This window comes from Astyanax mexicanus, chromosome 25 (assembly GCF_023375975.1).
Source record: "Astyanax mexicanus isolate ESR-SI-001 chromosome 25, AstMex3_surface, whole genome shotgun sequence".
Classification (NCBI taxonomy): domain Eukaryota; kingdom Metazoa; phylum Chordata; class Actinopteri; order Characiformes; family Acestrorhamphidae; genus Astyanax; species Astyanax mexicanus.
In genome coordinates this window covers 9,663,223-9,807,401 of record NC_064432.1, presented here as the reverse complement: position 1 = coordinate 9,807,401, position 144,179 = coordinate 9,663,223, and the positions used below count along the sequence as shown (strand labels likewise).

Below are 144,179 nucleotides of genomic sequence, written 5' to 3'. Positions count from 1 at the left end.
TCAGACAAACAGAACCAAAACTGGTCAGAAAATACAGAACTGCAACCAAATGGGACAATACAGAACCCAAATTAAATTAGACAATACAGAACTGAAACCAGGTCAGACAATACAGACCTGAAACCAGATCAGACAATACAGAACTGAAACAGATCAGACAATACAGACCTGAAACCAGATCAGACAATACAGACCTGAAATTAGACAAGACAATCCAGAACTGAAACCAGATCAGACAATACAGAAATGAAACCAGATCAGACAATACAGAACTGAAACCAGATCAGACAATACAGACCTGAAACCAGATCAGACAAAACAGAACTGAAACCAGATCAGACAATACAGAACTGAAACCAGATCAGACAATACAGAACTGAAACCAGATCAGACAATACAGAACTGAAACAGATCAGACAATACGGAACTGAAACCAGATCAGACAATACAGAACTGAAACCAGATCAGACAATACAGACCTGAAATTAGACAAGACAATCCAGAACTGAAACCAGATCAGACAATACAGAACTGAAATCAGATTAGACAATACAGAACTAAAGCCATATTAAACAATACAGAACCAAAATAAGATCAGATAATACAGAACTGAAATTAGATCAGACAATACAGAACTGAAACCAGATCAGACAATACAAAACTGAAACCAGATCAGACAATAAAGAACTGAAACTAGATCAGACAATACAGACCTCAAACCAGATCAGACAATACAGAACTGAAACCAGATCAGACAATCCAGACATGAAACCAGATCAGACAATACAAAACCAAAACCAGATCAGGTAATACAGAACTGAAACTAGATCGGACAATACTAACCTGAAACCAGATAAGACAATACAGACCTGAAACCAGATCAGACAATACAGATCTGAAATTAGACAAGACAATCCAGAACTGTAACCAGATCAGACAACCCACATCAAATCAGACAATACAGAGGCAGAACAATACCAGATCCAGATGTGACAATGAGGACACAGAACAAGATCAGACAATTTACACGACACAGAACCAGATCAGACAATATAGACGACAAAGAACCAGATCAGATTCAATACACAACCACAAAAAAAAACCTTCAGTTCTTCAAATCGTCATGAGACAATACAAAACTAAAACAGATCAGAAAATTTAGATGAAATAGAACCAGATCAGGCACATGTAGACTAAACAGAACCAGATCAGATTTAATACAGACTCACAAACAGAACCATCAGTTCTTCAAATTGTCAGAAAACCCATAACTTAAACAGATCAGACAATACAGACCTGAAACCAAATCAGACAATTTACACAACATAGAACCAGATCAGACAATTTACACAACACAGAACCAGATCAGACAATTTACACAACACAGAACCAGATCAGACAATTTACACAACACAGAACCAGATTAGATTTAATACAGAAGCACAAACAAAAGCATCATTTCTTCAACTAAAACAGAACCAAAACAAGATCAGACAATTTAGACAAAACAGAACCAGATTAGACAATACAAAAGTAGATCCAGGTCACTCCACATCAGATTTAATACAGAAAAACAAACAAAACCATCAGTTCTTCAACTGAAACCAGATCAGACCATTTAAACAACACAAATCCAGATCAGTCTGTTTACACAACACAGAACCAGATCAGACAATTTAGATGGAACAGAACCAGAACAGACCATTTACACTATACAGAACCACAAACAAAAACATCAGTTCTTTAAACTGTCATGAGAAAATACAAAACTAAAACAGATCAGACAATACAGAACGAATTGAAACCAGATAAAACAATACAGACCTGAAACCAGATCAGACAATTTCTTCAACTAATACAGACCTGAAACCAGATCAGACAATTTACACTACAAAGAACCAGATCAGACAATTTACACTACACAAACCCAGATCAGACAATTTACACTACAAAGAACCAGATCAGACAATTCACACAACACAGAACCAGATCAGATTTTATACAGAAGCAGATCCAGGTCACACAATAGCGAGGCAGGCCAGCAACCTCTGAGCTGCTGATTAGAGACAAAGACAGGAGAAGAAAGAGAGATAAAAGGAAAAGGGAGAGACGGAGGGATAATGAATACAGACAAGAATAAGTGTGAGAGAGAGAGAGAGAGAGAGAGAGAGAGAGAGAGAGAGAGAGAGAGAGAGCGGGGGCGAGAGATTAAGACGTACAATACGAGCTGTGGTGTGAGAGAGAGAGAGAGAGAGAGCTCTGAGACTGGTGGAAATAGGTCTGTCTCAAAGACACACTCTTGGCACTGAATGCACTGTTCTCTTGGAAGCCATGGATTTTTCCTGGCTTATCTGCACTCGCCCTCTGCTTCGATATGTGTGTGTGTGTGTGTGTGTGTGTGTGTGTGTGTGTGTGTGTGTGTGTGTGTGCGCGATTGTATTTACAGTGTCTCCATCTTTCTATGTTCTCAGTGAAACCAGCTTAGGGCAATATCCTGGCCCAGTGATTTACAGTAATATGCAACTTTCCTCCTCCTCCACCCCCCACCCCCACTCCCACCCTCCCAACAGCCCCTCGCAGCACTCGTCCTTTCTCCCCTCCATCTTTCATAACATCCACCAAAGCAGAACATCCCTCTCTGAAACAGTGACACCAAATGAACTTTGATATTTTGAACACGCGCCCAGATACGTTTATATAGGCCTCAATAAAGGACAGTCCCAGTGGGCCAGTCCACAATCAAATCTGGATTTCATCTCGTCCTGTTGTGTCTTGAGATATATCTGTTTTACCTGGTGCTCAATCTGGAAACAATAAAGGAAAAAATAATGAAAGCACTTCAGTTTCTGAATCAGTTTCTCTGATTTTGCTATTTCTAGCTACAAGGGTTGGACAATGAAACTGAAACACCTGTCATTTTAGTGTGGGAGGTTTCATGGCTAAATTGGAGCAGCCTGGTGTCCAATCTTCATTAATTGCACATTATTGCACCAGTAAGAGCAGAGTGTGAAGGTTCAGTTAGCAGGGTAAAAGCATAGTTTTATTGCTCAAAATATTGCAGCAATGCACACAACCTTATGGGTGACATACCAAAGTTCAAAAGAAGAAGAGGATAAATTGTTGTCTGTGACCAAGACAGCAAGTCTTTGTGATGTATCAGGAGCGACAGTATCCAAGGTAATGTTAGCATACCACCAAGAAGGACCAACCACATCCAACAGGATTAACTGTGGATGCTGTAAGAGGAAGCTGTCTGAAAGGGATGTTATGTTTTTCGGATTGTATCCGAAAAACATAAAACCACGGCTGATCAAATCACGGCAGAATTCAATGTGCACCTCAACTCTCCTGTTTCCACCAGAACTGTCCGTCGAGACAATAAATTATTGTGGTCTAAAGCCAGGTGTTTAAGTTTCATTGTCCAATCCCTGTATATGCTTGAGTAAAATAAACACTGTTGTTTTATTCTATAAACTACGGACAGCATTTCTCCCAAAATATGGTCAAAATAATGAAAAAGATACAGGGCTTTCAGACTTCAAATAATGCAAAGAAAACAAGTATATATTTATTGAGAAACAATAATGCTAATGTTTGAAGAGTTCAGAAATCAATATTTGGTCACAATTTTAATGCACCTTGTCATGTTCTCCTCCACAAGTCTTTCACACTGCTTTTGGGCGACCTTCCATTTCACTCCTGGCACAAAAAATTCAAGCAGTTCAGCTTGGTTTGATGGCTTGCCACCTCAACTTATATCTTACGTGATTACATTCAGAGGTTTTTCAATGGGGCTCAGGTCTGGAGATTGACCAATTGACCAACTTATTTGAATGTAGCTAGCTACATTCAAATAAGCTAAGCTAAGGAAACAAAAAGCTAAGCTAAGGAAACAAAACTGTAATACAACAAAAAAAGACTTTCTTTTAAAATCAAACGAGCGCCGGATGTTAATCTACACAGATTTCTCTCCTGAAAACTGTTTATTTGAGTGAGTAAAGCGCTTCCGTTTATTTACAGTAAGCTTAGACTCCCGAATTTCTCCAGCACTAAGGCTGGAGCATTAGCATTAGGGGCTAACCGCTAGCGGTTATTGGTTAATGCTGCCCAACAGAGCTACACTGGGGTACCTTGAGTGTTCCAGAAAGCGTGGTTAGCGGGTAATGCTAATGCTGCTCCAACAGTGCTAGCTGGGGTTAGGAGCAGGCTACAGGCTGATAATACTCACCTCTGAATGGGGAAATTGTGGTTAGCAGCTAACGCTAATGCTACTCCAGTGTCGGTGCTGAAGAACTAAACTGCTGAATAAACTCCTGAATATCGCTGTACTTCAGTGGAGCAATTTTGTTGCTCCTTAATTTCTTTAAAATTCCTTAAAATTCTTATATAAGGAGCACCAGATTCATAATTTTGGGGAAAACTTTTTTTAAGGTAGCCTTATAGTGCAAAAATTACGGTACACCATAGCTGTGCTGGTTACAGATGTAATTTGTTCCCTTTGAACTCGTCCGTAAAAAATATTGATTGTTAAATGTGTGAATCTGACACCAATAAATTCATAATTCCTGGTATTTGCTCATTTAGAAATATTTTATCCGCTTTAGAAACAGTAACAGATGCAGTAAAGTATCGTCGAGAATTGTTTTGCAAGATATTAAGTATCACAGAATCAGAGTATCGCGATATCATCCGTATCATGGGTACTGTGTATGATTTTGAATAGGGATTTTCCACTAACAGGAAAATATACAGTAGTCTAGGCCTAAGACTAGGCCTAACCCCTGTCTGGTAAACTGACCCACAGTGCCTTAGGGGTTGCCTCGTAGCTGAGGAAGGTTTTGGCAGTGTGATATGACTTTGATTCAGGGCTGTGTTGTTCCGTGTGGTCAGTTTGAACACGACTGCTTGGACATGAGGAGCTGCTGACACGCTGACTGCCCGCGAGCGCTGCTATATCAGCACAGCCTTCTTTAAAAAGATACCAAGAGAGAGAGTCAACATTATAAATGACATGCAGAGAAGCGAGCCGCTGTTGAAACGTTCCCAGGGCTGAAAGAACAGACACAGATTTTAATTATAGAATTAAAGGTATACAGTTGCAAGAAAAAGTATGTAAACCCTTTGGGATTACTTAGATTTCTGCATAAATTGGTCATTAAATGTGATCAGATCTTCATCTAAGTCACAACAATAGACAAACACAGTCTGCTTAAATTAATACCATACAAAAAATAATATGTTTGCATGGTTTTATTGAACACAACAACATGTTAACATTCACAGTGTAAGGGGGAAAAAGTATGAGAACCCCTAGGCTAATGACTTTGTAACGGAGAGGAGGAGGCCGGATGCAAATGCAAGTTAGTTTTATTTTCCATTTAAACAAGAAAATAAGCAAAAGAGCAAAACCCTATGAAATAGTATAAAGAAAAGGTAACTAAAACAAAACACTATGAACTATGAGGATATGAGAAAAAGACTTAAACAAACAAACAAAATAATCAAACAAATAAATAAACTAAAGAAAACAAACCAGAACACTGCAGACAAAAAGGCTCAAAGGCGCAAAAACACAACTAAACAAGATTCTGACAGAGAAACAGGACTAGATCAAACAAAGCACGACACAGAACAAGGAGCACATGGGGTATTATATACAGGCAAACATAAGGGACACCTGTGGGAGCTAACAAGGGGGCGGGGTTACAAATGAGACAAGAGGTTACAGCACTAATGGCTAGGGCATGGCTAGGGCAGGGCTAGGGCGGAGACAAGGACAAAATCACAACAATAGCACATGGCTGGGACACATGACAGGAAAACAGAGGGGCAGGAGCACAATAGACCAGGAGAGGGAGACACAACGAGACAGACACGGGCTAAACTGTGACATTACCCCCCCTCAACGGCGCCACTACCAGAGGCGCCGAGAGAGAGGGAACAGAAAAACAAGACAAGGCTAGACAAGACCAGAGAAAGAACACAGGGGCAGGAACTGAGACAGGAGACTAGACAGGAGAAACATACTGGGACTGGAATGGAGACTGGGGAGGCGGAAAAAACAGAGACTGGACAGGGGACGAGAACTGAGACTGGACAGAGGGCTGTACATTGGGCAGGGATGCAGAAAGGGCAGGGGACATGAACAAAGACTGGACAGGGGACGGAGACTGGACGAAAGACTGGACAGGGGACGGAGACTGGACGAAAGACTGGACAGGGGACGGAGACTGGACGAAAGACTGGACAGGGGACGGAGACTGGACAGGGGGCTGGACGTTAGACTGGGACAGAGACTGGACTGTGGAGGAGAACATAGACTGGGCTAGGGGCTTAGACTGGACAGAGGACTTGGGCTGGACAAACTGGGTCTGGACAAGACAGGGCGATGGAACCGGGACAAATACACTTACTGGGACTGACACAAATACGGTGACAGGGATGGGAACAGAAAAACCACCGGGGACAGGAATGGGAACAAACACAGACACTGGGACCAGGACAGGGAGAGACATGGGAACAAACAAAACTTGGGGATGCCCAGGACTGGCTAAAGTCTGTGGGGTAGTTAGAGGGGCCAGCCTGGGCACAGTTCTTGGGCAGAGGTCCGGGGGCCTTGGGGCGGGCCTAGGAGCCCGTGACCTGGGAGCAGGCCTGGGGATAGGCCGGGGGGCATACAAAGTTCTGGGAGTGGGCACAGGGTCAGAGGCGGCCGGAGCCGCGGGCACAGGGTCAGAGGCGGCCGGAGCCGCGGGCACAGGGTCAGAGGCGGCCGGAGCCGCGGGCACAGGGTCAGAGGCGGCCGGAGCCGCGGGCACAGGGTCAGAGGCGGCCGGAGCCGCGGGCACAGGGTCAGAGGCGGCCGGAGCCGCGGGCACAGGGTCAGAGGCGGCCGGAGCCGCGGGCACAGGGTCAGAGGCGGCCGGAGCCGCGGGCACAGGGTCAGAGGCGGCCGGAGCCGCGGGCACAGGGTCAGAGGCGGCCGGAGCCGCGGGCACAGGGTCAGGAGCAGTGGGTACCACGTGGGCGGCAGGCACTGCTGGTGCTGGAGCTGAGGCCGGAGCAGTGGGAGCTGCTGGAGCTGGAGCTGAGGCTGGAGCAGCGGGAGCTGCTGGCGCTGGAGCTGAGGCCGGAGCAGCGGGAGCTGCTGGCGCTGGAGCTGAGGCCGGAGCAGCGGGAGCTGCTGGAGCTGGAGCTGAGGCCGGAGCAGCGGGAGCTGCTGGAGCTGGAGCTGAAGCAGCGGGAGCTGCTGGCGCTGGAGCTGAAGCAGCGGGAGCTGCTGGCGCTGGAGCTGAAGCAGCGGGAGCTGCTGGCGCTGGAGCTGAAGCAGCGGGAGCTGCTGGCGCTGGAGCTGAAGCAGCGGGAGCTGCTGGCGCTGGAGCTGAAGCAGCGGGAGCTGCTGGTGCTGGAGCTGAAGCAGCGGGAGCTGCTGGTGCTGGAGCTGGGGCAGCGGGAGCTGCTGGAGCTGGAGCTGGGGCAGCAGGTGCTGGAGCTGGAGCTGGGGCAGCAGGTGCTGGAGCTGGAGCTGAGGCAGCAGGTGCTGGAGCTGAGGCTGAGGCAGCAGGTGCTGGAGCTGAGGCTGAGGCAGCAGGTGCTGGAGCTGAGGCTGAGGCAGCAGGTGCTGGAGCTGAGGCTGGAGCTGGAGCTGAGGCTGGAGCAGCAGAAGCTGCTGGAGCTTGAGCTGGAGCTGAGGCTGGAGCAGCGGAAGCTGCTGGTGCTTGAGCTGGAGCTGAGGCTGGAGCAGCGGAAGCTGCTGGTGCTTGAGCTGGAGCTGAGGCTGGAGCAGCGGAAGCTGCTGGTGCTTGAGCTGGAGCTGAGGCTGGAGCAGCGGAAGTTGCTGGTGCTTGAGCTGGAGCTGAGGCTGGAGCAGCGGAAGCTGCTGGTGCTTGAGCTGGAGCTGAGGCTGGAGCAGTGGGTGCTGCTGGTGCTTGAGCTAAGGCTGAGGCTGGAGCAGTGGGTGCTGCTGGTGCTTGAGCTGGAGCTGAGGCTGGAGCAGTGGGTGCTGCTGGTGCTTGAGTAGGAGCTGAGGCTGGAGCAGCGGAAGCTGCTGGTGCTTGAGCTGGAGCTGAGGCTGGAGCAGTGGGTGCTGCTGGTGCTTGAGCTGGAGCTGAGGCTGGGGCAGCGGATGCTGGATGTTTAGAAAACCTTAATTTCAGCAGTTCAAAAAAACCTTCCACAGTCTTTGCCTTTTCAGGTCTGCTTTCTAAAATAATGTCTCCCCATTGTAATGCTTTATCCCTCAACAAAGTTTTTATAAAAAGTACCTTTATAATGTCTGGAGGGATAGGGCATGTCATATGTTCCAGGTAAATGGAGCATTGCATAATGAAACCCTCACAGGTGCCATGTTCCCCATCATACTCACAGGGGATTGGCATCAAGGAGGGTAACAAAAACGGTTGACCAGCTCGTAGCTTGGAGATTAGGCTGTCCAAAAATTCCTGTTGCTCCTGCATAGCTAAAAACCGACTTGCTGCATCCTCGGTTGGTCGTGCTTTATGTAACGGAGAGGAGGAGGCCGGATGCAAATGCAAGTTAGTTTTATTTTCCATTTAAACAAGAAAATAAACAAAAGAGCAAAACCCTATGAAATAGTATAAAGAAAAGGTAACTAAAACAAAACACTATGAACTATGAGGATATGAGAAAAAGACTTAAACAAACAAACAAAATAATCAAACAAATAAATAAACTAAAGAAAACAAACCAGAACACTGCAGACAAAAAGGCTCAAAGGCGCAAAAACACAACTAAACAAGATTCTGACAGAGAAACAGGACTAGATCAAACAAAGCACGACACAGAACAAGGAGCACATGGGGTATTATATACAGGCAAACATAAGGGACACCTGTGGGAGCTAACAAGGGGGCGGGGTTACAAATGAGACAAGAGGTTACAGCACTAATGGCTAGGGCAGGGCTAGGGCGGAGACAAGGACAAAAACACAACAATAGCACATGGCTGGGACACATGACAGGAAAACAGAGGGGCAGGAGCACAATAGACCAGGAGAGGGAGACACAACGAGACAGACACGGGCTAAACTGTGACAGACTTTTCTAAGAGCTAATTGGAGTCAGGATGTGATGAGATTGGATAATAACACACCAGTTTTGACTTTGCTGTTCTTAACAAGCATTGCTTGATGTGAATCATGCCTCGAACAAAAGATCAAGCTCTCAGAAGACCTACTTTTAAGAATTGTTGACTTGCATGAAGCCGGAAAGGGTTACAAAAGTATCTCTAAAAGCCTTGATGTTCACGTGTCCACGGTAAGACAGACGGTCTACAAATTAGGAGAAAGTTCAGCACTGTTGCTGCTACTCTCCCTAGGCGTGGTAAAGTCCTGTAAAGGTGACTGTAAGAGCACAGCGCAGAATGATCAATGAGGTGAGGAAGAATCCTCAGAGGAAGAGTGTCAGCTGAAGACTTGCAGAAATCTCTGGCACATGCTAACATTTTCGTAGACAAATCTACAATAAGGAAAACGTTAAACAAGAATGGAGTTCATGAGAGGACACTACGGCGGAAGCCACTGCTGTCCAAAAAAAACATTGCTGCACGTTTGAAGTTTGCAAAAAAACACCTGTTTGTTCCACAGCAGTACGGGATAAATATACTGTGGACAGAGAAAACCAAAAATGAGTTGTTTGATAAGAACACACAACAGCACACCATCATCAAAACCTCATCCCAACTGTGAAACATGGTGAAGGGGGCATCATGGTTTGTGGCTGCTTTGCTTTTTTCCACCCTGCACTCTGAATACATGTTACCATGTTGTGTTTAAAAAACCATGCAAACATATATTTTTTGTGTGGTATTAGTTTAAGCAGACTGTGTTTGTCTATGTGTTTGTCTACTGTGTTTGTTGTGACTTAGATGAAGATCAGAACACATTTAATGGCCAATTTATTAGGAAATCCAAGTAATCCGAAAGGGTTCACATTCCTTTTTTGCAACTGTATTATATGACACAATATGATGAAAACCTTAAAAAAAGGGTTAATTTGGTCTTGTCTTGTATTTTATCTTGATATGTTTAAGACAAATTGCGATATACATACGATATGATACAATATGATGAAAACCTAAATAAAAAAAATATATGTATTGTCTATTTTTATCCTGATATGCTTAAAACAGTATGATTAAAAAAAAAAACTTTTAAAAAGTAAAATATATTCTTGTCCTATTCTAATGCCCTAAAAGTTTATCTGTCAAGTTTCCTGCTATTTAAAAGCTATTTCTTGCTACATAAAAGTAGCGTATTTTCCTATATTATACCTACATATGCATATAAGTTGCATGGTTTGGTCCAGGAGTGACAATAACATAATTTATCTCACTTACGTCTCAGACAATAAATCACCCACAAAAAATGGTTACTGATTCAGGCCTAGTAAACACATACAGTGTTAAATAATTAACTACAGAGTTCAATAAACTCTTACACTGATCATGCTGCACACTGCAGGTATGTAAAAAGAGTTTGTAGGACTTTTTTTTAAGTCTAACTATAGTTTAAACTGCAAAAACCCATGTAGGGTTGTTCACACCAAACAGACACACATTGCCAGCTATGGTCAGCAACCTTCCTGAAGCTCAGTGATTACCTGTTCAGCTGAAAAACAGCCAGCCACACTATTACCATGTTCAAAACCAGTAAAATCAAAATGTCCCCCTGTTCTGATGATTGATATACAGTAACTGCAAGATTTTACGCATTACATTGCATCCACAAATTCCGCAATGGCAAGGCACGATGAGTTTTAATCTACAGGTGATCAGGAAATATATGGGCCATTCCACCGAATAAGTGACAACTGCTTGTTGTAACTCTTTTAAATGTTATTAAATCTAATTTTTAAATCTTTTCTAATAAAACATATATTTAACTATTCAAAACAAGTACTGGCCAAACTAATTTTTATAAGATTTCTAAACTTAAGATGGTTACAATAACAAACAAAATCACTCCTGTTACTGAAACTCACTCCTGTTACTGGAACTCACTCCTGTTACTTTTTATATTTTGAGTAACAGGACTGAGTTTTTAGCATAGAATAAGCAAAAACATGAAAAATGACTAAATGGCGGCTATCCTAATTATTAAAAGTTATTACCAAAAATAAACAAATAATATCTAAGAATTAATTTAGATTACAGGGAACTTAATTTTGGTCTTCCCAGGATCTTCGGAAGAAGCAGCTGATGTCACTTCCTGTTGTAGATGTGACTTATAGAATGTTCCAGATGTTTCAGATGAGGTAATGTGTTACGGTAACAGGACTGAGTTAAAAAACCTAGGGACACAAATAAAGTGTGTGTTTTAACTTAAATATTATGTATTTATTATGAAAAAATATATATTTTCCTAAAGCATAGTTGGGATTTGGAGTAACACAACAATGCAAAAAAAATGACATATTACAATTTGAATAGTCATATTTCATGGTAAAGTTTATAGTAAGAGAGTGGGGACAGGTAGCAAATGCTATTTTTTCAGTGTTCTAAGTAGTTTTTATTATTAGGTCAATGTACAAGACGCTATGCTTAATAATAAAATGTATTTTAAAGTTATTTTGTGCGCAAATTTATATGTGTAATTTTCCTGGGGACAGAAATGGCGCCCATTTGGTGGAATGACCCATTTATATTTCAGCATCCAAAATGCCATGTGATGGTTGGTTAACTACCCAGCTATGTTAAGCAACCTTACTGAAGCTCAGTGATTACCTGTTCAGCATAAAAACAGCCAGTTCAAAACCAGAGAAATCACATTTTCCCCCATTGTGATGATTGATGTACAGTAACTGCAAGATTTTTCTCATTCGCACATATTAGATAACTGCACTGGTGAGTAGGTGGTCCCCATTCACAGTGAAGATAACAGGATCCAAACATCCAGAGCGTTTAATCCCCCTAAACAGTGCTACATAAAAGTGTGCAAAATCAGCAGTGTAAACACTTTAAAACACATCATAGAGCTCCAATCCATCAGAAGAGAAACAAACACCATGTGAACATTAACCAAGCGCGTAATTCTCCTCCAGAAATGTGCTGTAAAACCTGTCAAGGTGAGCGTTCATCAAGAGGGCAAAGTACGAACGACGTTTCCTTCTCCATAACCTCATTACCTCATTTCTTCTCCCACACATATCAACACATTTCTCCTACTCGAAAAACAGTACAAAATAGCAGCTTCAATTTTCTCCTCCTTAAAAACACAAATAATTTTTTTTTCCTGTCAGTTTAGTTTGGGCTTTAAAAAAGCTTCTAATAGGTCTGTAAACATCTCCAAAATAAGGCGAATTTTCCAGATTTTTTTTTGTCCTCTGAGGTTTTCACCTCAGAAACTGGTGCGAAAGAAGTTTGTACAGTTTTGTTAGCTAAAAGAGCATCAAAACTAAGTGACAGAGCTCTAAAAAGTCAATAAACATCTCCAAAATGAACTGAATACTATGAAACCATGAGTTGACTTAACGTTAGCATCTTATTTTCCAAGCATTTTCTATTCCTTAAACATATGAAGAGGTTTTCTTATCAAAAAGTGGTGTGGTACGATATAGTTTGCTAAAATAGCATCAAAACTGAGTGATAGATCTCTAAAAGGTTCAAACTTAAACTCAAAAACACGTTTCCTCTCAGAAAGTGCTGCAAAGTCATTAAATCAGATTAATTTGAGCCTTAAAACTGTCGTAACATTCTGAAAGGTCCATAAACATCTTCAAATTGGCCCAAAAGGTGTTTGTTCAGGTATGTACGCTGAAAAGTGTCAAAAAATAGTGATTGAGCTCTAAAAGGTCCATAAACATCTACAAAATTAAGTGAACACTATGAATCCATGAGCTGACTCAACGTTAGCATTTTATGTTCCAAAACATTTCCCATCCTCAAACATATAAAGAGTTCTTTTTTTACCTTAGAAAGTGGCGCAAAAAACATTTGTTCAGTTTTGTTTGCTAAAAAGTATCAAATCTGAGTGATAGAGCTCTAAAAGGTCTATAAACATCTCCAAAAACTCAAAGAGATTCAATGTTTTTTCCAAAAAAATGCTAATGTTCCTCTCTGAAACTGTTGCAAAGTTGTTTAATCGGTTAGTTTGAACTTTAAAACTGTCATAAGGCTCTAAAAGGTCCATAAACATCTTTAAAATTAAGTGAATACTATGAATCCATGAGCTGACTCAATGTAAGCCTCTTACAAAAAGGTGTTTGTTCATGTTTGTTTGCTTAAAAAAGTGTCAAAAATGAGTGATTAAGCTCTAAATGGTCTATAAACATCTCCAAAAACTCAAAGAGACTCAATGTTTTTCCAAAAAAATGCCAATTTTCCTCTCAGAAACTGTTGCAAAGTTGGTTAATCGGTTAGTTTGAGCTTTAAAACTGTCATAAGGCTCTAAAAGGTCCATAAACATCTCCAAAATAAAGTGAATACTATGAATCCATGAGCTGACTCAACGTTAGCATCTTATTCTCCAAACATTTTCTCATCCTCAAACATATGAAAAGGTTTTCTTCTCAGAAAGTGGCTTAAAATGTGTTTGTTCAGTATTGTTTGCTAAAAAAAAGTATCAAAACGCACTGATTGAGCTCTAAAAGGTCTATAAACATCTCCAAAAACTCAAAGAGACTCAAAGATTTTCCATACATACAAATACTTTCCATACATTTTCTCCATCTCAAACATATTAAGAGTTTTGTTTTACCTCAGAATGTGGCGCAAAAGGCGTTTGTTTAGTTTTATTTGCCAAAAAAGTATCAAAACTGAGTGATAGAACTCTAAAAGGTCCAAAAACATCTCAAAAAACTCACAGAGATTAAAAATTATCTCTCTCTTATATTTCAGACATTTTCTCTTCCTTAAAAACACAAATACTATTTTTCCTCTCAGAAAGTGTTCCAAATGTGTTTATTCAGTTTAGTTTGAGCTTTAAAATTGTCAAGGCTCTAAAAGGGCCATAAACATCTCCAAAATTAAGTAAATACTATGAATCCATGAGTCAATGTTAGCATCTTACAAAAATGTGTTTGTTCAGGTTTGTTTGCTTAAAAAAGTGTCTAAAATTAGTCATTGAGCTCTAAAAGGTCCAAAAACATCTCAAAAAACTCAAATACTATGAATCTAGGAGCTGACTTAACATTAGCGTCTTATTATTCAAACATTTTCTTCTCAGAAAGTGGCGCAAAAGGCATTTGTTCAGTTTTGTTTGCTGAAAAAGTATCAAAAACTGAGTGATAGAGCTCTAAAAGGTCTATAAACATCTCTAAAAATCAAAGAGACTCAATGTTTTTCCAAAAAATTGCAAATTTTCCTCTCAGAAACTGTTGCAAAGTTGGTTAATCGGTTAGTTTGAGCTTTAAAACTGTCATAAGGCTCTAAAAGGTCCATAAACATCTTTAAAATGAAGTGAATACTATGAATCCATGAGCTGACTCAACATAAGCCTCTTACAAAAGGGTGTTTGTTCATGTTTGTTTGCTTAAAAAAGTGTCAAAAATTAGTGATTAAGCTCTAAAAGATCTATAAACATCTCCAAGAACTCAAACAGACTCAATGTTATTCCAAAAAAAGGTCCATAAACATCTTTAAAAATGAAGTGAATACTATGAATGCATGAGCTGACTCAATGTTAGCATCTTATTTTCCAAACATTTTCTCATCCTCAAACATATGAAGAGTTTTTTTTTACCTCAAAAACTGGTGCGAAAGAAATTTGTATAGTTTTGTTAGCTAAAAAAAATATCAAAACTTAGTGATAGAGCTCTGAAAGTTCCAAAAACATCTCCAAAAACTCAAAGAGACTCAAAATAGTACGGTGATAGTGGGATTCTGCTATCATTTCTGCAAATCCACATCCGAACCTGAGCATCCATATATCCATGAGCTAAACTGTTGATAAGGCACAGTTTACTCTGATATATATGCCACATAATGTACTGCTAAGAACCCTGTTTTTTTAATCACAGCTTGATGCATGTTCTCCTCCACCAGTCTTACACACTGCTTTTGGATAACTTTATGCCTTTACTCCTGGTGCAAAAATTCAAGCAGTTCAGCTTGGTTTGATGGCTCGTGATCATCCATCTTCCTCTTGATTATATTCCAGAGGTTTTAATTTGGTAAAATCAAAGAAATTCATCATTTTTAAGTAATCTCATTCTGAGGTATATATATATGCAAAAATTCAAGTCATTTACTTTTTAAGTTCAAGTACAAGTTCAGCACAGCTGTTAACCGAAAGCCATTCCAGGTGACTCTACCTTATAAAGCTGACTGAGAAACTGCCAATGCAAGGCTGTTCTGATCTTATAACATAGTTGAGCAAATTTCTACAAAGAGTTTCTACACTGAGAGCAAGAGAAAGGAAAGAAGAGAGAGTAATATAGGTACAGGGGTTGGACAATGAAACTGAAACACCTGGTTTTAGACCACAATAATTTATTGTCCCGATGGACAGTTCTGGTGGAAACAAAAGAGTTGAGGTGCACATTGAATTCTGCCGTGATTTAGGCAGCCGTGGTTTTATGTTTTTTGCGTCCACAGTTAATCCCGTTGTATGTGGTCGGCCCTTCTTGGTGGTATGCTGACATTACCCTGGATACCGTGGCTCTTGATACATCACAAAGACTTGCTGTCTTGGTCACAGATGCGCCAGCAAGACGTGCACCGACAAGTTGTCCTCCTTTGAACTCTGATATGTCACCCATAATGTTGTGTGTATTGCAGTATTTTGAGCAAAACTGTGCTCTTACCCTGCTAATTGAACCTTCACACTCACACGCTCTTACTGGTGCAATGTGCAATTAATGAAGATTGGCCACCAGGCTGCTGGTGCCATGAAACCTCCCACACTAAAATGACAGGTGTTTCAGTTTCATTGTCCAACCCCTGTGTATATATATTCCCCCAAATTTCATAAGTGTTTTAAGTACTAGGTAGTCAATATGTTTATATCTAATTTAATAGTTTGCAGGCAACTATATATATATATATATATATATATATATATATATATATATATATATATATATATTAGGGGTGTCACGATTCTCTAAATCCTCGATTCGATTTCATTTTCGATTTGAGGGTCACGATTCGATTCGATTCTCGATTTTCTTGTTTTTTTTTCTTGTTATTATTTTATGCCTCATAAAATTTAAATAATATATTTATTATTATTATTATTATAAATATTATAAATATTATTATTATTATTTATTAAGATATATATGGTAATGCCATCTAGTGACTTATTTTGGTAGCAACAGTGTGCACTATTAAAACAAGCAGTTTATCAGAGCTGTGTGTGGATGGCTGGTGAAACTGCTCACTTACATGAAGCTGCAGTTCTTCATCTAACCACTAGTCGGAGCTGCAGCAGCAGCACAAGCCCAGCCACGGGCTACAGAGCTCAGCCAGTCCGTTTTTACTGTTTCTGTAAACAAATAAAGGTTTTAACCCCACTAACCGGATAATACAGCTCACTACAGTTCATCTTTCAGCCCAAGCAGCTAACAGCAGCAGGTTAGAACAGCCGACACGGAGTCACTGCTCGGATTACATTATAAACAGGTCAGTTAGCGCGCTGCTAACCTCAGGATGTTTATAACTACGGAGTTTAGTGGACACACCACGGCCGCCAGGTAAGTCTTTTAAAGGCTACTGAAGACTATTAAAGGCTATTAGAGGTTATTGAAAGCATTATTGGGGGGCAGAAATCAGTACAGGCTGGTTAGATAAGTGATGTGGTGAAACTGTGACTAGCGCTGTCACAGTGATGTTTATTAACGTCATTAAAACAGATTTTGTCAGGTATTGTCTTATAAATATTTACACATAACTTATATCTCTCCTGAAAAGCTTTTATTTTAGTCAGAAACACGCTTGTGTTTACTTTATCTGAGAGAAAGATGTTTTTTTAATTCAATGGAAAGCAACAGGTGTAGTCAATTATAAGTTTAAGATTTTTAATCCACCTCACTGTGATCTATAGTCAGTGTTCTCAAGTCACACTGACACACGCATTTCAGCGAGTTCACACGCTCTCACCTGCGCGCACCCACCCCTCCGTTAGATACAGATACAAAACCTGCGCGCCCAACCCCCGCCCCCCCTCCCCCGTTGGACAGATAAAAAACAGTGATCACACTCCCGCCGACACTCAAAACTTGAGAGCCCTGTCTATATTTCTATAAATCCGTTTTCAGTTTCTCCTCCGTGGTTGAAAGGCAGCTGTCTCTCACACAGCAGAACTGAGGGCGGGGCTGCGCTATTAAATGAATAGGATGCGCTGTGTTGGTGCCGCGCCATTTGCGTAGCGCGCTGCGCTATTTGCGTAGCGCGCGCGGGAGGGATCGTCGATCCTCTTTTTGACTTCGATACTCGAGACCATGACCTCATTTCGATTCGATTTCGATAAAATATCGAGATCGTGACACCCCTAATATATATATATATATATATATATATATATATAGAGAGAGAGAGTTAAATTAGATATAAACATATTGACTACCTAGTACTTAAAACACTTATGGAATTTGGGGGAAATGACCAAAACACTATATTTCATTCACATTTTCAAAATTAAACACGGTTTCATTGTTAAGTTTTCTCAATGTTCTTAGAACGTTTTTATTGAACGTTTTTGAACATTCTGGTAAAGTTGCTGCTACACTTAGTATCTGGTACTCATTATATAGTATCTGGTGCACACTACTTAGTATGTGGTGCTCACCACTTAGTATCTAGGTCTCAGCACTTAGCATCTGGTGCTCACCACTTAGTATGTTTATGCTCACCACCTAGTATCTGGTTCTTACCACTTAGTATATGGTGTTCAGCACTTAGCATCTGGTGCTCACCACTTAATATGTGGTGCTCACCACTTACTATGTACCACTTTTTAACGTAAAACTGCCACTTTAAAACGACGCAAAAGAAAAAAAGACTCATGAAAAAGAGACTAATCTGATTTATTATTTTTAATTGATCGTAACCAATTATATTTTAAGTTTGAGCCTAAACTTTGAACCTTATCGTATTTTCATTAACATTCACTTCATTCAGTGAGGGTTTATTCAATCTTTTAGAGCTAATTTACTGTGTTTAATCTAAAAACAATAACGATAAACACTTTAATTAACGATCTAAATTATCTTTCCTAATTTCCAGCGGTCTTACGGAATTACGGAACTCTCCGTTCCACCTTAAACGGAGCTGCAGTTAGCAGTGCAGCAGCGATAGAGACTGCCGTTAACCGCCGCTCAATTTAAGGTGGAATGGAGAGTTCGAGCTTGTCGCGGCAAAATAACAGCGTAGTTTAAGATTAGAGGCGGTTTAAAGAGTTTTAAGAGTAAAAACTCGTTTTATAAATCGTTTTCAGACCCGGTTCTCAACTCGGTTAGTGTTTTTAGCCGTTAGAGAGAGTGATAAACGCGGACTTACCTGCAGACAGACCAGCCGCTCAGATGCTCTCGCGCTCTCTCTCTCTATGCGCGCGCTCCCGTGTGTGTGTGCGTGTGTTCGTCCCGCGCTGAACTGACAGCTATCAACGCGCCTCGAGCTGCTCACGCGGCGTCACGCTCAATAATCACCGCGCGCGAGAGCGATAGAGCTCTGCATGAGAGTGTGTGTTGTGTGAGAGAGCGTGTGTTGTGTGTGAGTGTGTGTGTGCGCGTTGTGATTGTGTGTATGAGTGTGTGTTTAATTGTTTTGTGCTGTGTGTCAATGTGTGTTGTGAGTGCTGTGTGTGTGTTGAGTTCGTGTGTGTCTGTGCTCTTTGTGTGTTGTATGTGTGTGAGTGTGTTGTATTTGTGTATGATTGTGTGTGTGCTCTTTATGTTTGTTTGTGTATGTGTAAAAGTGTGTGTTGTAAGTGTGTGTGAGAGTTGTGTGTGTGTGTGTGTGTGTGCGCCGTGTGTATGTGTGAGAGAGAGACTGAGTATGTGTTGTGTGTGTGTGTTGTGAGGGTATGTATGTTGTATTAGTGTTGTGTGAGTATGTGTTCAGCTGTGTGTGAGAGTGAGTGAGTGTGTGTGTGTATGAGTGTGTGTGTGTGTGTGTGTGTGTGTTGCTTGTTGTGACATTTGGCTGGTCCCTCATGAGACATAGAGTTGTGTGTGTGTGTGTGTGTGTGTGTGTGTGTGTGGAGATTCCATTTGCACACTGGCATTTATGTGTTTTTCTATATTTCATGCATGTGCGAGTGCGTGCGTGTGTGTGTGCGAGTGCATGCGTGTGTGTGTGTGTGTGTGTGTGTGTGTGTGCTAGTGTGTGTGTGTGTGTGTGTGTGTGTGTGTGCTAGTGTGTGTGTGTGTTATTGCCTGAGGGCAGTAGAGCTTGAAGGTTGTTGTGAACTGGTGGGTGGAACTTACTTTTCCTTTAACTTTTATTTTACACATTAAAAGTCAGTGTAGTGCTACAGTATAACAGTGTAAATTTGTTGTGCCCTCAAAATAACTCAATATACAGCCCTTAAGATCTGAAAAACAAATTACATCAAAAGTGAGCAAACCCTTCCCTACGTCAAAATCTCCAAACTCAGCCCAAAGTCTTCCTTTACTCTCTTGAGTATGGAATTCACTAGAGCTTCACTGATGCTACAGGAATCCTCTTTCTCTCCTTCATGACGACATAAAAGAGCTGGGAGATATTAGAGACCTCGTGCTTCTCCTCCTTCTGTTTGAGGACGCCCCACAGATGCTCAATTTTGTGTACATGTTGGAATTCAAAGTGTCATATCTTCAGGGTTGTCGCATGAAATTATATAATACAATATTTTATTCATATATATATATATATATATATATATATATATATATATATAGGTGTCCCTAGATCTAGGCCATACCCCTTTTCGACCAAGAGAACTTCAAAATTCCTACAGGAACCTTGGTTCTTTTCAGGGAATCAACCCACATTTACACCAGTTTTACTGTATTTGAACCCATAAAACAAGAGCTATCGGTTTGCACTGAAGAACCTACAAAAATTTCAGGTTCCAGAACCTATTTTTGCTGGTGAAAATGCGCCAAGCGGTTCAAAATTTGGTTCGCCGATCCGAAAACAAGGGCTATCAGGGGACAGGAAGCTAAAGAGGTCTGCCAAAGTCGTTTCCCAGCTAAAAGAAAACGTTAGAAAAATGTTTAGAAAAGATTCCTGGAAAGTTAGCCTGTAATGTTGCAGAAATAATGTTCTAGGATTACTGATGGATTGCATCACAACATTATTAGAACATTTCTCACAATGTTTCCTACAAGATGAATTCTAACATTAAAAGTATTTTAACGTTAAAAGTAATGTTCCCAAAACGAGAAAAGAAAACAAAGTCATTTTGCAACGATGTTACCAGAACATTTATAAAACCGTTATGTAAAAACGTTCTAAGAACATTCAGGAAACTTGGCAGATTAAACATCTAAGAACGTTAACTGTAACGTACTAATCAACTGTTTACATGGACAATTGCAGCCAGACACCACCCGTCACAATCATTATCAACCAGTGTCCCATTTCTTTGAAAGGGTAAAAACGACTCTAAAAATACTCTAAACTGAAGGTTTCTGCTTATTCTGGCTGCTGCGCTTGGACAGATCTCCACACACAGACTCTCAGCGTAAACCGCAAGCTGATTGGCTCTTTTTCTGCAAGTACAGGACTTCACCTGTACACAGACGCCATGTTGAGTATTATTAAAAATGACCAATTCTGCAAAGAAGAGGTCTGTTATCCTGAAAAAGCTTGAGTTCGAGTTAATGTATAGTATCTGTGGCCAATAAAGTAAACAGAATTTCACGTTAGCATGTTGTTGTAGCATGATGGCGTTAACCAACAAAGTTCAGGTGGTCCGCCTAGCTAGCTAACAGCTCAAATAATCTCTGCCTCGATATCTCAGACACAAATATCATGTGGGTTGCCAGAATGGAAGCACTCGAAGGTTCAAATGAACTAAAAAATGCCTGTTTACCTGCAAAAGTGTTCTGTACCTGACAAACCAGGGTGTGGAAATGGGTTCCTACAGAATATATGATCCTTACTGGTCCTTTAAATAAGACACAAAGTAGTAATATATCTAATACAATGGAGAGGACTGAGGGCAGCACACAGATTGGTTATCAGCAGGCCTGGCTGAACTCCATGACAGATGGATTTGCGCTTGCGAAAGAGAGTCTGTTCTTAGTGCACTTTTCCCCAGACGTTATGTCTGGCCTGAAACGCTGCATCAATCCCGAAGATTAACGGCCTCGGCACGCTTCAACAACATCATCAACAACACATGAAATAGTCAAAACACATGAAAAATAAACACTCTCTTTTCTTTTTCACATTTTTTTTTTCCTGGTGCCTACACTGCAACCAGTGAAACCTTTTAAAAGTGAAGCAATCACTTTTTAAAAATTATATTTATAAGTATTTACACTTATAATCAAAAAGTTAAATAGTTGCAAAAACAAAAGGTGCCCAGAAGTGTTGGATTACGATGCTAATCAGAAGGAAGATAAAATTTACCAGGAATGGTTAATTGCCCACTGCACTTGGGTTGTCCAGCCTCATTCCCAAGTCATATCCTGAGGTAACACCTTACGAACAATTTACACACAACTGTAAATGGATATAGAGGCCTAAAGAAGGCCTTCCCTTTAGGACTGTGAAGCTGTGCGACACCCCCGTTGTCAGTGTCTATAATAACCGTGGTTTATGTGGCTTTATGCCACTTTTCAATACCAGGATTAGGAGGATTACTTTGAAAATGTATTTCTGCACAGATTACAGATTACCTGTAAAATTGAAAAATCTATACTTAATCCGATGGATTACAATGTTAAAGTAAGTTAAAGGCAATTGCATTATGTTGACTTTATCTTCACATACTGTGGAAACTGTTGAAGGACTAGAGGATGACCAACACAAACTGTGCATCAACAGATTCAGAGCTTCTATCTCTATTTCTGACTTCTTTTGTATCAAAATATAAGATGAACTAGCTACTGTAGGTAGAAGTGTCTATTAGAGTGGAGGACAGTGAGTGTTTAAAAACTCCAGCAGCACTGCTGCATCTGGTCCACTCATACCTGCACTACAGCACTTTTAGTCCTTTAACTTTTTTGCTTCAGATAAATGTAAGTAACTTCAACTCGGTTTCAAGACTCAAATGTTACATAAGTGTAACATAAATGTTAAATAAGTGAACTGAACTTCAGTCAGTCCTTTCGTTTAGTAAACTTTACTTTATTTTATTTTTGCTGAATCAAAAAGAAAGGATTAAAAGAAAGGATTGATTCAGCCAAAATAAATTAACTAACATTTACTAAAAGAAAGGATTGATTCAGCAAAATTAAGTTAAGTAAAGTTTACTAAAAGAAAGGATTGATTCAGAAAAAAATAAATGAAGTAAAGTTTACTAAAAGAAAGGATTGATTCAGCAAACATAAATTAAGTAAAGTTTACTAAAAGAAAGGATTGATTCAGCAAAAATAAGTTAAGTAAAGTTTACTAAAAGGAAGCATTGACTGAAGTTCAGTTCACTTATTTACTCTATGTAACATTAAAGTCTTGAAACCGAGTTGAAGTTACTTAAATTTATCTGAAATTAAACGTACTTGAAAAAAAAGCAAATGCAGAAAGTTGCGAAACTTTTTTAAAGTACATTTTTTTACGCATCATTATTTTCGTGTGGGGCACCCAGACAACGACTTGTTGGGAATCAATTGAATGCAATGACAAACTGTGTGAGCGCCCCTTTAAATTCTGTGATGTTCAAAGCAGTAAAGTCCAAAGACACTGTTATCAGAAACCCCCTTAAGGGGGCCCCTCACACTTGTTGCTGACAGTAGACAACCAGCCAGGTTAGTGATTCCTGCAGCCGGCAAAATATGAAACTTCCACAATTAGGAAGTGGAATAAACCATCAGGAAGCCAAAAAATAAAGGAACGATAGGAAGAGGAAGATTGTGGGATGGAGAGGCGTAAGGTTTTTTCTGTAGTCCAGGGGTATCAGCATTGGGGTTCACTTTACTTGGGGCCCAAATGCCATAAAACAGCATGAAAACCTGCCTTTAAGGACTGTCTGCTGACTAATATGCAGACTCTTTGATTGGTGCCATCGTAACATAATAAAAAGCAATTATATCTACTTCCACCTCTCAGTGGTTTTAATGTTATGGCTGATCTATCAGTAAGTTCACAGCAGTGGTAACAAGAGGTGGTCATCCGATGCTGGCGACTTTAATGTCTCTGAAAGCTACTTCACAGAAAAAAGCTATTAGGTGTAATGGCTATGATGGCACTGCCTGATGCCTGTGACACTGCTCAATGATACGGTATAACCCATAAACGGTGAGGAGGCGCATGCAGGGTGATGTAAGAAAAAATAGTCCAATATTCTTTAAGATTTTGCACTACTTTATTATCATCCAGATTACATATAGAGCTACATATAGAGGAGATGCAAGCATAATCAAAACCATAATGCACCCCAGATTGCTTCTGCAAAGCTTGTCAGGTAGTTATTACTGTATGTCTCAGGCAGATATGGAAATGATTGTGTGGTCTGATTAGTCCCTGGGGAAATTGCTTCCACTGCCACTATATAAAAAGGCTATTTTGGCTAGCGTACCTCTTGGTGAGAGATCGCCAACTGCTTCTACTTCAGGTTGACAGTAGACTTTGGTCCATGGACTACAGCTGATTATTGGAGCTCCTTGGTCTTCAGCTGGTCATGGCTCCTGGGTCTTCAGTTGGTTATGGGAGGGAGCTGGTTCTACAGGTGGCCATGGGTCCTGGGTCTACAGTGGTGCTAGTAGACCTTGAATCTTCAGGTGTTCATTGGTCCTTGGGCTACAGGTGGTTTATTGGTTAGTGTACCTCTTGATGAGAGATCGTTGGCTGCTAGACATGGCTCTACAAATGCACTCAAAGGCATTTATCAAGTTGTCAGACTGTGAGAAGGGGCACATCATTGGACTGAGAAAAGAAGGTTGGTCGTTTCAACAGATTTACGTCTACCGTTTATGATGCTGAGAAACTTGGACTGCTCTGGATTGGAAACATATCATCTTTAGCGATTAATCCAGGTTCTGTTTGAGGTTTGACAAGTGTGGAGACCTCATGGTGAGCACTGCAATCTCGCGACACACTGCTGGACATACTGTAGGTATTTGGGATACAAGTGGACATGGGTCATGGCTGCTGGATCTTCAGTTGGTCAAGGCTCCTTGGACTTTAGCTGGTCGTGGCTGCTGGGGCTAGTGGTCTCATGTCTCTTTGGACATTAGTCTTAGGTCTACAGGTAGTCATAGGTATTTGGGCTACAAGTGGACATGGGTCTTGGAGCTATAGGTGGCCATGGCTGCTTGGTCTTAGAGGGGCTAGAGGTCAGTGTGCATCTTTGGACATTAGTCTTGGGTTTACAGGTGGTTGTAGGTATTTGGGCTAAGAGTGGACATGGGTCCTGGGACTACAAGTGGTCACAATTTCTAGAGGTAGGTCTTTAGGTGGTTCTGAGCCCTGGGTCTACAGGTGATAATGGGTCCTTGAGTCTTCAGATGGGTTACAGCTGGTCATGGGCAAATGAGATATAAATGGTTCCAAATTCGGGGTCTTGGGTAGTGTACCTCTTGATGAGAGATTGTTGACTGCCAGACATGCCTCTAGAAGATTTTATCTAGTTGACAGACTGTGAGAGGGGGAATATCATTGGACTGTGAAAGGCAGGCAAGTTATTTCGACAGATGTATGCTTCCCATTTGCGCAGCTCAGAATCTTGGACTGCTATGGATTGAAACCGTATCATCCTTAGCGATGAATTCAGGTCCTGTCTGAGATTTGACGAATATGGAGGTCTTAAGTTGAACCCCTCGATCTTGCCTTTTCTGTGGAGAGAAACATTACCTAAACGATTGGAGTGTAGTGATATGGGGGACACTAATGCCTCAGTTAGCAGCCACATATTTTGCGACCTCATGGCAGGGCTTTCATCTGGCAGTTTTTACCAGATTGCAACATTTCTTTGATATGCTCGATCCCTAGATCTCCAGTTTATGGGGCTAGCCCGGGTTCCAGCTGCAAGGATCTACAGGACCAGCTGCAACATCGGTGGGTAAATCTGCAGCAAGGATGCCATACAGAACCTGTGTTCCTCCATCACGCCTCGTCCTCATCCTGTATCCAGGCTAAAAGCAGCATATCAGAATACAGCAATCCGAAGCCAAGCCCAGAAGGAGAGCATAGATTTCCTGCCATTGAAATTAGTGTCTTATATTGAGAGCGTGGGCTCTCGAGGGTCAGGGTCTACCGCTGTAAATGTCAGTGAACTTGAAGATTCCCTTCTGCTCTGAGGCCGAGTGTGAACTGTCACTTCTCATTTGGCTGACGACACTAATTCTGACTCGGACTCACTGGAAGGCCAGTGTTAATCAATGAAGAGCTTAAGGTGCTGCACACCGGGTTAAATAATTCATTCAGGCATGCTTCCATGTGTAACTACTGTCCATCTCAATGACTGTAGACAAACATGGAGGCTGTGGTTCTATTACCTTCTTTTCTATTAAAATAAAGATAAAAACTTTCAACATGTTGTCAAATTTGCAACCTGTAGATGTAGAACCCATGTCCATTTGTACCCAAGAGGGGTAGTGGGTGGGTTGGAAGGGTAGGTGGGAGGGTGAGTGGTTGGTAGGGTAGATAGGTAGGTAGGTGGGAGGGTTGGTTGGGTGGGTAGATAGGTAGGTAGGTGGGTTGGCAGATACTTAATTGATAAGAGGGAAAAGAGGGAAATTCTGGGCATCCAGTAGAAGATGTACATAGTGTACAGAATCTACAAAAGAAGAAGATATAATGATACATATAAAAAAAACAGTAAAACAACAATGAAAACCAGTTGTTGTGCATATTAAGAGGATAACTAATGCCAGCCATACAGAAAGTGCAAGTATACAGTTATATATAATAACTGACCTGTGGCAAAGCTGGATTTTCCAACTTCCTGACCAAGCGTCTCAGTCTGCCTTCATTGAATTCCATGTATTTTCTGACCAAACCATTTACATTTCAGCTCTGTTTACTACAATCGTGTTAACCCCCAAGCTGTTGCTGATGTGAGAGAGTCAGCATACACTGGTTACCATTAAAAAGACATTCTGAAAGAGGTAGAGTTGGTAGTATACAGTGAAAAATGAAAAATAAAAATGGTATGATGAAACTGTCACTCATCAGGAGCTTGCATTCTCAGAACGTTAACAGTTCTTGTATTGTATTTTTACATTATTAAAACATGTTGTGAAGTATATTCAGTGTGATTCTTCTAATATATGTGAATTATAGGTTTAATGGCGAATATAAGCTGGTAGTTTACCCGCTACTCTGTCGCCCTCTGCTGGTCAAGGGATGCAAACACAAGTAAAACAGGCCCAGTTCCAGTAAAATCAGGTAATTTACCTTTAGGATGGTTTCATCAGTGGGCTATCAAAATGTAAAGAAATAAAAAATAATTAATTTCATAATAAATAAAACAATTATTAACAAGAAACATAATTCAGTATAGCCAAATTCAGTGTTTGCACGTCATAATAATAATAACAATACTGGTTTAAATAATAATAATAATAATAATAATAATAATAATACTGTTTATAATAATAATAATAATAATAATAATAATAATAATAATAATATTAATAATAACAATAATAATAATAACAAAGAACAGTAAGTTGGCTTTTCCAAGCCAACTAAATTAATTAATTAATATATATATAAATCAACAAATACAACTCACAAATAAATATAACAACTACAGTGTTTGTATATTTTACACATTTATTATGTATATATTCCTTAATTCATTTGTTTTACTAAAATAAGAAGTATTTATAAAGTAAATATATTATTTACGTACATTTTAATCATTTGTTTGATTTATGTATTCGTTCTTTTTTAATTGATTTTTATTTTTTTTTATTACTTGTTTTGCATTTCCAGTTACTTTGCTTTTACAATTATTTAATTTATTTTTTTTTGTTTACTTTTTTGTTGTGGTTTTGCCAGGCTCAGTGCTCCATAATTTTGTGACTTAAAGTAGAAGAAAAAAAAAAGGTAATTTATTTCATAGTGGTTTATAATGGTCCTATTATAAAATATTATTAAAATGTTTTGAGATTATTGTTATTATTATTATTATTATTATTATTATTATTATTATTATTATTATTACACTCACAGTTTAAATATTATATATTAAAGTAAATTAAATTCTATATTTAAGAGCTGCAGTTATTCCCCCGGTCATTAGGGAGCAGCACACACACAGCTATCAGTCCTGAACACAGAAGCGTCCTAATCAGAGAAGCTATAGAGATGAGATCACCCACTCGAAAAGGTGTTTTTGCGTTGTCAGACACCAGGGGGCGCTCCGGAGCAGTTGAGCAAAATCAGAGTTTATAAATATTTAATAATTTTATTGCAAAAAAAATATTTGTATTTTGTCAATACAGAACAATATCAGATGTTTTATAATTGAAAATATAATGTTTAAAGCTTTTAAATTCAAGTTATGTGCATTTTAAACCTGCAGCACACAGTGTTAGCAGTAATGCTAGCGCATTTACTGCTTATAATGTGTTTAATGTAGAAAAACAGAAGCGTGCAGAAATGTTTTCTTTGCTTTTCTGATGAAATGCGTTAAAATACTTTCCATAATTAAATGAATATCCTGGATAAAAACTTAAGCACTATTTTAAATTTAAGTTTTTAGCCATTTAGCTCCATTCAACCCTACTCATTTAGGTCTCCCTCGCGGTCGCCCTCTACCGGTGATCAATGGTTTTACTGCTGTATAGGTATAAAGTGGGCGGTCTTTGTGTATAAACACACACGCGGTAAGATGGCCTCGTCTCTGGGCGGTATGTTTCCCGGTCAGCAGCCCTCGGCTCATCCCGGGCCCGGTCCCGGGGCCGCGGCTCCTCTGACGGGGGCTCCAGGGGGAAGCAGGGCCCCGGGCGGCGGCGGCGCCACGCTGGTGGATGATCTGGAAGCTTCTTTCGAGGTGAGAAAAACCGCAGCAGCTCCGAGCGGAGAAACGGAGACCCGGATCTTCGCGGTCCACCTTAAATACAGCAGCAGTGACTGTTGTCCTGTACTGAGAGAGGACCAGCAGAGCGCAGGATTTAAGGTGGAACGGAGAGTTCCAACAAGATACTCAAAACTAAAAAAAAAGCTAATGGGCTAACCAATCAAAAATACAGGTTAAATACGTTTAAATACATGTATTATTATTATTTTATATGTGCAATTTAGTCTAAACAAAACAAGATCATCAAGACCAAGGAACTCTACCAGACTCTGAAGTTAAAACAAACTTGGGTTCTGCAGCAGGACAATGACCCAAAACACAACAGCAATTCCACCTCTGAATAGCTGAATAAAAATTAGCTGAATGTAAGTGCAGTGAATGGTGGCTCTACCTAGTGTTGATAAAGGGGGGGCTAAATACTTTTGCTTGTCACACTTTTTGATATTTATCTGATTATGTTAAATGTGTCCATGCTTTTTATTCCTCCACAGGCATGCTTTGCTTCTCTTGTCAGCCAAGACTATGTAAACGGGACCGACCAGGAAGAAATTAGAACAGGTAATGCCAACCGTAGACAGCAGTGCTGTGCTAATCATACAATTACATCGGCAGTGCTGTTCTTATCATAGATTTACCTCAGCAGTGCTGATCTGATCATACATTTACATCAGCAGGGCTGGTCTGATTATACATTTACCTTAGCAGTGCTATTTTAATCATACATTTACCTCAGCAGTGCTTTTCTGGTCATACATTTAACTCCACAGTGCTGTTCTAATCATATATTTACTGTAGCAGTGGTATTCTAATTATAAAAAATACCTCAGCAGTGCTGTTCTAATCATACATTTACATCAGCAGTGCTGTGCTTATCATAGATTTACCTCAGCAGTGCTGATCTGATCATACATTTACATCAGCAGGGCTGCTCTAATCATACATTTACCTTAGCATTGCTATTTTAATCATACATTTACCTCAGCAGTGCTTTTCCAATCATAGATTTACCTCAAAGTCTGTCTTTTGGTACATAAATAAATTTGTGTGTGTGTGTGTGTGTGTGTGTGTGTGTGTGTGTGTGTGTGTGTGTGTGTGTGTTACAGGGGTGGATCAGTGTATTCAGAAGTTTCTGGACGTGGCTCGACAGACGGAGTGCTTCTTCCTCCAGAAGAGACTACAGCTCTCTGTACAGAAACCTGAGCAGGTGGAGAAAGAGGTGACCTCCGTTTGTCCTACACGTATCCATTGTGGAATAACCATCTGCATATTTGGGCTGCATTACTTACTAGGGCTTTATACTTATGGAGAGGAAATCGTAAATGAAATCCACAAAATGCATTGCTTTTCCTCACTAATATTCAGAATACGTTACATGAAATGCAAAACCACCGTCACATTACATTTCACTGCGCTTGATCTCTTCATTGAAAACCAAAAATACAAGAATTTACATTTTCAAAACAAAATGCTAATGCTGTTGAGCTGAGTCTGACACACATTTGTTTTCCACTGTGTGAATCCACTGCGAATAATCAAAAGCAAATCACAATGCACAGGATTGCATTTCGTCTAGGAGCAACACAGAAAGCGTGCCGAAATGAAATGTAATCACTGTCCAATCAGAACCCACTACTGAAATTGGACTGGGGCTGTACTTTAAACCAGCGAAAATGTCTTTGGTGACAGGATATAAGAGGAACTAAACACTCTAATACTATAAATTAAGACTGGCACAGGTACAGATGACTGTGTGATTTTAAGAGTTGAGTAGATTTTAACACAGGCTCGGTTCTCACGCTTGTTCTCACGCTTTCACACTAGCCTATCTCTGGTCAGTTGTTCGCTGGTGTGGAAGTTATCCAAGCATGGGTCCGCGTGAGGTGGTGTGGATGTATTAGATTAATTTTTAACGTTTCGCTTCCCCTTATTGAGTTTTACTCCGACTCCAAGTTCAGTAGTGAGTTATGATTGGACAGGAAAACCCATGCTGCTCCTAGACAAAATGCAATCCTGTGCGTTGTGATTTTTCTTTTTAACATTCGCAGCACTTCACAGTGTCTTGTGTACTGTTTTTCAATAAAGAGATCAAGTGCAGTGAAATGTAATGTAATCGTGGTTTTGCATTTCATTTTGGCATATTGTGCATGTTAGTGAGAAAAAAAGAAATGCATTTTGTGGATTGCATTTACATTTTTCCACGATAGTGTTTGCTTTTTAATTTGGCGCCAATTCCTCTCTATATACAGCTCTGGAAAGAATTGATTCAGTTTCTAAACATTATTTTATTCTATAAACTACGGACAACATTTCTCCCAAATTCCAAATAAAAATATTGTACTGTGTAACATCAAACCAGATAACGCTGAAACCCTACTCAGCGCTGCAATGCTAATCGTAAACTTTCTTCTGCAGTACTGTTCTGATCTTACATTTACCACAGCAGTGTTATTCTAATAATGACTTTACCTCGACAGGCCTTTTCTGAGCATAAATTCACCTCAGCTGTCTTATCCTAATCATAAATGTACCACAGTAGTGCTGTTCTAATCATAAATTTACTTCAGCAGTGCTATTCTGATCATACGTTTACCTTAGCAGTGCTGTTCTGATCATTAATTTACTTCAGTGCTGTTCTGATCATACATTTACCTTAGCTGTGTTATTGTAATCGTGAATTGACATTAGCAGTGCTATTCTAATCATAGATTTACCTCAGCAGTGCAATTCTAATCATGACTGTACCTCAGCAGTGCTATTCTGATCATACATTTACTTAGCAGTGCTTTTTCTAATGGTGAATTTACTTTTAGTGCTATTCTGATCATACATTATCTCAGCAGAGCTATTCTAATCATAAATGTACCTCAGCTGTGTTATCCTTATCATTAATTTACCTCAGTAGTGCTGTTCTAATCATAAATTTGCTTCGGCAGTGCTATTCTTATCATGACTTTACCTCAGCAGTGCTGTTGTAATAATACATTTACCTCAGATGTGCTGTTCTAACCATACATTAACCTCAGTAGTGCTATTCTGGTCATACATTTACCTCAGCAGTGCTGTTCTAATAATAAATTTACCAGCAGTGCTACTCTAATCAACAAATGTGACTTCCCTAGTCAAAATTACTCCTCAGCAGCTGTACAGTGCCTATAAAGATCTATTAGGATATATTTTTTGGATGTATACATGATGAAAATGCGAGATATATAATAAGATGTTTGTGTGCCTCTTCTCCTCCTGGTGTTAGGACATATCGGAACTGAGGAATGAGCTCCAGAGGAAGGAGATCTTAATTCAGAAGCACCTGGGCAAGATCCACCACTGGCAGCAGGTCCTGGAGGACATTAACGTCCAGCACAAGAAGCCCACGGACCTGCCGCAGGGTCCGCTGGCCTTCCTGGAGCAGGCCTCCGCCAACCTCCCTGCTGCAATCAAACCCAACTGAAGATCCCAGCTGGAGAACTGGAGAGAGATGGACTGGAGACTAATAAACCATGTGTTGCTGTTTTTGTCTTTAAAAAATTAAGATATTTGGTTTAATGATTTTTTTTTTCTTTTATAATAACCAGAGTGTATTGAATGACTTTTTGATTTAAAGGTTCTGAATTATAATTGAATCCAATTTCAAATTATTGGAAAATTGGGATTTTCAGTCACATTTCTAAACGTTATGTTTGTTTAGGGCAGGTGGATATTTAAGAACATTTTTGTACTGTTTAAAATAAATATACCTTTTGTACTTTCTGTGTGCTGTCTTGAATAAATGAATTTTTTTTAAGCTGTACAATTCAAATGATTTGTACTGATGCTCCCAAAAAACAGGCTTATAATGCTAGCACTAGTGACACCATTAAAGGAGAACTCTGGTGTACAATTGACTTTAGATGTAGTAAAACATGATTTAAAAAGTATTTACCTTTCTTGAGGTCTTGAGACCTCCGTTCTCCCACAGCTCTCCGAGATCCAGTAATTTTGTGCAGTTTGTCCAAACAGCTTAGAATGGGTTTTAATGGGGCATATTTTGCCCCTGCTGATAAATCGCATTTTACACCGTAATTCAGGAGTTGCTCAACAACTCATTGGTAGAATCTGGAGACTCAAAGTAGCTCAACAACTCATTGGTAGAATCTGGAGAACCCTTTAAAACATTTAAAACTAGACATTAATAACTCGAGAATTTTGAAAGGAAAGTGGTAGTAATATGGATGAAGAAGGTTGCTGGGGAGGTGGTGGGTTTGCAAACTTTTGTCACGTAAATAAATAGGTAGCTAGAGCCGTTTTTTTATTGGGCGGTTGGTTGATAAGGGGTGGAGTTAGAGCGTGGTCCTTCTCCCAAACATTTTTTATTACACAACTCCTATAAAAGTGCATAAGAAGCTTATTAAAAACCACTTTTTTAAAACCCATAGTGCAGGTAAATCTACAGGCGTCATTGTACTGATCATGATCATAGACATATATACATAGATTGATTAATAATTATTTTTTAATAAGCCATACCATATGCCTGTCTTTGTTAAAGAGCATAATACAAAGTATTTCAGCATGAAAGCTCATATTTGTAAAGTTTGACAGCGTTCTGTATCATCTAACTACATCTCTGCTGTTTGTAACGTACCAAACTGTGTGAAAATCGGGTAAAAATTAGTAGAGTTGTGATTACAATAGGTGTATTAAACACCTTCCTCAGTGTAAATTAATGCACTTAATTAATTGGGTCGCGTGGTTGACTTCTCCAATATACCGTCTGGCTCTGTGGCATCTATGTATATATGTCTGTCATTATCAGTACAGTGATGGCGGCACACAGAGATGTAGCTAATGGTTCGGGTTGTAAACAGAGGTTTTTAATAAGCTTCTTGTGCACTTTTAAAGGTATTCATGCCTTGTTTTAAATGTCTGGGGCAGAGACTGTAAAAAAAGTTGGACGCCGTGTCGCCGTTCCCATTCATTCAATGAAAATGAAGCCAAAATCTTCCGCCATGTTGGCGATCCCGAAACCCGAGTCTTTTTCTACACCAATTGTCAATTTTACACTGGAGTTCTCCTTTAACAAACTCAAAGTAGCTCCAAACTTCATTGGTAGAATCGTTTATTGTCTTTTAAATATTGCTTGAAAAGACAATGGTTTATAGAAAGATTATAGAAAAAAAATCATAAGAAAAACAAAAAGATTAAAGCAGCAAGACAAGCCTAAGAGTACTATTAAAAATGATTTTATTCTTTCATCTCAATGTCTTAACCCACATTCCCCCGTAGTCAATCACGTTTTGTAATGTATTATTTAATGATCAACATCAAATTAAGGTGTTGCAGGGGTTCCATATACAGCAAATAACTTTAAAAAATTAATATTGGACCTTACAAATGGTCACTTTACTTGTGTTTAAATGTTTAAAAGTGTTTAAAATAAACTGTGGTCATGCTGGGCTGTAACAGAGATGGTTTTTGGATAAAGTCCCGCCCTTCAACAAAAAAAAAAGAGCCAATCAGCCTGTTGCTTACGCTGTGAATAAAGAGGATCGATGTGGAGATCTGCGCATGTGCAGTAGCCAGAACAAGATAAAAAAAAATCACTTTTTTTTGCGAGATTGGATAAAAACCCTACAAACAGATTTTATCAGTGATTTAAAATATGTTGTTCAAATGGTAATTTGACCTTCAGTTTAGCGTATTTTGGTCTCTCTCCAATCAAACTGATGGAAGGATGGTCTTGTATGAGTGATTATAACTGCTTGGCTGCGTTGAAAAGATGGCAGCAGAGTGAACTGACTTGTCTATAAAGACTTAAAACTGTAAGGATACGTTCTCAAATCAGATTTTTTGCTCAATGTGGCTCAGATCTGATTTTTTCATGATTGTGTAAACATGCCAAATCAGATTTTTTCAAATCATATCCGAGACACTTCCATATGTGTGGTCCTTAATCGGATACGTATCCAAACCATGGACATGCGACATGAATGTAAACGGTCAAATCAGAATTCATGCATCTTTTTACGCAAGCTTTTTTTATTAGCTTTAGCGCTATGTGCTTCTCTCTTGTACCCACACTGTTATCTCTCAGTGCAGCTGTGCAGCTATAGCTGCAAAAAAAAAACAAACAGCAAAAGCAAACCGCCTGGCCTTTTTTTCACCTCCTCAACCTGAGCATGAACTTCAGACCAGCTGTTTCCTGTTTCCATTTTAGCAAAAGATGCTCCACATATGAGCTGCTAACAAACGCATCCATTTCCCTTTTCCCGTCTCTCAAATATGACGTTTTTTGTTGTTGGTGGTGAAGAAGCCGACGCTTGTACAGGTATCAATGTGCACATGTGAGGCAGCATTTCAAGGACAGATTCGTTCACATTAAACACAGATACAGATCACTTACATTTGCGACTGTGAGCCGTCAAGATCCAACTGCCAAATGCGATCTGAGCAAAAAATCTAATTTGCGCAATGTGGCTTGTATTGTTGAGAGATTGAAGCAAAATTAGGCAACTGATCAGCCCTGATGTTGGGAGTGGTGTTGTATATTTAAGTGAACAGATCACATTTTCTGAGTGCCGAACCAGTTTGTTGACTGCATAAACAACAATAGGTGAATTTCATATTTGGTATTCAGTGTGACCAAAGCTTTACAGTTAAATGCAAAAAAAAAACAAAAAACGTCATTCACAAACCTGGTCTTTATGGAACAGTGGCAAAGAGAAAAACCATTGTTGAAGGAAAGACATCAGTAACACTGCTCATCACCCTGAACACGCCATCCATACACCACTGTAAAACATGGTGGTGGCAGCATCATGCTGTGGGGAAGCTGTTTTTCTTCAGCAGGGACAGAGTTGGGAAACGAGGAGGCTGTTGTGAATAGTTCTGTAAGAAGACTTTCCACATTATCTTTTTAGAGAGTGACAACATGTGAAAGGTAAATCTTCGGTATGAATCTTCTCAAGGTGATCTTTCTGGTGGGAGACATTTCTGCATTCATTCATCCACTACTTTCATCCTCAGCCTCAGTTTACTGACCTCCAGCTCAAACTCCACTCATGGCTTCTGCCCATACTTCTAGAGAATGGAATGAAAACAAAATGAAACAAAACATTATGACCACTTACCAAGTAAGCTATGCTGTAACGGTGTTTCATGTGTTAAACTAGTGGTTTTCAATCCGTGGGCTACAGTAGTAGTAAGGTCCAGATATAAACCGTTAAGATACAGTAGCAGTCAATTTTTTAAAAAACAAACCTCTCCTAGAGTGGTCCTGATAATAGCTATTTTCATCTTAAAGTTCTCATTTCATTGTTTTTTATTAATTTTAAAATGTCTAGTTGTGGTCTCTAATATGAATGAATGCCGTGTGAGACGTTTTTTGTGAACTTAAAGCTTAAAGGACAAAACGTTTTCAGAGATACTTTAGCCTTAGTTATAAAGATACAGCACTAGAGTGCTAGATAAAGTTAACCCATAAACTTCGCTTAACGTCAAACTACTCGCAGCCAAGTGGATCGTTCTAATACATCCACCAACCCTTTCCTTAGCTTCCCTAGAGTGTCTCGGTAAAGCGCAGAATCAACCGGAGATCCAATTTAAACCTACAGTTACTACTACAAGAAAGCTAATGTTAACTAGCTGATGTAAACAGAGCTGTTTAAGCTCTTTAGCTGACGAGACAGTGTCGGCTCTGCTGCAGTCCAGCTTCAGCTCTGTCTGCAGGCAGTCCCGAGCCGAGGAGGGCAAGGCCATGAAACTCACAGGTTGACGGCGACACGGTACTTTTTCCTGATTGACCCATTTTTCTGAGGCTTTTCTTTTACTAGCTACTGCAGACAATTGGGGTTGAAGAAGAGTTTCATGTGCAGCATCATATACAACTGTGAGAGACCTGTTGTATTTCATAAAGAACAAGAAAACGTGGATTTTAGCAGAAGGAGACCTTTAAGGAATAGACCTGCCCCCTTTCTGAAGTCATACAATGCCCTAAAGTTAACTAGTTAAGCAGCAGCTAGGTTGCTGAACTTTAATGCTCCACTAGTATCACAGTAGCCCGGGAGGGTCGCCTACAGGTTCTTGGAGGGTTGTCCCAATTTTTAGGGGGAGGGTTTCACTTGAAAACAAAAGGTAGGGGTACAAAAGAGAAATGGGATTGGGTCCCTAGGACTGTTCTGGAGCGCCATTCCTGTTTCCACACCTGCCAAAACGAACCGCATCGCACCAACAGCGCAAACGAACCAGACTTTTTTCAAATCAACCCAAAACAAAGCACCTTTTGAACGTACCTGCCATGATAAAACGCTTCCTACACTGCTTGAGGATAAAAAAGAAGCTTGCACAAATCATCACGTGGTCTTTTCACACGGCACTTTATGAAGCATTTGGTGCCGCTGAAGGTTGCTAGATTTGGAAAAGCTCTTTCCGCAATGAGAGCAGGTGTGACGTCTTTCTCCAGTATGTACTTTTCTGTGTTCTCGTAAGTTGGCTGAACACTTGAAACTCCAGTCGCACTGAGGGCACTTGTAGGGTCTCTTTCCTTCATGGACGTCAATGTGGCACTCTAGAGATTTTGCAGAGGAGAACCCCTTCCTACACAACGGGCAGGTGAAGGGATTTTCTCCGACATTAAGAGTTTTTGTATGAGCAGGTTTCTCTGCACTGCACTCTTCCGGCTTGGGCTCCACCTTAACGTCCTCTCGAGATTTTAACGTCTTTTCTCCAGCGTGAGTCCGTTGGTGCGCTTTCAGCTGCGAGGGACGTATGAAACTCTTCCCACACTGAGAGCACTGTTGAGGTTGCTTCTCTCTATGAGTGTAAATGTGTCGCTTTAACGTGCTCGCAGTGGTGAAAGGCTTCCAACATCTAGTGCAGATAAACGGCTTCTCTTTGGTGTGAATCCTCATGTGGTCTTGAAGGGCGCTCGACTTCAAGCAAGGTTTTCCGCACTCGGTGCACGTGAACGGCGATTCTCCACTATGAATTTTTTCATGGGCTCTTAAGTTCGTCAGATGTTTGAAACTCTTTCCACAACGGGAGCACGGATGAGGTTGGGTTTCTGTATGTATCAAAATGTGCCTCATTAACGAGGACGCAAAAGTGAAGCTCTTCCCGCACTGGGTGCAGGAAAAAGGTTTTTCTCCGGTGTGAACCCTCGTGTGTTTTCTAAGGTCACTGGAACTTGAACAACCCTTTCCACAATGAGCGCAGGTGAAGGGCTTTTCCCCGCTATGAACTTTTTCATGTTCTCGCAAGTTCGATAGACGTCTGAAACTCTGGTCGCACTGGTCGCACTGGTGAGGTCTCTTCCCAGCATGTGCGTCCACGTGCCACTGTAGAAACTTTGCACTGCTGAAGCTCTTCCTACACAAGGAGCAGCTGAAAGGTTTCGCTCCGGTATGAATTTTGTCTCGGAGGTCTTTCTGTTGGGAGGCACCCTGAAGGTTAACGTTTTGCTGAGATTTGTCTGTACTACAATCTTCTGAAAACTGCTCATCTTCTAGTTTGGGTTCCACTTGGATGTCTTCTAATTTTACGTCTACAAAATAATAATAAAAAAAGAGACGTATGATATATATTTCATATGAAGCAGTACATAAATACAGCTCTGGAAAAAAAAAAAACAAGAGACCACTTAAAAATGAGTAGAGATTTAAAAATTTTGGTAAAATCAATCAAGAGAAAGATGGATGATTATAACCCATCAAACCTGAAGCTGAACTGCTTGCATTTTTGCAAAAGGTTATCCAAAAGCAGTGTGCAAGACTGGTGGAGGAGAACATGATGCCAAGATGCATGAAAACTGTGATTAAAAACCAACCAGGGTTATTCCACCAAAGATTGATTGATTTCTGAACTTTTAAAACTTTATGAATATGAACTTGTTTTCTTTGCATTATTTGAGGTCTAAAAGCTCTGCCATAACGTGTATATAACAGTGCTATAACGTGTTATATACGGCCGAGTACTGTAGATCAGCACAGCACTAAGATTATGAGTTAAAGAGGACGAGAAAATCTGATCTGTTTGGAGTAAAAATGGTTCTATTGCTGCTCCGTTTGTAGCTGAGCTGTTTGGTTTGTAAGCGCTGCATCGTTGCTTAGGTTACCTGTGTGTGGCAGAGTAACACACTGAGAGCTTCGGTTACAGTGCATTACCAGCTGATAACTGTACTCATAGAACGCCTCTCAGCCAATCACATTGCAGGGTCGGAACTAACTGTGGTATAATACCACAGTGATGCCTTAGAAGATGAAAACAGACTAATTCCAGCCAGCTTGGATACCACTTTTTTAACACAATATAAAAAACGAAAATGGACACCACCCAACCCTACTGTTACAATGTCTACTTTTCTTGTTATGATCATATTGCTGAGTGTCAATAATTTAAGGGCAGTTGTTGGAATTAGCGTTTTTATCTGCTGAAAATACAGTATCTTCTCAATTGATTCAGTAACAGGTTAGCACATTTATTGCCATCTTAATTCTTTTTGAGGAGCAAACACGAGCAGAGACTCTGTAGGTTTTATTTTTTTTTTAAATAATTAAAAACAATGTTTCTCAACGAGGGACTTGCAATTATCAAGGGATTCTTGGGTGTTCTTCAAAGAAAGATTGGAAGAGATTTGCATATTTTAAAAACAATGTTTTTTTGTTTTTTTATAAAGATAGGCTTGAAGGGATATTTTGCATATTTTAATATGATTAGACCTTTCAAAGCGTCAAAAGAACCATTTGGCCAAAACTGCCAAATAATAAAATTTCCTGTATATTTGATCTTATTGTAACTAATGACTTAGGAGCTCAATCTAAACACTCTGTCCTGTTACCTAAATTAATTCTTAGATTTTATTGGTTATATTTAATAATACATATTTTGAGAAAATCACTAGAGTGCGCTCAATGTCCTCATGCTATTAGCATAGCCGCCATTTAGCTAGTATTCATGTTTTTGCTAATTCTATGCTACAAACTCGTTCCTGTTACTTTCAATCCTGTTACTCAAAGCAAAAAAAGTAACAGGAATGAGTGCCAGTAACGGGAGTGAGTTCTAGTAACAGTAATGAGGGCCAGTAACAGGAGTGAGTTCTAGTAACAGGAATGAGGGCCAGTAACAGGAGTGAGTTCTAGTAACAGGAATAAGGGCCAGTAACAGGAGTGAGTTCTAGTAACAGGAGTGAGTGCCAGTAACAGGAGTCAGTTCTAGTAACAGGAGTCAGTTCTAGTAACAGGAGTCAGTTCTAGTAACAGGAGTGAGTGCCAGTAACAGGAATGAGGGCCAGTAACAGGAGTGAGTTCTAGTAACAGGAGTGAGTGCCAGTAACAGGAGTCAGTTCTAGTAACAGGAGTGAGTTCTAGTAACAGGAATGAGGGCCAGTGACAGGAGTGAGTTTGAGTAACAGGAGTGAGTGCCAGTAACAGGAGTGAGGGCCAGTAACAGGAGTGAGGGCCAGTAACAGGAGTGAGTGCCAGTAACGGGAGTGAGTTCTAGTAACAGGAATGAGGGCCAGTAACAGGAGTGAGTTCTAGTAACAGGAGTGAGTGCCAGCAACAGGAGTAAGTGCCAGCAACAGGAGTGAGTGCCAGCAACAGGAATGAGGGCCAGCAACAGGAGTGAGTTCCAGTAACAGTAATGAGGGCCAGTAACAGGAGTGAGTTCTAGTAACAGGAATGGGTGCCAGTAACAGGAGTGAGTTCTAGTAACAGGAATGAGGGCCAGTAACAGGAGTGAGTTCCAGTAACAGGAATGAGTGCCAGTAACGGGAGTGAGTTCTAGTAACAGGAGTCAGTTCCAGTAACAGGAGTGAGTGCCAGTAACAGGAGTGAGTTCTAGTAACAGGAGTCAGTTCCAGTAACAGGAGTGAGGGCCAGTAACAGGAGTGATTTTTTTGTAATAAATATCTATGGTTTCAACATGCAGTCAAACAATTCTCTAAAATAAAGACTTTCTTGAGAGAAAAATAAAAGGAATTGGTGGACTTGCTTTTAAACATGCTTTTTTAAATGTCACATGAGTTTTGTAACCATTTTTAGATTAGAAACCTTGTAAAAAAAATTAAGTACAGCTGGCCGAGTTTGATAAAAAAAAAGATACACTTCTCAAAAGTCACTGAGTTCTTCTGCTATATGATATATTTCACTGAAGAAATAGCTGAAATCCCAAAAACCAATGGTTTATAAAGGAAAATCATGAAAATTATCAGGGGTGCCACTGGATCTACAAACCTTTTTCAGTGTCCGTTGGTGTCCGATGGTGAATCCCTTGGTGCATTTTTAATTGTGAGCGTCGTACGTAACTCTTCTCGCACTGGGAGCACTGGTGACGCCGCTTTTCCATATATTTGCATCTATGCTTTCCAAATACGCTAGCAGTGCTAAAGCTATTCCCACAGTACGTGCAGCCAAAAGGCCTCTCTCTGGTATGAATCAGCACATGATCTTTAAGGTTGCTCAATTTTAAAAAGGTCTTTCCACACTGAGAACAAGGGAAAGGCCTTTCTCCGGTATGAATTTTCCCATGTTCTCTTAAGTTTGATAAGCGCTTGAAACTCTTTCCACACTGGGAGCACTGGTGAGGTCTCTTTCCTGCGTGAACATCCATGTGCCACTGTAGAGATCTTGCAGAAGAGAAGTTCTTGCCGCACGTCGAACACGTGAAGGGATCGTTGTCTCCAGTATGAATTTTCAGGTGATCTTCCACGGTTTGTTGGGTGTTACTACTGCAGAGACTTTCACGCTGAATGTTTTGTTGACAGTTTTCTACACTACACTCTTCCTGAAAGAGGGTTTCTTCCACTTTTGGCTCTAAACAGGCCACAGGATTGTCTCTGGTATGAATTTTCAGGTGATCTTTCACGGTTTGTTCAGTGGAATCACTGCAGGTTTCTTCATGCTGAAAGATTTGTTGAGATTTCTCTGCAGTAACGTCTCGCTCAAAGTGGTTTTCTTCCTTTTTTGGCTCTTTACAGGTTAAATGATTGTCTCCAGTATGAATTTTCAGGTGATCTTCCACAGTTTGTTGGATGGTTTCACTGCACATTCTTTCATGTTGAATGTTTTGTTGGGATTTGTCTACACCACAGTTTTCTTGAAAGAGGTTCTCTTCTTTTTTCGGCTCTAAACAGAAAACCAAATTGTCTCCAGCATGAATTTTCAGGTCATCTTCCATTGTTTGTTGGGGGGCATCACTATTAATTTCATCATGCTCAATGCTCTGGCGAAATTTCTCTGCACTACACTTTTCTTGAATGTGGTTCTCTTCCATTTTTAGCTCTAAACAGGCCATAGGATTGTCTCCAGTATGAATTTTCAGGTGATCTTCCACTGTTTCCTTAGTGGCATCACTGCACATTCTTTCATACAGAATGTTATGTTGAGATCTGCCTACACTACACTTTTCTTGAAAGAGGTTCTCTTCATTTTTTGGCTCTAAACCGAAAACAGAATTTTCTCCAGCATGAATTTTCAGGTGATCTTCCATTGTTTGTTGGGGGGCATCACTATGGATTTCTTCATGCTGAATGCTCTTGCAAAATTTGTCTGCACTACACTTTTCTTGAAGGTGATTCTCTTCCATTGTTTGCTCTAAACAGGAAATAGGATTGTGTCCAGTATGTATTGACAGGTGATCTTCCACTGTTTGCTTAGTGGCATCACTGCACATTCTTTCATGCTGAATGTTTTGTTGAGATTTGTCTACACTACACGCTTCCTGAAAAAGGTTTACTTCTGTTTTTGGGTCTAAACAGGAAACAGAGCTGTCTCCAGTATGAATTGGTGAATGAATCAGGTGGTTTCCCACTGTTTGTTGAGTGGAATGTGGTTCAGGCTGAATGCTCTGGTAAAATTCATCTCCATTGTGTTCTTCCTGAAAGTGGTGATCCTCCAGTTTGGGCTGAAAATAGGAGACAGGACTTTCTCCAGTATGAATTTTCAGGTGATCTGTCGCTGTTTCTTGGAAAGCATCACTGCAGTCCTTTCCATGCTGAATGCTCTGGAAAATGTTCTCTGCATTGTGTTGTTCCTGATAGTGGTTATCCTCCAGTGTGGGCTCAAAACTGGTGAAGGGATTTTCTCCGGTATGTATTTTCAGGTGATCATTCATTATTTGCTGAGAGGCATCCCTGCAGAATCTTTTATGATGAACACTTAGGTTCGATTTCTCTGCACCACATTGTTCCTGAATGTGGTTGAGCCCAAACTGTAATGGAGAATTGTCGCCAGTATGAATTTCCACGTGATCTTTAGGTGTTTGTTGGAAGGGATAACTGCATTTTTTTCCATGCTGACTGATGTGTTGTGAATTTGTGACGTGACATTCTTCCTGTACAAGATCCTCCTCCGGCTTGGCCTTAAAACAGGAGACAGGACTTTCTCCAGTATGAATTTTCAGGTGATCTTTTACTGTTTGTTGGGAAGCATCACTGTGGTCGAATCGTTCATACGGATTAATGCCTTGGTGATATTTATCTGCAATGTATTCTTCTTTTAAAGGGTTCTTTTCTGGTATGGGTTCCACTTCAGAGTCTTCCTGGGATACATTTTCTACAAAGACAAAAAGGTAAAAACACACATCTATACATGTTAATGATGTCAATGTTAATGTGCTAACGTACGAATGCACGCGATTTATATGAACTTTGCCACTTTGTTCAACATTGTATACACAGTTTTGTATTGGCTTTAAAAAAATCATTATTGTTTGGCATAAATTATTCAGTCTTTTTACTTAATTTTGGTTGCCAAATATGTCTCTGCACACATAAGGACATTCTCCCTTAGGATTTTCTGGTATAGAGCAGAATTCATGGTTCTATCAATTACTGAATGTTATCCAGGACCTAAAGCAGCAAAGCAGACCCAGATCATCACACTACCACCACCATGTTTTACTGTAGGTATGATGTTCTTTTTCTAAAATTTTATGTAAGTTTTATGCCAGATGTAATGGGACACACACCTTTCAAAAAGTTCCACTTTTGTCCAAAGAATATTTACCCAAAGTTCTGGAGATCATCAAGATGGTTGTTGTTTAATGTGAGACGGGTGGTTGTGTTGTTTTTGGAGACCATTTTCACCCAGTCTTTTTCTTATTATTGAATCATTAACACTGATCTTAACTGAGGCAAGTGAGACCTGCAGTTCTTTAAATGTTGTTCTGGATTCTTTTGTTTGTGACTTCCTGGATGAGTTGTTCATGCCCTTTTAGAGTAAGTTTGGTCGGCCGGTTACTCCTGGGAAGGTTTATCAGTGTTCCGTGTTTTCTCTATTTGTCCCAAAGCTTTAAGAAATGACTTTGTAAACTTTCCCAGGCTAATATATCAGTCAGTGACTTTGTTTTCTCATCTGTTTTCTCATCACTTCTTGAATTGGGGCGTACTATGCTGCTTATTGAGATATTTTATCCTGCTTTTGTCACAGTCAGACAGGTCTGTTTCAGTAATTTCTTGATTCTACAGGTCTGGCAGTAATCAGACCTCAGAACTTAGCTTTCCAAAATAAAAGTGGTTAATCACAGTTAATTCATATGGGAAATTACTTTTCCACACAGGGCCAGATACCTTATTTTTCACACTATATGGCGCACTTAAAATACTTTAATTTTCCCTAAAAATCGTCAGTGCACCCTCTAATCTGTGTCATGTATAAATTTTACCAGTCAGGTTGTAAGGAGCAGTAAAGCCACTCTGCTTAGGTGCACCATTATACAGGAGTTTCAGTTTAGTTCTCCAGCTGTTTTAGCATTAGCCACGAACCGCGCTAAGAGCTAGCTCTTTCACCGCCGTTCAGAGTTGAGTATTATTGGCCTGTGGTTTGCTTCTATCCCTGGCTAGCACTGCTGCATCAGTATTAGCATTTCCCGCCAAGCGCCAGCCATTCAGAGGTGAGTATTATCAGACTGTAGTCTGCATGTTTACCGTGTTAAAACAAGCTACACTCAGGGTTCCTTGGTCTAGCGCTGTTTTGCCATGTTTACATTGTGTAAATCCTGAAGCCCTTTCTACGTAATGCTCTCTAGTGGAAGCCTCCAGTTACTTGCGTAGCATATAGGCTAGTATGTTATCACTCACATTCACAATGCAGCCGGTTGTCTAGCAAGTATGTTTCTACCCTTAGAGTGCTAAAAATGTTTTTTTTTTTACTGTTTCACTTAAATAAATAAGGTCATCATTTAAAAACAATGCAAACACTGTAAACACTGCAAAATTCAAAGCAGGTCAACAGCCAGAATCGGACGCAAACACATACCTGCTCCAGCGTGAGTCCGTTGGTGTGTTTTCAGCTGCGAAGGACGTATGAAACTCATGTCGCATAGAGAGCACTGATGAGGTTGCTTCTCTCTATGAGTGTAAATGTGTCGTTTTAAGGTGCTCGCAGTGGTGAAAGGCTTCCAACACTGAGTGCACATGTAGGGTCTTTCCTTGGTGTGAATCCTCATGTGTTCTTGAAGGGCGCTCGACTTCAAACAAGGTTTTCCGCACTCGGAGCACGTGAACGGCGATTCCCCGCTATGAATTTTCACGTGCGCTCTTAAGTTCGCTATTCTTACAAAACCCTTCCCGCACTGAGAGCACGGATGAGGTCGCGTTTCTGTATGAGTGTACATGTGCCTCGATAACGAGCTCGCGAACGTGAAACTCTTGCCGCACTGGACGCAGGTAAACGGCTTTTCTCTGGTATGGATCCTTGTGTGTTTTTTAAGGTCGCCCGAACTTGAGTAACCCTTCCCACAGTAATAGCAGATGAACGGCTTTTCTCCAGTATGAACTTTTTCGTGTTCTCGCAAGAACGATAGGTCTTTGAATCTCCAGTCGCACTGAGAGCACACGTGAGGTCTCTCTTCTGCATGTGCCTCCATGTGGCGCTGTAGAGACTCTGCGTCAGTGAAGCTCTCTCTGCACAATATGCAGATTAAATGACTTTCTTCAGTAGGAATTCCCTTCTGCTGATCTTTCTGGTGGGAGCCATCCTGATCTTCTGAACAGTGGATCTCTTCCAGTTTGAGCTCCACTTCTTGTGGTGCATCTACAACAACAAAAAACGGAGAGCATGACATTTCACATACATACATAGTTTACAGATATTTCTAGGAATTAGGCAAGTATTGAACCTCCAATGTAATTGTTAGAAAGGCCATTGGCTGCGCTGAAAATTTGAGCTCGCGCTTACATCCTCACGTGTTGTGGGAAGTTCAGTGTCACGTGACTTGAGTGAGTGGCAGTTCAGTCAGTGAGAGCAGGCAGAGTGCTACGGACATTTGGCTCAACATTTCACCCGTGAAGAGTCATTTAATTTACCTTCTAAAGTCCTTTTCTGTTCCTTGTGTGCATCATTGAAGATTTCCAAATTTGACCCTTGTGTATTACTGTGCTGTCTTCTAGGTCAATAAACTGCCTTAAACTTCATTCTCGACTCTTCTGCGTTCTTACCGACGCACCAGGAAGACACCATACCATCTACCAACACCTATACAGTCCACCCACCAAACCACCTGATATATAAAGGCCCTTTTAACAATAATACGTCCTTAAACTGGTGGCTAGTCATAACTTGATGAGGGACTGATTATTTTTGAGACATTTACAGTTGTGAGGCATCTGTGTAGATTGAGTTGGTTTTAGAAACACAGGCTACAGTGAACTGTGACTCAGGTCCCTTGATTTTCAAATGAAATGCAACATTTACTGATGGTCAGTAATGGTTTTATCCTATTCATTTGGTTATAGCGCCACCATTTGGAGGAATGAAGCAGTGAACTTTAGTAAATCAAATTGAGGGGCAAAGTGGCTACAAAAAAAGCTCGTATTAGAGAGACGACTCGTAGCTTTATAACGGGAAATGGATGCATTTATAGATATTTGACAGCTCTGTCCCTCCCCAACTTTATCAGCTAGCTTGCTGCAATGTTGCACAAGAAGAAGCTGCTGTATGGGAGAGTGACGCGAAAGAAGCCATTTCTTATTATGCAAAAATGTATGTTCTCTGTTTGTGGCGTGCTTGCAGAAATGGCTTCCTTCGCATCACTCTCCCATACAGCTTCTCCTTTTGCAAAGTGCGCTGTATTGTTGACCAATGCACAGTGACACCATCTGCAGCAAGATGATGCTGCAGCTCTTTGGAGGTGGTCTGTGGATTGTCCTTGACTGTTCTCACCATTCTTCTTCTCTGCCTTTCTGATATTTTTCTTGGCCTGCCACTTCTGGGCTTAACAAGAACTGTCCCTGTGGCCTTCCATTTCCTTACTATGTTCCTCACAGTGGAAACTGACAGGTTAAATCTCTGAGACAACTTTTTGTATCCTTCCCCTGAACAACTATGTTGAAAAATCTTTGTTTTTAGATCATTTGAGAGTTGTTTTGATGAGCCCATGATGCCACTCTTCAGAGGAGATTCAAATAGGAGAACAACTTGCAATTGGCCACCTTAAATACCTTTTCTCATGATTGGATACACCTGGCTATGACGTTCAAAGCTCAATGAGGTTACCAAACCAATTGTGTGCTTCAGTAAGTCAGTAAAAAGTAGTTAGAAGTATTCAAATCAATAAAATGATAAGGGTGCCCATACTTTTGCACCGGTCAAATTTTGGTTTAATGCATATTGCACATTTTCTGTTAGTACAATAAACCTTATTTCAATCCTGAAATATTACTGTGTCCATCATTATTAGATATATCAAACTGAAAAGGCTGTTGCAAACACCCAAATATTTAGAACTAAAAATGATTAAGATTATTAGGGGTGCCCAAACTTTTGCATATGACTGTAGCTAGCTCTCTGGTAACGTTAGCTAGCTCTCCGCTAACCTTAGTTCTCTTTGCTTCGATAAAAAAATAGATATTTGACAGCATCAGTCCCTCCCCAACTTTATCACCATTTATTATAATACAGAGTTAGATCCACTAATTATCTCAAATCGCTAATGGCTCATTTATCCCCCTACTAATAAACTATATAAAAGTCACTTCATATTAATCTGCAAAACCGTGGCAGGACAAACTTCACAAACCTTTATCAGCGTGAATCCTCTGGTGTATTTTCAACTGGGAGCGGCGTACGTAACTCTTCTCACACTGGGAGCACTGGTGGCGCCGTGTTTCCATATATTTGCATCTATGCTTTCCAAACACTTTAGCAGTGCTGAAGCTATTCCCACAGTACGTGCAGGAGAAAGGCTGTTCTTTGGTGTGAATCATCACATGACCTTTAAGGTGGCTTAACTTCAAAAATGTCTTTCCACAGAGGGAACAAGGGAAAGGCCTTTCTCCGGTATGAATTTTTGCATGTTCTCTTAAGTTTGATAAGCGCTTGAAAGTCTTTCCACACTCTGAGCACTGGTGAGGTCTCTTTTCTGCATGAACGTCCATGTGCCACTTAAGAGATTTTGCACGGGGGAAGCTCTTTCCACACAACGGACAGGTGAAAGGTCCTTCTCCAGTGTGAATTTTCAGGTGGTAGTTCACTGCTTGTTGGGCCCCTTCTGGTATGTGCTCCGCAATGCCTTCTTGGAATTGTTTTTCTTAAAAAAATAAAAATAAAATAAAATGCAAATTAAGCAAATTGTCACCATTTTTCACAGACGTCCCCCTGATTAACTGATCCCGTCTGGATAGGGCTATTTAAACACTTTTATTTGAATTATAACAACTCTTAAACTGATATTGCTGGCTGATAACATATGTAATAATGCATATTTTCTAAATAACGGGATTATTTGTATAGATTGCGCCTTTGCCTGCGCCACCTATAGGAGACATGGCATTTCTTCCCTGTGCCTATGAGATCCAGCAACTCCCAGTGATGTATAATGACATCACAGTTGTCCTGTGTGGGCATCCATACTCAGATTATGTTAGGAAAACATGAAGAAGAACCAGCCTAGGAGTGATACGGGGACCAACCAGCCAGTACTATACAAAGAGCGAGGAAAAGTAGTGATGAAAAGGCCTAGGAGTGATGAATGGATGAAATGCCATTAGCCCACCCATGAGAAAGCAAGGCCAACTGTGCTCTCTCTCTGACTCCAGCTGCTGATGGCAAGGCAGCATAATCTATCTGGAATTTGAACCAGTAATCCTCAGTTTACAGTGCGAACTCTTTAGTCCACTTGACCATTCAGACCAAATCAAAACAGGTCTACAGCAAGTCTCTAAAAAAAAAAAATAGAAAACACTTACCTTCTCTAGCGTGAGTCTTTTGGTGCGCTTTCAGCTGTGAGAGACGTATGAAATTCTTCCCACATTGAGAGCACTGATGAGGCTGCTTTTCTGTATGAGTGTACATGTGCCTCATTAACGTACTTGCAAAGCTGAAACGTTTCCAACAATGAGTGCAGATAAAGGGCTTTTCCTTGGTGTGAATCCTCATGTGGTCTTGAAGGGCGCTCGACTTTGAACAGCGCTTTCCGCACTCAGAGCAGGTGAACGGTGATTCTTCGCTATGAATTTTCTCATGTGCTCTTAAGTTTGTCAGATGTTTGAAACCCTTCCCACAATGAGAGCACAGGTGAGGTTGTGTTTCTTTATGTGTGTACATGTGCCTCGCTAACGAGGCAGAAGTGGGAAAACATTTGCCGCACTGAGTGCAGGTAAACGGCTTTTCTCCGGTATGAATCCTCACGTGTTTTTTAAGGTCACTTAAGTTTGAACTTCCCTTTCCACAGTAATCACAGGTAAAGGGCTTTTCCCCGGTATGAACTTTTTTGTGTTCTTGTAAGTTTGATAAACGTCTGAAACTCCAGTCACACAGAGAGCACTGGTAAGGTCTGTTTCCTGCATGGGCCTCCAGGTGACGCTGTAGCGATTTTGCTTGAGTAAAGCTCTTCGCACACAAAGAGCAGATGAAAGGGTTTTCTCCAGTATGAACTGCATCTTGCTGATCATTCTGGTGACAGGCACTCCGGAAGGCTTTTTCATGTTGAATGTTTTGGTTAGAATCCTCTGCACTGAAATCACCCTGAACGCGCTGGTCTTTTCTTTCTTTATAGTCCTCTAGTGGTCCATTTTCTGTAACGCAAAAAAAAAAGATTTGTCAAAAAGGTGAGCAGAAATCAACATTTTCAGCAGCATGTTCACAAGCATTGTTGTTTCATTCTACAAACTACTGACATAATTTCTCCCAAATTCCAAATAAAAAATATTTAGAGGGTCAATTTGCAGAAAATGAGAAATTGTCAAAATAACGAAAAAGATGCAGAGCTTTCAGACCTCAAATAATGCAAAAAAAACAAGTTCCTATTAATTTAGAAACAAAACCTAACAAAACCTACTAATGAATGAACTCAAAAAGAGTACAGAAATCAATATTTGGTGGTTTTGGCATGCTCTCCACTAGTCTTTCACAATGCTTTTCGTGAGCTTATGCCACTCTTGGAATAAGAGAGTTGGATGTTAATCTACTGCAATTTCTTTCCTGAAAACTGTTTATTTCTGTGAGTAAAACACTTCCATTTATTTCAAGTTTATTTAGAGTAAGCTTAGATTTCCAATATTTTAGAGCATTTAGCAGCAGAGCTAGCCGCGGTTAACAGCGTTTAGTGCTAGGAAATACCACCCAACAGCGCTACACTGAGGAACCCTGAGTGTTCCGATAAGACAGGGTTATCGGTTGGTGCTACGTAGCTTGTTTTAACATGGTTAACTTAAACACTAAAGTACAATACCAATATACTTGCCTTCGATCTATGAAAAGCTAGCGCTGCGGTTAGCAGCTTATGCTAATACTGCTCCAGGCTCTGTGCTGGAGAAACTTTACTGAAACTCCTGTATAACGCTGGACTTCAGCAGAGTGGTTTTATTGCTCCTTGCAACCTGACTGGTTGAAATTTACACATAAGGTGCATTGTTGATTTTTTGGAAAAATAAAGGATTTTAATGGCCAATCAGTCAGTCGGTGATCTCAGTGTACCTCACTACCTTGCTATATGGGTCCACTATCTTGTCTACACCTGTAGTTGGGAGCATAATGGTTGCTTTCTCTGGTCTGAATCAGGTAACAAGTTGAGCATTTTCCCCTTTTTCTCTGCTTATTGGTCAGAGCTGTCTGGGGTAGAACTACAAATTAAATACAGGAAGTAGGTCCTGTGTTGCAAACCAGCATGTGCAGTGTGAAGCTGCTTTCACACTGATTGTGGAAAACTTGCCAAACACTTTGGTCTTTAGTAGTCTTTAGTACTGCCCGTGCATGGACGTGAGCAGCGAGTGCAGTACATTACGCAGTGTGAAAACAGCTTAGCATGGAGCAGCAGAGACTTGTTTATAGCTGCAGTAATGAATCAGATTAAACTGCACCTGAACAGCTGTTTAGCTCAAACATCAGATACTTAAAGCTAAGGTTCACATACTTTTGCCACCCACACATATGTAATAATGGATAGTTTGCCTAAACAAATAAATAAACATAATTTGTTTGATTTGGTTCACCTTTTATACTTTCGGAAAAGTTTTATGCAACATTTTATGCAGAAATGTGTAATATACTAGTAAAACTGTATGATAATACAATATATTACCAACAAAACTGGATTGCAGTGATTTTAACCAGTAAAACTAAGTTAGGACTGAGTTAACTAGTTAGTATCACTCTTGTGGTTTTAGAATAAATGGTAATTAAAACAGTAGAAACTTGTGCTGGCCTACAATGTATTCTGATTTATCCCAGTAAGTAAAAGTTAATGTGATTTAACATGTGCTGGATATGAATTAAAAGGAGTTAAGTGTTTTTAACTGGAGGCTAAGTTAGCTAGCAAACCCATCTGGTCAGCTGTAACGTTATTTGTAATGTTTTGATTTGGAATTTTCCAGTCCACCTTAAATAGAGGGACAGTTCGCTCCAGTCCGGCGGTTGTTGAGACCGGGCTCAGTGTCGGGGTAACCGCAGCTCCTGCACTATTTAAGGTGGAAAGTACCACTGGTCGACTGAGGTGCAGAGTTCAGCAGCTCCAGTACTGACCTCTCTCCCGCTGCCTCTGCTCCCCCTCAGGGTTCACTCCCAGCGCCGCCGCGACCCCCACACCCTCCCGCTCCACCTTAAATCCAGACATTCCGCCTCGCGGTGAGCATTAGACAGTTATGTATATGCAAATACAGGGAGAGAGAGGAGCTCAGGACCCGCACTGAGGCTCCGACTGTTCAGACGTGGACAACAGAGCGGAGGATCACCAAAGCCAAACCGCCTCGGACGCCCCCTATTGGCTGCAGCTCAATTTAGCCCCGCCCACTCCCACATTCAGCTAGTATTCAGAGCAGATTTTCCCTTAGGTTCCTTATACTACCATATACCACCTTAAATTCCTTATACTACCACATTCCACCCTATACCACCTTAAGTTCCTTATACAACCATATACCACCTTAAATTCCTTATACTACCACATTCCACCGTATACCACCTTAAGTTCCTTATACTACCATATACCACCCTATACCACCTTAAGTTCCTTATACTACCATATTCCACCCTATACCAACTTAAGTTACTTTATACTAATACATTCCACCCTATACCACCTTGGACAGCTGCTGGAGCCCAGAGAGAGCACAATTGGCCTTGCTCTCTCTGGGTGGGGAAATGGCGCTAATTCCCCTCATCACTGTAAAGGGTGATGTCGATCACCACAAGGCATCTGTGAGCTGGTGTATTGGAGTCTGAGCGTGCTAGCAACTGCTAGCATTGTAAGCAACTGTTAGTTGGGAGCAGCAGCTAAAAGCGCTCTATTTTGGAATGCACTATTCCTGTATTTAGGTGGGCTATTCGTCAAAAGTTTGTACTCGTTAGCATGTTTCACTGCAAGTCTATTTCAGACCGGATTTCTCCTTTAATTGCAATAACTAAACGCCATATTATACATAAATTAGCTTTTCTGCATTTTAGCTTATTACTGAACTAATGTGTTTTCACCATTCACAGCTGTTGTCTTCACGTTGTATGCACAGGAAGGTGGCCTGCCTGTCCGTGATTGGTAAATGGCCATGCACTGCAGCAACTGTGGACCAATGCTCTCAGTATTAGAAAACGTTAATCAGGATCTATGTTTAGCTCTTTTAGCGGTCCATCACTGATCAGAGACTCTAGAGCTCCCACCTCTCAAGGAAGTTCTGGGAGTCTCCCACATTTTAATGGGGGCTTCCTGATGACTGAAAAATTATATACAATATCGAGTTAGATTTAGCAGGCTGGAATGCCTGAGACTCGATTTTTTTTTTTTTTTTTTTTTAACAAATGATTCATGATCTTTGTTATGAATAATCATGTATCTTTGCAAATAAAAGGTCATTTTATTTGCTTTTGATTAATTTCTTTTCTTTTCTGGCTTTGGGCATATGGTGTCCATTTTCTCCAAAGAAAAAGAAAGAGAAGTTCTGGAATACTCATTCTTCTGGAATACTCATTCTTCGTCTGATGATCCATTCCAGATGCCTCTGAGCCCAGAGATGTTGATGCAACATCTGGACATGGTTAACATAAGGCTTTTCTTTTGCACAGCAAAGATTGTGAATGTAACTCTGTGTTGTAGAGCTTGATAAAGGTTTGTAAAGTAATATGTCATTTTCCTACATAGTAAAATAATCCTGAAGTCACCCAGACTGTAAAGGAACACATAAGAAATCATGTAGTGACTTAAAAATGTTAAACAAACAAAGAGGAAACTCTTGGTCTTCCTTCCCTGGGCCGGTCCTGATGAGTGCCAGTTTAATCATTTTAACGTTTATGATGGTCTTTGCGACTGCACTTGAGGACATTTTTTGAGGAAGTTCTTGAAATGTTCATTTTGGATTGACTGACCTTCGTTTCTTAAAGTTTTCATTTCTTCAAGTATGATGACTCAAGTGGGTGGTAATGAATAAGACTTGTTCCTGACCCTTGACTTTTGGCATGTCAGGGTTACTCTATTATTATTTACTCCCGGAAGCTAAAATAATCATACATAAATCAATGAATGTTAAATTTTTATTTAAGTAGAACTGTCAATGTTAGATTGTTAACATTATTATAATTTTTTTAATGCAAGTTAATTGCGCCTTCAAGTTTGTCCCCAACTCAGATTTGCTTGTGGTGAGAACTTGATCTGGTCTTGATCTGACCCAGCTATCAAATATGCTTATATTTATTTTAGCTAAACTGCTGATACGCAGGGCCGGATTAAAAGAATGGGCTGAAAGGGCTACAGCCCTGGGCCTCGCCACTAGGGGGGCCTCCGGTCGCTGAATGTTAAATGACAAAAAATAATTAAAAAAAACGAAAATTACAAGCAATAAAAAAGGAAAGAGCGACAGAATTTTTACAGAAAACACCCAAATTAACCAACGTGGAGTAGTCAGCCTGCTGTAGCAGCTACCACCAGCAAAGATGCGCTAGTAAAATATAGTGAATCAGTTTTTTAGTTATTTCTAATCAACACCCACCCCCCACTTTTTGAGGCCCTTTATATCATGTTCTGATGCATGACCTCACACAAACACACTGGCACATCAGCGACAGCGTACACAGTACCAATCTATAACAGACTACCGTTTAAAGTGAACTGGTAACATGATTTCAATTCAATTTAGGGTTGGGAATGTCTCTTTAATTGGCAGATGACGACCATCGCCATGTTTCCTTGTAAACGTCGTCATCTGCCAATTAAAGAGACATTCCCAACCCTAAATTGAATTGAAATCATGTTACCAGTTCACTTTAAACGGTAGTCTGTTATAGATTGGTACTGTGTACGCTGTCGCTGATGTGCCAGTGTGTTTGTGTGAGGTCATGCATCAGAACATGATATAAAGGGCCTCAAAAAGTGTTAATCTGGCACTGCTGATACGGCGCAGTTTAATCTGATATATTAGCCAGATATTATACTGCTATGAACAAACGCTGTTTCTGCTGCTGCTCCGTGCTGTTTACACACTAAAAGTGCCATATGTGCAGCGTTCACTGCTTGCATCTGCGCTGCTCGACCCATTAAAAACACTGTGTTTGAAAACGCAGCGTGTTGAAGCAGCTTCATTCTGCACAGATGTACATCCTGAATCTAATCTAATCACAGAATCTAATCGCTTTATTTACATATATTTTCTGCTCCCATGCCAGACATCTCTGACCAATCGGAGGAGACAATGCACTCGAGTTTGGTTTGGTTTATTGGTGTGTTAAGATTTATGCCTGTGTGAAAGAAAACCAAACAGAGAGAAAAACGCTCTAAATAAACAAAGTATCAACTGATTTGGATCGTAGACACCAACTACAGGTGTGAAAAAAAATGCTCTTTTATACTCAGAAAATTTAGTTCAAATTCAGAAATCCTTACAACCAAGCTGAGATGTTTATAATAAAGTAAAAAAAAAAAAAAGTTTCCTCTATATAATTTATCATGCATTCTTTATTCCAGCGCCCCACATTGGATATATATATATATATATATATATATATATATATATATATATATATATATATATATATATATATATATATATATATATATATGATCAGGATGCAGCTACACCCAGTAGACCAACAGATGTCTCCACTGCACAACATTTGGTGGAGCTCCATCCAGTACATTTGAATTTCCAGCATCCTGACTTTTGAAGTGAAGCTGATACGGGAGTTAAAATGTAGCCAAAATGAGTTACTACCTTAAAAGTGTAACATTTAAGGTGGAATAATTATTAATAAATACGTTAATAATCCAAATTGTAGCACTTTCGTTTAACTCCTTCACTATTTAAGGTAGAACTGCTGAATCAACTAAGCAGCTGGTAAGGACTAATTCTGTTACATTTGCAGTTCTTAAGGTTGAATAGAATAAGAAATATAAACCATCTTGCAGTTTTGTGTCAACTTAAGTAGTTCAGCCGTTTCGTCCAGGCACCTGTAACTGCTTCACGGATTAAGGTGGAAATGTCAAATTAACAGGTGTTTGTGTGATTGCGCAAACATAGCGACAGCATTTAAGGTGGAACTTGTATGTTAGTGTTAATATAGCAGGAGTTTTTAAGGTAGAACTAGCGTGATAGTGTGAGGTGGAACTTGCGTGATAGTGTAAATATAGCAGGATTATTTAAGGTGGAACTAGCGTGATAGTGTTAATATAGCAGGGATATTTAAGGTGGAACTAGTATGATAATGTGAATATAGCAGGAGTATTTAAGGTGAAACTTGCGTGATAGTGTGAATTTAGCAGGAATATTTAAGGTGAAACAAGTGTGATAGCGTGAATATTGCAAGAGTATTTAAGTTGGAACTAGTGTGATGGTGTGAAATAGCAGGAGTATGTAAGGTGGAACTAGTGTGATAGTGAGAAAATAGCATGAGTGTTTAAGGTGAAACTAGTGTTATAGTGTAACTAGAGAAGTATTTAAGGTGGAACTAGTGTTATAGTGTGAATATAGCGCGAGTATTAAAGGTGGAACTAGCGTGATTATGTGAATATATAGCAGGAGTATTTAAGATGGAACTAGTGCTATAGTGTGGATATAGAAGTATTTAAGGTGAAACTAGCATAATAGAGTAAATATAGCAGGAGTATTTAAGGTGGAAATAGCATGTTAGTACGGAGCCCGGGAGGGGCCGTGGATAAAAAAAACAATTAAATCGAGTGAACGATGTAGCAGTTCGTGCTCACGTTTTCTTTAATTCGAGTGAACGATTTGCAATTCGTGCTCACGATTTCTTTAATTGGTGCTCACGATTTCTGTAATTCGTGCGCACGATTTCTGTAATTCGAGTGAACGATTTCTGTAATTCCTGCTCACGTTTTTATGCAATAAGACAATAAGCTGGGAGGGAAAGGAGCATTTTCTCTCTTGATCTGTTACAGGGGTGCAGTGATGATAATCAGTTATCTACCTTTATAACCTGCTGATATTAATGCACTAGTGTTACAGTTAGATGTACAGTACAGTGAGCAGATTTTGCCTGGTGGTGGAATCTCTACAGCGCGTGGGGGAGAGCCGTCCGCGGCACGGGTTCCCTGGCCGCGAGCGCAGGTCTTCACGGAGCTTATTTACCAACAATATAGACAAATATAGTCAATTCCAGTCATGATTAAAGGAAACAAACATTACTAATGCAGGATTAAAACCAGATCAAAACAAAGTTATAATGCAATGTGGAACTGTTTATAATTTCTTATTTTCAACAATAGTATAACGTAAAGAAGTATAATTATATAAATATACAGCTATAAGACTTAGGTCCAAATGTACACTGTAAAAGTTAATAAAGGTAATACAAAATTAATGCAAGGTGTGACAGTTGTCTATGAATGGCTCATATAAGAGCTGCTTTAAATATGTAACACTATATAAAATCAAAATAGCTGGTCTAAAATACTATTAATACAATGTATTAAGATATTTAGTAAATAGGCATTTCATATAATAATTTGGATCAATTTGATAATTTATTCCAATATGTTTCCTAAAATAATTAAGTTTCTATATCTGATGAAATGTCCTGAATATCTGCTTATTCTCAAATCACAGTGTCCTGCCCAGAAACATGCCACAAGCTTCAAATAAAAAATATAATAATTATAAACTTCTTAAATGTATATTTTCTGAATTATGTGTTTATTTATTATACAAATTATTAAAATATAGATTAAATCTATCATAAAAGTAATAATGATGTAACCAGATTTAAGAAGGTGTGCATTTCCTTGGAGGCTGGCTGAATGTTATTTAGAAATTAATAAACACATTTGCACATTGCATTATAACTTTGTTTTGATCTGGTTTTAATAACACACAGTTGTCCTGCATCAGTAAAATGTTTGTTTCCTTTATTCATGACTGGAATTGACTGTATTTGTCTACATTGTTGGTAAATAAGCTCCGTGAAGACCTGCGCGCGCGGCAGGTGTCTGGCGGCGGGGGAACCGATGCCGCGGACGGCTCTCCCCCACGCGCTGTAGAGATTCCACCACCAGGCAAAATCTGCTCACTGTACTGTACATCTAACTGTAACACTAGTGCATTAATAACAGCAGGTTATAAAGGTAGATAACTGATTATCATTACTGCACCCCTGTAACAGATCAAGAGAGAAAATGCTCCTTTCCCTCCGAGCTTCTTGTCTTATTGCGCATAAAAACGTGAGCACGAATTACAGAAATCGTTCACTCGAATTAAAATAAAACGTGAGCACGAATAGCAAAACGTGAGCACGATTTAGAGAAAACGTGAGCACGAATAGCAAATCGTGAGCACGATTTAAAGAAAACGTGAGCACGAATAGCAAAACGTGAGCACGATTTAAAGAAAACGTGAGCACGAATAGCAAATCGTGAGCACGATTTAATTATTTTTTTTATCCACGGCCCCTCCGGGGCTCCGTATGTTAGTGTCAATATGGCAGAAGTATTTAAGGTGAAATAAGCGAGATATAAAAGAGATATAAAAGATGTAAATATAGCGAGTGAGTAATGTTATTTACAGTAAAACTGTTCAAGGTGGTTTCCATGATGTTGCTAGCTGGCTACAGTAATGCTGTTAATTAGTGGTTGCTAGGTTGTTGCTATGGTATGCCAGCTGGCTGCTATGGTGTTATTAATGGTTGCCATGTGGTTGCTGTTGTATCACAAGTGGTTGTAATTTTCTGGCTTAGTAGTTAGCAATATTATCAGAGGTGATTGCTATGGTTTTGCTAAGTGAATGCCAGGTAGAAACTATGGTGTTGCTGTGTGGTTACTATGGTGTTCCAGGTGGTTGCTGGACTTTGGAAATGCTCTCATGCCTGAATACAAAAAAAACACCACAATGATGTTCCAATATCTAGAATGCTTTTTTGTTGCCAGTTAAGAATTACAAGGACAATACTGCGTGGTTTCCCAGATGGTTGTTATAGTGTTGCTAAGATGATGCTGGGTGGTTGCTATGGTGTTGGTAGGTGTTTACTATGGCATCCCAGGTGGTTGCTATGGAGTTGTTCCACTTATATGATGATTTTTTTTTTAAGAAAATGTTACAGGGATAATGTACTGTACTGTAGATTCTATTGTTGTTTTTTACAGTGGAGGCAACGAATATGAGCTAGTGTGATTTTTCTCTCTGTGGCATGACATCACTGATGGAGAGAAAGAGAGAGAGAGAGAGAGAGAGAGAGAGAGAGAGATAGTCTCTCTCAGTGAATGGATGAGAGATGCAGCATCTGCAGCGTGTGTGCACGCATATAAAGCGCGTTCTCGGCAGATCCAGCTGAAAAACTCCTGCTCTGCAGATGGATTGGGGTGGGAGTCAGGTTTACTGGAAGTTGTGGGATGTACTGGGATTTCTCTGCCCTGTCGCTGTGCAGCATCACCTCGGCTGTGCTGAACTGTGAAGATGGACGGATGGAGCAGGTAATAATCCCTCTGTTCTGGTCAGTGTCCACTTCACTGTCCTGCTGTCCATCATCCATCACACACCCAGCCTAACATCTGTCCCATCACTTTCTGAGAGAATGATTCAGAATACAGGCTATAAAAATCTGTAGAATCCAGATTTTTCTACTCTGTGAAAATGTGTGTGTGGACACCACTTCACTGCACTGAGCTGTGAAGTAGTGGAACTGGAATAAAGCTTAAAGAAGAAGTCTGGTGTAAAATTGATTTTTTTTTTTTCAAATTTTTCCCATTGTTCTCCCCAATTTACACGGCCAATTACCCAACCCATTAGGACTCCCCCTATCACTAGTAATGCCACAACACACCAGGAGGGCGAAGACTAACACATGCTTCCTCCGATACATGTGAAGCCAGCCACCGCTTCTTTTCAAGCTGCTGCTGATGCAGCATTGACGAGCAGCCAGCGCGCTTGGAGGAAAGCGCAGCGGCTCGGCTCCAGTACATCAGCTCACAGACGCCCTGTGCTGCAGACATTACCCTAGGAGTGATGTGGGGAGAGAGCGCCATCTACCCACCCAGAGGGAGCAGGGCCAATTTTGCTCCCTCTGACGCCGGCAGCTTGATGGCAAAGCTGCATGAGCTGGGGTTCGAACCTGCGACCTCCCGCTCATAGTGGCAGCGCCTTAGACCGCTGGACCACTCGGCGCCCGTAAAATTTACTTTTGGTGTAGTAAAACATGGTAAAGAGTACTAACCCTTGTTGAATAGCACACCTTCATTCTCTCACAGCTTTCTGAGATCCAGTCATTTTTAGCAGTTTGTCCAAACAGGCTTTAGAATGGATGATATTGAGCATATTTTGTAGTGTAACCTTATCTCCAGGCGCCCGCAGATGTAACTAATGCTACGGGTTGTAAATAGTGGCTTTAATAAACTTCTTGTGCAGTGTTAAAGTTCTTAATGCCTCGTTTCAAATGTAAGGGCTCGCTGGATTCTACCAATGAGGTGTGGAGCTCCTTTAAACCTGGATAACGGTGTAAAAGGCTATTTATCTGCAGGGGCAAGAATATGCCCCATATCATCCATTCTCTAAAGCATGTTTGGACAAACAAAATAAAATTGCTGGATCTCTTTTAACAAGGGTTAGTACTCTTTGTTCAGTGAGTTCTAGTAACAGGAATGAGTGCCAGTAACAGGAGTGAGTTCCCATGTGTTCGCGTAGACAATGTGTAACGTGTGTTACCGGAGGCTTCCATTAGAGGGCAGAACGCAGAACGGACGTATCATACAGATGCGGGTAACTCCAGACTTGGTCACACAACTGCTCCTCAAAGTTAGCAGCAAGTATATCTCTAACCTTAACAGAAATGGTTGCGAGTAACAGGAGTGAGTCGCAGTAATAGGATTGAGTTCCAGTAACAGGAGTGAGTTCCAGTAACATGACTGAGTGCCAGTAAAAGGAATAAGTGCCAGTAACAAGAGTGAGTGCCCGTAACAGGAGTGAGTGCCCGTAACAGGAGTGAGTGCCAGTAACAGGAGTGAGTGCCAGTAACAGGTCATAAATGGTCATAAATATCAATTACTTAAACATGCAGTCAACAATTTCTTTCTTTATTAAAGACTTTCTAATTAGTGAACTTTTTAAATGTCACATGACTTTTTTGTGTTATTAGATTGTTGAATAAGAGTTGAAAAAATATTTTTAAAAATAAGTTTAATTTGGAATTTGGAGTTACAACAAATTAATGGCACCTATTTGGTGAAATGGCCCATAAAAAAAGCAAAAACAAAAGAAATCTCTACGGGAATTAAAGCTGAGAAGTTCCAAAACGGCAAATTTGATTGGTTGGGGAACCGGCGAGGTTGGGTTAAGGTTGTACGTGGTTTCACTATATATGCTGCAGTCTTCTTGTAATCAGTACAGCCATCGCTGTGAGGAAGCAGTTGGTCAGGCTAGGAGAATCTGGCACAAGTAAAAGTGTGTATAAGTGTGTGTGAGTGTGTGTGCGTGCACGGCGGTGGTAGACGAAGCCCTGTGCGGAGCTCCTGGGGTGCTAAGCTGATTAGTGGCCTGCTCCAACCTGCTGATGGGGCGGGGGGAGGGGGGGGGGGGTGGAGATTTGTGGCTAAAATAACCGCTAAGTCCACCTATCCACGTGTTCAAATGACGGGACTAACGCTGTCCTGACTCCTGCGGTGACTATTTCTCTACGTCTCTCTCTCTCTCTCACTCTCTCTCTCTCTCGTTTTCTCTCTCTTTCTCTCAGTGTTCAGCTTTAACCAGGAGCACCAGCCTGGATGATTTTCTGGATGTTTCCATCCGTCCCTCAAGGCTGAAGCAGTTGGACCTTCAGCTGGACACTGACCGACCCCCGTTCTCGGCCTTCAGGAAGGAGGAGATATGTTTGCCTAGGCTCTGTTACTTTAAGAAGCGAGGTGAGGACCATGAGGGTACCCTGAGGGACTTCTGGACTTCAGGACTTCTAGACTTCAGGACTTCTGAGCAGCACTAGGATGCCTGTGCACCAGATTTCTGTGGTACCTGCAAGTAAAGAGACCACCGGTACCAGCCGCAGTACCAGCAGAACCAGAGATAAGAGTAAAGAGAATGAGGTAAGTGTGTAACACACACAAACACACACACACACACACACACACATACAGGGGTTGGACAATGAAACTGAAACACCTGGTTTTAGACCACAATAATTTATTGTCCCGACGGACAGTTCTGGTGGGAACAGGAGAGTTGAGGTGCACATTGAATTCTGCCGTGATTTGAGCAGCCGTGGTTTTATGTTTTTTGGATACAATCCAGGTTAACACTCGAACATCCCTTTCAGACAGCTTCCTCTTGAGTCCACAGTTAATCCTGTTGGATGTGGTTGGTTCTTCTTGGTGGTATGCTGACATTACCCTGGATACCGTGGCTCTTGATACATCACAAAGACTTGCTGTCTTGGTCACAGATGCGCCAGCAAGACGTGCACCAACAATTTATCCTCTTTTGAACTCTGGTATGTCCCCCATAATGATGTGAGCATTGCAATATTTTGAGCAGAACTGTGCTCTTACCCTGCTAATTGAACCTTCACACTCTGCTCTTACTGGTGTAATGTGCAATTAATGAAGATTGGCCACCAGGCTGCTCCAATTTAGCCATGAAACCTCCCATACTAAAATGACAGGTGTTTCAGTTTCATTGTCCAACCCCTGTACTAGTGCATTAAAAAAAAATGATAAAAAAAAGCCATAAATCAGTGTCTCAGAAAATTAGAATATTATATAAATAAGACCAATTGGTACTTTTGGCAGTGTGGGCAGTGTGCCAAGTCCTGCTGGAAAGTTAAATCCACATCTCCATAAAAAGAAGTTGTCAGCAGTGGGAAGTCCTTACTTTGGACTTGATAAAACACAGTGGATCAACACCAGCAGCTCGAACTGTGTGTCTCTCCACTCTTCATTCAGACTCCCTTGATTTACAAATGAAATGTAAAATTTACTGATGATCAGTGATGGTTTGGAGTGTCATGTCTGTCATCAGCTGATGTTGATCCACTGTGTTTTATTATCAGGTCTAAAGTCAGTGCAGAAAAGTGCTTTCTCACAAAATCTTACAGCACTTCATGCTTCTTCCCTTTGCTGACAACTTTAATGAAGATGTGGATTTCATTTTCAAGCAGGATTTGGCATACTGCCCACACTGCCAAGACTTTTGGGTTTTCATTTGCTGTAAGCCATAATCATCATCAACAATAAAAGAAATAAACATTCATCAGCCTCAGAAACTGCAAAAGGTTAACAGCTCTCCAGAATGAGATGGTGTGTCCAAACATTTGACTGCTACTGTATGTATTACATGATATATTTAATATTTAATGTATTATCTGTTCAGCTCCATACCATGTATACACCCATTCAAAGCATTGACCCCTTTTTTAAGGGCATTTCCTCTCACAACACAGACTCTTACAAACGACATTTTAGCACCACAATTTTTTTGGTGATAAAGCAACGATAAAGTAAAGTAATCTCTTGTTCATGATTTTCTATCAGCTATAGATTACTGATTATTGATCAGAGATCAAAGATCAGATTGATTAAAGATCATGGGCTTTCAACTTATGCCAGGTTCACACTACATGATTTTAGCCCAGTTTTTCAGTCTCAGACAGTTTTTCGTTGAACGGCAACAAAAACTCTGCTCGCAGATGCCCTTCAAATGTTTGGCATGCTAAATATCTGACCCAGTCATTGACTGGGAGTCAGGAGCAGCAGCTACATTCAGCCAATGAAAAACCATGGGACCAAAACACAAAGCAAATCTCCTGCTTTACCAGAGTCATTTATAGAGAGTCTGAACAGCTTCTCTTCCGCCTGTTAGATCATAAAACATTTGCAAGGCTTATAACTAAAATTCAAAACAATAAAAAAATTATATCTAGGAAACTGAAACATTCAATCGTTCTGTGTTGCGGTCATAAGTACATATTTCAGTATAAAACTGACCAGACATTTAAAAACTGAACTGAAACCTATTCATTTTGGACTCACTTTTAAGTTTAAAACGCTAAAATGAATCAAAGCTCCCCCTATAGTGAATTACTTTTAATCACAAATAAAGCATTTTAAAGCATCCAAGTAAAAGTGACTTGGCATGTCAATTCTGTTGTATGTTTACCTTTTCTCCACCCTTTTTTTTAAAAACTCATTAGCATTGGGTCCTGTGTTTTTTAGTTGTTGTTTTTTTTGTCTACTGAAAGCACTTCTTACGATGGTGTTCTTTGTTTAAAAGAAAGTTACTTTATGTATTATAGAGATTTTTGTTGATTTTTGTTTTATAGAGAAGTTGTTTTTATTGTTATTGTTGTGATTGTTATTGTGAGACATGTGGTCTTACTGTGACCTACAAATGAACAGAAGTCACGTTAGATCAGTGTTTCTCAACCCTGTTCCTGCATATTCCCACTGTTCTCCATATTCTAGAGCTTTCTCTGCTTTAAAGGCACTTTAATAAAGTAAGTGGTGGTATGATGTGTCTAACATACTGCTAGATTTTGAAAAATCGCTGTATATCCATATTTGTTTAACGTCAGCTGCAGCTGCAACCCACTGCTAAAAAAAGAAACTCAAAAAATCCTAAACAGCAAGAGGGTAGGCTTCCCACTCTCCTCCGCGCTCCGAAAACCAGCAAGCTGATTGGCTGTTTCTCCTGAAAGACGGGACTTTATCTGTGAACCGGCACCTCATTAATAATACAGCTGAGCTGAGCAAAACGATTCGGGGCTACTGGATAATTATTTGTGGCTAAAGCTCTGGAAGCCCAGGCCAGGCGACACCCCTGTTCTGCTGTATCCTTTTTGGGGGGACCAATTGACCTGTTTCTGATATTGGGTGGCCCAATCCCACCCATGAAGACAGCTTTAAAATACTCTTAGAAACTGAAAAAAAAAAAACACTACTACAGGAAGAGTCACGTCTGACTGACCCACATGGCAACAGCTTTAGCTTTTAGCTCAGTTTAACACTGGACTAGTTGGACTAGACAAGTTCATGTGTTATATATTAGTTTTACGCCAGATGTAACAGGACACACACCTTCCAAAAAGTTCCACTTTTGTCTCGTCAGTCCAAAGAATATTTACCCAAAGTTCTGGGGATCATCAAGATGTTTGTTGGTAAATGTGAGACGGGTGGTTGTGTTCTTCTGTTTTTCAGCAGTGTTTTTTATCTTGGAATTCTCCCATAGAGACCATTTTCACCCAGTCTCTTATTATCTTATTATTGAATCATTAACACTGACCTTAACTGAGGCGAGTGAGACCTGCAGTTCTTTAAATGTTGTTCTGGCTTCTTTTGTGACCTCCTGGATGAGTTGTTCATGCCCTTTTGGAGTAATTTTGGTTATTATTTGAGAACTGCCTTTTATATTTACTCAGGTTATCTTTGTCTAATATAATATTTTGTTTGATAATCTGTAAAAACAAACAAAAATGTACTTTTTTATGGCAACATAAGATTTCCAATTATTCACTTATTATAAACTTATTATAAACCAAACTGAACTGTTTAAATGTTTGCACCAGGAGTGTCATACATTTATCCAAAAGCAGTGTGTAAGACTGGTGGAGAAGAACAGGCCAAGATGCATGAAAACTGTGATTAAAATTAAGGGTTATTCCACCAAATACTGATTTCTGAACTCTTAAAATTTTGTCAAGATGTTTGTTGGTAAATGTGAGACTGTGGGTCGTTGTGTTCTTCTGGTTTTGGTCAGCAGTATTTTTTATCTTGGAATTCTCCCATAGCGACCATTTTCACCCAGTCTCTTATTATTTTCTTACTGAATCATTAACACTGACCTTAACTGAGGCGAGTGAGATCCTGCAGTTCTTTAAATGTTGTTCTGGGTTCTTTTGTGACATCCTGGATGAGTTGTTCATGCCCTTTTGGAGTAATTTTGGTTATTATTTAAGAACTGCTTGTTATATTTACTCAGGTTATCTTTGTCTGATTTGTCTCTTAACATTTGTTTGGTAATCTGTAAAAATGTATGACATAAAAGAAAAAAACAAAAAAAAAATACTTTTTTTATGGCACCATAAGATTTTCAATTATTCACTCCCTAGTGAAAAGAGTAGATTAAAGTATTCTAAGCATTATAATGCTTTAGTGCACTAAAGTGTACTTGGAGCCACATTATTATTATTAATTAGTATATTTAAAGAGTGCTAAAACGAAACAACTTTTTTATACTAAAAATAATAAAAATAGTACAAAAGTCTACTTATTTAAATTGTACTAAGTGTATTTAACTGTACTAAAATGGAATTATTTTAAATATACTTAAGTAACATTTAAACATACTACTTGTATGCATATTTTAAATATGCGTACAGTAAAATTATAATGCATTTAATTATTAGAGTATTACAATTGTATCACTATTTATTATACACCTGGTATATTAAGAATATACTAAGAATTGATGTTAAATATATGTGATATGTTTACATTAGAGTACAAATATACATGCAAATATACATACTAGAAGTAGCACACTTCTAGTATATACTTAATATTAGTATATAAAAATATTTTTATAAACTGTACTACAATTTTTAGCATTTTACAAATTTACTTTAGATTTAATTTTTAAATGAGTAATTTGTAATTTAATGTACTTTCTAAAAAGTTACATGATAAATTGTACTTTAAGTGAACTACTGTATCAGTTGAGTTGTTTTTAACACACTTTGCTAAAAACAGAAATTTACAGTATATGTAAAATATATTTGGAAATAAGTATTTTAGAAGTGAGTTACATTAAACTAAAAGTGTATTTCATAGTAATCTATTTTTTTTTTTTTAGAATACACTATATTGTACATTTTTAAAAAGTATGATCAAAGTTTACTTTCAAATATTTGATGAACAAATATTATGAATGTACTTTTAATATATTTTTTACAGCATACTTAGCCATTTCTCCATATGTTTTAAGTACAATTAAGTATATATTTAGTTCACCAGGGCTGTTAATCTTCAGATAAGTATGTTTGTGTGTGTTTTTCATGTTAAAGGTGTGATTGATGTTTCACGTGTCGCCTTTCCGTGACCTGGCCTCACGGTCTCCATCACCTAATCTCGCATTCGGTGCGATTCCTCCTGGCACTGTCACTACTGATCACTCTCTCTCTCACACCACCGGGGCCACGTCGTGTCACAAAGACCTTTCCTTACCTGACTGATGAAAGTTCTCATCAGGTGATTTGTGACTGCTTTTAGAGAAGTGTGATGAAAGCTGTTAAAATTGATCTATTATACTATAAAAATCATCTGTAACTTTATACCTGATCTGAAATACATCACATTATTCATTTATAGGGTTTATTATTAGATCTGCCCAATATTGCTTCAAAATACAGCTCTGGATTTTTTTTTTTTACCAAATTGAAAACCTCTGGAATATAATCAAGAGGAATATGGATGATCCCAATCTGATCATCAAACCAAACTGAACTGCTTGACGTTTTGCACCAGGAGTGTAAAGCATAAAGTTATCCAAAAGCAGTGTGTAAGACTGGTGGAGGAGAACATGATGCCAAGATGCCAAGAATCCAGAATTGTTCCACCAAATATTGATTTCTGAACTCTGAAAACGTTTTAAATATGAACTTGTTTTCTTGGCATTCTTTGAGGACTGAAAGCTCTGCATCTTTTTTGATATTTCATATTTCATATTGGAATTTGGGAGACCTGTTGTCTGTAGTTTATAGAATAAATCAACAATGTTCTTTTTACTCAAATATATACCTATAAATTGCAAAATCAGAGAAACTGATTCAGAAACTAAAGTGCTATCTTCATTTTTTCCAGAGCTCTATAGTGCAAGGCCTGTAAGACAGGAAAATAGAGGCTGTTGTTATCATATTTTTTTTATTCAATAGGTTTTTATAGGCCTGTCAATAATGTAATGCAATCATGACTCTGCCACCCCCATGCTTAAAGGAGAACTCCGGTGTGAAATGGACTTTGGGTGTAGCTATTTTGTGCAGTTTGTCCAAATGGGGCATATTTTGCCCCTGCAGATAAATCACTTTTTACACCGTTAACTAGGAGCAAAGTAGCTCCACACCTCATTGGTAGAATCCGGAGTGCCCTTACATTCAAAACGAGACACTAAAAATTTTAAAAGTGCAGAAGAAGTTTATTGAAAGCCACTGTTTACAACCTGTAGCATAACCTACATCTTCAAGTGCTGCCATCTTAAAGTAAAGTCATGATCAGTAGAGTGACGAGCACGTAATGTTTGCGGAAGTACATTCTGCATGCAGTTTTAAAATGGTTTGTGTTGGTTTGGGTTTGGTTAAGGTTGAATTAGGTCTGGTTTGCTATGGATTGGTTATTTTGTGTTGAGTTTAATTTGGTTTGGGTTCAGTCTGGCCTAAAATGATTTAGGTCAGATTTGGTTTAGTCTAGTTTGATTATGGTTTGGGTTAGGCTGGGTTCGGGTTGGGTTGAGTTTGGTCTAGTTTTTTTGTTTTGTTTTGCTTTCACATGGGTTGGCTTGGCTTGGGTTGGATGATGTTTGGTTATTTTGAGTTTGATCTGGTACAATATGGTTTGGATTGGGTTGCATTTGGTATGGCTTGATATGGGTTGGTTTTGGTTGGGTTTGGTTTGGTTTGGTTATTTTGAGTGTAGTCTTGTTTGATATAATTTGGGTGGAGTTTAATTTAGTCTGAGTTTTGTTTGGTCTGGTTTGATATGGGTTTACTTGGTTTGGTTTAGATTGGGTTTGGTTATTTTGGCTTTGGTCTGGTTTGATATGGTTTAGGTTTGGATTGGGTTTGGCTGGGTTGGATTTGTTTTAAAATGTTTTGGGTGGTTTGAGTTTAAATTGGTTTGGGTTTGTTTTAGGTTGGGTTTGGTTTGATATGGTTTGAGTTGGTTATTTTGGGTTGAGTTTGGGTTTGGTCTGGCTTGATATGATTTTGGTTGGGTTGAGTTTAATTAGATTTGGGTTTGATATGGTTTAGGTTTGGATTGGGTGTGGTTTGGTTGGTTCTGTTTTAATATGGTTTGGGTTGGTTTGAGTTTAATTTGGTTGGGGTTGGTTTAGGTTGGGCTTGGTCTGGTTTGATATGTTTTGGGTCGGTTATTTTGGGTTGTGTTTAAGTTGTTTTGGGTTTGATATGTTTTATGTCAGACCAAACCCAAACTAAACCAACCCAAACCATATCAAGCCAGACCAAGCCCAAACTAAACCAAACCCAAACATACCATATCAAGCCAAACCAAACCAAACCAAACCATATCAAGCCAGACCAAACCCAAACTAAACCAAACCCAAACCAAACCATATCAAGGCAAACCAAACCCAAACTAAACCTAACCCAAACCATATCAAGCCAGACCAAATCCAACCCAACTCAAGATATATATGGTTATATTGATTACATGATTATAACTGATGGTTAGATCTGGTTAAGGTTGGTTTGGGTTTGGTTATTTTAGGTTTGGTTTGGTCTGGTTTGATATGATATGATTTGGGTTGGATTCCAAAATTATATGGTTAAAATAAAAGAAATCTAAAAAAAATATTTTAATTATTTGATATGAGAGAAATTAAACATTTTGTGTGTTGGTTTTACCCATTTTCTGTGCTTTTGACTGAAGTGAGTATAAACCACTGGCAATGTTTGAACTCACGTCCAGCTAATTCCCTAATGCACTTACAATTCTCTGAACGACGCTGTTCTTCAGAATAAAGCAGATTAGGAAATGGAAATTTACAGACGATGGAAACAATGACAAATTTGGAGAAACTGAGATATCTGACCCTGTCTTGAACTTTGAGGCAAATGCTAAAGTGTGGGCTGACGGTCTTTTGAAGGATCTTAATTTGTTAAAAGTTAATTAAACTTTATGGTGTGGTTGTTTTGTATGTCTGCTCTAAAGGTTTTTGAAATATGACATGTAATCACAGTTATGAATTGAGGAGGCTTTTAATTTGAAAGACAGACACTTAAATCTGCTCAAATCCTCAGCCTGCCACAGCACTCTATGCAACATTCTGACAGTACTACTATATTGTTTGCACTATAAAAACTGTCTCACTATCAATAACTGTATATTTTTTGGTTTATTTTCTTACATCAGGTGCACCGGATCATAAAAAGCAGGTTTTGCGCCACTAGTAAGGAACAGGGGTGTCGCCATGTTTTCCTTCTAATTCAGCAGGTCTCACTGCTGGTAAACAAAACTGTAATTCTTATTAAAAATACTATTCTTTCAAAGTTAAACGAGCGCTGGATGCATTATCTACACAGATTTCTCACCTGAAAACTGTTTATCTGGGTGAGTAAAGCGCTTCTGTTTAATTACAGTAAACCTAAATTTCTCCAGCACTAAGGCTAGAGCATTAGCATTAGCGGCTAATCCCCCAATATAGCTACACTGTGTAACCCTGAGTGTTCCGGTAAGCCAGGGCGATATTAGCTATTGTTTCTTCCCATGTAGCTTGTTTTAACAAGGTAAACACGCAGACTACAGTCCGATATTGCCCACCTCTGAATGAAGACAGAGCTAGCACTTAGTCTGGTTAGTGGGTGATGCTAATGCTGCTCCAGCAGCGCTAGCTGGGGTTAGCAGCAGACTACAGGCTGATAATACTCACCTGATAATACTGAACAGCCAAAGAGCTAGCTTGCTGAGCGGTTAATGCTGCTTCAGCAGTGCTAATCGGGGTTATCAGCAGGGTACAGTGCAATATACTCGACTCTTAATGACGAAAGAGCTAGCGCTTAGCACGGTTAGCAGCTAATGCTAATACTGCTGGAGAACCTAAACTGAAACTCCTGTATAAGGCTGTACTTTAGTGGAGTAGCTTTACTGCTCCTTAATACCTGACTGGTAGAATTTATCCATAAACACACTGAGGATCTTTAGGAAAAGTGCATATTTTAGTGCGAAAAATACATTACATTAAATTAAATCAATTTGGAGACACAGAAAGACCTGTGGCAAAGGTCCACAGGACCCGATCCTGACCCATGACTTTTGGCACGTGAGCATGCAGGTTGCCAGGTCTAACAAAAAAAATATCCAGCCCAAACTCACTCTAAAACCTGCCATTCAGAAGCTTAAACTAGTCCAAAATATTGTTTGAAGCAAATGGCAAAAACGACTATGAGTATCACGACCTAGTATTTTGTTTGTAAGGGATTTATTATCAGTATTGATCAAGTTTTATTAAAGTCATTAGAAATGTTGTAAAATTAGTGTTTTTTTAGTTCTTTTATAACAGTTTTATATCCCAGTTAAGAACATTTAATAGTAACATAATTAGCAAAAAAACGTTTACATACAATTGTCTCATGTTCTTGCTGCTTCTGAACTCTCTTCTCTTTTTTTTTTTAAAGCAGCACTAATTTTTGATCTTTTTAAAGAAGTAAAATTACAGATTGATACTCACTGCAGCGCTGCATTGAGGTGTAATAGGAGGAACAGCGGTGCTCTCGAGTCTGTGCTGGAGCTCCTCTGAGCTCAAACCAGACTCTGTAAGTTTTCCGAGGCTGCCGCAACTAACGCTCGCGAGAACTGCGACCTGCTTTCCGACCTTTAGTTCTAACAGTTCTACAAGAACTACTGGTTCATTATTTACAAACTAACATACAGACACTCTGGCAGAAGCTGGAAAGAGACCGAATATGTCTGTGAAAGCCAGAAAACGAGAAAGAGAAACTAATCCGCCTGAAACGTTTATTACACTCTGCAACTGTAGGGGGAGCCCACGAGCACAAAATCACAATCCTACCTAGTGGAGCTTTAACATTTTTTAAATCACAATTTATTGTGATTTCTGGTTACATTTTGATATTTCTCTCTCTCTCTCTTCTTTTTATGCTGTCCTCCCCCATGTCGTTATGTTCTTCTGGTTCTTATTGTTGTAGTGTTGACTCTTACACGTTTGCCCGCCGTGTTGACGTAAAATCCAAGGTAACTTTTTTTTAGGGCGTTTTCACGCCTGTAGTTGGTTTCTTTGGTCTGGATCAGTTGATGAGTTTGATACTTTTTATCCCTCTGTTTGGTTTGTTTTCACACAGGCATATAAACCTAAACGCACCAAAATGTGCACCAATAAACCAAGTGAGCACTTTGTGTCCTCTGATTGGTCAGAGCTGTCTGGCGTGGAAGCAAGAAAGCAAATATAGTGAGAAGATTCTGATCCAGTGTGTATATCTGTGCAGTGTGAAGCTGCTACGTGTTTTTTTTTTTTACAGTTCAGTGTTTTTAATGCTCATGTAGTAATAGGAGTCGCACGGCTTTAAGCAGTGAACGCAGCACAGGCTGCGTGTGTAAACAGCATGGACACAGCGTTTGTTCATAGCTGTGGTAATTAGCGTTATCTGGCTAGTATATCAGAGTAAACTGCGCCTGATCAGCAGTTTAGCTCAAATAAATGGACTATATTTAATAGCTGGGTCAGATCAAGACCGGATCACGTTCTCACCACAAGCGATCCGTTGTAGAGTTCGTTTGGGACCGGACCGAGACCACCTCTTCTAGCTGGTCTCGGTCTGGATGTTCTGATCCGAACCAAAATTCGATTACTGTTTACACACCTGCCCAATTGAACCGCACTAACCAAGCATGTAAGTGTAATCATGTCATAAGTAATGGTGCGCCATATTGTATCGTATGCAATAATACTGCCAACATTCTTGAATATCGTGAATGATATTACACCCTTAAATATCTTGTCAGACCACCCACCCCTTAATTATAACATCAGGGTTCTACTTTTTTACTTTTTTAGCAAAAGAAAAATTCACACTGTTCTTATTCCCCATTATATACTGTATATCTACAAGAGACAGATTATATCTGTCGATATCATTTATTTTATTTTAATCCTGGATATATGCAGATATTTGGAGTGCATTATTATTAGTATCATGACATTCTGGATAATTGATTTCTGTTACAAACCTGAAAAAATGCTTGTATTTTTTTGATATCTCAGTTAGGGGGTGTGCCATATCATATATCATAATTTTTTTTTGCAGTCATGTATTCTTAAAAAAAAAAAAACTGTGTGTTTTGTCATATCGCCAAGAGTATCGTTATCGCAGAAATACCTTGAAATATTGTGATTTTATTTTAGGGCCATATCTCCCACCCCTAAAATCAATCTAAGTACGTGATTGGTGACCTGCTATGGGGTCACATCAATGGCAAAAATACCAGGTGAAAAAAATGAACCAGCGTGTTTTAACATTTTGCGTGTGTAAATGAACTTCTTGCAAGTACAAATGTGAAACTTGCAAGCAAAAAAAAGGGAATTGTGTGCGCGCTGAAAAAATATCGCTCTCAAGCTTCATTTTTCTCCTCTAGAGTGTTTTTTTTTACTAGAATTCACAGTTATCCTCACACGCCATGCAAATTTCCTGTGGCTGCTGTTTTTGTTCAAGTGAGTTTTTCACACTTGAGTTTTGAAAGGGGTGGTTTTGACAGTTTGGGGGCGTGTTCAGGGTCACCTCCCTCAGCGAATGCTATTGGCTGATAGGGGCTGGAGGAGGGCGGAGAGGGGAGAAAGAAGGACAGCAGGAGAGTTAGTTAGCTAGCTAGCTAGCTAGCTATGCTAAAATCCAAACAACCCGCTCTCCGGCGCTGTTAGCTGGTTGCTTGGATTTTAGCATAACGTTAGCTAGCTAAGCTAACTCTCCTGCTGTCCTCCTTCTTTCTCCGCCCTCCTTCAGCTTTTGAAGGTAGGCGGTCCGTCACGACTACCCCTGGAGATATCAGCCAATAGCATTCGCTGAGGGAGTTGAGCCTAACCCCGCCCTCAAACTGATCAAAACCACCCCTTTCAAAACTCACTCAAGGAAAAACAGCCGCCGGTAATTTGCATAGCACGTGAGGAGAACTATGAATTCGAGTGGATAAAAATGAAGCTTGAGAAAAGTTTATTTACACACACAAAATAAAAAAACAAAAACAAAGCCCCCGACTTTTGACACTGATGTGACGCCATAACCCGCCTGTGTGTTGGCCGGGCGTTTTAGGGCTAAATTAAGCCTGTGCACGGGGTTAAAGCACCAACGCAAGATTATACTTCACACGAGCAGCTATGGCTAATCCAAAGCAACACACACACAGACGCACACACACATACTCACTCTTACACACACACACTGATCTTTAGGAAGCACAGGGGCACTCGCTGTGCAGCTCGGTGGCTCGTAGAGACCTTCAGGATGGTCGTTTTTGAAGGTAAGTTCAGGCTAGCACCTTTTAAAAGGCATGAATAGCCTTAAAGCTTATTTAAAAAGATGCCTAAAGCAAAAGTGTGGCTTTTGAGAATGTGTGTAGTGTGTGTGTGTGTGTGTGTGTGTGTGTAATCTAACGCGTTACTATTTCCAATCCAGTAATCAGATTAAAGTTACTTATTTAAGTCACTGTGCGTTACTCTCTCTCTCTCTCTCCACCTCATCTCCTCCACACACACACACACACACACACACACACACACACACACACACCGCTCCCTTACCCATTCCCCCTCCGCTCTTCCCCAATCACACGCGTCTCGCTTTCTCCCCTGTCTCTCTCTCTCGCGCGCGCTCGGCGTGTCTTTAGTTTCCGCCCGTTTTCGTTTTTCGCCAGTTCTCGGCAGTTATAAAGACGTTTTTTTTTTGCGGCCGCGTCCCAATTCACTAGCCAGGGCAGCGGTCTGCCACAAATTTGATTGGCAGAGGACAGCATTTAAAGATTTTACACCACACGTGATTGGAAGTTCACTGTGGCGCAGAGCGCACATACCGTAAAGACAAGAAAAGTTCCGGTGCTTTAAATGAACACTGTCAGAATTAAATCCTTCTCAGTAGTCCGGTATGGGTCCGTATTGGACAACGTCTGGGTCCAGACATATCTGAGGTCACAAACTGATGGCTGGATATTCTCCTTCAGGATTGTCAGTTAAACAGCAGAATTCCTGCTTCCATCTATTACAGCAAGTTATCTAGCATCCCCAGACCGTCACACACACTACCACCACCATGTTTTACGTTCATTATGATGCTCTTTTTCTGAAATAATAGTTTTACGCCAGATGTAATGGAAAAACACCTTCCAAAAAGTTTCACTTTTTTCTCGTCAGTCCAAAAGAATATTTACCCCAAGTTCTGGAGATCATCAGAATGTTTGTTGGCAAATGTGAAACGGGTGGTTGTGTTCTTTTTCTTTAGCAGCGTTTTTTGGCTTGTAACTCTCCCATGGAGACCATTGTCCCTTTCTTTCACTTTTACTTTTACATAGGACCAGGTTTATTTGGATTGATTTATTAATTCATGAAATTATTCTTTAAAAACTGTGTTTTGTGTTTAGTCAGGTTCTATTCTTCTGATATTAAGGTTTGTCTGATAAGCTGAACAATTTACGTATGACAAAAACACAAAAACCAAAGACTCTAGCCTGGATATGAGATACTAAGATACTGTACGATTTGAGCATGATGGTGGTTTTTCCATTTACTCCCATGATGCCAATGCCAACTAAGCAAAATGTCTTCGAGTGCATTGTAGAGGCTTGTCCACCACTAGCCAATGCCATCTTGTGGTATGTTCTAGTTGCTAGTCAGATCACACCTGTAGTCATTTAGGTATTTGCTTGATTAAATCATGCTTCATTTATTTGCTTCAAAAATCACTTTTCGCAATTTCTTTGCATTTTTTTGCTATATAATTTGATTGGCATAGTGATGGCGTAGGAGGTATATATGCTGGTATATTTGCTGGTATATATATATATATTTATCCTGTGCACAGTTTCCCAGGGGTAGCGTCCACTGATGAAGGACTAGAGGATGATCAACATTCTAATAAAACTGTGCAGAAACAGATTCTGAAAACTGTTTATTTGGTTGAGTAAAGCGCTTCTGTTTATTTACAGTAGGCTTAGATTCTCCAGCACTGGACTGGAGTATTAGGATTAGCGGCTAACCACTCCAGCAGTGCTAGCCGGGGTTAGGAGCATGCTAGAAAGGTGTAAAATTGACTCTGGGTGTAGTAAAAAATGAGGTCCAGCATTTTTGTGCTTTTTGCCCAGCACACAAAATATTTTGCCCCTGCAGATAAATCTCTTTTCACACCGTTATTCAAGCTCAAAGTAGCTCCACACCACATTGGTAGAATCCGGAGAGCCCTGACATTTAAAACGAGGCATTAATAACTTTAAAACTGCACAAGAAGCATGACTTTTTTTTTTTTTTGCTTTAAGATGGTGGTGCCCGGAGATGTAGGTTACGCTATGGGATGTAAACAGTGTTTTTAATAAACTTCTTGTGCAGTTTTAAAGTTTTTAATGCCTCATTTTAAATGTCAGAGCTCTCCGGATTCTACCAATAAAGTGTGGAGCTACTTTGACTTTGACGTGACTGAATAACGGTGTAAAAAGCGATTTATCTGCAGGGGCAAAATATGCCCCATTAAAACCCATTCTAACGCATGTTTGGAGAAACTGCACACATTTACTGGATCTCAGAAAGCTGCATGATAGTGAAGGTGGGCTATTCAACAAAGGTTAGTACTCTTTATCATGTTTTACTACACTCAAACACAATTTCACACAGGAGTTCTCCTTTAATTAACTCTAAAAGCCACAGAGTGGTGCACAGTACAAATCAGACATGACTGCCAGCTTTGAAATCCCGATGGGGTACTCTTCATAATCAGAGACTGCAGTCTAACTGGCACAGCCATAAAGCAGTGCAGTTCTGAATACTTATTGAGGATAGTGGTGGGTGGCAGGCGACCTCAGCGCCCACGACTGTGCCGTTTGCATTGAGTTACTGTCATTCAGCGAGAGTTTGCGTATTCAAAGTGCGAAGTCTGATCTCGACTGAAGTTGTTCTGTTTCAGTAGAGCACTGTGGGTTGCGTTAAATGCTGCTCAAGTACAACGCATGCCTTTCATATTCTCCAAGACAGAAACTTCATATTTCTTCAGAGATTTAGACAGTGAATCACCTTTCCCGATTTGCATAGCCTTAGCGCAAATGTTGACTCAGCTAAGCTACATTCTGGCAAGACGGGAAGTAGACTATGTATGACTGTGCATTATGGATCATCTCTGAGGGTATTTGCATTCATTTTCCACAAGGACACCAGTATGACTTTTTTTTTTAAACACTACCCCAGGAGAAGAGAGAGCTGGTGAGTCATTGCGCTAATGCTAACGTAATGCTAGTGTAGGCACAGAGTGATACCAACAGATATGGTCAAACACTAGGGATGGGAATCACGATAATACCAGGAAACAAATACCAGGAATTATGGATTAATTACTTAAGTTTACCCTCATTTTCATTTGATTGTAGCGCCACCATGCATCATGTAGTCTCCTATTACAACCTGTCTTATCTTTTATCCCTATCTTGTACACTGTAAGCAAACAGATAGTGTTTTTTTTATCAAACTAACTGTTCCGTTTGAAGATGAATCAGATGGAGCGTACAAAAGGAAGAGGCTGAAGTATGCAGGCTTTTTGGCTGAGGTTGACTGTTAGAGGTAGATGGGTAGGGGTTTTGTGGCAAAATCTGCCACAAGACCCCTTGTCAGAGATAGCCGAAAGATCCAGTCAGTGGTTGTGGCTCAGAAGGGCTGAAGTTAGGTGGGAAAGGTACTTCAACATCAAGCTTAGATGAGGGTGTGTCTAGGACTCCAGACCTCAGTGTTGAGCCTTCAGGAGGTGTCGTGTTGCCTTAATTCAGCGAAACACTGAAGAAGGGAGGTGTCTACCTGATGACCCATGTGAAGAGCTTGCAATGAAGTTCGTGTTTAGACTATGAATAAAGGGAATTGGTTGGGTGTGGGTGCTAGGTGTGGATTTTTCTCACTGTTCTTGTAGTAATTTGTCACATATCTTTTTGTGTAGGTCTGAGTACTTGGCAATTGAGGTAATGAACCATAAACATAGTGCGATGTGCCTCTGGATCCTTGTTCAGCCAGTTCACTGAGCCCCATTTGTAACTCTGGTTGTTAGACGCAGGATTATCATCTTCCCGTAAATTACAATTAAAGCACAATGGGCCCTATTTTAGCTATCTATAGTGTACCGGTCAATTGTGTATATCGTGAAGCTGGATTTAGGACATGTCAGTGTGTCTTTGGTATGATTATGATGAAAACGCAAAAAGCATGCCTTGCACGTGCACGTGCACATGTTTTGGCCGTAACATGAAATAAACCACTCTGACTTTGGATCGTAACAGCGCAGTGCTTTTGCACGTCTCAGCATAGGATACTGACCTGATTGTTCACACTGTAAAGATACACCAGCAGGTCATTAAAGGGAACAGCAATGTTGTTTTATTCTTTATTCTGTTTATTGTTGAGTTAAAGGTCAGGTTAAAAGTCAGAGTTAAAACAGTAGACAATTCAGCCTGTAATTTTCTCAGAGGACGTCTGAGAAACACACATACATGGTTGTTCCGGACAGGAATAAAATTACAGAGGACCCCCTATAAAAGAGAGTATTACCCCAGGACCCCTTGACAAACTAATACCATCCGGATAGGGCTTTTGTCACATCAGTCTAAAAACTAGTGTTTTTATATTCATGAAGTCTTTTGTGAACAGTAGATTATGATATCTTCACTCCTGCCCTCTAGAGGTTGTTGCTGATGTGTCTAACAGTTGTTTAAGAGTCTTTCTTTACAGAACTCACAATGTTTCTGTCATCGACTGCTGTGGTTTTCCTTGCGCTACCTGTTCCTCCCACTGTTACCTAGTACACCAGTGATGACTTTCGTCTTTAGTGCATTTCAAATGGCTGTACTTACTATGGCCAATATTTGTGCTCTAATGGCATGGTTCTGACTGATTTTTTATTTTTGTCTCAAATTCAAAATTGGTTGGTTAGCTCTCTGGTTTTCATGTTGGTTACTCCTTTACCTTCATATACAAAGTCTGCATTGGGAAAACTCAAATATGAAACTGAACGCAGTTTATATATGTATATATATAGATACAGCTTTGGAAAAATGAAGAGAACACTTCAGTTTCTGAATCAGTTTCTCTTATTTTGCTATTTATCGGTTTATGTTTGAGTAAAATGAACACTGTTGTTTTATTCTATAAACTACGGACAACATTTTTCCCTAATTCCAAATTCATATTTATAAAGTTTTAAGAGTTCAGAATCCATATTTGGTGGAATAACCCTGGTTTTTAATCACAATTTTTTTCATGCATCTTGGCCTCATGTTCTCCTCCACCAGTCTTACACACTGCTTTTGGATAACTTTATGCCTTTACTCCTGGTGCTAAAAATTCAAGCAGTTCAGTTTGGTTTGATGATCAGCTTGTAATCATCCATCTTCCTCTAAAAAGGCCTTTGTGGCAAAATTTTTATTACACTGTCCAAAACTCTTTAATAAAAAATTCCCTGAAGCCCATGTTTGCCTTTAGCCATGATTTGCAGACAATTTTGCCTGTGGCCAGTGCCATCAGCACTTCAGTGAAGCAAGATCATATTTTAAATGCAAGTCATGAAGTTTCTCAGACAAATAACCACCAAGACTTATTGTCTGCTTTCTTTGTGTTCACCACTCAAGGTGACAGGAATTGTCAAAACAAATGTGGACCTGGTTGCTAATCAGCCAGGGGGAGAATAGCAATGGGCTAAAGACTGGTCTCCCATCCAACAACTAGTTTCAAGTCAATTTCACAGTGCAGATGTGAAAATCTGTCCACAGGTGCACTCCAGAAAAATCTGTCTTTTAATGGAAGAGTAGCAAGAAGAAAAACATTTTTGAAAGAAAGACACAAGAAGTGCCGTTTGCAGTTTGCCACAAGCAATGTAAAACACAGTCTCCTCTGTGAAACATGGTGGTGGCGGCATCACGCTGTGGGGATGCTTTTCCTCAGCAAACATTTAAGTTCTTTTAAAAATTTTGTACTTGAAAATTCCAAAGATTGTTGTGAGAACTGATTTGCAAACATTTGATGAAAACCCAGAGACTAGTTTAAATTTGATTATTTTTCTATCTTTAATAAACTGCAATAAATCACTTATCAAAAGGGCCAGAGATGTTTTTTTTTTGTTTGTTTTTTTCATTTTAGATGCAACAGTTGCTGAGATATTAATGCAAAACCTTGCTCTATAGCACCACCATCAGGCCAACTGAATTGTTTTTTTACTGAGTAGTGGATAAGTTACTCTATCTATCTATCTATCTATCTATCTATCTATCTATCTATCTATCTATCTATCTATCTATCTATCTATCTATCTATCTATCTATCCCCCTCCCCTTCTCTCCTCCCTATCTTTCTTCCTGTTTCTCCTCTATCTATCTATTTGTACCACTTTAAAATAAGACTACCTTTATAAAGGGTTTATAAATGGTTTACAATTAGTTTATTAATGGTTACTAATTAGGTTGTAAATGCCTTAAAATCATTAATAATAAGTTATAACACATACATAGAAATCTATATTGTTGCCCTTTCTATGTATGTGTTCTATCTATCTATCTATCTATCTATCTATCTATCTATCTATCTATCTATCTATCTATCTATCTATCTATCTAATACCCTTGTAAAAAAGCAGCAAAAAATTAGACTTGAAATTAGTTTTTTTATAGCCCTATCTGGAAGGTATTAGTTTCTCAGGGGGATGTCTGTGAAAAATATTTCACACTTCTAGTCAGTGACAAAACTCCAGCATCCGGTCCGCAATTTAAAAAACAGGAGGACCAGTGAGTTTTTTTGGTTTTCTCGGTCACGTGACATCACGTTCAGTAGCTCCTCCATTTCCAGTCGCTGTTGTGTTTACTTGGATCTCCGTGGAAGCGTGTTCAGAGTTCAGTTCAGAGGAAAAACAGTAGATAATTCAGCCTGTAATTTTCTCACAGGATGTCTGAGAAACTAATCCCATCCGGATAGGTCTTTAGATTTAAAGAGCTTTTAAGTGTAGTACAATAGTTATTTTTCCATGTACATCATGTTTGCTACAAAACAGGATATGAAACCTTTGATTTGGGGCTAGTTTAAGCTTTTAAAGGAAGGGTTTTAGACAGACTTGGCTTGGATATTTTTGCCAGTCATGGCAACCCTGACCTGTGCCAACCTTTGACCGTATCAGTCAGCCACTGCTAACAGTTTAAACTGGATTGAGAGAAGCTAGCCTGATATTACTTGATATTAAAGCCGAGGTGCTAAAATAGTAATGTAATAGTAATAGTAACATTTCCAAGAAATTGTTAAAGGTCTCATTCCATCGTTGATTCATTAATTTTAAAATTTCTAGTTGTGGTCTCTAGTATGTCTAATACCACACAAACATTATATGTTTGCATGGTTTTATTGAACACAACATGTTAACATTCACAGTGCAGGGTGAAAAAATTATGTGAACCCTTTGGGATTACTTGGATTTCTGCATTAATTGGTCATTAAATGTGTTCTGATCTTCATCTAAGTCCCAATAACAGACAAACACAGTCTGTTGCAACTGTATATCACCTCTGATTGGCTAAAAGCACTGCAGCAGAGAACGCCTACCTGCCTTCTTCCCACAGTCAGTTTTACAGCTCTAAAACTCAAAGGACAAAATGTTTTCAGAGATACAGCCTTAGTTACAAAGATACAGCAGTGAGTGCTATATAAAGTTAACCCTTAAACTTTTAACCCTTAAACTCCCGCAATTTCACCACATTGAAGCCCCAGAGTCCGCTCTCTGTCATAAAATCAGACGTGAACGGCGCCCACTTTGACCGGTGTTCTGTCGAGTTGTTCTACCATGTCAAACCTTGCTTCGCTAGTGTGTATTTAAGGACTCAGTAAAATGCAGAATCAACCGGAGATCCCATTTAAACCTGTAGTTACTTACACACAAGATAGCTAACGCTATCTAACTAGATAAACATAAGCTGTAAACAGAGTAAACAGAGCTGTTAGCTCCTCCTTATCTATGAACTCACTTGTTGATGTAGACACCCTAAAGTCTCAGATCAACTCGTATTTCTGAGGGTTTTCTTTTACTAACTACTGCAGACAATAGAGGTTGAGGAAGAGTTTCATATGCAGCATTCATATACAACTCAGAGAGACCTATAGTATTTCACAAACAACAAGAAAAAGTGTATTTTTTAGCGGAAGGAGACCAATAATTGTGAAAAAAGGTAATTTTATGAAAAATTATTATTTTTCAGTCAGGATTTTTTTGAAGGTTGCTTTTTTCATTTTTATTTTTCAGAGTGAGAGTATGCTTCTGCAGTAAAAAAACAAATATTTTAAGGCTTTTAACACATTTTATCTAAGGGTGCCAATAATTATAGAGAGTACTGTAGATGTTGACCATCATTTTTTGCTGTGATGTAACAGATTATTTTAGTAATGTTAAAAGTACTCCACCACAAGATTACTTAATCATCACCCATCACTGCTTTCATGGTGGTTCAGCAAATGTGTGTGTGTGATGACTCATAAAGGAAGAGACAGAGATGCTGCATTGAGGAAAGACGTGTAAGTTATAAATAATATGAGTCATATTTCTCTGGAGCCCTGTTATTGAATATATGATGGTGAAATTGAACGTCAATTTTCAGAACTTTATTCAGCTCTCGGTGTGGACGTACGTCATTCACTTCTTTAGAATGAATGGAGCACAAGATCTCTCTCTCTCTCTTTCTCGTGCTTTCTCTCTCTCTTTCTCTCTCTAGGTACATCCAAGGACTACTTAGTCTTGCTGAAAATAGCCAAGTTACCCCACGAGTACACACACAAACACTAAGTGGCCAGAGGTGCCTTATCCCTGTGTTAACTCCAGTAATTGGATTGGTTGATCTTAGAGCTTCAGTCACATTAAAGTACGATTCATACATGTGACTTTAAACCTGCTCGAAAACAAGCTTCCAACAGTCATTCGGAGTGTGTGTTTACGTTTATGCAACTTTTTTTTACATGTTTACTACAGGGACAAACAAACTTTAGTCATACATTTACCTCAGCAGTGCATTACTATTCATGAATGTACCTCAACTTCACATCGGCACCTATGGAGCTTTTATTTCTCCTGCAACTGTGTCTGGCGCTGATGGAGCTTCTATTCTATTTGCAACTGTCATTTTTAGTCTTTTTAGTCTAGAATTTACCTCAGCAGTGCATTTTTAGTCAGGAATTTACCTCAGCAGTGCATGTTTAGTCAGAAATCTACCTTATCAGGGCAATTTTATTCAGAAACTACCTCAGCAGTGCGTGTTTAGTCAGAATTCTACCTCAGCACTGCATTTTTAGTCAGAAATTTACCTCAGGAGCGCAAATTTAGTCAGAAATCTATCTTAGCACTGCATTTTTAGTCAGAAATTTATCTCAGCACTGCATTTTTAGTCAGAAATTTACATGAGCACTGCATTTTTAGTCAAAAATTTACCTCAGCAGTGCATTTTTAGTCAGAAATTTACCTTGGCAGTGCATTTTTTGTCGGATATTTACCTTATCAGTGCAATTTTATTCAGAAATGACCTCAGCAGTGCAATTTCAGTCAGAAATTTACCTCAGCAGTGCATTTTTAGTCAGAAATGTTCCCTGGCAGTGCAATTTTACTCAGAAATCTACCTCAGCATTGCAATTTTACTCAAAATATTTCCCTAGCAGAGCAATTTTAGTCAGGAATTTAGATCAGTAGTGCAATTTTAGTCAGAAATTTAGCTCATTAAATCAATTTTAGTCAGAAATTTACCAGTGCATTTTTAGTCAGTAATTTACCTCAGCAGTGCAATTTCAGTCAGAAATTTACCTCAGCAGTGCATTTTCAGTCAGAAATATACCTAAGCAATGCAATTTAAGTCAGAAATTGACAGGTCTAATATCAAGGTGTGTTTTTGGAATTGGTCATACTTGATTAAAGTGAGAATAATATTATTTATTAATTATTAATCAACATCTGTCTTTTTCCTCAGGTTGAGAAAGCACCTGGCCGATCAGGGAGTCGATCTAGCAACATTTCTAAGGTAAAACACACACACACACACTCTCACTCACATGCTCACACAATCTGATTATGTGCTCCAAAAGCTTAATACAGTTTGATAAGCTTAATTTTAGGACGTTGTACCATTTAATCAGGCAGTGATTTGCAGACATCAAATTAGGTTACTGTATGCTGCAGTAAATCACTACTATATTCTTTTTTTTTTTAGACAAAATGCTCTTTAATTATATCATTTGTATAAATGTAAACATATTTGCATATCTCGTATTCCAACAAACTGTGTTTGTCCCACACAGTGACTGTTTAAAAGCCACATCAGGTCTAGTGCCTCTGCTGGCTGGTTGCAGTATGTTGTGCAGCTCCGCCCATCCCCATATGTTTCAATGACAAAAAAGCTCCGCCCATTTCCATATCTCATTTTTCTCCTTTAAAATATTAGTTGTGTCTGTGATAATGATGCCACATGCTCATTTTCCCCCTAAAATCAGTTTTAAAGGAGAACTCTGGTGTAAAATGGACACTTTGACAGTGGTTGTGTATTGATGGCACGGGTTCGATCCCGTGTGAGGAGCGGTGTGTATATTTATTTATTTATTTATTTTTTTCCTTTCTTCTTGGGTTTACCTGCTTCGAGATCAACTGTTCTGTAATTGGGTTCAACAACCCTCCGGGCTGGAGAGCTACTAGTCTGTAGCAGCACTCCATCCCATTAGATAGATAGATAGATAGATAGATAGATAGATAGATAGATAGATAGATAGATAGATACTTTATTGATCCCCAGGGGGAAATTCACTTCATTTTACAAAACAGAATTTGTTTTTGTGGCCCGCCAACGTAATGGCTTGAAAAAAATCTGGCCTGTGGCCAAACGTAATTGCCGACCCCCGGTCTGAACTATTTACAATAAAAAACATTGATCAGACAATTACTGGATTTCTAACTATATGATAACAATGAATACGTCTGTATGTTTTCAGGCGAGCAGCTCCGCCCAGGCGGCGGTACTAAACGGTGCCCCTCGGACATCGGCCACTCCCTCCTGTCAGGATATCTGCAGGTGGGTTTAGGGAGGATGATTGCGCTCGATGTGTGTGTGTGTGTGTGTTCCAGAATCAAAAGTAATTCAAAGTATTCAGTTACTGCAGTTCAAAATGTATTCAATAGGTGACAACAGTATATTAATATGGTATACCAGTGATAGCCAAATTCTTGGCCACACTCCTCAGGAGTGACCAGCCTACTGAAATTACTTCAAAAGGGCATGGGCAGCTCATACAGGAGGTGGGCTTAGTCTTAAATTAGATTAGCGCGTCTATTTTTCAATACAAATATAGCTAAAATTATTTCACGCTCTGTATTGATAGTGTAGTGCAAACAAAAACAATATATATATATACAGCTCTGGAAAAAAAAATAGGAGACCACTTAAAAATGATGAGTTTCTTTGATTTGACCAAATTGAAAACATCCGGAATATAATCAAGATGAAGATGGATGAACACAAGCCACCAAAACAAGCTGAACTTCTTGATTTTTTGCACCAGGAGTAAAGGCATAAAGTTATCCAAAAGCAGCGTGTAAGACTGGTGGAGAAGAACAAGCCAGAATGTGCCAAATGGGATTAAAAACAAGGGTTATTCCACCAAATATTGATTTCTGAACTCTTAAAACTTTGTGAATATGAACTTGTTTTCTTTGCATTATCTGCATCTTTTTTGTTATTTTGGCCATTTTTTCCACCTTTAGTCTCTATATTCATCACATATTCCTTCATGTTACATATATTATGATGTTCTGCCTTGTACATTTACCTTACTTTCATTTCACACCTTGTCTTGTCCTCTCCACCTCCCTTTTTTTTTTCTTTTTGCATGTGTGTAAATGTGTGTGTGATGTGTGTATGGCCAGTACTTCCGCTCCAGTCAAGACTAAAAAGGATGGCTCAGGTCAGGCCGCCATGCCAGTAAACCACGCCTCCGATTCGGTACCCGTCGGCAGGCGGCAGGTGAAGCGCCGCCACCGTCGGCGGCGGGAGTGTAGCGGTGGGGGAGGGGCGGCGGGTTGCGTTGGGGAGTGCGTAGACCAGTCGAAACGCTCGCGAGCGCAAACGCACGGACAAACGCACTCAAACTCGTCTTCGGACGATGACCTGCAGCGTTGGAGGGAAGCTCGCTCATGGAGCCGCGAGAAGGCTCGGCGCCGGCGCAGCAGCGGCCGCAGCATTCCCAAACTCACGACGGAAAAGGACGGCATGGAGCTCGTCCCCTTGGACGCGGACGAGGGACAGAAAGAGAACCGCTCACCTCGGATCGGAGGACCCTCCCTCAAGAGCCGCAAGAGGTCGTCTGTGAAGAGGGAAGAGCCGGAGGCCAAGGCGACGAGTCATGTCAGGGCGAGTGGGTGTGGCAGTGGGAGGGCCAGTGAGGAGGAGGAGGAGCAGCAGCAGCCAATCACAAAGTCGTATGAAGAGGAAGGGGCGGGGGACGCCAACATGGACGCACCAACCGCTCAGAAATACGCAAACGTGGCCGATCAAAACGGCACCACTCAGCAAGCGTGCAGTGACGATGAGCTGGAGGTGTGCAGGTAAGAGATAGATTAAAGTGATAGTAGTGATAGTGATAGTATATAGTCATGTGTGGGTGAAGTAGCAGTACATAGTGGAATATACACAGCCAAAAAAGTACAAGAGTTGCACAATGAAACTGAAACACCTGTCATTTTAGTGTGGGAGGTTTAAGGGCTAAATTGGAGCAGCCTGGTGGCCAATCTTCATTAATTGCACATTGCACCAGTAAGAGCAGAGTGTGAAGGTTCAATTAGCAGGGTAAGAGCACAGTTTTGCTCAAAATATTGCAATGCACACAACATTATGGGTGACCTACCAGAGTTCAACAGATTTTTTTTTTATTAATTCACTATATTTAGGATGAGACAGGAATTGTTTACATATGATAATCCTTTAAAGTACTAACAATAAGGTTAAATAATGCTAAAGCTAGGGAGGGAACGTTTTTTCTAGCTGATGGTCTCTGAATGAGCGTGTTGTGTTGTGTTGTTGTGTGTTTTGTAGGATCTGCCACTGCGAGGGCGACGAGGACTGTCCGCTCATCACTCCGTGCAGATGTACGGGAAGTTTGCGCTTCGTGCACCAGGCCTGCCTGCACCAGTGGATCAAAAGCTCAGACACGCGATGCTGCGAGCTCTGCAAATACGACTTCATCATGGAGACGCACCTCAAACCCCTGCGCAAGGTACCTAAACACACACACACACTTCCAGATATTCCTGTAAATTCTTGATTACTGACAAATCTGGCAAACAGGCTAATGAAATGCTGAAAAATATCATTGAGCTGTTGGCGTCCCTTGCAATGGGATGTGGAATAGTAAGGAAAACATACTTAATAGGAAAATGTTCCCTAATAATGCAACTTCAGCCACATGCAAACCTACTAAAAGAGTAAAAACTAAAAGTAAAAGAGTATCTTTCCAAAAGCCTTAGAGATCATAAATATGTTTTCTGGAGAAATTAAGATGAGTCTTAATGTTCTTTTTGGTCAGCAGTGGTTTTTATCTTGCCGCTCTGCCATGGAGGCCATTTTTCCCAATTTCTTTCTTATGCTGGAGGCCTAAAGTTCTTTGGTTCTTGTTGTTTTGGGGTCTTTTGTGACCTCTTGGATGAGTCATCGCTGCGTTTTAGGGTGATTTTGGTTCGCCAGCCACTCCCGGCAAGGTTCACCACTGTTCACCACTGTTCTGACACTTGGCTGAGTGTTGCAATCTGGTGGAGACATGTTCACAGGATGTCCCTTGTATCACTTCTAGGGGTGGGTTCTTTTGTGACCTCTTATATAAGTCGTCGCTGCACTCTTGGGGTAATTTTGGTCAGCCTACCTCTTCTGGGAAGGTTCGTCACTTTTCATATTTTAACCATTTGTTGATGGTTGATGGTTACTCAGACTGTGGTTCGCTCGAGTGGCTTTATAACCTTTTTCTGTCTGATAGATCTTGATTAACTTTTTTCTTGAATTCATTTGTTCCTGAATTTCTTTGGATATTGGCATGTTGTCTAGCTTTTGAGTATATTTGGGTCTACTTGATTAAGATTGCATTTTCCCCCCCAAAATGCATAGTTTAGGTGGTATTTAACTGTGTTTTTTTGTCTAATCACACCCAAGCCTGATTACTACCACACCTGTTCTCAACCAAGAAATCACTTTAAAGGAGAACTCCAGAGTAAAATGGTCTTTTGCTGTAGTAAAACATACTAAAAAGGACTTACCTTTGATGAATAGCACACCTCCGTTTTGCCACAGCGTTCCGAGATCCAGAAATTTTAACAGTTTTAACAATTTTAACACCCTTCAGACTGGGTGACACGGGCATCATTTTCCCAGATACATTGTTTTTTACACCGTTATCCAGATTCAAAGTAGCTCCACACCTCCTCGCTAGAATCCGGAGAGCCCTGACGTTTAAAACGAGGCATTAATTAACTTTAAAAGTTATTAAAAGGCTTTTAATAACTTTAAAAGTGCACAAGAACCCTATTAAAAAACTTTGTTTACATTCTATAACGCTAGCTTCAGCTCCGAGCGCCGCCATTACTCCTGGCGCCGGCTGCTACGCTGTGCGGAGTCTATGTATATATACCGGAAGTGATGGCGGCGCTCAGAGCTGAAGCCCGTGTTATAGGATGTAAACAGAGGTATGGAGCTACTTTGACCTGGATAAAGCGGTTTATCGGGCAATTTATGCCCCGTGTCGCCCAGTCTAAAGGGTGTTTGGTCAAACTGTTAAAATTTCTGGATCTCGGAACTCTGTGGGAGAACGGAGGTGTGCTATTCACCAAAGGTAAGTACTATTTATCATGCTTTACTACAACAACAAAAATCCATTTTACACCAATGTTTTAACCACTGTATAACCTAAACTATGGATTTGGGGGGCATAAAAAAAAAGTTCTCCCCCATAATTAAAGAATCGCCCAATCAGCGCAATCTTAATCAAAGGCATCCCATCATGAGCGTTAAGACAAATACAGCCAAACGGCAGCATCCTCACAGCCCCTTAAATTCACAGCACACAGCTAAATATGATTATTACTAATTTACTATGATTACTGCTGTCGACTGTCGAGTCTGATTCATGCTGTGCTGTTTCCATAGTAACCCTCATTTTTTGCTGCTCAACAGAGTGTGCGAAAATGTATTCTCACACACTACAGAGACACATCAAAGCCCAAAAAAATAAAAGTGCATTAGCGCTACCGATAATAATGTTTTGATATGACCATCTAATGGCCTGAACAAATAGTACTGTTTCCATCTTGTGTCTGTTTGGGGAATTACACTGTAGGTTTGTAGACTAAAGCTTCATGGACTCTTTCTTATACCTATGATTCATTGCTACCTTACACCTCTCCAACAGTCTATATTCAGTGTTGTTTAAATAGCAACGGAGCTTCTGAATATACATAAACCATTCACTTATGGTGCGCCACTGACTAAAAACAACCTAGACAGGCGTCAACCGTCAGACGTCTATTGCTATCTTGGCAGTGAATTGTCAACACAGAGGCTCATAGATAGGGTAGATATGTTTTAAAATCATCTGCAGGGGGGCGGTGGTAGTCCTGTCATTACTAGCCCACCGCGCTCTGCAAAACCAGCAAGCTGATTGGCTGGACTTGTTTTGCTCACATGAAAATGCAACAGTCCACAAACCCATAGTATGAACCTGTTGGCAGCTATGCAAACTTTTACATCGTCAGTAAAAAATGTTAACGAGTGTGATTGAGCAGGTCAGGTAGCTGCACTCTTAACATAGCAATGCGCCAAAGTCATAGCTCACCTGACTCTTAAAGGGAATGGAAATTGACATTCTGGTTGGTTTATTTTACTTAACACCAAAAACACACCCATGATTAATTAAGAGAATTATCGTATTTTCGCACTATAGGACGCACCTAACATTCTTTCATTTTCCCAAAACCATTGGTGCACTTTGTAATCCGGTGGACCTTACGTATGAAGTTCTGAGGAGGTTTTTCATTGTGAAGGAAGAAACCTTCATGTGAAACGCTGTGTGAAAAGTTGTTTTTAATCAAGGAATCAGTTAAATAAAATCTGCCTGACAAAGCGAAGTAGAACCAACTATACTCAAATGCTAAAAATCACGCCAATATTCAAATAAATTCAGAAATAAATGAAAAAAGAAAGTAATTGAGATCTATCAGTCTGGAAAAGGTTATAAAGCCATTTCTAAAGTTTTGAGACTAAGAGCTGTTATCCACAAATAGAGAAAACCTGAAACAGTGGTAAACATTCTCAGGAGTGACCGGTCGACCAAAATTACCCCAAGAGTGCAGCGACGACTCATCCAAGAGGTCACAATAGTCCCCACAACAACATCCGATGAACTGCAGGCCTCACATGCCTCCACCATCAGAAAGAGACTAAAGAGAAAATTTACCAGCATGGCAGAGTGCCAATATCCAAACCACTGATGAGCAAAAAGAACATTAAGGCTCGTCTCAATTATGCCAGAAAACATCTTGATGACCCTCAACACTTCTGGAAAAATGCGCGAAAAAAAGTGTGTCCGATCACATCTGGTGTAAAACTAACACCACATTTCAGAAACTGCTGAAATCATAAAACCTACAGTAAAACATGGTGGTGGTTTTCCTGCTTCCTACTGGGATTGTTTTGCTGCTTCAGGATCTGGAAGACTTTCTGTGATAAATGGAACCATGAATTCTGCTGTCTACCAAAAAATAGTGTTTGTGAACTTAAGCTAAAACGAACTTGGGTTCTGCAGCAGGACAATGACCCAAAACACACCAGCAAAATCAGTCCAACACTGAGTGAAAGCACATTAGGAAGTGGGGAGCAGGACATACAGTATCGTGTATTAAGGGTTTTGTATCTTCTTTTATTGTGTTCTCTAAAAGTGGGAGAAGCTGCAGATGTCCACCAGTGAGCGCAGGAAGATCTTCTGCTCGGTGACTTTTCATCTGGTAGCGGTGGTGTGTGTTATCTGGTCGCTGTACATCCTCATCAACCGCACTGCTGAGGAGCTACGGCTGGGCAAGACCAACAATGGTAAAATCACACACACACACACACATGTTGTAAATACTGGTAATTGATAATGAATTATGAATATTTTGATTAATAATGTTATGACTAGTGTTTGAACGAAAATGTGCTAAAAAAAAAAAGTAGTCCTGGACCAGGATTGAGAACTTTCGTTCCAATAATATACTGTAATATACATTGGGTTGCCAGTTATTATTAGGTTGTTGGTGCACAAATTGTAGAAGCGCATGTGGGAACACCACTGCCCATCTAGTGCAGGGGTGTCCAAACTTTTTTTGTTGGGGGCCAGAAGGAGAAATATATTTGAAGTCACGGGCCAGGGGCCACAGACTCTGTAATAAAACAAATAATGAAATATACCACTTTAAATAATATATTTTCCTGATTACTTTCATTTACACACCATTTTACTTGACTTAGTATCTTTATCTATCTTTGACAGTGTTGTGTAAACTAAGATTTTTTTTTTACGATTGATGTTTAATTTCATGATGCCTCTTAATATTAAACTCCTTAATTACGACAACTTTTAGACTTTTTTGCCCTTTTTCTGTGCACCAACAACTGCGTACCCTCTCCGCTTTTAGCTCTTTGGCCCGTTTTTCTGCCCTACAACTGCGCACCCTCACCGCTTATAGACTCTTTGGCCCGTTTTTCTGCGCTACAACTGCGCACCCTTTCCGCTTTTAGACTCTTTGGCTTGTTTTCTGCGCTACAACTGCGCACCCTCTCCGCTTTTAGACTCTTTGGCCTGTTTTTCTGCGCTACAACTGCGCACCCTCTCCGCTTTTAGACTCTTTGGCCTGTTTTTCTGCGCTACAACTGCGCACTCTCTCCGCTTTTAGACTCTTTGGCCCGTTTTTCTGCGCTACAACTGCACACTCTCTCCGCGTTTAGACTCTCTGGCCCGTTTTTCTGCGCTACAACTTCACTCTCTCCACTTTTAGACTCTCTGGCCCGTTTCTGACACCTAGCATTCAAACTTTAAATCTCACATTATAAAAACCTGCTTAACAGCGGGCAAAATTTTATTTCTAAAATACCTCGCGGGCCACTCCAAAAAAGGAAACGGGCCGTAGTTTGGACACCCTGATTTAAATCAAAGAATATTCATGTGTTAGAATGACCCAAGGTCTTAAAGACCTAAATTCTAGTGAACATCTGTGGCAAAACATGAAAATAGCTGTTAAACTCACTTAAAATCTCAATACAATTCATACAAGTTTGTGGTCGTAAGTTGACGACATGTTAAAATGTTGAAGGGTTATGAATAAGTAACTTCTACAGCGGTCAGAGTAGAATGTAATGCTATAATACTGCGGCACGCTCTTATTGCACACACAGCGTTGCTGCGTTTGTCCCCTCTCAATGCCGTAGGGGTGCTGGAGTGGCCGTTCTGGACCAAGCTCATCGTCGTGGCCATCGGCTTCACCGGCGGCCTCATCTTCATGTACATCCAGTGCAAAGTCTACCTGCAGCTGTGGAGGCGGCTGAAGGCCTTCAATCGCGTCATCTTTGTGCAGAACTGCCCCGACTCTGCCCGCATCACTGACGAGAAGGCCCCGCCCCCTCCGGTCACCCACAGCAACGGCAGGCACGAGCCTCCGCCTGTCCCCGCCCCCCAGATGCAGACGCAAACGAACACTTCATGCCTCGCCCCGTCAGGAAGTGCAGAGGTGGCGCCAGTGTGAGGAACTGAAGTGGACTGGGGTGGTGGGGAAGTGCAGAGCTGCCTCCTGTCCTTTTCCCAGAATTGGAGGCAGGACTTTTGGACAACTGTGTTCACTGTTCACAACTTAGTGTGCACTACAGCTGAAGAGCATTCTTCGTAGTGTCCGACTGGCAGTGTCTAAGTAAAGGGGCTGGTCGCAGTTGGGAAACTACAAGCTAAAGAATCATTTCTCACAGTTACCCAGTCAATTCAATAGGGAATAGTAAGGTTAAACTGTAATAATTTCCCTATTAATGCTTCAGACTTCGGACGCAAGCAAATGTGCAAGTTTGAAAATGGTTGGGGAAAAATGGGAGGGGATGATCCCAGAGGTTATACATCAGTTATCCAGGTCTAGACTAACTGACATTCCTAGAAATCTTCTCCGTGCTTTGGGTGGGTAAGCACTGTCCTGCGGAAAAATGGCATTTGGAATCCCTACCATGGGACGCAACACATTACAGGTTACAGGATGTCTCTTGTATCAGTACTAGCGGTGACCAACTGTAGTATGCGATGATGTATGCACCCCAGGTAATCCCACCTACGACACCAGTCGATAAATTAGGCTACAAGAATTATGTCTAAATCACTTTCCTCTAATCTAATAGAATTTATCATGGTTTAAGAAAATATCAGGCATCGAGTCGGGCCAAGGCTCGGGCAAAGAATCTAAACTCTTAACACCTGTATAGGAATCAAGCGTAGTTCTGGACTGGTTCTGAATTTTTCTTTACAGTGTGAACTTTTCAGTCCACATAATGTGTAGTCCAGGGCTAGGCTTAATCCCTGCAGAAACTGACCATATATCACTATGCCAAAAGTTTTCACTCTTCGTACACTTATGAAATTGGGTGACACCCCATTGTTAATGTACAGGGTTTAAATTTATGTTGGCCTGCCTTTTTTTACAGCTATAACGGCTCTTTCTGAAAAGGCCTTCCACAAGGTTTAGGAGTGTGTTTATGGGAATGTCAGACACTGATGTTACACAAGAAGTCCTGGTACACAGTATCCTCTCCAATTCATCCTAAAGGTTTTTTTTTATCAGGTTGACATCAAGACTCTGTGCAGGCCAGTCAAGTTCTTCCTCTACACCAAAATCGCTCATCTTTGTCCTTATGGAGCTTGTTATGGGCACTGGTGCATGCTGGTCATTTTGGAAATGGAAGGGGCCGTCCCCAAACTGTTGCCGCAAAGTTGGGAGAATGCTGAAGCATTAAAGGTTCCTTTCACTGGAATTAAGAGGTTACAAGCCCAACTCTTTTTAAAAAACAACCCCAAACCATCATAATAATTATCCCCCCTCTACCAAACCTTGAAGCATTAAAGGTTCCTTTCACTGGAATTAAAAGGCTAAAAGCCCAACTCTTCAAAAAAACAACCCCAAACCATCATAATAATGATCCCCCCTCTACCAAACTTTGCACACTTGGCTCAATGCAGACTCATCCGTTAGATTTCAGTCCAGTGGCTTTATATTAACGATTTGAGCTATATAGTGTATTACATTATAAAGCCAAATAGAATGCTCAATCATCATTTTTATTATATATTTTCCATTGTGTACAATACAGAACATATTTATACAGCATTAAACATTCAACAGAACCTCACTAAAGTCCTTGCACTTTTCAAAATAAGGGTGCTTCAATGGTTTGTTAGGCAATGCCATAGAAGAACCACTTTTGTTTTCATGAAAAAAAACGTTAATAAAAGAAAAAAAAGCAAGTGTGAAGAACCTTTTAAAGGTATAAAACAGGGGTTTCAGACCTGGTTGAACCAATGGAATCAGGTGAGCTGCTGTAGGGTTTAGACATCCAACATGGACAGGTTTGAGCCCCCTGACCTACAGTGTGTCATTTAAACTCCTTTATACACTACCGGTCAAAAGTTTAAGAACACACCTATTTTTCACCCGTTATTTTAAACATTTAAATTGTTCAGGTCCAGTCAATAAACAAATCATTAGTTAAATAAGTTTGCAGCTGGTATGTAGGAATGGAAAAAAAAAATGGGCTTTGTAAATAGATTTACACACAGCACAGTCTCACTTATCTTCATAATAATTAAAAAAAGACACAGAAACAAAGAAAACTCTGTAACTATTAAAAGTTGATGTATTTTTTTTGTTTATAGAGAAATTACAGATGAAGCCAAAGAGCACCGAGTACTGTTTCCTACACCTTCAAAAACGTCTGGCTGACCCAGATGGCAACAGCTTTAGCCTTTAGCTCAACTCAACATTCACTGAGTCTCAGTTTCAGCAATAAAGAGAAGAATTAGAGGTCTGACAGGTGAAGTTCAGTAATAAAATCATTGATAAGATGATAAAACATCTTATTAAAAACTGCTTCTGGACTACTAAACAATAGGGGTGTTCTAAAACTTTTGATTGGTAGCTCATATGAAATTGAGTATGTCTTCTGTTCTGTACATAGATATCTGTGGGCGGTGATTCTTTTAAATGGGATGTATCCATTTTCATACCGTGGTGTGAAAAAGTGTTTGCCCCCTTCGTGATTTTTTTTTTTTGCATGTTTTCACTCCTAAATGTTTCAGATCATAAAACAATTTTAAATATTAGCTTAAGACAACACAAGTAAACACAGAATTGTTGTAATTCAGCCACATTGGAGGGTTTTCCAGCTTGAACCTCCTTTTTAAGATCATGCCACAGCATCTCGATCGGATTCAGGTCCGGACTTTGACTAGATCACTCCAAAGTCTTCACTTGTTTTTTCTTCAGCCATTCAGAGGTTACAGGATTAACTGTGGACGCTGGAAGAGGAAACTTAAAACCACGGCTGATCAAATCACGGCAAAATTCACTGTGCACCTAAACTCTCCTGTTTCCACCAGAACTGTCCGTCGGAACAATAAATTATTGTGGTCTAAAACCGGGTGTTTCATTGTCCAACCCCTGTAGGTTTCGATTTTTTCCTCCCTTAATAATAAAAACCTCCATTTAAAAACTGCATTTTGTGTTTACTTGTGTTGTTCTCAACTTATAATTTAAACGTCTTTGATGATCTGAAACATTTAAAAGTGACAAACGCGCAAAAAAATAAGAAATCACGAAGGGGCAAACACTTTTTCATACCACTGTTTATATATAAAAGGAGTATAAATGCACGTTTACACCGACAAAATCCACAGTAGATCCTATTTAAACCACTGAAAATATGAATCTAATCTAATGTAATACAACAGCAACAGACTTTTATGCTTTTATAAAGAAACGTCTGTAGATGGTGCTTCAAGGATGTTTGTTTTGTAGTCAAGTTTTATTTTTTTTTTTTCCTAATCCATGATTATAGATTTCAGTGACTGTATGAGATGTACAATAATTGTATAAGAAATCCTGTGTTGCTGTGTATAATTATATGATTCATGAAAGCATCTATTTTGGAAAGTTATTACAATCCTAGAGATATTTATTTTTTTCTGTATTATTTCTGTATTATATTTGATCATTAAATTTGTGTAATATTCAGTTGTCTTGGTGTAGTGCATATGATTGGTAAATATGGAGTGTATTTATTACATTTAATAATTAAAACAAAACACAGACATAAAATCAACTGTATTAACGCTTATTAAAAAAACAGTACAGTACAGGGTAGACCTATCTATCTATCTATCTATCTATCTATCTATCTATCTATCTATCTTACCAGTTAAAAGTTTGGACACACCTTAAATTCAGTGTTTTTTAATTATTTTTCATTGTAGATTAATGCTAAACTCATCCAAACGATGAAGAAAATGATATAGAATTATTTAAGAAACAGAAAAAAATGTTAAAAATATGATTTATATTTTAGATTTTTCAAAGTAGCACCTCTTGCTTAGATAGACAGTTTTGCACATCTTGTAGAGAATTTTCTTAGTCAGTTTTATAAGGTAGAGTCACCTGGAATTCAGTTAGAATTTCAGTTAACAGCTGTGCTGAACTCACCAAGAGTTCATTACTTTAAATATAGCGGTACCACTTTAAAACAAGACTACCTTTATAAAGGGTTTAGAAATGGTTTACAATTAGTTTATTAATGGTTACTAATTAGGTTGTAAATGCCTTAAAAATCATTAATAATCAGTTATAACACATACGTAGGAAGGGCAACAATACAAATGGCTATGGGTTCACTCTTTGGCAAAAAACAGGTCATTGTTGCCCTTTCTACGCATGTTATAACTGATTATTAATGATTTTTAAGGCATTTACAACCTAATTAGTAACTATTACTGAACTGATTATAAACCATTTATAAAGCCTATATAAAGTTAGTCTTATTTTAAAGTGGTACTATTTCTTGTCTCTTAATGTTGATGTTTGAGAGCATCAGTTGTAAAGTCGTGAAGAGGTAGAGTTACAGGTATACAGTGAATAGTGAATATTTGATGATCAAAGTTGACTGTGAGGGGAAGGCAGGTAGGTGTTCTTTGCTGCAGTGCTGTTAGCCAATCAGAGGTGATATATTTGCATGTATGAATATTCACGAGCAAGAGCCGAAACCCTGTCCTTCTTCAGAGACCAGTAATCCAGTGAACTAAAGCAGGGCTAAATAGAAACACCAGAGCACTTTTTTTTCACAATTTTTATATATATATATATATATATATATATATATATATATATATATTTTTTTTTTTTTTTTTTTTTTTTTTTTTCTTTTTTTTTTCATATATTAAAGACCACAACGCTTAAAAGTTTTCATTTTAAATGTATATGTGATATGGGCAATATATTGTATGAGCAGGTTTTGGACTAATGACAATATATGGTCTGTAAATGTAAATTCTGTGGTATGAAAAATTAGGGGTGAGCAAAATCTGTAAAATCAGGAGGAAAAAAAAAAACGCTAAATAAGGGGTCAGTCTTTTATTGGAGTATAAACAGGGCAGAACCTTGGCAACCCTCTCGTGCCAGACATACAAACCTGCAAACATTCTCTCAATGTTTCACACTCATTCACACTTTTCACTGTGTTTCAAAGTCTCTCTGTGGGCAACACACACCCTGTAACTGCAGACAGTTCTTCACGAGAAACAGAAGCATTAAAGTCATGTGACCTCAATGCTTGTGCTGCATCAAAGATCATCATCCAGAAGTTCATCAGAGTCCTGACAGGCATCTTCCTCACTGTCCACAGGCTCCTCCTCCTCTTCCTCTTCCTCGATGCGCTGCTCTGTGGTGGGTTTGCTGTCAGTCCCTTTAGCTGAAACCTTCCTCATCTTGATGTTGGGCAGTTTCTTCAGATCACCGTTCCACTCTCTATTCAACCACAAATAAATTAACTGTCATTAACTGTCACGAGATGCGATTTTAACGATTATATAACTCTGGAAAAAATTAAGAGAGCATTTTAGTTTCTGAATCAGTTTCTCCGATTTTGCTATTTATAGGTTTATGTTTGAGTAAAATGAACATTGTTGTTTTATTCTATAAACTACAGACAACATTTCTCTCAAATTTCAAATAAAAATATTGTAATTTAGAGCATTAATTGGCAGAAACTGAGAAATGGCTGAAATAAAAAAAAGATGCAGAGCTTTCAGACCCCAAATAATGCAAAGAAAACAAGTTCATATTCATAAAGTTTTAAGAGTTCAAAAAAATATCGATATTCAGTGGAATAACCCTGTTTTTTAATCACAGTTTTCATGCATCTTGGCATCATGTTCTCCTCCACCAGTCTTACACGCTGCTTTTTAATAACTTAAATGATATGCCTTTACTACTGGTACAAAAATTCAAGCTTTAAGTTGAATGGCTTGTGAATCTAAGAAACTAAACTAAATTTTTATATTTTTTTTCCCCAGAACTGTATATTTGAAATAGATGATTAAAAATATTTTATTTGACTGAAACCCCAAAATGCAAAACTGCAAGTGAATCTTCTTTTAATCATCTTATAGTGGATGTTTATCAGTTTTTACTGTAATCATGAATTACATATGATTTGCCATATGCATTAAAAAATAGAATATTTTTTTTATATGTATTGCAGCTGGTTTTACCATAGACCCAACAACTTCTTCGCTTCTGTATGATCTCACATCCGTCACAATTGGCCAGTGAGGGTTCTGTATTCAACTCGCAATCCTCCTCATTCTATACAGACCTGGCAACCTATGACCAGATCTTTATGGTTTATTATTTTTTACACGTCACGTCAATGTGATGACAATTTAACCACCTAACAGTCCAGCATTTTTGTCAAATTTCTGCCTGATATTATAGGCAGCTCTGGAAAAAAATTAAAAGAGCACTTAAACATGATGAGTTTCTTTGATTTTACCAAACTGAAAACCTCTGGAATATAATCAAGAGGAAGATGGATGATCACAAGCTGATCATCAAACCAAACTGAACTGCTTGAATTTGTGCACCAGGAGTAAAGGCATAAAGTTATCCAAAAGCAGTGTGTAAGACTGGTGGAGGAGAACATGCCAAGATACATGAAAACTGTGATTATTAAACAGGATTATTCTTTGCATTATTTGAGGTCTGAAAGCTCTGCATCTTTTTTGTTATTTCAGCCATTTCTCATTTTCTGCAAATAAAAGCTCTAAATGACAGTATTTGTATATGGAATTTGGGAGAAATCTTGTCTGTAGTTTATAGAATAAAACAACAATGTTCATTTTACTCTAACATAAACCTATAAATAGCAAAATCAGAGAAACCGATTCAGAAACTGAAGTGAAAACTTAATGCATCACACGACCTTATAAAACTTTATTCTTATTAAAGCTCAGAGTTCAGATTCTCACCTGAAAGTCTTCAAATGTTTGGAGTTGATTATATCCGGGATCTCTGTTGAGGTAAGTGAGATATACATATATATATATATCATCAGTCAATCAAAGGTCTTTTTTTTATACAGAAGATAATAAAAAAAATGTAAAATAAAAGCACTGCACCCACCAAACCCATTACCCTCAAACTCCGCCCGCTCTCGCTCGATGCTCTGCTTTAGAACAGCCTCTCTGGAGCCGTGCAGTCGACCCTGCCGGCCTTTGATGCTGTTGGCCAGCTCGATCTGCTGCAGCTCGCCATCGAAACGGTGCAGATACCTTAGAGAGACACAAGAACACAAGCTTTACATCACCTCATTTAATTATCCTCCAGTGTCAGGAGCACTACGATACACAGAACACTATATTACAGTTTTGTTACACCAAAGCGACTTACAATAGTCAAGTACAAAAGTAATAGAAGATAAAGATTAAAACATCTTTAGATAGGGCCTAAAGGAGTTCAAAGGGAAATAGTGGGAAAGAGGAGTGAAGGAGGGGAAGAAGGAAATGAGGTTAGAATTAGTTAGTTTGTTAGAGGTGTTAGGAGAGTAGGAGCTCTTTGAAGAGCTCTGTCTTCAGGAGTTTATTAAAGATAGCGAGAGATTCTCCTGATCTGGTAGTGGAAGGTAGTTTGTCAGAGGTGTTAGGAGAGTAAGTGCTCTTTGAAGAGCTCTGTCTTCAGGAGTTTATTAAAGATAGCGAGAGATTCTCCTGATCTGGTAGTAGAAGGTAGTTACACTGTAAAAAGTGTAGCCCTGCTCAAATTAAAAAAATTGATGTCCATTTGTTGCATCTAAACTATTTGACTTCACTCAATCTAAATAAAATCAATTGTTACAACCTGATTATTTTATTTTGACATAAACCATATTACTTCACTCGACCCAATATTAATTATTCACCTTGATCCAAGTTAAATTCTTTACATTTCAGTTTCGGAACCAAACTAATACATTTAAATTGAACCGAACTTAAAAAAAAAAAAAACATGGCAGCATATTCAGAAGTTCCAGAAGTTACTGTGGCGTGGAAGAGGACGGATTACCAGCGAGATTCGTTTCAGTGCTCTCTTACTCTCTTTATTTTGCTCTGAGGAGGACACTAAGAGCTGGATTTACATGGGATTCCACTTTTGAAAGTGAAACTAACTACAGGTCCAACGCAGCTAACCCCACTCCCACACACAGAAAACACACAAAGGGTGAGGCACTTACACAAAACAACCACATAACTGATAACTACATGAATAATACTAGAACAGTGATAATAAAACATGACATGAAACTCTGGGATAAACAGTAACATAAACATGCAGAAAAACACCCACTTCCCCCAACAGGGTGAGCTCCCATAATTCCTTCCGCCCCCCCCTCCAGTCCCGACGCCACAATACCATAAGCATGCGTTGCTATCTCGCGAGCGCGTTCAGGCACTTTCTCCCTCTCTCCCTCAGTGCTCTGAAGCACTTCTCTACAACTTCTCCCGTGCTCCACAGTGCGCATGCGCAATTCATGTTTGATTCAAATTAAAAATATTACATCCTTATCTCTTTTCTTCGAGTATGATTTCAGTGGAACCAAAACATTTGGTTTATTTCCTTCAGAATTGTAATTAATTTAGTCTGAATCAAAATTGACACATCAAAATTCAAAAAGGTTGAGTTTCACAATAAAGTCAATAATTGTACTATGTGTTCAATCATATTTATTAGCTTGAATGAACAGCTCCATGCTTCACTTTTTACAGTGTAGTTAGAGGTGTTAGGAGAGTAAGTGCTCTTTGAAGAGCTCTGTCTTCAGGAGTTTATTAAAGATAGCGAGAGATTCTCCTGATCTGGTAGTAGAAGGTAGTTAGTTAGAGGTGTTAGGAGAGTAAGTGCTCTTTGAAGAGCTCTGTCTTCAGGAGTTTATTAAAGATAGTGAGAGATTCTCCTGATCTGGTAGTGGAAGATAGTTTGTTCCACCATTGGGGAACTCTGTATGAGAACAGTCTGGTTTGCTTTGTGTGAATGTTTGTTTGGTAAAGCGAGGCGACGTTCATTGGAGGAGCGCAGCGGCCGGGAGGTAGCGTAAGCCTTCAGGAGTGATCAGTGCAGGTAGGAAGGAGCCTGTTCTGTCATCACCTTGTAGGCGATTGTAAGGGCTTCTCAAGATATTAAGGGGATTGTTGGACTTCCCAAATTATCGCAACCAAAGTACTGTATTTTTGCACTTAAAATACTTCAATTTTCCCAAAAATTGTCAGTGCACCTTATGTATAAATTTTACCAGTCAGGTATTAAGGAGCAGTAAAGCCACTCTGTTGAAGTACTGAGTTATACAGGAGTTTCAGTTAAGTTCTCCAGTAGTTTATTAGCATTAGCTGCTAAACGCTAGCCATTTGGCAATTCAGAGGGGAGTATTATTAGCCTGTAGTCTGCTGCTAACCCCGACTAGCTAGCACTGCTGTTGCAACATTAGCAATACCCACTAACTGTGTTAGCCATTTGGCTGTTCAGAGGTAAGTATATCTCACACTGTAGTCTGCGTTTTTACTGTTACCCTGTCTTACCAAAACACTCAGGGTTCCTCGGTGTATCGCTGTCGAATAGCAGTTTGGTGGCATTAGCAGTTAGCTTACCTCTCAATCATTTCACAAGCTTCCTGTTTGGAGTATTCTAGCTTCCCTGAGTCCAGCTGATTCTGGAACCACAAAAGTTTCTCCCCTGAAAAAAAGAACAGAGACAAGATCCTTAACACACTGTGCTCTCTTCTCTCACCTAAACAGTCCATTCAGTCCTCTATTTTTTCTCTTCACTTTAATGTTAAGCTAAGCTAAAGGCTAAAGCTGTTGCCATGTGGGTCAGCCAGACGTGACTCTTCCTGAAGTGTCAGTTTTCTCCAGTTTATAAGAGTCTTTTGAAAGTGTAGGAAACAGTACTCATTCCTCTCTGGCTTCACCTCTAAACTCTCGAAAACACTGAAACTTTTAATAGTTAGAATAATAATAGAATAATACAATAGTAAGAGAGTTCTCTGTGTTTCTTTTCCTGTCTTTCTGTCTTTTTCTAGTTATTATGATGGAAGTGGATAGTGGATAGTGCGAAAAATACGGTAGGTAAATAGAGGAATTACTCACCTATTAAATTTAAACGTCTGGCTTTATCACTTTTCACTCTGCAAAAAAAAAAAAAAAAAAAAAAAAAACAATCAACATATTATTCAAATACTTTTCAAAACAACATTATTATAGATTTCACTCACTGTTCAGCCAAAGTCAGTGCAGTGTTTTTCCCGATAATCTTACAGCACTTCATGCTTCCCTCTGCTGACAACTTTTTTTGGAGATGTGGATTTCATTTTCCAGCAGAACTTGGAACACTGTCCACACTGCCAAAAGTACCATCATTTTTTTTCAGGATGACCTGCTGGTCTTGAGCTGGATTTTTTAAGCAGTGTTATTAAAATGTGCTCCCACTCTAAGCAGGACTATGGAGGTCCATGCCCTGCTCTATAGTTAGAATAATAACATTATCTAAATTAGTGAGGGTAGAAAAAAAAAAAAGAACACAGAGGTCTTACTTCTCTTTGCGGGTGAGTTTGGCCTCAGCTCTGGCCATGTAGGCCGCTTTCCTGCTGTAGGGGTGGACCACCTTCTTCTCCTGCGCGCCCCCCCTCGCCCTCCCTGCTTTAGGCTGAACGCAGAGAGAGAGAGAACACAGCACAGGGGGGTTACACAGCAACAGAGATGGATAGAGCGAGAGAACACATCACATCACAGGGGGGTTATACAGCAGCACAGGTAGATAGAGAGAGAGAACAGCAGAGAGGGGTCATACAGCAGCACAGGTAGATAGAGACAGAGAGAACACAGCACAGAGGGGTTATACAGCAGCAGAGATAAATAGAGAACACAGCACAGGAGGGTTTACAGCTGCAAAGATAGAGAACACAGCATGAGGGTTATACGGCAGCAGAGAGAGAGAACACAGCACAGGGGGTTTATACAGCAACCGAGATGGATAGAGACAGAGAGAACACAGCACATCACAGGGGGTTAAGTTATACAGCAGCAGTGAAAGAGAACACGGCACAGAGGGGTTATACTGCAGCAGAGAGAGAGAGAACACAGCAGCACAGGTAGATAGAGAGAACATAGCAGAGAGGGGTTATACAGCAGCACACGTAGATAGAGAGAGAGAGAGAACACAGCACAGAGGGGTTATACATCAGCACAGGTAGATAGAGAGATAGAGAACACAGCACAGGGGTTATTTTGCAGCAGAGAGAGCGAACACAGCACAGGGGGGTTATACAGCAGCAGAGTGAGAGAACACAGCACAGGGAGTTAGCGTTATAGAGCAGAAAGAACACAGCACAGTGGGGTTATACAGCAGAGAGAGCGAGGACACAGCACAGGGGGTTATACAGCAGCAGAGAGAGAGAACACAGCACAGAGGGGTTATATAGCAGCAGAGAGAGAGAGAGAGAGAGAGAGAGAGAGAGAGAGAGAGAGAGAGAGAGAGAGAGAGAGAACAGAACAGGGGGGTTAACGATATACAGCAGAAGGAGAGAGAACACAGCACAGGGGGTTAAGTTATACAGCAGCACAGGTAGATAGAGAGAGAGAAGACAGCACAGGGGAGGTATACAGCAGAAGAGATAGAAAAAACAGCACAGGGGGGTTAACGTTATACAGCAGAAAGAGAGAGAACACAGCACAGGGGGGTTATACAGCAGCACCAACCTTACAGCAGTGTGTGTTTGTGTGTAAGTGAGTAAATATGTAATGTATACTGACCATATTTCTGCTGCTGCTGGTCGGCGGCGCTGCGCTCCTGGACAAACACGTGTTGAACAGAAACGCGCTTCGGTCCGCCTGTATTTTTGTTCCCCCGCTCACAAACTCAACTATAACCCCACAAACATGGTTCCGCTTCCCGATAGTGAACACTAAACAGATCCTTAGCGCTGAGAGAGGAGCGTTTATATTAACATTGTAATAAATAAATGTATAAATAAATACATATACAAATAAGTAAATGTATAAATAAATACATACACAAATAAGTAAATGTATAAATAAACAGATTAAAAAATAAATTAATAAAATAATTAATAATTAAATGCATGTATATATGAATTAATACATGAATAAGTAAATTAAAAATCGAATTAATCAAAGAGTAAATAACTCGCGGACTATCGGTTATCAGTCATTATTCTGTGAGAGAAAAGGTAGAGGGAGCCCACGAGAGCGAACGGCTAAAAACTCAAATAAACATATTAATAAAGTACTTCTACGATATTCCTTTAATTTTATAAAGTATAATAAAATATTTTACTTAAAGAATAAATTCTATAAATTCTATCCTGCATATTTAATTTTTTTTAGGCAGTAAAGGCGCTGCATTACCGAGATTGATTAAAAACATATTCTGATTTGTAAAACTCTTTTTTTTTTACATAATAATTATGCAAATGTTCCTGTAAAATGTTAATGATTTAAATATATTAAATCAATATATATAAAATTTGCATTGTAAAATTGATTTTGAAATTATAATAAGAAAGAAAACACTGAATGAGAAGAGGTGTTTCAAAACTTTTGACAGGACTATATAAAATCATGTGTGCACAGTGTTTTTATTTTCTCTTTTAAATAATAAAAAATATTCTTCATGTTATTATTATTTTTATTTAATGTTTGCTAGATTTGTACAGATAAATATTCAGACACAATTTTAACAATGTTTGGTAATGACATATGTGACTGTAAGACTAATACGGTCTAATTACTTCAGTAATTGGCCTCCATAATGTTATTTATAGAAATATTATAAAACAGAAACGTTTCAGGATCATGGAGTCAAAGGCACAGCAACTTTCGTACAGTATAAATAGCCTTTTATTGATACACACTGGTACAGTATATGAGTAACTATAGATGAAAAAATGCATTAAATAACCAGATAGCAAAAAAACAAGCAATGACAGATTTCAGATTTTTTTCTATTTTTAAACTTAAGAAACTCTTACATTTAAAAATAGGCTAAAATCTAGACAAACAGGAAATGTTCAATTTGTATTCTGGAAAATATTGATTTGAAAATAAAGTTAAGGAAAGCACCATTTATATAATTTAAATTTATTCTATTTTTACCGTTGCAGATTTACTTATAAATATTTTAAATATTTTCTATTAAAATTACAATAAACATTTAATAATTAAAATGAAGAATAGAGAGACTCATGTAGCTGATGATGACGACAGGATGTAGTAAAGTTCTTTATTCCGTCACTAAACTGCAGTGTGAAACCGAAACTAACCGGATCAAATATACAGAATACTATGAAGCCAATAAATAAATAAAGTAATTAAATTAAGTAAACTGCTATCTCATTATTTTTTAGATAGTTTCTCATTTTTTGAGATACTAAATCATTATTTTGATATACTATCTCATTTTTATGAGATAGTAAGTCACTATTTTGAGGAACCATCTCATTATTTTGAGATACTATCTCATAATTTTGTGATAGTAATTCATTATTTTGAAAGATTTTTTTTTTCAAAAGCAAACACACTTGCTATCTCAAAATAACGACTTATTATGTCTAAATAATGAAATAGTATCAAAATAATGACTAAGTATCTTAAAATAATGACTAAATATCTCAAAATAATGATTTGCTATCTCAAAACAATGACTTAGTATCTCAAAAAATGACTTATCTCAAAAAATGACTTATCTCAAAATAATTACTTGATATCTCAAAATAATGACTTGCTATCTTAAAACAATGACATAGTATCTCAAAATATTGAGATAGTATCCCAAAATAATGACTTGTTTTCTCTAAATAATGACTTGCTATCTCAAAATAATGAGATTGCAGTTTACTTAATAATAAGCAGCTAGAACTCCAGTACTGTGAGTGTATGGAGCAGCTATGGGATAAAACAGCATTAGGTCAAAAGTTTGGACACCCCGGCCCCCCAGTACTGTGTGTAATGGAGCCACTGGTCAAAAGTTTGGACACCCCAGAGCTCCAGTACTGTGTATAATGGAGCCACTGGTCAAAAGTTTGGACACCCCAGAGCTCCAGTACTGTGTGTAATGGAGCCACTGGCCAAATGTTTGGACACCCCGGCCCCCCAGTACTGTGTGTAATAGAGCTACTGGTCAACATTTTGGGGACCCCGGCCAGCACTGCAATCACACTCGCAGTTTCTGTAGGAACTGCAATCTAGTTCAGCCTTTAATTTTCTCAGAGGACGTCTGAGAAAAACACATGCATGAGCACAATCCGAACAGGATTAGTTTCTCAGGGGGTCCTGGGGTAATTTTCTCTTTTATCTTTTATTCCTCTGTGATTTTGTTCCTGTTGGGAACCACCATGTACGTGTTTTTCTTAGACGAAAATTATAGTCCTTGGGTAATTTTAGTCCCATCCGGACGCACATCTCTGAGTTTCGTCTGCTCACGTTTAATAAAATAGTCCACTGCCACGCACCGTAATTACACTTTGGGTGCGCATTTCCACGGAGATCCATGTAAAACACAACAGTGCGTGGAAATGGAGAACACGATGTCACTGTTCCTCCTGTTTTTTCAATAGGAGTCCGGATGCAAGAGTTTTATTACTGAGTAGAAGTGCCCCTAAAAAAACGAATCCCGTCCGGACAGGGCTTAAGATGCTTCGAGAGAAACTAGGCCTTGGTTATTAAAGCTTTTTATTTAGTACCGGAGTACAGCAGAGACGTCAGACTCCTGTTCGATCCTGTCCATCTTTGCTCCCTTTATGAAGGCGCAGATGTTTCTTAAGTGAACCATTCTCTCTAAATGTCTTCCCACAGTCTGAACACTGAAACGGTTTCTCCCCAGAGTGAATACGCTGGTGCACGTTCAGATTTCCTTTGTTAGCGAAAGTCTTCTCACAGACTGGACAGGAATACGGTTTCTCCCCCGTGTGAACGCGCTGGTGTACCGTGAGATGACTCTGTACAGTAAAACTCTTCCCACATTCTGGGCAACAGTACGGTTTCTCTCCAGTGTGAATGCGCTGATGAGCGAGAAGATTGCGTCGGTCAGTAAAACTCTTCCCACACTCTAAACACTGGTGTGGCTTCTCACCGGTGTGAAGACGCTGGTGTTTCTGAAGGCCGCACTTCACAGCAAAGCTTTTCCCGCACTCTGAACAGAGATATGGTTTCTCTCCAGTGTGAATGCGCTGGTGGTTTTGGAAATGGGATTGTTGTTGAAAACTTTTCCCACATTCCGAGCAGTAATACGGTTTCTCCCCGGTGTGAACGCGCTGGTGTATTTGGAAGTGGCCTTGTTGACTGAAACTCTTCCCACAAATTGAGCAATTATATGGTTTCTGTCCAGTGTGAATGCGCTGGTGAACTTGGAGACAGCGCCTGTCCATAAAACTCCTCCCACACTCTGAGCACTGGTGAAGTGGTTCACCTCCAGTGTGAACACGCAGGTGGACCTGGAGCCGACTCTGCTGAGAAAAGCTCCTCCCACATACGAAACAGGAATACGGTTTCTCCCCAGTGTGAACGCGTTGGTGTAGCTGGAGGTGACTCTGTTGAGTAAACCTCTTCCCGCACTCTGAACACTGATACGGTTTCTCTCCAGTGTGAATGCGCTGGTGTCTCTTAAGGTTAGTCTGCACAGAAAAACTGCTTCCACACTCAGAGCACTGATACAGCTTTGTTCTAGAGTGAATAAGCTGGTGTATCTGAAGATCATTACTGTCAGAAAAAAAATTACTGTTTCCACACTCAGCGCTGTAGTGAATTCTATCTTCGCCTGACATTTCCTGCATTACTCTGGGAGATGTGTTGATGTGGGAAGAATCAAATGAAGTTTGCAGAGTATCAGAGCTTTCAGATTCCATATTCTCACATTAATTCTAATTAATTTGAAGAGTTTGAAGCTGATCGTTCCTGCAGAGGAAAAATACATAAAAAATCGGATTTAGTATTATTAAAAAAATACTACAAACATGCTACAGCATTTTTTTGCAGCGAGCGCAAATGTCTTCTCTACAGATATTTTGGGCTAGTTTAAGCTTCTGAAGGACGGGGTTTAGACTGACTTTGGGCTGGATATACTGTTAGACCTGGCAACCCTGCTGACACATGTGATGCTGCTAATGCAGTATTGCAGAGTAGCATTACAGTGCACTCGGAGGAAAGCGCAGTGACTCGGTTCTGATACATCAGCTCACAGATGCCTTGTCCTGATGAACATCACCCTTTAGAGTGACGATTGGAAAGAGCGTCATCTACCCACCCCATGAGAGCAAGACCAATATTGCCCCCCCTTTAGGGCTCCTGCAGCTGATGGCAAGCTGCATGACTGGGATTCGAACCAACCAACAATATCCTGGTCATAGTGGCACCACCTAACCTGCTGGACCACTCTGAGCCCACATATCTGTTATTAATTACTTAAAATTCAATAGCTGATATTACAGTTCTAATCAGTAAAAACTGATTTAGGGCTAAAAATTGGCTTTCCATAAAAGAATGTTTTACTGCATCTATACAGAACCTAATTTATGCAAGCCTAATCACATTACAGACACTATAAACCGGACTGTGTACTAAAACGACTGCACACACTCTCCAAACATCATCAAACACCTTCACACAGTTATAAACTCACTGTTTCAGATCCACACAGGAGGATTAGGAGAGTAAATAAACGCACAGTTCATGGAGAGCCAGTTCATAGAGAGACTGCCCACTCCCAAATAATATTTACTGCTTACCGCTAGAGGGAGCCCGCGAGGGAGACCTGAATGAATGAGGGTGAATAGAGCTAAACGGCTAAAACATGTAATTAAAAATATTACCTAACTTCACATGTAGGATATTCTTTCAATTTTCAAAAACACATTAAAGTATTTATTTAAAAAAGCAAAGAAAAGTAACCTGTATGTTTCGGCTTCTCTACAGTAAACAGATTTTATTCATTAAACACGCTAGCATTTACGCTTCTGTGAGCAGACTGCGTTCTGAACTTGAGTTTAACTCGAGTTTAAAACCTATAAAAATTATCTTTTCGGTGTTGAAACACGTGACATTGTTCTGTGTTGAGGAAATTTGTAGAGTTTCCATAAAAGAAATCTTAAAACATTAATAAACACTGATTTTTATCCTTTGCTCCATAGGAACCCATTCATTTTGAACTCCCTCGGCAGCGCACCTGGTGTCTGACAAACGCAAAACACCTTCCCGAGTGGTTATTCTCCTCTATACAGTTGCTCTGGTGTTCTCTGGCCGCAGGTCCACAGTGTGAGCTGTTCAGAAACGCGCCTGAGCAAATTAATAAAATTAATAAATTAATAAATATTAAACAGTAAAGTAAGTAACAGTAAGTAACAAAAGGTTTTATCACAATAAAGGTCGTTTAATATATAGAGGAAGATAGATAGTCATACCAATACCGATACATTTTAATATATTTAAGCTTTATAAAGGAGCCAAAGGATCCAAAAGACCTAGGATAGAATTTCGCCAAACATTGCACGTGACAGCAAAATACTTTATTATCACAGTCACACACTATCACACTTTTGTTTAAAAACAATGAAACAGTTACAAAGAAAAGTTTGCCTTTAATATTAGAACATTTTTTTTGAGGTAGAAATAGAGAAACCACAATGCAAAAAAAAAATCTTCCCTCACAAGACATCTTTTCTAGTTTTTTCTTTCTTTGTTTTTTTTTTTTTTTTTTCAAATATAATTGTTCTTAGGAAAAATAATAAAAAAGAAGGAATTTTCCTCCTTTCAGTCTTTCAGTTCAAATTGTGTTTTTTTGTGTGCAAAAAAAAAAAATATATATATATATATATAGCTTAAGTATCAATCTTTTTCCACAAGTATAGCTCAATACCAATACCAGCGTTGGTATTTATAGTATCGATATTTGGATTGATCCGACTGGTGGAGGAGAATACGCCAAGATGCATGAAAACTGTGATTAAAAACCAATGTTATGCAACAAAATATTGATTTCTGAACTCTTAAAACTTTATGAATATGAACTTGTTTTGTGCATTATTTGAAGAAAAGCTCTGTATCTTTATTGGTATTTTAGCCATTTCTCATTTTCTGCAAATAAATGCTCTAAACGACAATATTTTATTTGGAAGTTGGAAGAAATGTTGTCCTTAGTTTATAGAATAAAACAGCTATGTTCATTTTACTCAAACATATGCCTATAAATAGCAAAATCAGAGAAACTGATTCAGGCAGAAACTGAAGTGGCGTATCTACCTGAAATTATTTTTGGGATGTCTTTAATTATAAAATAGTAATTATTTTGAGATTAAAAGTTATTATTATGAGATAAATAAGTAATTATTGAAAACATAACATAAGAGTATTATATTTGCTGTATCTGAACGGTGTGTTTTTGTTCAGGCGCATCGCAGGGCAGCTCATTCTGGGGTGCAGAGTTTAAACAGCTGGTAGTTTTCGGCGCTGCTGCTCCTCCTCCGGTGTCTCTGTGCGTGTTTATCTCAGCTCTGCTCGGTGGGTCTGTGTATCAGAGTGAGTATAAGCGGAGGTTTATTCGGAGTCCCGGCTGTTCTATTTATCTTATGCTAAGCTAATTTTAAAACAGTAAATTAGCATTAGCTTTAGCCCTGCTTGAGCTGCACTGTCAGTGAGCCTGTGTTTATTATATTTAATGACCACTGATATACAGGTTACAACCACAGTAAAAAAAAAAAAAAAGAAACTTACATATTTAGAGGAAAAAATGGTAAAATGGTAACCATAATTAAAATATGAGGAACATTTAGCATAAACAACAGTGTTTTGAACACAACACAGAAATATCTGAGTCTTACGTAGTTCCATTTAACTTTTATCCACCTCTTTCCACAGAAGAGGTGATGATAAATTAGCTAGTTAGCTAATTAATAAATATTAAGAGCTTTTCATTGTCTCAGTGTTTTATTATTTACTCAAAAATTACTGAAACTATTCTCTTTTACTCTAGCAAACCTAGAGCTCTGGGAAAGAAAATTGAGACCACTTCAGTTTCTGAATCAGTTTCTCTGATGTTGCTATTTATAGGTATATGTCTGAGTAAACTGAACACTGATGTTTTATTCTATAAACTACAGACAACATTTCTCCCAAATTTTTAATAAAAATATTGTCATTTAGAGCAGTTATTTGCAGAAAATGAGAAATGGATAAAATAACAAAAAAAGATGCAGAGCTTTCAGACCTCATATAATGCAAATAAAACAAGTTCATATTCATAAAGTTTTGAGAGTTTTGAAAACAATATTTGGTGGAATAACCCTGGGTTTTAATCACAGTTTTCATATATCTTGGGATGTTCTCCTCCACCAGTCTTACACACTGCTTTTGGACAACTTTATGTCTTTGCACCTGGTGCAAAAATGCATGTAGTTCAGCTTGGTTTGATGGCGTGTGATCATCCGTCTTCCTCTTGATTATATTCCAGGGTAAAAAACAAAGAAACCCATCATTTTTGAGTGGTCTCTCACTTTTTCCATGTATAGGGCCATCTCAAAAATTAGAATACCTTTGAAAAGGTACTTTATTTCAGTAATTGCAAAATTAATTCTGTGGGAATGCATTAAATCCAGCTGTTGCTAAAAATTCTGCCTATTAATGGTGTTAAACCAGCTATTTTTTTGCATGGTTATTGCTATGCCCCATATCGCTAGCATTGTATGCCAGTTTGGAGCATCAGCTAAATGCGCTGTATTGCAGAATGCTGGGGGTGAACGGAGGTGGGCAGTTTAACCAAAGAATGTACTTTTTACTGTGTTTCACTACAACCCAAGTCCATTTCACACTGGAGTTCTCCTTTAAACAGAGAAAATTCAGTGTCATGATATGGCACAGCACTATTGGCTAATGTATTGCTTTAAAAAAAAAAACTGCGCTATTGAACCACACATTTGTTTCACATGCACAATTTGTAAATGTGTTTTCCACACTGTTCCTAACTCTTTTTTTTTTCTCACATTGAATTTGTTGATAATTTTTCCCTTCTTTTTTTCCTGCAGGATGAACAGATTACTCTTAAACGTCCTCACTCGCACCTGCTGTCAACTCCTTAAGCACAACAGTTGGTGCAACCGAGTGAAATCACAAGTACAGATTAATTGTTAGATCATGGCATCCGGAGAAAGCATTTGTACCTCACAAGTGACCGTGGATACTCTCCCTATTCACACAACTTGCAGCCAAAATCAAGAAAATCTAGACAAAGACAGAACTTTGCCTAGGTGTTTTGAGTGTGGGAGGAGTTTTAATGACTTCCGCAGTCTCCAAATACACGAGCGCATTCACACTGGAGAGAAACCGCATCAGTGCTCAGAGTGTGGGAAAAGTTTTAGTGATCTCCGTAACCTTAGAGTTCACGAGCGCATTCACACTGGAGAGAAACCGTATCAATGCTCTGAGTGTGGGAGAAGTTTTGCCTGCCAGAGTAATCTCCGAGCTCACAAGCGAATTCACACAGGAGAGAAACGGTATCAGTGCTCAGAATGCGGTAAGACGTTTGCAGTTCACGATCATCTCCGAACGCACCAGCGCGTTCACACTGGTGAGAAACCGTTTCAGTGTGTAGTCTGCAGGAGGAGTTTTGCTCTTCACCGGAATCTTAAATCGCACCAGCGCACTCACACAGGAGAGAAACCGTTTCAGTGCTCAGTGTGTAAAAAGTCTTTCGCCGCTCACCGCAATCTCAAAGCGCACCAGTACACTCACGCAGAAGAGAAACCGTATCAGTGCTCAGAGTGTGGACAGGGTTTTAGTTCTTTGGTTAATCTGCAAGGTCACCAGTACTCCCACACCGGAGAGAAACCGTTTCAGTGCCCAGAGTGCGGCAAGAGCTTTACTGCTCACCGTAATCTCCAGTCACACCAGCGCTTCCACACTGGAGAGAAACTACACCAGTGTTCAGAGTGTGGAAAGAGTTTTACTCAACCGAGTCGCCTCCGAAGACACCAGCGCGTTCACACTGGAAAGAAACCGTATCGGTGCTCTGAGTGTGGAAAAAGTTTTTCCCAACAGAGTCACCTCCAAAGGCATGAGCGCATTCATACAGGAGAGAAACCGTATCATTGTTCAGACTGTGGAAAGAATTTTACTGATCTACGCGATCTCCGAACACACCAGCGCGTTCACACTGGAGACAAACCGCATCAATGCACAGAGTGTGGAAAGAGTTTTTACCAAAAGAACCACCTCACAGTTCACCAGCGCATTCACACGGGAGAGAAACCCTTCCAGTGTTCGCAGTGTGGATCGAGTTTCAACGAGAACAGTGCCCTCACACGACACTGGCGCATTCACATTGGGGATAAACCATATTACTGTTCAGAGTGTGGGAAGAGTTTCACCCAGCAAAGTCATCTCCTAAAACACCAGCTCACCCACACTGGGGAGAAACCGTATTCTTGCTCAGAGTGTGGGAAAAGCTTTTCTGTACAGAGTCGCCTCAGGATACACCAGCGCATTCACACTGGAGAGAAACCGTATGAGTGTTTAGAGTGTGGGAAGAGTTTTAGACATAGTAGTACACTCAAAGATCACCAGTATCCTCATACAGAGAAGAAAGCATGATGGGTTGCCTGAATCTGATTTTGATCTCTTTCCCAGTTTTCTGTATTTTGTATATTTGGGAATTGGTGTATTGCCTTGGGAAGGTGACCATTAAAAACTTCTGATTCCGATTTGGAAGGCTGTGTGAACGGGCCAAATCCATTTTCTTGCAAATCAGATTTGAGTCACTTTCATATGTGGTCCTAATAAACATGTTGGATTCATGCTTAATAGCAGGTGTCTGCTACAGGGGTATAAAACCTCCTAGCCCTGAGCTGTGGTTACCAAAACACACAGAAAAAAAGCATTCCACAAACAGTAGAGACAGTTACTCCAACAAAAGCAGTGCTACAGTTGGTGCACTAATATCAGTGTCTCAAATATACGTTCTCTATACATTCAAAGTAATTTAGTAAATATTGTTTCAATAAATATTCTTTTTTGCAAAAAAAAAAAAGATTCTGTGCATTTGTTTGCATCTGTTCTGGGTTGCACAGCCAGATCTTAGGTGTGAATGGGGAAACGGTCTGTTAAATAAAAAAAAAAGTTTTTTTGGGGTACAATTCTCTTATACTGGCCACTAGATATTCAACATGGCACTTCTTGGCAAGAAGAAACACTTAGAGGATGTGAGAAACAAAATGGTTGCTGTCCACAAAGATAGTCTGGGCTATAAGAAACTTTTCACTTTGAGAATTAAGTAGTAATATTACAAGATTAAAGTCATAACATTTACGAGAATAAAGTAGTATTTTGAGGGAAATGTAGTTCTAACTGCTTGGGCTACAGTTTAGGAGCAGAGCACGGAGGGAGGGGAAGGAGCATTTTCCACTCATGATCTGTTACAAGGGCTGCTGTGATTACCATCAGTTAACTACATTTCTAACCTGCTGCTTATTAATGCTTTATTGTGACAGTTAGATAATACAGTGTCCAGATTTTGCCAGTGGCATCGCTACCGGTAGCCTACCCTTTGTCTCGCCCGCCGTGAGATACCTCCCGTGGCCTCTAGGAAAATAAAAGAAGTATAATTGTATTAATATACAGTTATAAGACTTGGGTCCAACTGTACACTATAAAAATAAGGAAATAAAGATAATATAAAAATTGATATAATGGAATGTGTGACAGTTGTCAATGAATGGGTCAAATGGGGGAGGGGTGCTTAAAATCTGTAAAACTATATCAAATTAAATATATCAAATCGGCCTAAAATAATAATGATAATAATAATAATACAATGTTTTTAGATGTTTATTTGAGTAGGCATTAGCTACATTATTTTACATGTTTGTAAATTTCAAAAAGCTTTTTACTAGTTTTACAATTTTTTAGCAATTTACAAACTTTTTATATAGAAACCTTAGCACGCTTTTCCAAACCAAATTTTAAGTTTGTTATTGAACTTTCCCCTCTAGTTATTATGATTATTCTTGTGTCCCTTTTTTTTTTAACACTACTGGATTACATTGCTTGTGCTTTTTGAAATTATACATTGTACGGTTTTCGTACAACGAACGTTTTTAAGGCTTCTTCTACTGCTTCTCTTCCTTCAAACACATCTCTAAAGTATTTTAATATTTATATTTCATGATAAAAGATAACAAATGTTATCTTTTCATATTTCTTTTCACATTTCACTGCTTCTCCTCCTTTTTCTCTTTCTCGAACTTCAACCTGCTTCACCCGCTCCTCATCCAGGTTCTACTGGTCCTCAAAAGCATGTCTGACAGTAGCTGCACCAGCTCTGTAACTTTCAGCACCAGCTCCTTACCCATCTGCACCATCTCCGTAACTTTCAGCTCCAGGTACTCAGGGCGCATCATCTTCCCAAACTCCTCAATCTGCTTCTCCCACTCATCAACCAGCTTCTTCTTCCACTCATCAACCAGCTTCTTCTTCCACTCATCAACCTGCTTCACCCGCTCATCGACCTGCTCCACACACTTCTTATCAATCCGCTTCTTCCCATCCTTATCAACCAGCTTCTTCCACTTATCAATCAGCTTCTCCCACTCTTCGACCAGCTTCTCCCACTTTTTGACCAGCTTCTTCCACTCGTTGACCAGCTTCTGCCACTCTTTAACACGCTTCTCCCACTCATAAACCGTCTTCTCCCACTCATCCACCAGCTTCTCCGACTCACCCATCTGCTTGTCCAACTCATTCACCACCTTCTCCCACTCATTGAGTGTCATGGCTCTTTTTATGATCTCCTCCTCCTCCATGTTCTTACTGCTGAGCCGCAACTGAAGCACCTTCTCTTTTCGTTTCTTTTTCTGCAGCAGATCTCGACTGTTCTGCTCCTGCTTCATAACCTTGCACTTCTTATCCAGCTCCTTAAACTTCTCATCCAGCTCCTTGAACTTCTCATCCAGCTCCTCAGACGTCTTCTTCCACTTCCCACGGAGCTTAAGCCTCAGCCGCTTAAGCAACATCTTGGCTTTTTTCAGCATCTTCTTAAACATGTTTTTTCCAACGTGGTGCTGCTGCCGCTAACCTGCGACTAACCCTGCGTTCACACTGGAAAGCGACAGGCGACCATTCATTTCCTATGGCAGGGCGCGATTTGTTGGCGCGACACGCGAGAGGCGACAAAGCGACAGAGCGACAAGCGACACGGAGATGAATTTTTCTCAACTTTATGCAAATGAGTTATGACGCGGTGAAGCGACATTCTAACCCGATTGGCTCCTAGCTTTTCTTTGGACCAATCACAAACAAGGCGGTTCGACGTCCTCAAGCTCCTGCTCTCTGAATTTCTAGTTTCTTTCCCGGTTCTTTCTGTTGAACGGGGTGGACCCACATCAGTCTGTGGGAACGGCTGCGTTTCCAGCGCAGTTAAATCACAGAAACGCACAAGAGTCCAGCAAGTTTGGGAGTTATAGCTGGAGAATAAAGTGGCCAAGTGATTCCTTTTTTGTGCCTTTTTTCTTGTCGGAGGCTGGACCATGATAAACGCAGGCGTTGAGCTTGACACGCCCACAAGCGACAAACGCTGGGCGACACAAGCGACTCGTCGCGTTCCAGTGTGAACGCAGGGTAACGCGGCACCGCGATCTGTGTTCCGTTTGTAATCGCCACCCTATGACGACATCGAGGGAAGCGCGCGCGGCTTCGTAATGCAGCCAATCGTAATGCAGTTGAGCAACTGAACGCAGGAGCCGTATAGAGAGTCGGGTTCACCGCGTTTTTATTTCAGTGGTTGACATTTTTAACAGAAAAGGAGCCTTAGAAATTGTTTAGAAAATAATATAAGAAAAAAAAATATAAGAAATAAATGAATAAGTACAGTTGCTGTGCATTTAGAGCACCATTGTCCCTCTGTACAGGGACTAGAAAATCTGAATTAAAAGTAGCTCAATGTAGCAGTTTAAAGTACCTCAGTGTGTTTATTAGAAGGGATTTCCAAAACATTTGAACATAATGGGTTGGTTTCCCAGACAGGGATTTAGCCTAGTCTTGTACTATGCTGAATTTTAAATTAAGATTTTCCACTAAAAGTGAAAAACTGTCTATGACTAGGATTAATCAGGTTTAAAAATAGTGAAACAAATCTTTATAAAAACACTCCTGTAAAAAGAGAAGTTATTGAAATGTAACAAAAAAGTAATATAATTACACACTTCTCACACAATATCAACTCTTTATATTCTCTTTTCACAGATCCAAACCAACTGACTATTACAGGGATAATCGTTCCAGGTCTTCACAGGATCAGACCAATAGCCAGTTATAACACAGTCCTCATCTTCGTAATTGTTAGGTTGTCCAGGGTTCCAGAACCTATCAGAGAGAAGGAGAGTATCAGAGTGTTTATCAGAGCAGTGAGGAGTGAGAGTCAGTAACTGCATCATGATCAGAGTTCAGTTCAGGAGTCTCTTACCCAGTGATCAGTTCTGATCCGTCCACCCATTTCCAGACCCCTTCTTTTTCAATGTCACTCAGACCAATCCAAACCGCCTGATATTTCATCAATGTGTTAATGAAGTCCTGTTGAAATACAATAACTGCTTACACATTTCCAACAAGCCACCTCACTCTCTCACACACATGATCATTTGAGCATTTTAAACTATTCCACAAGAACCAGAACTCTTCCACCTGTGAAATCAACAGGACTGGACTGGACTGGACTGTCTTTTAACATATTCTTAAAACTCTTCTGACTGGACTCTTCAACACAGTCCACTCAGAATATTATGTCCAGCTCCTTGTTTTTACACACACAGTTCACTACACTGGAGTTCAGTAATTACAGACTGTAGCGGACTGTAGTGTGCCATTACTACCGCGTACGCAGAGAACGCTCGGCTGCAGCAGCAAACATCGGAGGGTGACGACCGCGGAGAACGCTCGGCTGCAGCAGCAAACATCGGAGGGTCACGGCCGCGGAGAACGCTCGGCTGCAGCAGCAAACATCGGAGGGTGACGACCGCGGAGAACGCTCGGCCGCAGCAGCAGACATCGGAGGGTCACGACCGCGGAGAACGCTCGGCTGCAGCAGCAGACATCGGAGGGTCACGACCGCGGAGAACGCTCGGCTGCAGCAGCAGACATCGGAGGGTGACGACCGCAGAGAACGCTCGGCTGCAGCAGCAAACATCGGAGGGTGACGACCGCGGAGAGCGCTCGGCTGCAGCAGCAGACATCGGATGGTCACGACCGCGGAGAACGCACCGTTGCACCACAGACTGTGCAGGAGCTCCCTGATGCTCTGATCCAGGTCTGGGAGGACATCCCCCAGGACACCATCAGTAATCCCATCAGGAGCATGCTCAGAAGATGCTAGCAGTGCATACCGGAACATAGGGGCCGGCCGGACACTACTAATAGTAACAGTGAAATTGACAGAAAGTGGATAAGCCTATGATTTCAGTGGGTTAATGATTTTGGTTTCCATTCACTGTTATGTCATTTTTCTCAACTAATTACACAATTTATATCAGTAAAGATTTCCAACTTCTCTTCTCAACCTTTCTTTTATTGAGATCCAATGTGTGATTTATGTTTTCCCCAGTGTATATGATCAGTGGAGCTAATAAAATGAACAGTGAGTGTAGAAACAATGTACAATCCTACTGCTGAGATAAACAGTATTAAACAGTTTTAAAGCTATGATTATTCACAGATATTCCACCAGCAGAAATATTTAATCATGTAGATCTCTCTCTCTCTCTCTCTCTCTCTCTCTCTCTCTCTCTCTCTCTCTCTCTCTCTCTCTCTCTCACCTGTTCCTCTCTGCTGTTGATGATCACCAGGTCTGCCCCTCTCTTTCTGCAGTCGTTTCTGCTCTCAGTCCAGTTCTTCCTCTCTGTAGAGACGTAGTAAAGACTCGAGTTTAAGTAGATCCACCCATCCTTAACTGCTTTATCTATGGATAAAACACCTGTGGTCACTTCTGGGTCATGACTGCTTGACTCTCTTCACAGTAAAAGACACTTATCTCTGGTCTATATGATCACGATTCTAAGAGATGTGAAACAGAGCTGCCAGAACTCGTAAAATAATAAGAGGCAAACGTCTGAGTTAACCTGAAAGAACGTATCTACAATTCAGATTTTACAGGTAAGACTCAGATTTAATAGAACACTTTACGGTTGTGATGTACGGTTATGGTTTCAGTGCAACAACACTGATAAACGTTTGGAAGTAAGAAAATAAAAGTTGATCAGAATAAATGAAAAGTGCAGCGTAGACAAAATGCAAATTGCTGTGTCTGGATATGGAACTAAATGCACTTACACTGTTTTTATATTTGTACTTGATGAACACCTTCAAATAGCTCTTTACGAGTACAACACATTGTGGCTTAAGTGTAACTCCATAGTGTAACGATGTGGAATGTTTTAATGGCACAACTCTGTACCAGTTTAACCTCAAACCAGTGTTAGAATGATGTTCCTAATAAACTGATTAAAAACTGTAAGAATAACTAACCCAGTTCAGAACACCTTCTCGGGAGCTCGTTTCTCTCTGCCTTTAACTGGTCTCTCTCTGCAGCCAGGTTGGTGTAACTGGTCTCTCACTGCAGTCAGGTTGGTGTAACTGGTCTGTAACTGGTCTCTCTCTGCAGTCAGGTGGTTGAACTGGATCCACAGCACTGTGATGGCAGTCAGCAGAAGAACACACAGCAGACCCAGACCCACTGCAGCCAGTCTGTAGCTTCTGCTTCCTGCATAGCGACTCTCTAAGAGGAAACACAGATACATGAACTTTACTCATTTAAACAATAAGGACACTGAGGTGCCAAGGGCCATGGGATATCATTATATAAATTAATCATAAAGGGTTGCCTCAGGGAACACCCACACTGTATAAGTGGTAAAACTGAACACTGGTCATTGTGCTCATGGCAAGGTGATGTGAATTATGGGTTATTTTTACACTAAAGAATGATCAGATACAAAGTTCAGTTTGTTTACAGACTAAGTCAAATCTGCACACACAGTTAATTTCGTCATCCAGTAAATGTTAAACATGTTTTAATAATCAGACTGATGGTTTAACACAGAGATTTGGAGGAATTATCTTAGCTAACATAAGAAGTAACATTCTGTTCACCACAGAACATACTCTCGTCTCTCTAACTGGAACTCCATTCATAAACTTTTTTTAGACTTTTAGAATGATGGAGAGACTGGACGGACAGAACACAGAAGTAGCTGCCAACTCCTGGCTAAAACATTCATTTATCTGTCCTGTGGTTGTGACGTGGGTCTCTGCAGCTCGGAGTAATGGGTGTGTCGAAAGGTGTGGGCGTGTACACATACATATACACAATTTAATGCAATTACTGCAATAAAGGAAAAAAAACACGACGAGTGCCATTCCAGAAAAACGAGTATTTTAACCTTTGATTTAAAAATATCTAAAGTCAGGGCTTTTCTAACGTTTTCATTCAGGTACTTCTGTTTAAGAGCGGCATATAGGCAGGACTAACTACAATTGCACATAAATGTGTTTAAACTGTTAATATAGTATTTTGTAAAACACTTATACACATTCAGCTTCACCGCTGTTCAGAAGTTTAAATCGCGCTACGTTTAACCGGTAGCACCGCAGTTTCCGCCTTCTTTTGACAGATCTGTGGAGGTGATTGACTGCAGTAAAAAATGATGGACAGCTTGGTCTGTCTGATTATTGGCTTAATAAAAAGTGATTGACAACAAAATGTAGTACCTGATTGGCTGCAGTCGAAAATGATTGACACATGCTCCGCCCTTTAGTCACGCCAACTGTTTTTTTTTATTTTTGTTCTTTTTTTGACAAACAGCAGAGATGTAGTAATGATTCAGGATGCTGTGACACGTTACAAATACATGCTTTCATGCTTAAATACTTTATATTATGCTCTTTAACAAAGACAGACATATGGTATGGCATAGTAATAAGTGCATAAATTAATAATTAAAGAACATAATATAAAGTATTTCAGCACGTATTTGTAAGGTGTGACAGCGTCCTGAATCATTACTACATCTCTGCTGTTTGTATCAAATGAAACGGTGTGAAAATCAGGTAGAAATTGGTGGAGTTGTGATTATTATAAGTGTATTAATCCTTTTCGGGAGTAAAGTTTTGACACGCCCACTCTATTGCGTACACCACATTTAGACACGCCCATACCTTTCAACACGCCCACCTTTCGACACGCCCACACCTTTTGACACGCCCACTACTAAGATAACAGGAAACATGGTTCCCCACTATGTATGAATGAGGAATATGAGTAATATTGAACATAGGCTCATAGCAACTACATATCAAATACATAGTTTCAATGTTTTTAATAGATTTAAATATTTTTTTAACCGCACCCTGTCACCTGTAAAATGACAGATTCAGTCAGACTCCATGTTTGTTTTGTACATTTCTGTCTCACAGCCAGAAAATACATTCAGACAGTGCAAAGATACATTACCTCAATATATGTTTGTGTGTAAATAGGTCACATTATATGTCATACATATATATAAATATATATTATATATTATTATTATTATTATTATTATTACTTTGTTTTTATTTATTATTATCACCATATATATTTTTTTATACAGTACAATACATACAATTTAATAAGTGCTAAATGCTACAAACAAAATACCTCGTTGGCTGCTTGTTGAGAAAAGAGGTTCTTGAGTCTTTGAGAACTTTTGGAAAGTCACCCTTTACACAGTATTTTAAACACAAAAAACTATGAATTTACAGTATATTAAATTAATGCAATTTTAATCTAACATTAAAAACTGAGCATCTTATTTATTAATTATTTACTTAATGAAAATAAATTAATTATGAAATGAAATAAAATATGCTTTATGCATGAACATCAGCACTTACACTAGCAGTGACACTGGTGTCTGATACACTTGTTCCAGCACCACACACACACACTCTTACTCCACTACCATACATGTGTCACTGCTGTCAAGTACACTTTTATCAGTATGAGATACCTGAGTTTACTGAGAACTTCCCAAGAACCTGTAATTTACTGATATTCTCTACAACCCAATACAGTGGTGATCTGATAGCTACAGTGTAGTAATTCTGCTGCTTGTTCTTTATTATCACAAGAAAAACAGTTCAAATTGCATAAAGAGTTGAGTTTATACAGAGTACAGCTCAGTCTTTTACTATTATACAAAATTCAATTAGTAACGGTACCTGCTTTTTGTCTCTTCAGGATCCTCATCATGTTGGCGTCCTCCACCTCAGTGTCGGGGTCGAGGCCTCTAACAGCGTCTGAACTCTCATATATAACCACCGTTATCTCGTCTCGATCTGCTCTGTTCAGCTCCTCAAAGTAGATCAGATCCTCATAAACACTCAGAGACATGTCTAATCTCTAAAAGACTGAAACACTGAATTACTGCGTCTCTGTAGATACACTACAGCAGTGCTGCACCGGTCGCCTACTTTAACTACAACAGTGGTTTTAATAAAGGAAGTGCCCAAGTGCCATCAAATATATACAGTTTCCTGTCTGAGCTGAAGGTGAAGCTGATCTTAATCTCTCATACACTACTACATTTATGAGATTACAATATAATCTGAATAGAAGTTCTTTATGTATGTTTACATGTGTTTATATTTCCATGCACGGTTCTAAACATCCAGGTGACTGGAATGGAAAAAACTGGAGGCAACGAGAGGTTCCGTCCCAAGGCTATTAAAGCAGTCCAGGTCAGCAGAGCTTTCCCTATGGTGGAGTTGGCAGGAACTGAAGGACCTCTGCTGGTCAATCGGTACTGGACTGATAATGACATTATGGATGCAGCCTCTGGCCAATCCGACCCAACAATTTGGAGAAAGAAAGTTTAGAGAACTTGAGGACTTTATGTCATGTCTTGTCGCCCAACCTTGAACGAAATGCGGGCAGACATGTTGGATTACACCATGTTGACGATGGTGGAGCAAGGGGTCAAGGCAGTGGCAGAGGCCCTGGGAGAGATAGATTTGCTGGCAATGGGCCAGCTTCCCAGCCAAGCCAGCAGCAGCAACAAGTCTTTGAAGAAGGAGAAGACTGGACTAACCAATGCTACACCTGTGGAAAATATGGACATTTTGCTTGGAACTGCCAAGATCAGGCCCAGGGCTCCGGAAAGACAACCGACCAGTATGTCAAGTGATCTCCCTGGCCAGAAGTAGATGCACCGTCCCATGGAAGGACCTTGGTCCATGGGCTTAACGGAGTGCCCTGACATGCAGTACAGGGCCTCCACCAGAACATGGAGGCACCCCTTTAATTACCATTTGAGGGCAGAGCCCACTGTGGAGCTTTTTTGGCCAGCTCCACTCGTGCAGGCAGCCTCACTCACAGAAGAAGAGGAACAAGACCTAGTTTCACTTCCTCCTCAGCGGTGGGCCACTAGCAAGCATGATGTGGGTCTAATAAAAGATTGTGAACCAGTGTCTATTTCACCAAAGTCTTCCTATAGGACTAGACAAGCTCAGTATCCTTTAAAACCTGAGGCAATCGAAGGCATTGGACCCGTGTTTCCAGCTCTCCTTGAGGCAGGGGTCATAGTGCCATGCCCAGATTCACCAATCCGAACACCAATCTTCCCAGTAATAAAACCCGGCTATCTAAGGCTTATGCACCTGGAATCTATAATCTCACTCAAAATATTTCTAAAATCTATAATCTCACTCAAATTTTTTGTTCATCCTGCCTGATTTCTGCCCAAAACACACACAGACAGACCAAACCACGGTCTGACATACCAGTGGGACACCCCCCACCCACAGAACCAGTTCAACACTGGCAGATAAACTTCATAGAGCTTACACCAGCTGATAGGAAAAAAAGTTTCTCTTGGTCTTGCAGGTGTATGTTCAGCAAATGGATTGAAGCTTTCCTTACAGGTACACAGAATGGAGTAGCAGTAGCCAAGCTGTTCCTACAGGAAACTATCCCAAGATGGGGTCTGCCTTAACGAATCTCAAGCTAAAGTGGCACGACAAACTGGGTTAAATTGGGTTAAGGTATTGCCTTTGGTTTTGAGGTAGAGCAGGACCAAAATCCAAGCCAGAACATGCCTGAGCGCTCTTGAGATTGTTTTTGGCAGACCACCAAATTTAGAGATAGGGCCCCCGCCCCTCGATAATCACCTCCTTGACCACCCACTTGTAACACATTTTGTCGATCTCCACGACACACTCTCTTTTGTGTCTAAACAGGTGGAAGCAGCACTTCCGGAAGCAGCCGACCAGGCTTTCCACGAGATCCCGCCAGGGGAGCTGGGTGCTGGTGAAGGACCACACCAAGTCCTCCTAACCACCCACACGGCGGTAAAAGACAAAGGGAAGAGGCGTTCACCACACACTCCAAGTGACCTAGTATAGGGACCACACTCGTTTAAGGTATCCTCAAGCCTGACAGGTGTAGGACGAGTGCGATAGGGCGTGCTCGCACTCCAAATACCGAAGGGTCAAGAAAAGGCTAAGGTTACCTGCCCCGAGGTATGGAAACCAGGGATTCTAGGCGAGTCTGTATGGCCTGGATCACACCCTAAGAAACAGCTCCAGCATGCGGATCATCATACTTCGTGCCTGCCTGGGTTCCTCGCTAGGAGCCTGGGAGGCCGCTGAAATGCAAGGTGACAGTGGCGACGGCAAACACCGTCCACCCAGACAGACACTGCTTGGTGTCTCATTCATTGCTATCCCATGGATTCCATTCCACACCACCCCCCCCCCCCCCCCCCAGATAACACCACAGCTGTTCTACTGATATAGAATAGGTCAGACTGTGAATTGAATCTGGGGATAGAACATATGTTGAATTTTTCCCAAGAATATTTTCTAACAGGACAGCTGCCCCGATGGTACAGAAGCTTTCAAGCCTCTAAGCCCTATCGCCCGGATTGTGACCCATCGGGACCCAGGTTTAATCCAAAGTTAAGCAATATGTATTTAACTGTAGTTTCTCCATCAGGATCTACTATGTGCTTGGTTCCTTGTATTTTTAACTGCATTTCGGCAATACTTACACGTTCATTCACTGCTCAGTACCAGCTGTTACAGGTGAATTATAAAGATGAGAGCTTCCTCTCTGTGGAAAGAGGAAGTGAGAGTAGTGGCAGACAGCCTAGGCCCTTTTCTTAGACAGGAAAAAAATTGTTGTTGAACTCAAACTATGTGTTGTGGTAGAAATAGTTAATGTGTTAAGTGCAATTGCCATATAAGGGAAGTCTATGATATATCTCTGAATGCTGATTCATGTTTGTAACCATGAAAGGATGCTGAGGGAAGATATAAAAAAACTGCTACAGAGCTAGGAATCACAGACCTTTGTATCTCTGTGTATATAACTCTCAATAAAGCTTGTTACTCATTTCGACATACGACTCAGAGGTTTGATTTTATTCTGTCTATCAACAATTTTCACCACAAGTGTAAATAATATTAAACTAGAATTATATACATACTGTACTATATATACTATATAGAGTTTTATATACTGGTCTAAGCTAGGGTGACCAGATGTCCTCTTTTTCCCGGACATGTCCTACTTATGAGACCTACAAAAATGTTCCGGGGGGGATTTCAAAATCGTCCGGGATTTTGTTTGACTGCCCACTGTACAGTGCATTGTGATTAGAATTGCCACACTCCATTCCAGGTTTCTCTGTATCGCAAATTAGTCACGCCCTTCTCCTCAAATCTATCTACTTTGCATTGTGTGTGTGAAGAAGAAAGCGTGGGTTGCCATTCTACCCCTTAGTGTTTACAAGCGAAAGCACGTCTGTGTCCAATGGTTCTACACCTTTTCTCTGGGTGGTACTTTCAGTGTTGAGCATCAGACCAAGAGAGCAGGCTTGTGACAGAGAAACCGAGGGACTGAGCAGGAATGTGTAGCACATAAACAGGTAGTAACGTTAGTAAAGTTAGTTACACAGAGACTTTGAGGTGATGGAGGTAATGTTAGCTCTATTACATGAGAATGATGAGCAATGGTTGATGAAACAGCAAACGGTCAAGACTGAGAAGTGTTGGATGAGCAGCAAGTGTGTATTTTAGGCTACATCATTTTATTTTAGATATTTAGGTTAAAGGTGTGTTAAAAGGCTGCATAGTTTCAGTTTTGTAGCCTCTATGCTGTGGATCAACATGTTTTAAAAAGCACTGAAACAAGTGAAATAACAGATTTTAAAACTGATAAATGATCAGTTAACTTAAAAAGTAAGTGTAAAAAATATAAAAGTAATATTAGCAAAAGGTATGCCCACACTGAATAGGAGTAAAACAGTGTCAAATGCTTTTAAGACATAGTTGCATTGCATGAATTCATAAAGCAGCCCTGTTTGTAGCCTGATACAAATACATGTTATAGCTGTTTAAAGGAAGAAGTACCTTTAAGCTGAAGAATTAGAATTGAACTGTTATATTAGAGAAATTCAAAAAATACCAAAAAAAAAGGTGTCCTCCTTTTCAGAAACCCAAATCTGATCACCCTAATCTGAGCTAAATCATTAAAGAAATCCACAGTTATGATCAGTATTTGCTCAGAGTTTCATAATCCTGTCAGGATCTTCAGTCAGGATTAGAAACAGGTTGAGTTTGGGTGTGACGTCATGATAAATCCACTAGAGGGAGCCAATCAGCAGCTTAAATGCTGGATCTGAGGCTGTGAGGCTGATCAGTGATTTACAGTCTGCAGTAAAATTACAGATTAAAATATTTTATTATTCTTTGTGGTGTCTCTGGACAGGTCTGGATAAAAATAAAAATAAAGGAGTAATTTATTGTAAAAAATAATTAAATATGTAAAAAAAAACAGTAAAATATCGTAGAATTAAATAGAGTAGAGGGTGAATAAGGGTTTCTGCTGGTGGAGCCGCCACGATTCTCTGTGTAACAGTGAGAAAAACACAGTCTCAGATACGTCTCAGCTCCATCCTCTAACCAGCGCTGTTTACTCAGAAACTGAAAACTTCATAAAGCTTTGTCTCGATCGTTCAGTCTGAGACGCTTCATCTGAAAGAGGGTTCTCTGCTCTGCGTCTCTGAAAACCTGTTTATTATTATAACCACACATCCAGCACATGAGCACAGTTACAGTTTGTACAGTTTGGATATTGATGCTCTAATGAAGGTTTTCAGAAGCTCCACCCTGAGATAAAGGCTGGGTTTGGGGTTTAGTGAGGACCTGGACCAGTTCAGCTGCAGAGAGACGGTAGGAGAATGGTTTGTGCTGCTGCTGTGCTGAGTGTGTGGCTCCATGTTAATTAGCTTGTGTATAATTGGATGCTAATTTACTTGTTGTTGGAAGTTATACAGGTTTAAAGGGTTTAAACTAAAGCAGAGCGCTAAAGAATGCATTTACATTCAGTAGCTGCATCATCATCAGCAGCCGGAGTCAGAGCGAGGCCAGTTGGCTGTGTGTGTGTCAGCACAGCTGTTTCTTGGCTGATGTATAAGAGCTGGTGCTGTTTTCTGAGTGTGTTGACTGCCTAGTGATTGTTTTAAAAAAATTGGGTAAAATTTAGAATACATTTTTCTAAATCTACAAGTTCTGTTGTTGTGCACTTAGAGTGTGTGCCTTTGCACGTCTGTGTCAGCAGTTTAAAGTAACTGAATGCATACATTAATGCATTACATTACAATACAGACTCTTTATATTCTCTTTTCACAGATCCAAATCAACTGCTGATTACAGACATAATCAGCCCAGTTCTTAACAGGATCAGACAAAAAGCCGTAAAAAACACAGTCCGCATTTCCGTGATTATCGGGTTGTCCAGCTCCCCAGAACCTATCAGAGAGAAGGAGAGTATCAGAGTGTTTATTAGAGCAGTGAGGAGTGAGAGTCAGTAACTGCATCATGATCAGAGTTCAGTTCAGGAGTCTCTTACCCAGTGATCAGTTCTGATCCGTCCACCCATTTCCAGACCCCCTCTGTTTCAGCGTCACTCAGACCAATCCAAATCCACTGACGTTTTATCAATGTGTTAATGAAGTCCTGTTGAAGTACAATAACTGCTTACTCATTTCCAACAACCCAGACGTCTCTCACACAACCAAACACACACACACACGATGATTTCAGCATTTTAGATTATTCCATAAGAACCAGAACTGTTCCACATATTTCTATGATTATTGCACAGATATTTCACTAACAGAAATATTTAAACAATGTAGACCCCCCCTCTCTCTCTCTCTCTCTCTCTCTCTCTCTCACCTGTTCTTCTCTGCTGTTGATGATCACCAGGTCTGATCCTCTCTCTCTGCAGTCGTTTCTGCTCTCAGTCCAGATCTTCTTCTCAGAAGAGACGTAGTAAAGACTGGAGCTGAAGTAGATCCACCCGTCTCTAACTGCTTTATCTATGGATGAAACACAAAAGCAATGCATTATGAGAAAACACCTGTGGTCACGTCTGGGTCACAAGTGTTTGATGCTCTTCACAGTAAAACATTTTAACTCTCTTCTCTGGTTTATATGATTACAATTCTGAGAGATGTGAAACAGAGCTGCCAGAAAGAAATGAGACACAAATGTGTGAGTTAACCTGAAAGAACGTACAATTCAGACTTTACAGGTAAGATACAGATTTAATGGAACACTTAAGAATTAAGGCAAATTACTGCATCTGAATATGGAACTGAATGCACTTAGACTGTTTTATATTTGCGCTTGATGAACACCTTCAAATAGCTCTTTGTGAGTACAACAGGTTGTGGCTTAAATGTAACTCCATAGTGTAACGATGTGGAATTATTTAGTGGCACAACTCTGTACCAGTTTAACCTCAAACCAGTGTTAGAATGATGTTCCTAATAAAGTGATTAAGAACTGCAATTAATCACTAACCCAGTTCAGAACACCTTCTCTGGAGCCCGTCTCTCTCTGCCTGTAACTGGTCTCTCTCTGCAGTCAGGATGGGGTTACTGGTCTGTAACTGGTCTCTCTCTGCAGTCAGGTGGTTGAACTGGATCCAGAGCACTGTGATGGCAGTCAGCAGGAGAATACACAGCAGACCCAGACCCACTGCAGCCAGTCTGTAGCGTCTGCTTCCTGCAGAGCGACTCTCTATGAGGAAACACAGATACATGAACTTTAATCATAGAAATAATAAGTACACTGAGTTGACAAAAGTCATGGGACAGCAGTATGTAAATTGATAATGAAGGGTTGCCTCAGGGAAGAGCTTAGGTACACCCACACTTGTATAAGTTGTAAAGCTGAACACTGATCAGTGTGCTCATGGCAAGGTGAAATTAATTATGGGAGTTCAGATGAAGTCTGATAGTAGTGCAGATGGACGAAAACAACATTCAGTTTCTGAAACTGTATGCAGATATTTAACATTCTTCAGTCCACAGTGTCACGTGTATAAATTAAAAGGTCCAATATAACCACAAAGTCGAGGTGAGGGGAGTCTGGAAAGGACAAGGGATGGATAGAACTGGAGGAGGGACAAGTATGGAATCACATCAGTGTCAAAAGTTATCTCGAACTTCATTTTACTCCTTTTCAAGTGTTTTTTTTTCATCTTGAATTTACAGCTGTCCTTTACATTATGTGCATTGCCTGGGGCTGCTCTTTTTGCTCCAGTGAAAGTTTCGCGTCTAAGTGTAGAAAAGGGGGGACAGTTTAGTGGCGGGGTCAGGGTCATCTCCCTCATCAAATGCTGTTGGCTGATAGCTCCAGGTTTTGTGATAGACGGCTTACTACCAATAGTCTGTTTCAGAAAGTAAAGATGGAGGAGGGTGAAAAAAGGACAACAGTAGAGTTAATTTCTGTGATGGTCAATAAATGAAAGTTCAACGAGACTTTTATTCGAATCCCCCTCAAGCGGGACCCTCACAGCCAGGTTTGTGATTCCTGCAACCAACAAAATATGAACCCTCAGCAACCAGGAAGCAGAGTTTCAGTCCAGAAAAATCCAGAAAAAAAAGGATTCCTTTGGTTTTAATAAAGGTGGCATGTCTTTTCTACCATGATAATCTTTCCACCAAATGGAAGGTAGAAATAACCTCTGATAATTAAGGGCATTATATAACAGCTGTTCACTTTCTTCAAATCATTAGGTGTGTCTGTCTAATTTGCAAACTGCAGAAGGTTTAAGTCTGTTATGTTTTTGCTTGGGGCATCCAAATGCCTTGAAACAACCCTGGATGGAGACCGCACTGAGAACATGGGGGCCAGTCAGGTGGTTGAACTGGATCCACAGCACTGTGATTGTAGTCAGCAGGAGAACACACAGCAGATCCAGACCATCTGCAGTCAGCCAGGTCTTGCGGCCCTGCAGCACCATCAGTCTTGGTGGAGATAGGGCTGTTTGAAGGGCAACAACTGCTGCCCCAAGTGCCTGCGCAATGCCATTGGCCACATGTGCAACCATTTTTCTGCCCCCCAACAGCCTCTGTGAACATGTGGCCGCATCCCAGTATGCACAGGAGAGTGGACCAGGACAGGACATTCATTACCTCATCACATTTGCCTCTAGCTTTCAGCTCCAGAGACCAGACACCAGGCTGAAATCTAAGAAGAGGGTAGTGCAACAGGGAAAAGCGAGAGATTTCACAGTACATATTGGAGTGCATGTGTCCCTCAATGAAATGTAACTCCCCAACAACCGCTGCACTCATGCAGCCCCAGACCATGGCATTCCCACCACCATGCTTGACTGTAGGCTTGAGATACTTATCTTTGTACTCCTTACTTGATTGCAGCCACACATGCTTGAGACCATTTGGCCAACCAAATTAATCTTGGTCTCATCAGACCACAGGATATGGTTCCAGTAATCCATGTCCTTTGTTGACATGTATTCAGCAAACTGTTTGCAAGCTTTCTTCTGTACAGACTTCAGAAGAGGTTTTCTTCTGGGGTGACAACCAATTTGATGTACTGTGCAGCGTAAGATCTGAGCACTGACAGGCTGAACCCCCACTTCTTCAATCTCTGCAGCAAAGCTGACAGCACTCCTACACACCTATCTTTCAAAGATGGATCTTTCATCCATGTTAACTCTCCAGACTCTAGCTTCACAAAGGACTTTTTAGCAATTCTTGAATGCTTTCATGTTGCACAGCATGTAAATTTCCCCAACCATGACAAAGGTCACACCCTTGACTTGGTCTATTCTTCCTCCTTGTCTGTTATTAATCCACATCCTCTACTGTTCCCACTCTCTGATCATAAGTCGATACTGTTTACTGCTCCTCTGCCTGTGCCACGCCACTCTACTCAAAATAAGAGTATTTCCTTCCGTAAAACTCTGTCTGTTGATCCTCTTCTCCTCATCCAGTCTATTTCTTCTGCCTTTCCTGTTGACGCTGCTCCTTCTTCTCCTGAAGTTCATGCTATGTTGTTAAATGAGGCTCTCTCTGAAGCTTTAAATGCACTAGCTCCTCTAAAAACCAAAACTGTGTCCTTTTCCACCCCTGCTCCCTGGTATACCCGTGAGCTTCGTAGTATGAAGCAGGTTGGTCGCCGTCTGGAGCGACTTTATAAGAAGTCAAAGCTCACCGTTCATGGTGAGGCTTATAAACAACATACATCTAAATACAGAGACGCCTTACATACAGCTAAGTCAACTTATCTTTCCAGCCTCATCAATAAACAACATAGCACTAACTCCCGTCATCTTTTTTCAACAGTCACCAAGCTCTTTAAACCCCCTGATGAGACTGTAGCCGCTTCCTCTGAACTTTGCAACACATTCTTACATTTCTTTGAATCCAAAATTGCAACGATTAATAGCTCTCTGACAACTGCTACTTCTGCTACCCCTCTTCAATCTTCTCCTTCTACTCTTCCTTCTGGCTCTAAATCATTCACTTCCTCTCTTTCTGCCTTTAACACTGTCAACTCTTCCTTCATTGCTAATATCATAACTACTTCCAAGAACATAACCTGTTCTCTTGATCCACTTCCTACATCCTTAACTAAAGCCAGTCTACCTGTCGTGGTCCCTCACCTCACCATCCTTATTAATCAATCTCTGCTCCTCGGCCAGGTTCCTTCAATCTATAAGATTGCCGCAGTAACTCCTATCCTTAAAAAACCGGGCCTCGACAGATCTGATCTAAATAATTATCGTCCTATCTCTAACCTTCCCTTTCTGTGTAAAGTTCTTGAACGTACTGTTGTCAGCCAGCTACAGGAGTACCTTTCTCTTAATAGTCTTTTTGAACCCTTCCAGTCTGGTTTTCGTCCATTCCACAGCACAGAAACAGCTCTAATCAAGGTCACTAATGATCTCCTTGTGTCTGCAGATGCTGGTGCTTTAAACATTCTGTTACTTCTTGACTTAAGTGCCGCCTTTGACACAGTGAGTCATTCCATTCTCCTGTCTAGGCTGCACAAACTGGGAATTGATGGTACTGCCCTCGATTGGTTTACATCCTACCTGACCAATAGGCAGCAGTTTATCACCCTCTCTGGTCACACTTCCTCTACCTCTGTGGTCTCTCAAGGTGTCCCTCAAGGATCTGTCCTTGGACCTCTCCTCTTCATTGTTTATATCCTTCCCCTTGGGCACATACTTCGTCATTACAACCTGCATTTTCACTGCTATGCTGATGACACACAGATTTACCTTAACACCAAATCACTTAAAAACCCCTTTCTCACTTAGAGGCCTGCTTGACTGAAATCAAGAGTTGGATGAATCAGAACTTTCTTATGTTAAATAGCTCCAAAACTGAACTCATTCTCATTGGATCCAAGTCTATCCTTAAGAAAACTCCCACTCTTACTCTTTGTATCGATGGTGTAGCCATATCTCCCTCCTCACTTGTCCGTAATCTAGGTGTTATCCTTGATGCAACCCTCTCATTTAATGCTCATATTAACTCTATTGTCAAAATTTCATTTTTCCACCTGCGCAATATTGCTAAAATCAGATCAGCTCTCTCTCAGTCAGCTGCTGAAATCCTTATTCATGCTTTCATTTCCAGCCGTCTAGACTACTGTAACTCTCTCCTTTTAGGTGTCAACTCTTCCTCCATTCACAAACTTCAAATGGTTCAGAACTCTGCTGCCCGTCTTCTCACACACACTCGTGCACATCACCACATCACCCCTGTCCTCCAGTGTCTCCATTGGCTTCCTGTGCAATATCGCATTCAGTTCAAAATTCTTCTGCTCACCTATAAAGCCCTGAATAACCTCACCCCTTCTTACCTGTCTGATCTTCTTTCTCCCTATACACCCTCTCGCTCTCTCAGGTCATCCTCAGCTGGACTTCTCACCATCCCTCCATCTACCTTCCGAGGCTTTGGTGACAGAGCCTTCTCAACATCTGCCCCTAGACTTTGGAACTCTCTCCCATTAGTGGTTAAACAAACCACCTCACTCTCCATATTCAAATCTAATCTGAAATCTTATCTCTTCTCACTTGCCTACAATCTCCCTCATGCTTTCAATGTCTGACTGCCATTGTACAGTGTTCACTCTGTAAATCGCTCTCTTATCTCAGTCTGTTTGTTCTTCTATTTAATCTGTCCACATACTCTCTTGTATTCTTGTGTTTTTGTTGCTCTTGTTGATTGTAGTGTGTGTTCTATGTACCCTGTGCTGTAAGCATCTTTGAGTTCTTGATAAAGCGCTATAAAAAAAAAATAAAAAAAAAGATGACAACATTAGGACATGACGCTGAGCATGTGCTTCTTTGGATGACCAACGCGAGGTCTGTTCTGAGTGGACCTTGCTCTTTTAAAATGCTGGATGATTTTGGCCACTGGGCTGCAGCTCAGCTTCAGGTTAGCCTTGGCTATCTTTAGTGCAACAATTTGTCTTTTAAGATCCTCAGAGAGTTCTTTGCCATGAGGTGCCATGTTGAAACTTTCAGTGACCAGTATGAGAGAGTGTGAGAGCTGTACTACCAAATTGAACACACCTGCTCCCTGTGCACACCTGAGACCTAGTAACACTAATGAGTCAAATGATTTTTTGGAGGGAAAATGACAATTAGTGCTAAATTTGGACATTTCTGGTGTAGTCTCTTAGGGGTGTACTCACTTGTGTTGCCGGTACTTTAGACTTGCTATAGAATGGCTGTATATTGAGTTATTTTGGAAGTATAAATTAACACTGTTATATAAGCTACCCACAGCTACCCATTTTTCACTGTTTCAAAGAGTCCTTTTGTCAGTGTTGTCCCATTAAAAGATATATTTAAATGTCTGCAGAAATGTGAGGAGTGTACTCACTTTCCTGATACACAGTATAAGCTAGGACTATTTCATTTTCACTGCAGCGCCCTCTCAGGTTCAACTGTGCTATAGGTGAGGATGATGTGTCAGCATACTTTGGTACACAGATACATCATAATGTGCAGATCAGTCAATCAATAATTCAACCCCCTGCATCTCACCGCTATCAGAGGCAAACTGCTGCAGCTCTGCCAATCAGCTCTCCCTCCTGCCCTGTCTCTAAACCCATACATCAGCCAGTACCCCTCCCAAACGACCCCTTACATTTTTTAGCCTTTTCCAAATTTGAGTCACCTAAAATCAGGGGGTTTAGCCCTGTAAGTTTATTTGGGTGTGGTGGAGGGCAACTTAACTTAATGCAATAAATGTACATTTGAGTTTAGTGAGTCTCTGTGTTTGTGTCTCTCTCTACTACTTCCTGTTTATCAGGTCTAAAGGGGTGCATGCTTATCCCCATACAGTACAAAATAAACAATGCTAAAGTATATAATTTAACAAGTTAATAGAGTCCAACTTTCTCACACCCACATTTCACTGGTTTCTGACCTAAGAAGGCCTCTTGGTTGGAAACCTTTCTTTTGTAGGCTTTTCTTAACCAAGCAGTAACACTGGTGTCTGATACACTTGTTCCAGCACCACACACTCTTACACCACTACCATACATGTGTAACTGCTGTCAAGTACACTTATCAGTAATCAGTAATTAGTAATGGTACCTGCTTGTTGTGTCTTCAGGATCCTCATTGTGTTGGTGTCCTCCATCTCTGTGTTGGGGTCATGACCTCTAACAGCGTCTGCACTCTCGTAGATATCCACCACCATCTCCACTTTATCTCCTCTGTTCATCTCCTCAGATCCAATCACATCATCATAAACACTCAGAGACATGTCTAATCTCTAAAAGACTGAAACACTGAATTACTGCGTCTCTGTAGAAACACTACAGCAGTGCTGCACCGCTCGGCTACTTTAACTACAGTAGTGCTGTTAATAAAGGAAGTGTCCAAGTGCCATCAACAGTTTCCTGTATATAGCTGTCTGAGCTGAAGGTGTGAAAACAGCAGAGGTCTCATGCTCTTTATTAAAGCTGATCTTAATCTCTCATACACGACTACATTTATGAGATTAAAATATAAACTGAGTATAACTTCTTTATGTATGTTTATATGTTTATATTTCCATGCACAGTTCTGAACGTCTAGTTCATCCATCACTCCACATTTCTAATGAGTGTTTTATCAACTGTTTTTTTTATACACTGATCAGCAGCAGTTTCATCAACTGTTCCATTCAGAAAACTGAGAGAAACATATTCACTAAACTGAGCTCTGAAAATCCAGTATTTGCTCAGAGTTTCATAATCCTGTCAGGATCTTCAGTCAGGATTAGAAACAGGTTGAGTTTGGGTGTGATGTCATGATAAATCCACTAGAGGGAGCCAATCAGCAGCTTAAATGCTGGATCTGAGGCTTTCAGGCTGATCAGTGATTTACATTCTTCAGTAAAATTACAGATTAAAATTTTATTAATCTTTGTGGTGTCTATGGACAGTTTTAAATAATAAAAATAAAGGAGTAATTTATTGTAAAAAAAATTATTAACAGTAAAATATCGTAGCATTAAATACAGATTAGAGGGTGAATAAGGGTTTCTGCCGGTGGAGCCGCCACGATTCTCTGTGTAACAGTGAGAAAGACACAGTCTCAGATACGTCTCAGCTCCATCCTCTAACCAGCGCTGTTTACTCAGAAACTGAAAACTTCATAAAGCTTTGTCTCGATCGTTCAGTCTGAGACGCTTCATCTGAAAGAGGGTTCTCTGCTCTGCGTCTCTGAAAACCTGTTTATTATTATAATCACACATCCAGCACATGAGCACAGTCACAGTTTGCACAGTTTGGATATTGATGCTCTAATGAAGGTTTTCAGAAGCTCCACCCTGAGATAAAGGCTGGGTTTGGGGTTTAGTGAGGACCTGGACCAGTTCAGCTGCAGAGAGACGGTAGGAGAATGGTTTGTGCTGCTGCTAAATGTGTGTGTCTCCATGTTAATTAGCTTGTGTATAATTGGATGCTAATTTACTTGTTGTTGGAAGTTATACAGGTTTAAAGGGTTTAAACTAAAGCAGAGCGCTAAAGAGTGCATTTACATTCAGTAGCTGCATCATCATCAGCAGCCGGAGTCAGAGCGAGGCCAGTTGGCTGTGTGTGTCAGCACACCTGTCTCTTGGCTGATGTATAAGAGCTGGTGCTGTTTTCTGAGTGTGTTGACTGCCTAGTGATTGTTTTAAAAATGGGGTAAATTTTGGAATAAAGTTCTGTTGCTGTGCACTTAAGAGTGTGTGCATTTGCACGTTTATGTCAGCAGTTTAAAGGAACTGAATGCATTCATTAGGAGGGATGTCCAAAAAACATTTTAACATAATGGGTTGATTTCCCAAAAAAGGATTAAGCATATTCTTGTACTACACAGAATTTTGTAATTGAGATTTTCTACTAAAAGTAAATCTATGAATCTAGTAATCTATGAATAGGATGAATCAGGCTTAATAATAGTGAAATAAATCTTTATAGAACACTCCTGATTTTGTTTAATTAAACCATTTTAAAATGAGAATATATTCAAAAGTACCAAGAAAATTAATATAATTACACACAATACAGACTCTTTATATTCTCTTTTCACAGATCCAAATTAAATCACTATTACAGGGATAATCAGCCCAGTTCTTAACAGGATCAGACCCAAAGCCGTAAAAAACACAGTCCGCATTTCCGTAATTATTGGGTTGTCCAGCTCCCCAGAACCTATCAGAGAGAAGGAGAGTATCAGAGTGTTTATCAGAGCAGTGAGGAGTGAGAGTCAGTAACTGCATCATGATCAGAGTTCAGTTCAGGAGTCTCTTACCCAGTGATCAGTTCTGATCCGTCCACCCATTTCCAGACCCCCTCTGTTTCACCGTCACTCAGACCAATCCAAATCCACTGACCTTTTCTCAATGTGTTAATGAAGACCTGTTGAAGAACAATAACTGCTTACACATTTCCAACAACCCAGACGTCTCTCTCACAACCACACACACATGATGATTTCAGCATTTTAGATTATTCCATAAGAACCAGAACTGTTCCACAGATTTCTATGATTATTGCACAGATATTTCACTAACAGAAATATTTAAACAATGTAGACCCCCCCTCTCTCTCTCTCTCTCTCTCACCTGTTCTTTTCTGCTGTTGATGATCACCAGGTCTGATCCTCTCTCTCTGCAGTCGTTTCTGCTCTCAGTCCAGCTCTTCCTCTCAGTAGAGACGTAGTAAAGACTGGAGCTGAAGTACATCCACCCGTCTCTAACTGCTTTATCTATGGATGAAACACAAAAGAAATGCATTATGAGAAAACACCTGTGGTCACTTCTGGGTCACAAATGTTTGATGCTCTTCACAGTAAAACATTTTAACTCTCTTCTCTGGTTTATATGATTTCAATTCTGAGAGATGTGAAACAGAGCTGCCAGAAAGAAATGAGACACAAATGTGTGAGTTAACCTGAAAGAACGTACAATTCAGACTTTACAGGTAAGATACAGATTTAATGGAACACTTAAGATTTAAGGCAAATTACTGCATCTGAATATGGAACTGAATGCACTTAGACTGTTTTATATTTGCGCTTGATGAACACCTTCTAATAGCTCTTTGCAAGTACAACACGTTGTGGATTAAATGTAACTCCATAATGTAATAATGTGGAATGATTTAGTGGCACAACTCTGTACCAGTTTAACCTCAAACCAGTGTTAGAATGATGTTCCTAATAAAGTGATTAAAAACTGCAATTAATCACTAACCCAGTTCAGAAAACCTTCTCTGGAGCCCGTCTCTCTCTGCCTGTAACTGGTCTCTCTCTGCAGTCAGGTTGGTGTAACTGGTCTGTAACTGGTCTCTCTCTGCAGTCAGGTTGGTGTAACTGGTCTGTAACTGGTCTCTCTCTGCAGTCAGGTTGGTGTGACTGGTCTGTAACTGGTCTCTCTCTGCAGTCAGGTTGGTGTAACTGGTCTGTAACTGGTCTCTCTCTGCAGTCAGGTGGTTGAACTGGATCCACAGCACTGTGATGGCAGTCAGCAGGAGAACACACAGCAGACCCAGACCCACTGCAGCCAGTCTGTAGCGTCTGCTTCCTGCAGAGCGACTCTCTATGAGGAAACACAGATACAAGAACTTTACTCATAGAAATAATAAGTACACTGAGTTGACAAAAGTCATGGGAAGGCAGTATGTAAATTGATCATGAAGGGTTGTCTCAGGGAACAGCTTGGGAACGCCCACACCTGTATAAGTGGTGAAACTGAACACTGGTAAGTGTGCTCATGACAAGGTGATGTGAATTATGGGAGTTGGAGTGAGGTCTGATGGTAGTGCAGATGAATGGGACATTCCATATCTAAAGCTGTTTACAGACATTTAACACGTGTGTGCAGAGAATACATCATAGACGGCAGTAGGGTCAGCCAGTATCCATTTTATTTATATCGTCATAGCGTATCTCTTACAGATTTTCCATTTTTCCATTTTCCATTTTACTGGACCTTTTAATGTGCATGTCTGGGAGGGACTGACGACCAACACAGTCTAACACATGAGGACGAGAGCAGCTAACCAGGAACCAGGTGTTCACTTCACCCGGTCCAGCCTGAGACTCCTGCTAGCTTTAGAATCTGGGACAAATGGGACAATAGGCTCAACCTGTGCTGTTTCAGCCAACAGCTTCCTAAGTCACTGCCCCTAGTGACCAATGACTAATTGGAGGTGTGTTACGTGCACCTGCACGTAGCGCTCTCTCTCTCTCTCTTTCTCTTGCTCACTCTGACTACTAGGTCTGGTGGCGTCATGTTGGTGGGAGGAGCTTCGCCACGCTTTCCAGTCTGATGCCACGGCTGTCAGCCAATGACGTGCGGATGGGGCGGGCACTTCCGCTTAAAAGAGGCCCCATTCATTCAGTCGGCAGATGAGAGTCAGGAGAGAACTGATCAGAGTGTTTTGTTGTGCTGCTTCCCTGTGTGTGGAAATATATTGTCTGTTGGTTGTGTGATTGGTAAAGGCTGGGAGAAGTATAGAGTTGAAGTTATTGTTTGTTGTGAGCGTGAGGTGTGTGTGTGTGTGTGTTCCTCCCGTCACCCTCGCCTGCTGCTCCCTCCTTATAGTCCTCTGTCACTGGGTTTCTGGTGGACAGCTAGTTGGGCCCATCACATTTTGCACCACGTAGGTATTTTTGCTTGTATATACACACTAGGTTAGGGGCGGGTGCCACTTTTGTATGTTTGGTTAGTTTAGTTTGGGTTAGGCAGTTTAGTACACTTTTATTATTTTCCTTTCTTTGGCACCGTCCTTTGTCCACCTTAAACCTTTAAGTTAAAAGAGCAGCTGATTTATTTAATTATTGTTTTGTGGTTTTGTCATATTATTGTCCATTTGTGTTTGTAAATATGTTAATATATTGTTTTCTGAAAATTAAGTAAAAGCTCTGGCTTTTCTTTTCACCACATCCACTGTTTCCAGTCTTTCATTTTGTTTACGTCCTAATACTCCCTAGACCTAAAATATTTGGGAAATAATTGGGAACGTAACAAGGCTGTATTGAGAACATTGGAGCCTCTCCATGTGCAGCACCATTGGCCATTGGCCATCCAAGAGTCTCATCCATGTCCCTGGTGGGTAAAATCCTAGAAGAGGGGAGTGTCATGGGGCAAGGCGAGAGGGCTTACCCTGAAGCCACAGCCCTGGTCAGTGGTGCCCAGCAAAGCGAAATAGACTGAATAGCCGAACTGGGCTCATTTATAGGCCGGAACTGTTTTACTTTCTGGTTAAAAAACGCTGAAGAGCTATATTGCTCTTTTAAGTTTGTTTGGGTGTGGTGGAGGGCAACTTGTGTGCCTCTCTACTGCTTCCTGTTTATCAGATCCACAGGGGTGCACGCCTATCCCCTTACGGAACAAAATAAATAAAGTGTATAATTTAACAAGTTATCAAGTTCACCTTCCTCACACCAACATGTCACTGGTTTCTGACACAAGAAACCCTATTGGCTGGAATTCTTTCTTTTGTAGGCTTTTCTTAACCATGCACTGACACTGACACTGGTGTCTGATACACTTGTTCCAGCACCACACACACACACACACATTCTTACACCACTACCATACATGTGTCACTGCTGTCAAGTACACTTTTATCAGTATGAGATACCGGAGTTTACTGAGAACTTCCCAAGAACCTGTGATTTACTGATATTCTCTACAACACAATACAGTGGTGATCTGATAGCTACAGTGTAGTAATTATGCTGCTTGTTCTTTATTATCACCAGTAAAACAGTTAAACTTTCTCTAAGAGTAGAGTTTCTACAGAGTACAGCTCAGTCTTTTACTATTATACAACAAATTTAGTTACAGTACCTGCTTGTTGTGTCTTCAGGATTCTCATCATGTTGGCGTCCTCCACCTCAGTGTCGGGGTCGAGGCCTCTAACAGCGTTTGAACTCTCATATATAACCACCGTTATCTCGTCTCGATCTGCTCTGTTCAGCTCCTCAAAGTAGATCAGATCCTCATAAACACTCAGAGACATGTCTAATCTCTAAAAGACTGAAACACTGAATTACTGCGTCTCTGTAGAAACACTACAGCAGTGCTGCACCGCTCACCTACTTTAACTAGAACAGTGCTGTTCATAAAATAAGTGTCCAAGGGTGATCAACTCTATACAGTTTCCTGTCTGAGCTGAAGGTGTAAAAACAGCAGAGCTCTCATGCTCTTTATTAAAGCTGATCTTAGTCTCTCAAACACTACTACATTTATGAGATTATTCTTTGTGTATGTTTATATGTTTATATTCCATGCACGGTTCTGAAAGTCCAGTTCATCTATCACTCCACATTTCTAATGAGTGTTTTATCCACTGTTTTTTTTATACACTGATCAGCAGCAGCAGTTTGATTCTCTCTCATAGATGAACTGAAGACATCAACTGTTCCATTCAGAAAACTGAGAGAAACATATTCACTAAACTGAGCTCTAAAAATCCAGTATTTGCTCAGAGTTTCATAATCCTGTCAGGATCTTCAGTCTGGATTAGAAACAGGTTGAGTTTGGGTGTGATGTCATGATAAATCCACTAGAGGGAGCCAATCAGCAGCTTAAATGCTGGATCTGAGGCTGTGAGTCAGTCCATGCCCTAGTGACATAATGCACCAAAGTTCTCCATCTATGTAATGCTGCAGGCCGGAGCCCAAGTGTTCGTGGCTAAAGGGCGGAGCATGTGTCAATCATTTTCGACTGCAGCCAATCAGATACTACACTTTCGTTGTCAATCACTTTTTATTAAGCCAATCCGCAGATAGACCAAGCTGTCCATCATTTTTTACTGCAGCCAATCACCTTAACAGATCTGTTAAGAGAAGGCGGAAACTGCGTTGCTACCGGTTAAACGTAGCGCGATTTAAACTTCTGAACAGCGGTGAAGCTGAATGTGTATAAGTATTTTACAAAATACATAAATAATAAACACATTTATGTGCTACTGTAGTTAGTCCTGCCTATATGCCGCTCTTAAACAGAAGTAACTGAATGAAAACGTTAGAAAAGCCCTGACTTTAGATATTTTTAAATCAAAGATTAAAATACTCGTTTTTCTGGAATGGCACTCGTGATTTTTTATCTTTATTGCAGTAATTCCAAAATTTCCCCTCGGGAATCAATAAAGTGTCTGTCTGTCTGTCTTGCATTAAATCGTGTATACGTATGTGTGTGTGTGTGTGTGTGTGTGTGTGTGTGTGTATATATATATATATATATACACACACACACACACACATACGTATACACGATTTAATGCAATTACTGCAATAAAGGAAAAAAATCACGAAAGTGCCATTCCAGAAAAACGAGTATTTTAATCTTTGATTTAAAAATATCTAAAGTCAGGGCTTTTCTAACGTTTTCATTCAGTTTCTGTTTAAGAGCGGCATATAGGCGGGACTAACTACAGTAGCACATAAATGTGTTTATTATTTATGTATTTTGTAAAATACTTATACACATTCAGCTTCACCGCTGTTCAGAAGTTTAAATCGCGCTACGTTTAACCAGTAGTAACGCAGTTTCCGCCTTCTTTTGACAGATCTGTGGAGGTGATTGGCTGCAGTAAAAAATGATGGACAGCTTGGTCTGTCTGAGGATTGGCTTAACAAAAAGTGATTGACAACGAAAGTGTAGTATCTGATTGGCTGCAGTCGAAAATGATTGACACATGCACCGCCCTTTAGCCACGCCCACTGGTGCTCCGGCCTGCAGCATTACGGTACGCGTCCACTGGCACTTAAGCCCCGACGCATCCCATTCATTTCAATGGAGAGAGCCGCCGCATGCCGCGGTGCATACTGGGTTGCGTTGCGTTGAGCACTGCCCCGCCCTCCGGCAGGAAAGTTGAACAGATCTCAACTTTATTCAAATGAATCCGGCCGCCGCGCTGCGTCCAGCCAATCAGGGAACAGCAGGCTGCCACACCACACACAGACGAGCCTCACACACACAGAACAGGCGCCTTTTAAACACAGAAGAGAGGCTTAAAATGGCGGAATATGGATTTATACAACTATAGATCACAGTGAAGTTGACTAAAAAGGTAAAATATTAAACTTATGATTGACTACATCTGTTGCTTCATTTGAATTCAAAAACGTTACGGACACGCCCACACGCGGCGAGCCAAGAGATCCGGCACGGCGACCTGCGTTGAAGAAAAGTGCCAGTGGACGCGTACCGTTAAGGTGCTTGCACACTGCACGCGGTAGGTGCGGCGCGGTACGCTGACCCCCATAGGATTCAATAGTGTCTAGAGCGGTAGAGCGGTGCGTCGCTGCCGCGGAGCAGAGCGGAAAGCGGCGCGTTTCCCCGCCCATAACCACGCCTCCACCGCGCTACCGCTTACCGCGGGCAAAGTTCAACATGGTTCAACTTTGACCTCGCGGCAAGCGGTACCTCGGCAGAAAACGCATGACGTGAACTCACGCGACTAGAGAGAAACTGTAGTCCAAACAACAATAAACGTGCGCGAGAGACTAATAATAGCGATTAGTGAATCCCCTCAGCTGTACATCACTTCCCTACACTCATATAGAGATAACAGGAGGAAGAGAAGAATCAGAGCTTTGTTCTGAGGCTGAGAAACATATACAGATGCACAGAGGCTGTAGAGACTCAAAACTACAAAACACCGCTCACAGAGGTGATGGGTTTTAGAAAACTCCGCCTATTATCAGCAGGAGACGCTTGGCGTCAGCAGCAGCGCAACGCACCCGCAACTGACCAGCGTAGAGCAGAGCGGCAGCACAGCGGAATGCCGCGCGGCATACCGCGTTCAGTGTGCAAGCACCTTTACCCTTCTCAAGTGCTCTACTGGCTGCATTATTGAGGGGAAACGTGTTAAAAATGCTGAGTGAAGATTGTTGCTAAGACAGAAATCACCCCTAGAAATCTCTGATTGAGTGGAGGTTTGATTTTTATATTCAGCAGGTTTATTTTAGGTTAAAACACTTAAGAATAGACAGGTCAAACTTCTGTTTTCTTTTTTCATAAATATCAATAAAAGCGTCTCCTGCTGATAAGGGCGTGGGAGCAGGTTTGATATTGGGGGGACACATGTCCTTATATGAATCAAAGCCCACCTTATAGTCTCTTAGAACAACATTTATGGGATTACCTTTAATCACAAATAAACTGTTCTATTCTGTACTTCTGTTTATTATTAGATACATCCAAGTAAAGGTCACTTTACAACCTAAACATGTTACTCCACTTTACATTTACTGTTGTTAGAAGAAAATATGCGTGCAATGTCTGAATTAAATACATATATGAAAAAAACTGATGAGGTATCAGTATTGGCATGTCAATTCTGTTGTATATTTGTATATTTACATTTACGCCACCTTTTTTCGACTAAAAGTACTTCTTATGACGGTGGTCTTTTAGGAAAAAGAATGTAACCTTATGTTTCATAGATATTTTTGGCAGAAGTGTATATAAGCGTGAGAAACTCGGATTTTTAGATAAGCCCCGAGTTTCCCAGTTGGGGGTGTTTTAGTAAAAAGAGGTCAATAAATGAATAGAATTTATTTTAATTGATAAATAGGTTGTTATTAGCTGACTAATAAAATCACTAGCAATATGTGAAAAAAACGTAAAAGTCTAGAGCCATGTTCCCAATGACTACATTCTATTAGGTTTAGAAAAATGAATGAAAGATTCCCCTGGCGGTCCGGGGATACAGGTTGTTTCTGTCTCTTTTACCAGTTGACCAATCCTGCTTTAGAGGAGGATATGACCCCCTACCTAATTAACA

The 144,179-nt window shown here is 40.1% G+C and overlaps 7 protein-coding genes across 10 annotated transcripts in view; 3 read left to right on the top strand and 4 right to left on the bottom strand.

The window, feature by feature from the left end:
* Positions 1-18,901, bottom strand: part of npy1r (neuropeptide Y receptor Y1) — a 78,462-nt gene extending 59,561 nt beyond the window's left edge. The window contains exon 1 of the mRNA XM_022663124.2: positions 18,457-18,901. The gene's annotated coding sequence lies outside the window, so the exon portion shown is untranslated. The remainder of the gene's footprint in view (positions 1-18,456) is intronic.
* An 8,960-nt stretch (positions 18,902-27,861) lies between these two features.
* On the top strand, positions 27,862-31,825 carry med28 (mediator complex subunit 28). The gene is made up of 4 exons (XM_022663133.2): positions 27,862-28,051; positions 28,570-28,636; positions 29,182-29,294; positions 31,329-31,825. The coding sequence occupies exons 1-4, from the start codon at positions 27,890-27,892 to the stop codon at positions 31,524-31,526; spliced, it is 540 nt and encodes a 179-aa protein (XP_022518854.2). The 5' UTR covers positions 27,862-27,889; the 3' UTR covers positions 31,527-31,825.
* A 1,331-nt stretch (positions 31,826-33,156) lies between these two features.
* On the bottom strand, positions 33,157-51,184 carry LOC103022130 (zinc finger protein 850). Of its 2 annotated transcripts, XR_007429469.1 has the most exons (7): positions 51,010-51,184; positions 48,237-49,064; positions 47,069-47,578; positions 44,308-45,084; positions 40,285-42,603; positions 36,346-37,595; positions 33,157-35,134 (listed from the first exon to the last, which is right to left on the bottom strand). XR_007429469.1 is itself a non-coding variant. In XM_049472232.1 (6 exons), exons 1-6 carry the CDS (start codon positions 51,098-51,100, stop codon positions 36,406-36,408), a joined length of 5,715 nt encoding a protein of 1,904 aa, XP_049328189.1. In that variant the 5' UTR covers positions 51,101-51,184; the 3' UTR covers positions 33,157-36,405. The 2 variants fall into 2 exon arrangements, 1 of the variants encoding a protein (XP_049328189.1); XM_049472232.1 differs by having other exon boundaries at positions 33,157-37,595.
* Positions 51,185-60,547: 9,363 nt separating this feature from the next.
* LOC103021385 (E3 ubiquitin-protein ligase MARCHF8-like) lies at positions 60,548-93,674 on the top strand. 2 transcript variants are annotated; one of them, XM_022663136.2, is made up of 7 exons: positions 60,548-60,985; positions 82,847-82,897; positions 83,859-83,938; positions 84,790-85,467; positions 85,955-86,135; positions 89,839-89,989; positions 91,331-93,674. In XM_022663136.2, exons 1-7 carry the CDS (start codon positions 60,887-60,889, stop codon positions 91,675-91,677), a joined length of 1,587 nt encoding a protein of 528 aa, XP_022518857.2. In that variant the 5' UTR covers positions 60,548-60,886; the 3' UTR covers positions 91,678-93,674. The 2 variants fall into 2 exon arrangements, with proteins under 2 accessions (XP_022518857.2, XP_022518858.2); XM_022663137.2 differs by lacking the exons at positions 60,548-60,985; positions 82,847-82,897; positions 83,859-83,938 and having other exon boundaries at positions 84,616-85,467; positions 91,364-93,674.
* Positions 93,675-96,567: 2,893 nt separating this feature from the next.
* Positions 96,568-103,404, bottom strand: tma16 (translation machinery associated 16 homolog). Its single transcript, XM_022663128.2, has 7 exons — positions 103,284-103,404; positions 102,065-102,177; positions 101,622-101,659; positions 101,124-101,208; positions 98,632-98,780; positions 98,478-98,520; positions 96,568-96,975 (listed from the first exon to the last, which is right to left on the bottom strand). The coding sequence occupies exons 1-7, from the start codon at positions 103,284-103,286 to the stop codon at positions 96,792-96,794; spliced, it is 615 nt and encodes a 204-aa protein (XP_022518849.1). The 5' UTR covers positions 103,287-103,404; the 3' UTR covers positions 96,568-96,791.
* Positions 103,405-104,758: 1,354 nt separating this feature from the next.
* LOC103032729 (zinc finger protein 239) lies at positions 104,759-108,231 on the bottom strand. The gene is made up of 2 exons (XM_007242895.4): positions 108,166-108,231; positions 104,759-107,441 (listed from the first exon to the last, which is right to left on the bottom strand). The coding sequence occupies exon 2, from the start codon at positions 107,390-107,392 to the stop codon at positions 106,250-106,252; it is 1,143 nt and encodes a 380-aa protein (XP_007242957.3). The 5' UTR covers positions 107,393-107,441; positions 108,166-108,231; the 3' UTR covers positions 104,759-106,249.
* Positions 108,232-109,964: 1,733 nt separating this feature from the next.
* Positions 109,965-113,783, top strand: LOC103033043 (zinc finger protein 501). Of its 2 annotated transcripts, none has more exons than XM_022663126.2 (2): positions 109,965-110,057; positions 111,560-113,783. In XM_022663126.2, exon 2 carries the CDS (start codon positions 111,669-111,671, stop codon positions 113,121-113,123), a length of 1,455 nt encoding a protein of 484 aa, XP_022518847.2. In that variant the 5' UTR covers positions 109,965-110,057; positions 111,560-111,668; the 3' UTR covers positions 113,124-113,783. The 2 variants fall into 2 exon arrangements, with proteins under 2 accessions (XP_022518847.2, XP_022518848.2); XM_022663127.2 differs by having other exon boundaries at positions 109,967-110,039.
* Positions 113,784-144,179: the final 30,396 nt, after the last annotated feature.

What these genes read in the sequence shown, in the direction of transcription:
- LOC103032729 (XM_007242895.4), bottom strand. Translation starts at nt 107,392, where the DNA reads ATGGAATCTGAAAGCTCTGATACTCTGCAAACTTCATTTGATTCTTCC.
- tma16 (XM_022663128.2), bottom strand. An exon ending in GTTTGAGGGTAATGGGTTTG is followed by an intron (nt 98,521 to 98,631) that starts GTGGGTGCAGTG and finishes TTACCTCAACAG; the next exon opens with AGATCCCGGATATAATCAAC. An exon ending in AAACATTTGAAGACTTTCAG is followed by an intron (nt 96,976 to 98,477) that starts GTGAGAATCTGA and finishes GTGGTTGAATAG; the next exon opens with AGAGTGGAACGGTGATCTGA.
- med28 (XM_022663133.2), top strand. Translation starts at nt 27,890, where the DNA reads ATGGCCTCGTCTCTGGGCGGTATGTTTCCCGGTCAGCAGCCCTCGGCT. An exon ending in CCAGGAAGAAATTAGAACAG is followed by an intron (nt 28,637 to 29,181) that starts GTAATGCCAACC and finishes TGTGTGTTACAG; the next exon opens with GGGTGGATCAGTGTATTCAG. An exon ending in CTGAGCAGGTGGAGAAAGAG is followed by an intron (nt 29,295 to 31,328) that starts GTGACCTCCGTT and finishes TCCTGGTGTTAG; the next exon opens with GACATATCGGAACTGAGGAA.
- LOC103021385 (XM_022663136.2), top strand. Translation starts at nt 60,887, where the DNA reads ATGCCTGTGCACCAGATTTCTGTGGTACCTGCAAGTAAAGAGACCACC. An exon ending in TCCTGTCAGGATATCTGCAG is followed by an intron (nt 83,939 to 84,789) that starts GTGGGTTTAGGG and finishes GTGTATGGCCAG; the next exon opens with TACTTCCGCTCCAGTCAAGA. An exon ending in GATGAGCTGGAGGTGTGCAG is followed by an intron (nt 85,468 to 85,954) that starts GTAAGAGATAGA and finishes TGTGTTTTGTAG; the next exon opens with GATCTGCCACTGCGAGGGCG.
- LOC103033043 (XM_022663126.2), top strand. Translation starts at nt 111,669, where the DNA reads ATGGCATCCGGAGAAAGCATTTGTACCTCACAAGTGACCGTGGATACT.
- LOC103022130 (XM_049472232.1), bottom strand. Translation starts at nt 51,100, where the DNA reads ATGTCTGGATTTAAGGTGGAGCGGGAGGGTGTGGGGGTCGCGGCGGCG. An exon ending in GCAGAGGCAGCGGGAGAGAG is followed by an intron (nt 49,065 to 51,009) that starts GTCAGTACTGGA and finishes TTTGCGTTACAG; the next exon opens with AAAATGGACCACTAGAGGAC. An exon ending in ACCAACGGACACTGAAAAAG is followed by an intron (nt 37,596 to 40,284) that starts GTTTGTAGATCC and finishes ATTATTTTGTAG; the next exon opens with ACGTAAAATTAGAAGACATC.